Source organism: Diadema antillarum, unplaced genomic scaffold (assembly GCF_040938485.1).
Source record: "Diadema antillarum isolate AM-2024a unplaced genomic scaffold, OU_Dant_1.0 seq00000783_RagTag, whole genome shotgun sequence".
NCBI lineage: Eukaryota > Metazoa > Echinodermata > Echinoidea > Diadematoida > Diadematidae > Diadema > Diadema antillarum.
Window position 1 is genome coordinate 453,538 of NW_027271671.1, and position 144,179 is coordinate 597,716.

Sequence of the window (144,179 nt, forward strand, 5' to 3'; positions counted from 1 at the left end):
GAGTACACAGACCCAGGGGGTGGGGTTCAGAGGAAAGAGTACACAGACCCAGGGGGTGGGGTTCAGAGGAAAGAGTACACAGACCCAGGGGGTGGGGTTCAGAGGAAAGAGTACACAGACCCAGGGGGTGGGGTTCAGAGGAAAGAGTACACAGACCCAGGGGGTGGGGTTCAGAGGAAAGAGTACACAGACCCAGGGGGTGGGGTTCAGAGGAAAGAGTACACAGACCCAGGGGGTGGGGTTCAGAGGAAAGAGTACACAGACCCAGGGGGTGGGGTTCAGAGGAAAGAGTACACAGACCCAGGGGGTGGGGTTCAGAGGAAAGAGTACACAGACCCAGGGGGTGGGGTTCAGAGGAAAGAGTACACAGACCCAGGGGGTGGGGTTCAGAGGAAAGAGTACACAGACCCAGGGGGTGGGGTTCAGAGGAAAGAGTACACAGACCCAGGGGGTGGGGTTCAGAGGAAAGAGTACACAGACCCAGGGGGTGGGGTTCAGAGGAAAGAGTACACAGACCCAGGGGGTGGGGTTCAGAGGAAAGAGTACACAGACCCAGGGGGTGGGGTTCAGAGGAAAGAGTACACAGACCCAGGGGGTGGGGTTCAGAGGAAAGAGTACACAGACCCAGGGGGTGGGGTTCAGAGGAAAGAGTACACAGACCCAGGGGGTGGGGTTCAGAGGAAAGAGTACACAGACCCAGGGGGTGGGGTTCAGAGGAAAGAGTACACAGACCCAGGGGGTGGGGTTCAGAGGAAAGAGTACACAGACCCAGGGGGTGGGGTTCAGAGGAAAGAGTACACAGACCCAGGGGGTGGGGTTCAGAGGAAAGAGTACACAGACCCAGGGGGTGGGGTTCAGAGGAAAGAGTACACAGACCCAGGGGGTGGGGTTCAGAGGAAAGAGTACACAGACCCAGGGGGTGGGGTTCAGAGGAAAGAGTACACAGACCCAGGGGGTGGGGTTCAGAGGAAAGAGTACACAGACCCAGGGGGTGGGGTTCAGAGGAAAGAGTACACAGACCCAGGGGGTGGGGTTCAGAGGAAAGAGTACACAGACCCAGGGGGTGGGGTTCAGAGGAAAGAGTACACAGACCCAGGGGGTGGGGTTCAGAGGAAAGAGTACACAGACCCAGGGGGTGGGGTTCAGAGGAAAGAGTACACAGACCCAGGGGGTGGGGTTCAGAGGAAAGAGTACACAGACCCAGGGGGTGGGGTTCAGAGGAAAGAGTACACAGACCCAGGGGGTGGGGTTCAGAGGAAAGAGTACACAGACCCAGGGGGTGGGGTTCAGAGGAAAGAGTACACAGACCCAGGGGGTGGGGTTCAGAGGAAAGAGTACACAGACCCAGGGGGTGGGGTTCAGAGGAAAGAGTACACAGACCCAGGGGGTGGGGTTCAGAGGAAAGAGTACACAGACCCAGGGGGTGGGGTTCAGAGGAAAGAGTACACAGACCCAGGGGGTGGGGTTCAGAGGAAAGAGTACACAGACCCAGGGGGTGGGGTTCAGAGGAAAGAGTACACAGACCCAGGGGGTGGGGTTCAGAGGAAAGAGTACACAGACCCAGGGGGTGGGGTTCAGAGGAAAGAGTACACAGACCCAGGGGGTGGGGTTCAGAGGAAAGAGTACACAGACCCAGGGGGTGGGGTTCAGAGGAAAGAGTACACAGACCCAGGGGGTGGGGTTCAGAGGAAAGAGTACACAGACCCAGGGGGTGGGGTTCAGAGGAAAGAGTACACAGACCCAGGGGGTGGGGTTCAGAGGAAAGAGTACACAGACCCAGGGGGTGGGGTTCAGAGGAAAGAGTACACAGACCCAGGGGGTGGGGTTCAGAGGAAAGAGTACACAGACCCAGGGGGTGGGGTTCAGAGGAAAGAGTACACAGACCCAGGGGGTGGGGTTCAGAGGAAAGAGTACACAGACCCAGGGGGTGGGGTTCAGAGGAAAGAGTACACAGACCCAGGGGGTGGGGTTCAGAGGAAAGAGTACACAGACCCAGGGGGTGGGGTTCAGAGGAAAGAGTACACAGACCCAGGGGGTGGGGTTCAGAGGAAAGAGTACACAGACCCAGGGGGTGGGGTTCAGAGGAAAGAGTACACAGACCCAGGGGGTGGGGTTCAGAGGAAAGAGTACACAGACCCAGGGGGTGGGGTTCAGAGGAAAGAGTACACAGACCCAGGGGGTGGGGTTCAGAGGAAAGAGTACACAGACCCAGGGGGTGGGGTTCAGAGGAAAGAGTACACAGACCCAGGGGGTGGGGTTCAGAGGAAAGAGTACACAGACCCAGGGGGTGGGGTTCAGAGGAAAGAGTACACAGACCCAGGGGGTGGGGTTCAGAGGAAAGAGTACACAGACCCAGGGGGTGGGGTTCAGAGGAAAGAGTACACAGACCCAGGGGGTGGGGTTCAGAGGAAAGAGTACACAGACCCAGGGGGTGGGGTTCAGAGGAAAGAGTACACAGACCCAGGGGGTGGGGTTCAGAGGAAAGAGTACACAGACCCAGGGGGTGGGGTTCAGAGGAAAGAGTACACAGACCCAGGGGGTGGGGTTCAGAGGAAAGAGTACACAGACCCAGGGGGTGGGGTTCAGAGGAAAGAGTACACAGACCCAGGGGGTGGGGTTCAGAGGAAAGAGTACACAGACCCAGGGGGTGGGGTTCAGAGGAAAGAGTACACAGACCCAGGGGGTGGGGTTCAGAGGAAAGAGTACACAGACCCAGGGGGTGGGGTTCAGAGGAAAGAGTACACAGACCCAGGGGGTGGGGTTCAGAGGAAAGAGTACACAGACCCAGGGGGTGGGGTTCAGAGGAAAGAGTACACAGACCCAGGGGGTGGGGTTCAGAGGAAAGAGTACACAGACCCAGGGGGTGGGGTTCAGAGGAAAGAGTACACAGACCCAGGGGGTGGGGTTCAGAGGAAAGAGTACACAGACCCAGGGGGTGGGGTTCAGAGGAAAGAGTACACAGACCCAGGGGGTGGGGTTCAGAGGAAAGAGTACACAGACCCAGGGGGTGGGGTTCAGAGGAAAGAGTACACAGACCCAGGGGGTGGGGTTCAGAGGAAAGAGTACACAGACCCAGGGGGTGGGGTTCGGAGGAAAGAGTACACAGACCCAGGGGGTGGGGTTCGGAGGAAAGAGTACACAGACCCAGGGGGTGGGGTTCGGAGGAAAGAGTACACAGACCCAGGGGGTGGGGTTCAGAGGAAAGAGTACACAGACCCAGGGGGTGGGGTTCGGAGGAAAGAGTACACAGACCCAGGGGGTGGGGTTCGGAGGAAAGAGTACACAGACCCAGGGGGTGGGGTTCGGAGGAAAGAGTACACAGACCCAGGGGGTGGGGTTCGGAGGAAAGAGTACACAGACCCAGGGGGTGGGGTTCGGAGGAAAGAGTACACAGACCCAGGGGGTGGGGTTCGGAGGAAAGAGTACACAGACCCAGGGGGTGGGGTTCGGAGGAAAGAGTACACAGACCCAGGGGGTGGGGTTCGGAGGAAAGAGTACACAGACCCAGGGGGTGGGGTTCGGAGGAAAGAGTACACAGACCCAGGGGGTGGGGTTCGGAGGAAAGAGTACACAGACCCAGGGGGTGGGGTTCGGAGGAAAGAGTACACAGACCCAGGGGGTGGGGTTCGGAGGAAAGAGTACACAGACCCAGGGGGTGGGGTTCGGAGGAAAGAGTACACAGACCCAGGGGGTGGGGTTCGGAGGAAAGAGTACACAGACCCAGGGGGTGGGGTTCGGAGGAAAGAGTACACAGACCCAGGGGGTGGGGTTCGGAGGAAAGAGTACACAGACCCAGGGGGTGGGGTTCGGAGGAAAGAGTACACAGACCCAGGGGGTGGGGTTCGGAGGAAAGAGTACACAGACCCAGGGGGTGGGGTTCGGAGGAAAGAGTACACAGACCCAGGGGGTGGGGTTCGGAGGAAAGAGTACACAGACCCAGGGGGTGGGGTTCGGAGGAAAGAGTACACAGACCCAGGGGGTGGGGTTCGGAGGAAAGAGTACACAGACCCAGGGGGTGGGGTTCGGAGGAAAGAGTACACAGACCCAGGGGGTGGGGTTCGGAGGAAAGAGTACACAGACCCAGGGGGTGGGGTTCGGAGGAAAGAGTACACAGACCCAGGGGGTGGGGTTCGGAGGAAAGAGTACACAGACCCAGGGGGTGGGGTTCGGAGGAAAGAGTACACAGACCCAGGGGGTGGGGTTCGGAGGAAAGAGTACACAGACCCAGGGGGTGGGGTTCGGAGGAAAGAGTACACAGACCCAGGGGGTGGGGTTCGGAGGAAAGAGTACACAGACCCAGGGGGTGGGGTTCGGAGGAAAGAGTACACAGACCCAGGGGGTGGGGTTCGGAGGAAAGAGTACACAGACCCAGGGGGTGGGGTTCGGAGGAAAGAGTACACAGACCCAGGGGGTGGGGTTCGGAGGAAAGAGTACACAGACCCAGGGGGTGGGGTTCGGAGGAAAGAGTACACAGACCCAGGGGGTGGGGTTCGGAGGAAAGAGTACACAGACCCAGGGGGTGGGGTTCGGAGGAAAGAGTACACAGACCCAGGGGGTGGGGTTCGGAGGAAAGAGTACACAGACCCAGGGGGTGGGGTTCGGAGGAAAGAGTACACAGACCCAGGGGGTGGGGTTCGGAGGAAAGAGTACACAGACCCAGGGGGTGGGGTTCGGAGGAAAGAGTACACAGACCCAGGGGGTGGGGTTCGGAGGAAAGAGTACACAGACCCAGGGGGTGGGGTTCGGAGGAAAGAGTACACAGACCCAGGGGGTGGGGTTCGGAGGAAAGAGTACACAGACCCAGGGGGTGGGGTTCGGAGGAAAGAGTACACAGACCCAGGGGGTGGGGTTCGGAGGAAAGAGTACACAGACCCAGGGGGTGGGGTTCGGAGGAAAGAGTACACAGACCCAGGGGGTGGGGTTCGGAGGAAAGAGTACACAGACCCAGGGGGTGGGGTTCGGAGGAAAGAGTACACAGACCCAGGGGGTGGGGTTCGGAGGAAAGAGTACACAGACCCAGGGGGTGGGGTTCGGAGGAAAGAGTACACAGACCCAGGGGGTGGGGTTCGGAGGAAAGAGTACACAGACCCAGGGGGTGGGGTTCGGAGGAAAGAGTACACAGACCCAGGGGGTGGGGTTCGGAGGAAAGAGTACACAGACCCAGGGGGTGGGGTTCGGAGGAAAGAGTACACAGACCCAGGGGGTGGGGTTCGGAGGAAAGAGTACACAGACCCAGGGGGTGGGGTTCGGAGGAAAGAGTACACAGACCCAGGGGGTGGGGTTCGGAGGAAAGAGTACACAGACCCAGGGGGTGGGGTTCGGAGGAAAGAGTACACAGACCCAGGGGGTGGGGTTCGGAGGAAAGAGTACACAGACCCAGGGGGTGGGGTTCGGAGGAAAGAGTACACAGACCCAGGGGGTGGGGTTCGGAGGAAAGAGTACACAGACCCAGGGGGTGGGGTTCGGAGGAAAGAGTACACAGACCCAGGGGGTGGGGTTCGGAGGAAAGAGTACACAGACCCAGGGGGTGGGGTTCGGAGGAAAGAGTACACAGACCCAGGGGGTGGGGTTCGGAGGAAAGAGTACACAGACCCAGGGGGTGGGGTTCGGAGGAAAGAGTACACAGACCCAGGGGGTGGGGTTCGGAGGAAAGAGTACACAGACCCAGGGGGTGGGGTTCGGAGGAAAGAGTACACAGACCCAGGGGGTGGGGTTCGGAGGAAAGAGTACACAGACCCAGGGGGTGGGGTTCGGAGGAAAGAGTACACAGACCCAGGGGGTGGGGTTCGGAGGAAAGAGTACACAGACCCAGGGGGTGGGGTTCGGAGGAAAGAGTACACAGACCCAGGGGGTGGGGTTCGGAGGAAAGAGTACACAGACCCAGGGGGTGGGGTTCGGAGGAAAGAGTACACAGACCCAGGGGGTGGGGTTCGGAGGAAAGAGTACACAGACCCAGGGGGTGGGGTTCGGAGGAAAGAGTACACAGACCCAGGGGGTGGGGTTCGGAGGAAAGAGTACACAGACCCAGGGGGTGGGGTTCGGAGGAAAGAGTACACAGACCCAGGGGGTGGGGTTCGGAGGAAAGAGTACACAGACCCAGGGGGTGGGGTTCGGAGGAAAGAGTACACAGACCCAGGGGGTGGGGTTCGGAGGAAAGAGTACACAGACCCAGGGGGTGGGGTTCGGAGGAAAGAGTACACAGACCCAGGGGGTGGGGTTCGGAGGAAAGAGTACACAGACCCAGGGGGTGGGGTTCGGAGGAAAGAGTACACAGACCCAGGGGGTGGGGTTCGGAGGAAAGAGTACACAGACCCAGGGGGTGGGGTTCGGAGGAAAGAGTACACAGACCCAGGGGGTGGGGTTCGGAGGAAAGAGTACACAGACCCAGGGGGTGGGGTTCGGAGGAAAGAGTACACAGACCCAGGGGGTGGGGTTCGGAGGAAAGAGTACACAGACCCAGGGGGTGGGGTTCGGAGGAAAGAGTACACAGACCCAGGGGGTGGGGTTCGGAGGAAAGAGTACACAGACCCAGGGGGTGGGGTTCGGAGGAAAGAGTACACAGACCCAGGGGGTGGGGTTCGGAGGAAAGAGTACACAGACCCAGGGGGTGGGGTTCGGAGGAAAGAGTACACAGACCCAGGGGGTGGGGTTCGGAGGAAAGAGTACACAGACCCAGGGGGTGGGGTTCGGAGGAAAGAGTACACAGACCCAGGGGGTGGGGTTCGGAGGAAAGAGTACACAGACCCAGGGGGTGGGGTTCGGAGGAAAGAGTACACAGACCCAGGGGGTGGGGTTCGGAGGAAAGAGTACACAGACCCAGGGGGTGGGGTTCGGAGGAAAGAGTACACAGACCCAGGGGGTGGGGTTCGGAGGAAAGAGTACACAGACCCAGGGGGTGGGGTTCGGAGGAAAGAGTACACAGACCCAGGGGGTGGGGTTCGGAGGAAAGAGTACACAGACCCAGGGGGTGGGGTTCGGAGGAAAGAGTACACAGACCCAGGGGGTGGGGTTCGGAGGAAAGAGTACACAGACCCAGGGGGTGGGGTTCGGAGGAAAGAGTACACAGACCCAGGGGGTGGGGTTCGGAGGAAAGAGTACACAGACCCAGGGGGTGGGGTTCGGAGGAAAGAGTACACAGACCCAGGGGGTGGGGTTCGGAGGAAAGAGTACACAGACCCAGGGGGTGGGGTTCGGAGGAAAGAGTACACAGACCCAGGGGGTGGGGTTCGGAGGAAAGAGTACACAGACCCAGGGGTGGGGTTCGGAGGAAAGAGTACACAGACCCAGGGGGTGGGGTTCGGAGGAAAGAGTACACAGACCCAGGGGGTGGGGTTCGGAGGAAAGAGTACACAGACCCAGGGGGTGGGGTTCGGAGGAAAGAGTACACAGACCCAGGGGGTGGGGTTCGGAGGAAAGAGTACACAGACCCAGGGGGTGGGGTTCGGAGGAAAGAGTACACAGACCCAGGGGGTGGGGTTCGGAGGAAAGAGTACACAGACCCAGGGGGTGGGGTTCGGAGGAAAGAGTACACAGACCCAGGGGGTGGGGTTCGGAGGAAAGAGTACACAGACCCAGGGGGTGGGGTTCGGAGGAAAGAGTACACAGACCCAGGGGGTGGGGTTCGGAGGAAAGAGTACACAGACCCAGGGGGTGGGGTTCGGAGGAAAGAGTACACAGACCCAGGGGGTGGGGTTCGGAGGAAAGAGTACACAGACCCAGGGGGTGGGGTTCGGAGGAAAGAGTACACAGACCCAGGGGGTGGGGTTCGGAGGAAAGAGTACACAGACCCAGGGGGTGGGGTTCGGAGGAAAGAGTACACAGACCCAGGGGGTGGGGTTCGGAGGAAAGAGTACACAGACCCAGGGGGTGGGGTTCGGAGGAAAGAGTACACAGACCCAGGGGGTGGGGTTCGGAGGAAAGAGTACACAGACCCAGGGGGTGGGGTTCGGAGGAAAGAGTACACAGACCCAGGGGGTGGGGTTCGGAGGAAAGAGTACACAGACCCAGGGGGTGGGGTTCGGAGGAAAGAGTACACAGACCCAGGGGGTGGGGTTCGGAGGAAAGAGTACACAGACCCAGGGGGTGGGGTTCGGAGGAAAGAGTACACAGACCCAGGGGGTGGGGTTCGGAGGAAAGAGTACACAGACCCAGGGGGTGGGGTTCGGAGGAAAGAGTACACAGACCCAGGGGGTGGGGTTCGGAGGAAAGAGTACACAGACCCAGGGGGTGGGGTTCAGAGGACAAGAGTACACAGACCCAGGGGGTGGGGTTCAGAGGAAAGAGTACACAGACCCAGGGGGTGGGGTTCAGAGGAAAGAGTACACAGACCCAGGGGGTGGGGTTCAGAGGAAAGAGTACACAGACCCAGGGGGTTTCAGAGGAAAGAGTACACAGACCCAGGGGGTGGGGTTCAGAGGAAAGAGTACACAGACCCAGGGGGTGGGGTTCAGAGGAAAGAGTACACAGACCCAGGGGGTGGGGTTTTTTTTTTTGGGGGGGGGGCACTTTTTCTTGCACTTGCGAAGGACGCAGGGAGTCGGGTGCAGAGCTAGAGTGTGCCACGCCCCGATATTACCTTAATGCAACCTTATGACGTCATTTATGTGAAGTGAGTTAAGCTCCTGACGTCATTATGAATATCAAAATTAGTGACGTCATTTATTACCCCTTTCACTCATCAATACGTCCTAATACATTGTTTGTTTTTTATTTCATTCCTCATCAATTTTTGTCATTTCTTTGATTGCTTTAATTGAGTGAAATCAAGAATTTTGAGAAACACAATATCTACTACATTATATATGGAAATAAAAGAATATCTATTACGTGTATAACAACTACAACAAGGCATTGATACCACAATGATATTTTTAAAAAGCCAATAACAATAACAACTAAAACCTAAAGCCCCGCTTGATAACAGAAAATGTGATGGAAGGATAAGAAAGAGAAGGAATAAATGACACAAATTGAGATTAGAAGGAAAAGAAGAGATGAAGAGGGGAGCGGATATCGAACAGAAGGATTTAACATTTCAAACATATCATTGTGATATTCTATTCCTAAATTGTCTCTTAAATCAAATGATAGACTGTCGATGTGTCAAATAAGTTGCATATAAATTTGTTTAGTTTTATCTGTTGTTGTGAAGAAACATTAATGGAAGTATATGTACTAATATACAAAGGCATAGGTAATGTGATTTTGATTGTTTCAGTACAGCAATTGTGTTTGTAGTTTGTGGGGACATATTTTATGACCAACTGCGCTCAGGAGTTTGCATTTCAGAACCTGTTAATCGATCGACACCTTCCTTTCACGTGTTTGCAGTGCTGTGATTAGTGGAAAGTTAACATTTTACTTCACTCGACAACCCATATTCTGGGTATCGGAGTCCAATGTCAAGTCATATTTCACGTTATCAATTCAATAATGCAAAAAGAGTTGCAAGTAACTTTGAAAATATGGAATTATACAAAATGACTATAATAAAGTAAATGAGAGTGAAATACGATTGATGAAAAGAACAAAGAAAATGTACAGAAATATAAAAAGTACAGAACTATTAATACACGATACAGGGAACCAAAAAAAAGAGGAAAATATGACGTTGGGGGGGGGGGGGAGAGAAACATAAGGGAGGGGGACAGTGAGAAGGACCCAAAACTGATGACATGAGCACAGCTGTACAAATTTAGAATGAAAGAAATACGAGTCACGTATAGTTAAGAAAAACAAAAAGGGAAAATAAAAAACCCAAAGTCGTGCGAAAATATATGCATATGATAAGTGACCAAAGAATGAAGGAAAATGGAGACGAGAGAGAGAGAGAGGAAGACAAATGAAGAGAAAGAGAGGGAGAGTGAAAAGACACGTTACAGATAAAGAAGTCACAGTCTGTAAAAAGACTTATGCAGTAACGAAAGGGACAATAGTCATCTAAACATGTGTCATTGTAATATAACTACAAAACTTGGTTTAACTAGAAATGACTGCCCTCTTTTCACAATAAATAATTGATCCACCTTCATTTCGGGTATTTCCTGTGATATCATATTCAGTATTTCTTTCGATGTTCACTATAGGAGGCTGCAATGAAAAGGTAATGAAAAATTCTTAGGAAAGTATAGTGAATATCTTGAGGGACCCCCAACACCCCCTTCATCAATGTTTTTGTTGGTTGAGATCTGGCAAACGACGGCATTCTGCAAAATGCAAGACAAACCGATATCTGAATTCTTTCATTCCATTTGCGTAGCTGAACTACCCGAGGCTGCCCGTGAGGTTGCCCCCTTTTGCCTTTCATGGGCTACCAGCAAGGCCTGCCTGTCCGTTATCTGATAATTTTGTTTCCACTGTTTTCACGTGGAGTACTACTGTCATTGAGTAATTTGAGGGAGGTTAGGGGTCAGCAGGAGTTTGTCGGAATTGTTTCTGTGATGAGCGGGTGTTTTGGTGGAGTCTTGGGCTTTCAAATAGGCCATGGGGTGAGCCGGTTTTTCGCTTGTTTCGTTCCGACAACTGCGGCACTAAAATTTCTCAACAGCTACGTGAGTAGTATATGAGGTACCTTTTCAAGAGGTCCAGGAGCAGGAACAGGAAAAGTAAACAATAGAATATGAAATATGAATATTTGCATTGTTCTTAAACAAAGAGAATATGATATTAACGATCACATGATTAATCAGATTTGTATAATTAGGGTATTACTCGATAACATTCTATTGTTTACTGATGAGTCTATTGTCTTAGATCACGCTCATAAACAATATTCTTTTGTTTTAACGGCATGCTATTTGTTCGCAAGATGATGGTTAATAGTTCTAGCAATATGCTATTGTTTCAACGATGAGTTTATTGTTTAAGATCATGCTCATGAATATTCTTTTGTTTTACGATACACCACTGTCGACAACGTGCTACAATGGTTGATTGTTTTAGCATTATCCTATTGTTTTAACGAAGATGATGGTCGATTGTTTAAGCAATATCCTATTGTTTTATTGATATGTCTGTGTGTTGTTGTTTTTTTATTACGCTCATAAAGATTCTTCTGTTTTAACAGTATGTTATATTAGGTAACACGATACTTCATTGCTTTAGTTATATATCATTGTTTAAATATGTAATCTATCTCAGCGTGATCCTTATAGACATTCTGCTTTAATGAGACCCCGTAGTTTTTAGCAAACCCGGCTGTGCTGTGACGTGTTGACGATGTCCATTGTTCATAGCCGTGACAGTATCGGACAGGCTTGGATAAGATGGTGAATTCGATGGAAGTATATTGCACCATCGTGTGAAAGAGAACAAGGTAAACTGTATCTTCTCAACAGGTGTGAGACAATGTCCATTGTTATCATGTCATAGCCGTGACAGCATCGGACACGCTTGGATAAGATGGTGAATTCGATGGAATTATTGCACCATCGTATGAAAGAGAACAGGACAAATTGTATATTCTCAACGGGTGTGAGGTATTGATCTGTATAATTCGATAAAGATGTGAATGATGTGAAAAGCTGACAGGTCAAGTTTCGGATGCCTTAGTCTATCCGTATGAGACTATAATATGCTTCGCCGTATGTTTGGTCTATAGCTATTGCGTTACCATGCAGTTCAAGTGATCGTTTACCCCTCCCTATTGTAGAGTCTATTGAAAGATCCTAGCCATGTTATATTATGTTGTCTGCATCTATACCAAAGTAAGGAAACGAGGACAGTATCCTCATACGTACACGAATAAAATTAATAGGGGATATAAAATGAAGGGGACAGTGAAGTAGGCTGAGCGAGCTTTATGCAAGTTTTCATTTATTCAATTAGCCAACTACCAGTGGCATTCTGTATATTACACTATCAGTAGCCTATATGGCATTACTATAACAACGCATACAGTCGATATAACGTATATAACGGCATCGCCTTCTTAAAGGGATAGTACAGTATTGGTGGAGATGAGAATTGGGCTTTTAACTTTTTGCGAGATACCAAGAAAACACTTATTATACAATACAGAGCATCTGACCATTTTAAGAATTCAAAGTTTATTTGATGAAAAGCGGCTTTGGAATGACTGAAACATCCAAAAACAAAGTAAAACAAAGCAATCGTGACAAAGTGTGGGACCCATACTTTAGTGGAATTGCTCTTTTTTGATATCTCAGCCATTTCAAAACCAATTTTCATCAAATAAACGTTGAATTCCTCATAGAATTACATGCTCTTTCATATTTCATCAGAGGTTTGTGATTATCTCACCATAAAATGTTAGAAACCTGAAATTAGGTCTCAACCAAAACTGTACGATCCCTTTAAGATAACTACAATTTATTGTTTTCTCTCTTTGCTCATTGTTTTGCGCCAATTTTCATGAAGAGGATAAAAGTAGTTCAGTTTAAGTAATACTGACAATTGGTAGTGAGCCTGTCAATTTTGGCCTTCTATACGATTATATTATCAGGAAGTAATATCAAAGTATTCCTTTACTTTTCAAGTTATACCTATTTAGATCTATTATACTATGAGTGTGAGTATCATTTGTGTGCACTTTCTAATTGATAAATAACATCTATAAACATAATCGAATAAATTATACGAAGTTTGTTTAATTATTTCACTAGGGCCTATAGGCTGTGTATGTTTCCTTTTTTTCCAATGATCATCATAGTGATTAAAACAACAAACAAACAAACAAATCCGTCCACCCAGTAAAGAAAATCGAAGTGATAAACCCATTGCTTTTTTAATGTGAGAAAAGTTGCATTTGTTTTTACGCGGACGTGATTTCCTCTAGTCCGTACTAGTACAATTCAAAGCTGAAAAGTGCGATCGTTATACGGTTGCTACTACACATACATGTTTCATATTCTCCATCCAGACACTTCATTTTTGCTACAACGTTATACGAAACCGTCATTCACATGCGCACAAATTTCGAAATCATTGACTGGATGAGATGTCTGTGTGCGCATGCGCTGGCCGTCAATTCAGTGTAGCTCTCCCAGGTTCCTCCCGACCGAGTCACATTAAGTCACCAATTCGAACAGAAAGGGACTATTTGCTGAACCAAACCTTGCACGAACCCTGTTGTCAATACTTCAACTTTACTTGTAAGTCTTCAAATTGAAGAATTTTTCGATGTTAGGTTGACATTTGTCCGCGATACTATACTCTGTCATGATCCTGAATGCTACAATCCGCAGCCCCATTACGCTATGCGTATTGGGCTGCTGGTCGGGGAACCTAAAATATGGATTTTTGCAAAAACTAGAGGATATTTCGAGGAGAACTTTTTACAGCATATTTAGGATGTACAAAACATCACATTTCCGCATTCAGAAAGTAGTGCCAGTGTTGCTGGAACGAAACCCATTTTTTAAGCCTCTTTTTCATTTTCACCCCATGGCCTAAAATGGACGAACTGTGATAGATAGGAGACAAATTTGCGGTGATTTATGGTTTGGAAAGTTGTCGGGTTGGGACGGTATTGTAATACAGTGAAACTGCACTAAAGATCCCACGTTTGCTTGTTTTTAATCACCATCATTATCATCTCAACGACAACATTATCGCCACCTTCATTATCAGCTTCACCATCATAATCATTGTCATTTTTACAGTCATTGCCACAGACGGGTCATTATCATCATCACCTGGGATCACTATCTTGGGATTTAACAGTCTTTGGATTTATGACGTAATAGCTGATGATGTTTGATATAGATTATGTTATCAAATGAGCCGTTATACCTCCGCTTCCTTTTCCATTCTTATTTTTCTTACTTTTCTCTACCGTTACTCTCCCTTCATATTTTTTTCCCTGGCAAATTGACGTATAATTACAATATATTTGTTATCTTGTATAACCTCAGTATTGTAAAGTGATTATGTGCAATACAAATGGTGGAATGTAGAAAGAAATGTAGATGATGATATAATCGATCACTGTTATTGTTTTTGTATGTGTTAATTTGCTTGTTGTGTCGTATTTTAGGGCGAGTTTCAGTTTCAGTTTATCGCGGGCTGACATGGGGGGGGGGGAGGTGAGACTGGGAACATAGCAATAGGGAAGGTTTCTGGAGTTTTGAACATCATGCCAATTGAGTCGGGTTTATGACACGTTTTTATACGATTGTTCTTTTCAGTTTACTTTGCATGCATGTTCAGTTATCTATTATTTATCATGTACTATTTCGTGTTCTCTCTCTCTCTCTCTCTCTCTCTCTCTCTCTCTCTGTGTGTATATATATATATATATATATATATATATATATATATATATATATATTGTATTTGTTGTGCTTCGTATTTATATATGTTAAAATCCCGCACTAAATTTACTGTAATTCTTTTTTTATCATTATTATTGAACGATTAAAATGAAATGAATTGAATTGAAGTGAATTGATTATATCTTCAAGAAACAGTTGGGATTTGTGATTAGCACAACGGAATTTGCATGAAAATCTCCTTGCGAAACATTTAAGTGCTTGAGGTATTTCTTAAAATGAAGCTCCTGGTTGAAAATTCGATAGTGCAAACATTGGGGACTAAAATTTCTTCTACATCTATGCGCCACTCTTCCTTATAAATGTAATTCAATCTGCCGCTAACTATAAACATTTGCTTCTGCTAGAGTGAGATTGTGATGCATGATTGTTCCACCTTTCCGTGAGACCTGGGTTGTCAATAATCTACATTTGTTTTATATTTTTGGGTGTTATTTTTCTGATGTGTGTATTTGTAATCAAATTAGGTCGTTTTTACCTAAGGTAACGATTTGTCTTTGAGTTTGCACTAATTAAGATTTCAGGGTGTCATTTTCCGATATTTGTAATCGATTTAGGTCAGTTTCACAGAGGATAACGTTGGGTCTTGGGCTTTGAATTAATTACGCTAGTATTTCGGGGTGTCATTTCCCGAAATTTATAATCGATATAATACAGTGTATGTGGTTTTCTCATGGGATAGCGCTGTGTCTTGCAGTTTGCGTCGAGTTTGCATTAATTAGTATTTCGGTATGTCATTTTGTAATCGATATGTCAATTTGTAATCGATATTACTTGGTTTTCATATAGGATAGACCCTAGGATAGCGTTGTGTCTTGGAGCATCCTAGCAGGGAGCTATGGGGCATGCATGGGATCAGGATCGAGGTGGGGGGGGGGGGGGGGGGGGGGGGGCGAGAGGGAGGGCAGGCCAGGTACGGTGAGACTGTGCACTGCATGCATGGTTGGATTTGGTTGGTTGTCATTGGTGCTGTAAGACGCATTCGGGACATGACATCGACAGGGGGCAAAACCACCCTCGCAAGATGTAAAGAGGAGCGCATGTTTTCTGGCCGATAAACATGGATGCTCTAGGTGCTGTATCGTGGTGGGGGTTTTCGCATGCATTTGATTTTCAAGATAAAGGTAAGCTCATGTACACTGAAAAGTAAGCTAGCTCCAACTCAAATCGAGGAGGAAAAGTCGTTAGCCCCACCCGTTGAAATCTTTGTTGGTTGTGAAGTAATTTGACTTAAATGAACTGTTGCCCACTCATAGTCATATCATGATATGGACGTTGACCGAAAGATCGGTCTGTATTTGGTCGTCAGGGATATGTTCCGCCGAGACTCCGTCTGGCTTCCCAGATTCTCGAGATGGAGTTCCAACGCAACTGGCCATAATTATTCGAACAGTTGTCAGTTTTCTATTGATTTAAACCCTACATTCCACACAGGTGCATTTGCATTTGTGCCTTTGATGCCGCCGTTTTGCTGAGCAATCTGAAGATTCATTTTGACCGTTGACATAATGTTGGCTATATTTTGCTTGTTCATTCATTAAATGAAATGAAATTTCACTTTAGTGAATGATGCACAAAGCATATAAAACAAAAGTCAATCCCGTCCAGAAATATGTGCAAAAGTGTAAATCAGAGCTCATCAATCATGTGAAAGTGTTTAAAACTGTACCCTGTCCTGGAAAGCCGGTTTTATCACTTTTGTACTTAATTCCAACAAATAAAACTGAAATGGAATAATCTTATAAGTATTATTCTTTATAAATAAATATATCAGATTAGCGGCTGGGCATGGCCAGTTGAGTCATTTTCATTTTTATTTCGTCATTTTTTTTTGCGCAATTTCTATTAGCGCATTCCCATGTCTTTATCATTCGCATTATAATATATCACCTATCTTTTTTAGTAGGGATGGGGAAAAGTAATTATTATCACAAAGACATGTCTTCCTTACAAATTGGCTGGTGATTTTGCAATTGTCAATTGTATTCCTATCTACGTGGCAGATCCTGTTTGGCACTAACTGCGACAGCCGCCACACTGCGTGTGGCGGCTGCGCCGTGCTCCCATAAAAGATCTTCATGTTGAACAAACGGGTGCCTTTGCGGCGCTATATTTCCTTAATTTTTCAACAGAAACTACTAGGAATACTTACATGGGTCGATGAAACCTAAATGACTATCATCGGCGACTGTTTGATGCATTTCATTGCTTGTGATGCACAAAATGATGTCTTATAAGCAGCTCACCGATGTTCACAGAATTCACAATCACTTGCACAAGCGCACAGAATACTTGAACTATAACATAAGCGAAACTGCGGGGAAGCCGCCAGGACCGCGCCTGGCGGCGCGGTCTCCGGGGCTAGTTTGGCACATGCTTCAAATATTTTCCAGTGGCAGCATCAAACATGGGTTCAAAGGAAATAAGACAGTTGTGACTCCATTCTCTTGAATCCTTGATTATATGCAGCATGTGCGAACAGTACATCGTCTTTCACTGTTGGCCATTTTTAATAATCGGGAGTCCACGCGGCCGATCGCGTGAACTATAGGAGTATTTATCAACATAAATAGTGTTAATTTATCCAAATCATTCATTCTTAAAGGAAACCAAAGTCCAAATGAAAATATGTGCCTTGAGTGGAAGTGCAAGTGCAACACATAAATGAAAGTTTTAGAAAAATTGGACAATCAATCAAAAGTTATACATTTTTGAAGTTTTGGTGCCATCATCTCATGATATGGAGACAACTGTGATTAGTACTTGAACTACACTTCATGTTGTCATTATGGACAACAATGATAAAAGATATAAAATAAAATTCAAAATGTTTCACTTTTCTAACATAATGAAAGACCACTTGACATACCTCTTTCAGAAAGCAGGAAATGAATTACTAAATCTGTATTTCAGTATTGAGTTCAAAGTTCTTATGTTTTCAGTTCTCAATTTTCAGTTCAAAACAGTTCTGTTAAAAATTGTTACAATTCACAGAATAATGGTACAAACCTGCGCACCATTTCAGAATTCTTTGTGACATCATTTTGCAAATAGTATACTACGTGTATTTGCAAAATGTTGTCATAGAAGTGACGTCATTTTTGCAAATACTCTAGTACTTCATGTGTCAAACATGCCAACATTTTGACAAAACTGAAATTGCCTATAATTACATGAATTTCTTTCAACCAATCCCAAGAGGATACATTTTTTACCCAAAATATAAAACAAAATGTTAAGAAACTATATAAGAAACTTTATCTGTGAGAGCCACAAATTAGATATCGTGTTGATATGTGGCAGATATGATCATGCCTAATGAATAAGTTAGAGCGCAAAAATAGCTCATCATTAATTTACTTAGACTTGTTATTAAGTATCTTAATTCACACTATTTGTTCCCTCTATTCTTCCAGATGTGATCGAGAAGGTCAAGGATTTGAAGGTTGATTCGTCAAGGAGTGAAAGTCTACAAATTCTTGTGGTTGGTAGCGGAGATATCAGGCATGTTTTGACCACAGTGGCTAGAGCATGGAGACACAGAAGGAAACTGCTGAAAGTAAGTTAGAAGAGTTCTTATACTGTACGAGCTGAAATTTTCGCGTACAGATATTTTTCGCGAATTGCTACTTGGAGGACATCTTCGCGTGTTGTTAATTTCGCGGTTGCGAGGGTCTAACTGAACTTAATTATTCGCACTTTGTTATTGTCGCGTGTTGTTATTTTTGTGGTTCAAAGGCGATTTGCGAAATTCGCGAAAATAAAGCCACTGCAAAAATTTCAGCTTGTACAGTATTTCATCAACAGACATAACAAGATATAATACTTAGTAGATGCTTTACAGCAGTGGATTAGTATTTAAGAATAGCGTAAGGATTGACATGTATGCCTGCCTCTGAAAAATCATGCAATAGTAGTATTGTACGGATAATAGGTTGTAATTGCACGACAGTCTTCCTCTGTACTATATCAAAGATTAATTATATTATATTAATTTATTACATTGATATTTTTTTCACAAGTACAACATGTAATGCAGAATGCCACCTTCATCTTTAATTGGGGAGGGGGATGTTTTGTTTGCAACTGATTGACAAATTGCCCTACGTCGATGCAAATAAGCACTGAATTGATCAGTGTTTTAGTAGTAGTAGTAGTAATGAAAACATCTCTACGGAAGAATTTCATGAATTTGGATATTTTGTTTGTTGAGTTTTCTTTCCTTATTTTTTTGTTTGCTTCAAATATCAACCCATTTATTGATAGAGCAGAATGGACAAAGTTTCATGTAATGACATCACAACTAGATTATCTTTATTCAATTCAGCATTGTCCTTTTGGTTATTGTTGTTTTAGGGGCTTATCCAGCCTTCAGTCAGTAGGGTCCTCTTCTATTTGTATCATGTTGAAATCAATGGTTAAAGTCATGTTTTTATTATACATTGCTTCATCAAAGCTGTGCATGATATTGTATTCTGAACGCTCTGTCTCATTGTGCTATGAATAGATCAGGGCTAACGGACAAACACCTTCTTATTTTATGTTCTTTGTTACATTGCCACACCTATGAATTTGAAGTGTGGTCTCTGGCCAGATCAGTATCTGCGCTTCAAACCAGCTTAACTCTCTACTCATGTTAAGCCCTAAGAGTGCTGTGCAGGGTCAATGGGGACTTCAGAATCAAGTAGGAAAGGGATAAGACTAATTCACAGTGTCCTCTCATGCCCAGTTCTACATCATAGAGGGTAACCTTGAGGTGTACGTCCGTCAGCTCCTGCTTCTCCACCTCTGGCTAGAATCCCCCCTTGACCTGGGCCTCCAGGAGAAGACGGAGAGTTTCCTGGAAATCTTTGGCAACACCCTCATCAGGCAGCAGACTTTTGACTATGTCATGTCTCGGAGTAACGAGCTTCTCAGGTACTTGTGCACAACACTGCCACCATCAAGGCAGGATGTGGTCTTATCCTTACCCTACTTTTCACTCCACTGTGTATATACCCAGGGTGTATAAACCTAGTGAAGTGGTCCCACCTCACATCCAACTGGACCCCATGGAAGACCAGCTAGTAGTGCAGCTGAATATGGGCTGTCCACCCGTCTATTCAGATGGAAAAATGAAACAAACAAGCAAAGAATCAAACCATAGTCCAGTGTTGTTCACAATTTCTTTTCTTTGTTGCTTGGCATCATCTACTATACAAGCTGGCAAGGAAATCAAATATATTGCCAATTGCAATTGTACATAATTACAGGGATAATTCACTTCATATCCATGTTTAAACAAATAAATGAGGTGAAATTGGGCACCTTGAACAGTAAGAGTCTCATTAAAACTGAGTTGAATATTACAGAATTATTAAATCAGAGAATTTTGCATGTTTTCAGTATTGAGTGATATTGGTCACAACCTCATTTTTACATTAGATTAGGTATTGATGTCATTGAGTCACTGTACTCCCATTTGCTTCTTCACAAGTCTTCTTTAATTTTCCTTCTTCATATTAATTCAGGAAGAAGTTACACACTTTGAATCAAATTAGAACTGTATTGGGTGGACTATGATGACTATTAAGAAATTTCTTTCTGTCGAGATCAATGCGAGTTGCTTTAAGTCAGTATAGTTAATAATCAAAAGTTTATCGTTTCATTTTATCACAAAGAAGACTTCGCACACGTATCTGTGCCTAAATTATGATTCATTTTGACATGTTTTTTTTTTTTTTTTGTACAATCAATAGTGTACTTAGAATGAGAGGCAATGATGTGTGCATTTTCTTTCCCCAGGCTGGTGACTGATGACAAATATCTATCCCAGAGAATCCCATCACTTCATCTATCAGCCCTCAAGTTCAAAGAGAGAGACCACATGGAAGCTATTCTGAAGTTTTGGAGAAACCCAGATCTGAGAACATTTGACATTGCCAAATGCTGGTGAGACAATGGAAGCTGATACTTACAGCTCCATTTGTGACCGTGCACCTCAAAACAAACATAAAGTCGCACACACTGAATTTGTGTGAGGACTGAAAATAAGTGAAATGGGTCAACCTAGCCGAACTTGACTTTTTCACATTTTCTGAAAGAGCGGGTCTTCTTTTACAGTATGCTAAAATTTGGTTTCATAAAACGGGCAGGAAAGTGTGTTTTTTTAGCAGTTTATCTCGAACATTTTTGGTAGATTAGTGTGATTATGTGTGTCTTTAGAATCCCTTTTTCATTTCTGAAAAACCTTGTCCACACACTTCACTTTCAACTCTAATAACTTTTGAAAGGATAGTGCTACTGCTTTGAAAGTTGGCATTAATTATGGACAGAATGTGTTAATGAGGCATGTATAATTTCAGTTTAATCTGATAATCTCTTCATTGTTGTTACTCTGGTGGGTTACTTCCTGTTTTTTGTCCCATTCATCGCACAGCCAGCACGGTTTGGTAAAGATTGAGCGCTTGAATAGACACTGTACTTCAGAGCCTCTTTTCTCAGTTTACACTTTTCCTGAGTTTGTGCTTTCTTTCCAATATTTAGATAGGTTAGGAGAGTCCATTTGATTTGAGTTATACATCATTTTAAAGCTTAAAGTCTGCTCTTTCAGAATATGGTCTTAACTTAAAATTCATGTCTGGCGACTTTTTGTTTGTTTTGAGGTGCAGAGTCACATTTGAAAATTGTAACGCTGTCTTCGGAAAGGCAAAAAAGTGTGATTTTAGAGGAAGGGACATTTCTTCAGAATTTTTATGACCTTCCCAACAAAACAATGACTGGCTAGGTTCCTTTAGTGAGGCTATATCATAAGGTTTTACATTTCCCACGTCAGAACTCAACCCTGTTGATAGTACGGTGAGGTAGTGATTAATTGTCCCCGCCGAACGAGTTCGAGCAGGGGACTATGAAACGGGCTCCGTACGTGTGTGTGTCCGTCTGTCCGTCTGTCCGTCTGTCCGTCCGTCCGTGCGTCCGTGTGTGATCAAAATGTTCATAATGCTACTCCTTCGCCATTTCTAACCCGATTTTGATTCTGTTTGCTTTATATGATAGCACTACATGGGAGCTGTGAAACTTCTATACAGAATTTCAGTTGTGACCTTTGACCTTGACCTTTGACCTATATTGTACATTTTGCTTCAAAATGCTACTCCTTCGCCATTTCCAACCCAATTTTGATTCCGTTTGCTTTATATGATGGCACTAGGTGAGGGCTTCAAAACTTCTACACAGAATTTTGACCTTTGACTTCTTTGACCTTTGACCTTGATTTTTGACCTATATTGTACATTGCCTACAAAATGCTACTCCTTCGCCATTTCTAACCCGATTTCGATTCCGTTTGCTCTATGTGATGGCACTAGGTGAGGGCTTCAAAACTTCTACACAGAATTTTGACCTTTGACTTCTTTGACCTTTGACCTTGATTTTTGACCTATATTGTACATTTTGCTACAAAATGCTACTCCTTCGTCATTTGTAACCCGATTTCAATTCCGTTTGCTTTAAGTGATGGCACTAGGTGAGGGCTTCAAAACTTCTACACAGAATTTTGACCTTTGACTTCTTTGACCTCTGACCTTGATTTTCACCTGTATTGTACATTTTGCTACCAAATGCTACTCCTTTGCCATTTCTAACCCGATTTCGATTCCGTTTGCTTTATGTGATGGCACTAGGTGAGGGCTTCAAAACTTCTGCACAGAATTTTGACCTTTGACTTCTTTGACCTTTGATCTTGATTTTTTACCTTTATTGTACATTGGCTACAAAATGCTACTCCTTCGCCATTTCTAACCCGATTTCGATTCCGTTTGCTTTATGTGATGGCACTAGGTGAGGGCTTCAAAACTTCTACATAGAATTTTGACCTTTGACTTCTTTGACCTTTGACCTTGATCTTTTTACCTATATTGTACATTTTGCTACTAAATGCTACTTCCGGCGGGGACATATATTACGCACCGCGTAATTTCTACATTTCCTTGTTTCATTTGCTGCCATTTTCCTTGTGTAAATCTGAACTTTGATTTTCTGAATTGATACAGAAAAAAAAAAAACTCTCCCCAGTGTCATATGACCAATATGCCTTTTAAAATGACAACAAAAATTGTCTAATTAATCTTGTCCACCTCTCCCTCTTCATGGTGTTAATAGGGACAACAGACTTCGCAAGCACCTTGAAGTGCGCTATGACTCCCGCAAGGGAGCCTTTGACTGGGACTACAGCATGAAGCTGGGCGACAGAGGGAAAGGGGTGATGAACAACCGAGAGTACAGCTACTGGAGGGAAACAGGCATGGGCTTTGAACTGCGAGAAGCCGACTACAGCGTGCCAAATAGGACCATGGCCTCGGGGCATGTCGTGAGAAAGGTGAAAGTTGTTGCAGCATTAGATACTGTGAAACATTTATATTCGCGGCACAAAATGTTCGCGAATTGGAGCCCACGGCCTTTTTCGTGGCATGAAAGTTTTGCAAATTGCCACTTGCGTTCAATGCATATAGTGTCAACAAGAAATTTCATGTACATTTTAATTTCGCGAATTGTGGCGCTTGCGAAATTCGCGAAATCAAAATGCACGTGAAGGTTCCTCGTTTTACAATAGTGGGAGGTGTATGTGTGCAGAAGTTGCAATCCTAAATGTGAAAAAAAGTCATATAAGGTTATCTCTGATGACAATGATGATTGAGGTTTGTTTTATATTCAGAAGATTGTCATAGCTATACCTTTTATCTGAATTTACGTGTCTAGTAATGATTTGAAATACGAGACTTGTGAAGCTTTTGTCTACATTTGTTTAGATTGACCCACAAAATTTGTAGAACAGAATCTTTTGCACAATTTCCTACTGCAGACATTGTATGACAGCAAGGGTTTAGTTGAACTCATGTTTAGTTGTTTGCTTGCTTTGCATTTCCACATGGTGCAGGGAGGTGAGAGGGTCGCTGAGAGAGGCTACTGGGGCGACATCACCTGCAGCCCCTACCTCAGCTATGGCCTGGAGTGTGAAGAGGAGAGCTTTTTCAAGAAAGCCAATGGCGTCTTCACCAAGGTGCACATTGAGATACTCTTGGCAGGGGTTTCTTTGAGAGAATGATTTACATACATCACTTTGTAAGGCATTATCCGAATTTAAGCCTAGCAAAACTCACTGGCTTGCATGGAGGTAATGTTTTGTTATTTGTTTGTGAAACTGGATCAAGGTATTATAAGTACACTTTTATATTCTTGCTTTGTAAGAATCACTGCTGGATCTAATTATTTTGCAATGCTTCCACACATATGTATGTGCTAAGAAACTGTTGTATTAAGATTCTTGTCATAGATTTTTGTGTCTTTGACTTTTGTCTCTGTTTTATTTCTCTTTCATTTTTTGCTCTGGTAGGATTTGTGTGTGTATGTTGTTGTTTTTTTCTGTTTTAATTCAAAATGTCAGAGCAGTCAATAAGCATAGCATTGAAATGATCAAATTTGATTTACAAGTCCCTTTTACTTCTATCCCCATTCCACCTACAGTCAACCTTGCTTAATTAAGTCGACCTCGCATAAGTTGAAGGTGTTGTCAAGTCCTCTTGTATATGAATTCTATTGATTTTACTCCCTCACAAATTTAATTTTTTCAAAGTTGAAGTTATTTCTTCAGTCCGAATAGATTCAACTTAGGCAAGGTTGACTGTAGGTAGAGTTACCCAGTCATCAATCCAGAGACTTCAGTATTTTTGGTGTGAATGTAGAGCTCATTCCCAAGCTATTTCATGCCATTCCAATCAAAGCTCTGTTTATCTAAATCTCTTCTCAGACATGCCAGGAGATTTCTGTGTATAACGTCTTGTCCCTCCTCCATGAGTTCACGCACAGACAGAAGTATGTGATGCCAACTCCCAAACCACAGCAAACTGAATCAAAGACCGAGAGCAAGCTAGTCGAGATCACTGAAGAAGACGAAGAGGAGGAGGAGGAGGAGGAAGAAGCAAAAGGGATGGAGGAGAAAGAGAAAGAAGCCAATGATGAGGGAATAAGGGAAAGACTTGAAAACCAGGAAGAAGGTGGAGACGTGATGTCATCCAAAGAGGAAACAAAGAAACAACAAGAACTCATGCCATTAGAGGATGTTGAGATCCATTATCTACCTGTGGGATCAGCTGGAGAGTTACACAAGAAGAGCAAATACAAGAAAGCCTTTGATATAGTCTACTTTTCCAATAGGTGAGGCGTTGGCTGTGTCTTGCTTTGATACTACCATTAACATGTATTTGTGTTTTCCATTCTAAACCAGCAACCAAATAGGCTTAAGAATATGGCTGTCCTTCTTACCAAAGTTGGGTAATCGCTCTCATGAAGATAACAATTCATTCATTCTCACTGTTTTTAGTGTCATGACACAGATATTAGAATTCTGTCTATCATCATACTGCATACCACAATCTGGTGGGCCACTTGCAGGCTTGATTGCAAATGGTTGTTGCCATGACTGCTTATTTTTTTCAGCCAATCATCATATGTGACCGTGCATCACAAAACGAACAAAAAGTCGCACACTGATTTTGCGTGAGGACTGAAAATAAGTAAAATGGGTCAACCTAGCCGATCTTGACTTTTTCATATTTTCTGAAAGATCAAGTCTTCTTTTACATCATGCTAAAATTTGGGGTCATAAAACGGGCGGGAAAGTGTGTTTTTTAGCAGATTATCTCGAACATTTTTGGTAGAATAGTATGATAAGGTGTGTCTTTAGAGTCCCTTTTTCATTTCTGAAAAACTTTGTACACACTCTTCACTTTCAACTCTAAAAAACGTTTGAAAGGATTGTGCTACTGCTTTGAAAGTTGGCATTAATTATGAACAGAATGTGTTGATGAGGCATGTTATTTTCAGTTTAATTTGATAATCCCTTCATTGTTGTTACTCGGGTGGTTTACTTCCTGTTTTTTGTCCCATTCATCGCACAGCCAGCGCAGTTTGGTAATGATTAAGCGCTTGAATAGACACTGTACTTCAGAGCCTCTTTTCTCAGTTCACACTTTTCCTGAGTTTGTGCTTTCTTTCCATTATTTAGGTAGGTTAGGAGAGTCCATTGGATTTGAGTTATACATCATTTTAAAGCTTGAAGTCTGCTCTTTCAGAATATGGTCTTAACTAAAAATTCATGTCTGGCGACTTTTTGTTTGTTAGGTGTTGCAGGGTCACATATGGAACAAAGTAACTGTTCACACAAACTGCAACATGGTGCATGTGCATTGGTCAGGTCCCACATCTATAAAATGGTCATTTATCTTCTTTAATAGAAATGGGGAAGTGATCCTTGCCAGAATTAAAGTTGAAAGTGCTCAATTACAAGACATTATGCAACAAAATATATAGCAATTAACATTTTTTTTTCTTCAAAACGTTGATACTTTCATCCCAAATGAAGCAGTGTTAAGACAAGATAAGACAAGTTAAGTGTTAGGAATTTTTGAAAGGTGAGTAGGAGGTGACTTCATTAGTGATCTTGGTTGCTGATTATTAATTGGCTTGATCAAGTTGTGAAGCAGTGGATAACAAGAACACAAAACCATGATGAAAAGATGGCCATGATTGATAAGACTGTCATCAATTACTTGGATTTAAAAATCACACACACAAAAAAAATGGTAACAACAATGGGCATTGTAGGAGGTCATTTAGATCCATTTTTTCATTTTAGTGTGTGAAAGAAGGATCTACATGTAGTTACGAAAGGAGAGCCGTGACATGACCAGGCCTAGAACCTTGTAACAGGTGCTGCAGAAATGGACGTAGTGAATTGGTGCTTCCATGCAGTGTGAGGACAGAACATATTTAGACCCTCTAGGTGTTGAATAGGAAATTAAGACTTTCTGACTTCTAAAACTTAAAGGGACTGTACAGTTCTGGTTGAGATGAGGATTTAGCTTTTACTTTTTGCGAGATATTCAGAAACCACTCTATGAGATGAAAAAGAGTGTGCAATTCTAAGGGGAATCAAAAGTTTATTGAATGAAAATCGGTTTTGAAATGGCTGAGATATCCAAAAACAAGGTGAAACAATAAGATCCAAATAAAAGACGTGGCCTGTCGCCTTTTATTGTTATCATCACTTTTTTGGATATCTCAGTCATTTGCAAACCAATTTTCATCAAATAAATGTTGATTCCTTCTTTAAATTACATGCTCTTTCATATTTCATAAGAGGTTTCTCATTATCTCACTTAGGAATGTTATAAACCTGAATCCTGACCTCAACCAGTACTGTACAGTCCCTTTAAATACAAATGTGTGGTAAAGGATTGTCACATACAAGGATTCAAATGGTCCTGTGATCAAATGAACTTGTAACATATTACGTGCATGTAAAGACTGGAATATACCACTACGCTTTAGTTCAATCACAATTGTCATCCTGTGAATGGAATTGTTATGTTACTTCATGCACTGCATTTCATTGTCCATAACTTGACCCCTTATTTGCTGATTATCTGTTCTCTTCCACTCTACCATAGCATGGTCCATCACCTCACACCAGACATCTCTGCCGTGTTCGCAGACAGTGCAGCAATCATTTGTGAGACGGCGAGATACATGCTGGAGCTGAACAGAGAACAGTCCCAAGTGTTTGTGGACAAAGTTACCGCCATGGCCAAGAATGCTGGCTGCCAGGTAGGTCACATGACCAGACTGGCTGAGGCGGGGGTAGGGATGTCAGTGGGGATATGGGTGGGGAATGTGAATTGAGTGTGGCTGACTGGGATGAGGTAGGTGATATAGGCAGGTAGTATGGGTGGGGTTGTGGGTAAAGGAAGGTAAAATCAGTTTATGCAAGTAGAGGTCTGCTTTGTTTTATGATCTCCTCAATTCCTGCAGTCTATGTCTAGCTGAACGTAGTGCACACTCTCACATTATTTGTGTTAATGATGATATCATCCTGCTGCATAGATTTGTAATGGGTAATTAGAATTTAATTTGTATTCCACCTGTTTTGCCAGCCGTCACAAATTCCACAATATACAGTTGGCATCAGAATAGTGCAGTGGACTCCATTATAGAGAACATGACACAACATTGAAATCATACTGCTGCATCATAAACTCATACTCATGTTAGTTTACTTGTCTGGTGTGACAAACTTGATGTAACAGAGTGATTTTACCAGGAGGTTGATTTAGCAAGAGTTAGTTATGTACAGGATGTTGCCTAACACCAAACTGCCTTCTCTTGCCAGAAATTCACAAATTCTTCTGCTTCCATGAAGCTGTTTGGAATGCTTTAGATTTTTCATGCTACCTTCTGATATGGAAACCTCTGATTTTATATCACACTGGTCATTGTACCACATGGATACAGTTGACTGTGAAGAGATGGTGTAGTTTTGGTTATAATGACATGATGAGAAACCTCTTATGAAAAATAGAAGAGCATGTAATTCTAATAGGAATTCAAACTTTATTTGATGAAAATCGGTTTTGAAATGGCTGAGATGTCCAATAACAAAGTAAAATGAAGAGATTTTATTAGGATTTCTTTGTTTTTAGTTAAAGGGTGTTGGAGTAAGCAGAAGTCATGCATATGGAAAACTTATCTGTCAATGCTGAGACCCCCAGCACAAATGCAGGGAATTCAAATTATTATTCACTGTTGCTTGCAGCATAGCATGTAAAGTTTCAAGTTTACAACATATTCATAATCAAAATATTTGATTGTTTTTAGTGTAATGATCGATGAAGGCCATCTTATTCAGTTGAGAGTGAACATGTGACAAGGCATTTATTTTGTTTTGCACATACTTTTGCATATGACTGGTCATTAGTAAAGTGTAATGACTAGACAGTGGCACTTCAGTAAAGTTATTGTTATCATAAGATTTCGTTGTTTGTTCACTCATGATAAGGGTGGTTTATCAAGTCAACAGGATCTGCTTCATCAAAAGAAATTTATAAAGCAAATGATAGGCATCATTTTGTTCAGGCATAATTATAATTACCTACGCTCATTACTTTTGAATCAGTCCAAACACCCATGGCTATTACCTCAGACATGTTAGACTGTTCCAAATGTACCTTGTGTGAGTAATTCTTACTGATGCCCTCATTAGTGTGAATTATATGTATACAATGTACTTCTGGAATTTCATTGTATTTGTTCCTGTACTTCCACTCTCTGCAGGTTTCAGGCAAATTTGATGGTTTCAAGGACTCCAACATGAGGTTCACATTCCAGAGGAAAGACCCCTGACTCCACTCAGTGTCTTGGACCGTACAGCCCTGTAAAGACTGTATGGAGAAGATGCACATTTTGCACCTCTACCTTCTCTGCTACACCTTGATTTGTTTTGAGCTGATGTATTCTCTCCCACCCCCCCCCCCAAAAAAAAAAGAACTCTCAGTCATATGACTATATTTGTACATACCAGTAACAAAGAGATTTTTCATATTCCTAACCTTTCTCTTCATAGGGGTATTGTAGTGCAAGGAACCCCAGAAGAACATAACCCTCTGTGGAAAAAAAAAAGGAACAATTATGTTGTCAGCCCTTAAGATTGTTTACTATGAATCTACAGTATGCTTCCAAGTTTTACTATGCTTGGAATAATGTCATAGTATTCAACAAAGAAGTTGTCAAAATGCATGTGGTTGAGAAAGATAGCAACATTGGTGTGTGTGTGTGTGTTTCATGATAGGCCTTTACTGTAATATGTACACAGTTTGTTTTCAGAATTAAGACCAAATGGGAGAGTGTCATGAATATTATAACCATTTGACAAGGCCCTCTCGCTGTATGGGAGCAAACGAAATTTCCAGAAGGTAAACCTGATGAGCCCAGCATAGAAATTTTGTGTTTGTATGCCATCAGACTTATGTGTGTAATTTATCGAAACATGCATGATGCACAGATCAAGTGATCTCAGCATTTTGACCTAACTATCTTGAAATGCAGTCTGAAATGAAATTTTGGCAATTTTGTATGTGGTAAGCTGTGTACGCATCTAATTTCTTGTCTGAAGTGAGACAGACTATTTTGTAAAATGTTATTGTATTCCGTCCTAACTGGTACCAGAGCATGTAGATATTTCTAGTTCGAAAATCCTTTCAATGATATCCTCATGTCTTCATACCAGATGGTTGTCTGTTATGGAAATTGTGACATGAATTGAAGATTTGAATGCTGGAAGTCTTGTACGTAAGCTCTCGTGTTTGCATAATTGAGTTACTGTATACGCTATATATTTCGCGGGGGTTTTATTTTCGCGAATTTCGCGAGTCGGGAGCTATTCGCGAAATTAACAACACGCGAAAATATTACCTTCCAAAATGAATCCCTTGCCTTGATGATACGAACATTTCAGTACTAGTATACCATGTCACGGCTTACCGAACAGACCATACTGGCTAAGCTTGTTTATGCACGTCCACGTCTACTTACGAATACTGTAGAGAGCCAATCCATTATCGCAAGGGGACCACTCGTCAGAAATCTAGCGCGATGGACTTAACCACTTCAAAATGTTGAATTCTAACTTACTAGTTCGCAGAGTTTGGCAAGTCTTTTTCATACGATGTATAACTAGTATCATTCTTATTTGCTAATAAGTTGAAAATTCACACTTTCTTTGCCACTTCATATTTTCTCTGGTCCCCCAATCGCGAATTTAACCACTCGCGAAAATGTGTGGCAGCGGCAATTCGCGAAAATTTATGTACGCGAAAATTATAGCGTATACAGTATACTGTTTACTCCATATTCATGTATTTCAGGGGATTTTCGTTTTTGCAAGTTTGTGAGACAGCTGATACATGTATGTATTCCAAAAGTAAAAACATGTCAAATTATTGCCTCTCAAAACACAATGCAATATGCATCATTTCTGAGGTGGGAAATTAATAAGTTTTTTTTGGTACTTGAGTCAATTTCATCTGTTTTTGTGTTATTTATTTAGAGTACAGCCACTCAAACAATTGTCTTTCTAGTCATTATGCATTAGATAATTGAGCTCATGAAATAACTGGCACATCAGTGTACATCACAGTGCTTTTCGTCCAAATTATGACCTGGCATGTACAGACAGATCTCCCAATCTACAGTGTGGTATCCATGAGTATGATACACATAATGTATTTTATCATCCCCCAGTATAAACAACTACTGGTTTTTTTTTAGCCAATTTGGCAGGATGCAGAATGCCAAGGATGCGTGAAGTGCTGATTGAGAAGCTATGCATATTGACAGGATACGCAATACAACGTATGTTCAGACGATCCCCTGCTTCACTGGGAATATCCCTTTGCCAGGACTTTCCCCGGCAGTCCTATCATCTGAACGCTCGGCTGGAACATCCCCTGCTCCCCCGGCAAGCTTTTCGAGTCCGGCAACAAATTCTGGCGGGGGACTGACCCTGATCTCTCGCGCAGCTGTTTCCCTCATAAGTGCGCATGCTTGAAATGTGGTGGCGAAGAATTATTACACGCATTTGTATTTGCAATCACATGCCCTTCAGCACCAAGTACAGTGACCTAACACACAGTCAAAACCACCAGTCGTGATTTTGTCCCCCTTTCAGCGGGGAATTTCAATGTACATGTTCTCGATTGACCGTAAAAAAGATAAAGCTGGTGATCGTCTGAACGCAGGGAGTGGGGTGTCAAACATTCTTTTTGACTGTCATGACAAGCTATTAAAGGTTTGAGGAAGCATCATGAAATAAAGAAGGGAAAAGAGAAACACAACATGTTGTATGCAAATATTATTCTCTACTTCTTGCAATAGACCGATTCTGTAATGTATTCAGGTTTTATGAATGTTTTGTTCACAAAAGTTAGTTAAAACAACCACAGAGCTTGTTGCCAAACCCACCAACAGCTCAGCAAATTCCTGCCTATGGAACTTTATGGGAGAGAGCAATTGGATGAAGTGCTCTGTTACTAGGCTGTTGGAAAACAAACATCCATAAATTGTAATAAATTACAGAATTGATCTACATTGTAGATTAGCAAATGAGACCCAGTGATTCCTTGGTGTTTGTGTGTGTCTGTGCAAGCTGTAAAAATGAAAATTTTCCCATACAAGCTATTACGTGCTACCAGACAATAGGGCAAAAGTAAAAAGCATTCAAATATTTTTGCATGCCATATGTTCCAGTAATTAATGGACTGAATCTATGGAATTAAAAAACATGAAATTCATCTTTCCTGGCTGAGTGAAAAAAAAAAATACTTGCGTGAAATCATATCCACTTTTATGGTACAGTTGCACTCCTGTTATAGCAAACATGCTTGGTTAGAACAAAATTCTACTTATAACGAAGTAAAAACTCAGGCCGCATCATTATCCACACTTTTTTTTCTATTGCTTATCTTGTGGGGTATAAGGAAAGAAAACTGTGGGTCCTGAGGACTGTTACAACAGAAAAAGGGCCAAGTCACGCACTATATATAATGCAGGCCCTAATTGAATTGCATTTCTCTTGTTTATATGATGCTTGCCAGGATGGACTTGAAAATTTGGTTTAGAGATTGCCATACTATTTCCTGTCTTCTGCCTTCAAAAGAGATGATGATAAACAACACTAAAAGAACAAAATGGAAGATTTTAATGAAGAAAATGAAATGGAAAACATGCTCAGTTAATGAATATGAAAGAAAAACAAATACGGACTGTATATGGAGGAAAGGTAGATAGAGGAAAAAAGAAGTGGGATTTAATGAAAAGTATTATGTAGCAAAGAACGAAAAGCAAAAAAAGACAGAATCGTAGTGAAAAAATGATGAAGGAAAAAAAAAAAGGGAAAAAAAAATGGTGAGATCATGAAAAACTTGTATGACGTCATCGCTCGTTTGCGGTTCCCTGTATCGCGATCGCAATCGTCCGATGCGATCCAACCGAGCGTACTAGTACGTCAAGATGTCGGCGACCAGGCAAATTTTACGTAGCCTTGCTTCTGTTTCTATGAGAGGATGCTTGACTCGTCGATTGTCTAAAACTAACCATGGATCCAGACGTTCTGCTTCTGCATTTACATTTATTCCAGATGAGCCATCCCCCACAGACGGTAAGGATAAAGACTCTTTGGATACGGTCCCAGGCCCAGGTGGGGTGGTTACGTTGTGTTGTTCTGCGCTGGCCTGGACGATCGTACATTGTTGTACGTACGAACACGTATGAAGTTAAAATTACAAGCATGGACATGGATTGGTATATATGGGACTATGTATTACTAGCCTAGAGAATGTTTACGCTTTGCCTCCACTGGAGTCCAGTAATTAGAGTGTTCGAGAGATTATCGTGTGATGTCAGACCAACAGCTATAATTCTGTAATTTAGACTGAAAGATGATCAGTAAAATTAACTGTCTTAGCCTTTAGGCAGAGGCCTATGATTTGCTAACTTATACACAGCTCAGTCGCTGAGATGTCGAGTCCTACCACCATGTGAAAAGTTTAGATTAGACTAGTTTCACTTGTTTTTTTGTTTTTTTTTACTTGTTACTAGTATACTACTTATACTAGGCCTACTGAATGTATTTCTGGAATGTGTTTGGATTTCCTCTTAACATTTTGTGAAAAGTGTCAAGTGTTGGATCCAGGTTAATTGCCTAATTAACATTTTGTCAGTACAGTCCAGACAGGTTCAAATGAATAAATGTAAATCCAAATGAGCCCGAGTCGTGAGGCTAACGTTAGTTCATATCCATGAAGATATCTGGAATTTTGCTGTTAAGCAAATTGGCACCAAAAATTGGTTGGAGAGCACCAATGTAAAAGGACTAAAATGATGTCAACGTTTGTCATGTTCAGAGCTACCAAGTCTCACACATTCTGAGTGAGACTCAAGCATTTATAGGGGCCATCTCATGATCTCACGCATACGGGGAAGTATGCAACTTGGGCCTATCTCAAACCAGGGACTGTTCAGCGATGTAACAACTTAGTTCAATCTTTCCTGTCGAAACGGCAGCAGAAGAACTGCTTGCCGCATGCCATTTTCTGCTCGCGGGATAGCCCGACCAGCTGGCCAGACGCGCGCGCGACGCTGTTAGCTGTGCGAATCTCTACGTACCGCGACTTGGCTGTAGTTACGCAGTACTCGAGCGGGAATATGAATGCCGTAGCGTGGTGTGTACCTACCTGCGCTGCAGCAGTATGCATCCACCGCACTAGCAATGGCCGCGCACATACAGCGCATTCTGCACACATGTGATTGTCATGTATCAGGGAGGTGGAAGGTTCTTCCACCTCCCTGCATGTATGGATTGCATACACAGAATACATACTACTGTACGGAATATCGTAGCAGCAGCGTGATGTACGGTGAATGACAATACGGTGCTTACATGGTAAGGGAAACTTGCCGAAACTTTTACAAATTATGTGTACGAACCAAAAGAAAATGCGTCAAAAAAGTGACTGTGGTGTCCGTCAAAAACCCCGTGTGGTCAGTCAAAAAATGACCATGACGCACCCATGTCCGGGGGTAGTGGGGTGCGTCATTACATTGACAAGTGCATAATAATGAGCATAGCCCAAAGGATTATTATTGTTGCAATCAAAGGTATACTGTATTTCCCTTTTGTCTTTCAGAATAAGTAAAAAATAGTCACTTAAGTATGCACCTGATCGCACCACTAAACAGTGGCGGATCCAGAGGGGGGCGCAACCGGCGCACGCCCCCCCCCCTTTAATTTTCGTTAAAAACAAAGAAAATAAAAAGAAAAAAATGAAATGAAACCCGGAAGTGGCACCAGAAATATTAGTCACGCCCTCCCTTTACAGAATTCCTGGATCCGCCCCTGCTAAAAGCTGTAAAAATTGAAAAAGCTCCGTACCGCGATACCGTGGGAGGGGTAAAAAACCCCTCCCACCCTCGATCGCGGGTTACGCCATTTCCTGACCCACTTTATCTGACACACTCTTTCTGACACACTTTTTTTGCCATTCACTTTGTACACGGGGCAGTTTTCATGAGACGGCATCTGTTATTGGCTACTGTGCTAATGAATATTCAAGACTATGGTATGGCTTGTCGAACGTCGCGCTCAAGGCCGGCCAATAAGAAGCGGCCAGGAGCTGGTGAGCTGGAGGCGCGCGGCAATTTCTAACCTCATCCATGGATCCACGTGTAGGCCTTGCTACTACGTGCGCTTCCAGTACCTTTTTTTTTCTTCAGCTGCTTAACCCATCCACGTACGGGCCTCTGTGTACTAGTAATCTTCGTGCCTGCCTACTAAGTCGGCAGTGAACTTGGGCGCGATCTTCCCTACGGCGCGATCTACACGCGAAGGGTATCCATGCTCCCAACCCCCGAGATAGCTCTGGAACATTCCATTCAATGACGGGGGTTTTATTTTGCAATGTTATCAAATAACTCTCATGTAAGCAAATTCTTGCTATAGCTAATCTATTTTAGAATAAAATTGTAATCTATCTATGATTAGATAACCTAATTCAAATTGGCAGAGACATAGAAAAATATTTGTTCTACAATCGTGATACGTTCAACTACTCATCTGTGCTGAAATCCACACATGTTATCGCTATCGCTCAATCTTCGATCGCGGTGCCGGTGGCTTGTGTGTGTTTACAACATGTGTGCATATGGAGGAAGCATGGGGCTGAAAAAACAGTACCACGTGGTGAGGTAAAAAAACAAATCGGACGTAAGAAGTCGTACATTCAAGAGCTAAACATGCAGACAAAATAGCGAAAACAAAGTTCACTGAAAAGGTCTTGACACTGTAATGTATGTTCCAAATTCATGTCTGGCTTAGTTTCGAGAGAATTTTCTACACTTGTAAAGGTTTTCTTTGCAAGAGATCAGGAGTGAGATCGGTGAAGTAGCTAAACATGTACTCCTAGGCTGCGTTTATCAACTTTCCCCAGTTTAAACGACTTTTGAAAGCCCTTTCGATAGCCCTTTCCATAGCCCTTTCCATAGCCCTTTCGAAAGCCCCTTCCATAGCCCTTTCGAAAGCCCTGTCTACTCCCTGTACTATTAATGTGCCGCTTGTTTTCGTCGGCTGCGTTTATCAACTTTCGATAGCCCTTTCTATAGCCCTTTCCATAGCCCTTTCGAGAGCCCTTTCCAAAGCCCTGACTGCCTGTACTATTAATGTGCCGCTTGTTTTCTAAGACGGGACGGCGAAAAGCAATTACCATCATAAAGACATATCTTCCTTTGAGAGTGACGAGTCATGATACAATGCCACATGAATCAATTGTCTTCCTATCTGTGAGGCAGCTCCAGTTTAGCACATACTTCAAATATTTCTGAGTGGCGGCATGAGACATGGGATCAAAGGGAATGAGACTGTTGTTACTCTATTTCTCGAACCTTGTTAGTGAGAGATACACCTCCTTGTTCCAAGCATATACGTGCATTACACACAGCTGTATGTATACACCTGTGTACACGTACTCGTGTGCACTTCACGTGGCGCGCGTCTTTTCAGAAACTGGAAACGCATGGTTGCGTAACCGCAGTAGGGCGACCTAAAGGGCTTTCAAAACAGCTTTGCGTTTATCAACTTCGAAAGGCTTTTACAAACATGTTTCTGATAACCTGTTTAGGAAACCTGTCTGGATCGTCACAAATTTCGGGCTTTCGAAAAGGCTTTCCTAAAGGGCTTTCAAAACAGCTTTGCGTTTATCAACTCGTGAAAATTCCTTGAAAGCTGTTTGGATAACCTGTTTCTGCCGAGAAAGGAGAGTTGATAAACGCACCCTTTCGTAAAAGGCTTTCCTGAAGGGCTTTCAAAACAGCTTTGCGTTTATCAACTCGTAAAAATTCCTTGAAAGCTGTTTGGATAACCTGTTTCTGCCGAGAAAAGGAGTTGATAAACGCACCCTATGTGACTGTTGGTGACTGTTGCATGCATGCTTGCACGTGGCTGGGAGAGTGCGGCAAGAACGCTAGGAATGCACCACCAGCACGTACGGTGGGCTGCAAATTCTTGGGGCAAAATTAGACTTCATTGTTCAGCCCGTCTAGTATTTATATATTCATAATAATTCTAATTCTTCATGAAATCACGATAAAAATACTTCAAATATTCATAATACATTTAAGAAGCGTAATATGAAATATTTTGACCTTTTTTTGAAATCCAAAGAAAAAAATGTTTTGAATAAAAAATTAATAATAAATAATAGTTCCTGACTCAAGTCTAAACTTCGGGCATCTTCTTGCAGTTACCCGCAGTTCCCCATGGATACGACACATAAATAATCAGCTGTTTGCTGAGTCATTCCTACCCTACTGCCTCTGTTCAAATTGAGAGCGATTGTGATTTTATCGGTGGCATTTATAGTTTCATGACCTAATCCAATAAAACTAGACAAATTTAAACATCAAATGTTGTGACAGTTTTTGTCAGAATTTCCTATCAATATCACTTGTTGCCACGATAGTTTTCAGATTTCACTAGCTTCATTATCGAAGCTGTTCTGAGGCTGTTGGACATTTGAAAGAACTGCTCTGTAAGAAATCACCTTTTATTTATTATTTATTTCCACACACAAGAATTTCGATGACTTACATAATCTTTTAAAACTATTCTAATGTCATAATATTTCATGATGGTATGTGTTCTGTCTTTACATGGCAAGATGGGATTTTTTTTTCTTCCATCCAGGGTCAAAGAAGGAAGTGACAGGAAGGAAACCAACACGATAGGGAGGAAATGAAAAGGATAGAATGAAACACCTGCTCAGCGGGCTCTTTTTTATTGATTTTTACAATGGTGAATGCAGTACATCAGAATTTAAGTAAATTTAAAGTTCTAAATAATTTATCATTTGAAAAATGAGCAAAGAAATGGGATATAATCGATTTCTAAATGAAAACTAAATTAGCATCGCCATTTAGATCTAATATTTACTAAAGAATAGCCCTGATGCAACATTATTGTCAAGCTTTTGGATGAGTTTCTTTAGAGAAACGAATTTTTGGAGCACTAACCCAAGTGAACAACCAAAAGGTTTTTAAAAAATGATGAAATGCAGGTCTCTAGGTCTAGACCACTCCTGTGCATGAGCGAGCAACAGCCCCCGTGGACAGTGTCACTCTCGTCCTTGGCCTAGGCTAGGCTACTCGTGTCGTTCTCGCCATCATCAATGATCAACGTCATGGTCACACGAAATAAATTGCATCATCAAAAGGGTTCGTATATCATCACCAGAATCATTATGATCATCATCACTATCATCTCAACCACAGCAAAACCCTAAATATCATTCCCACCATAGTCACTCCCAGCTCACAAAAACACATCAGCAAACGTACAGACATTGCAGACTTTGTAGTTAACTACGTTAGACTTTAGATCAATGTTAGTTGTACACAAAATGAAACGGAGGTGGAAAACTAGTAATGAATACACGGAGATCATCAACGATGGCATTTTACCGTAGAAAAAATACACTGAACATCTTGCACCGCAAAAAAAAAAAAAAAAAAAAAAAAAAAATTGAGGTAAAAAACTACGTTGAGGAAAACTAGGGTGAAAACTCGCTGCTTGGAAGACGAACGATGAAGACACTGTACGGTAAAAATGCACACGGAAACAAACGAGTGGGTACCATGAATGTTCTCGCACACACGTAGATAATCTACATCGTGTTCAATCAAAAAAACTCAAACACTGGAACAAAAACTCACCTCTAAATTGTTGCAAACGAGATAATCACTTCAAAAAACGGGGAAAAACGCTTGTGGTAGTACGATTGTACTCTGAGAATAACAGAGATAAGATGATACGAAAGCAAAAGAGAGAAAAAGAGAGAGAAATGGACAGGAAACCTGCAGAAGTTATTCCACACTCACTGGCACTATTTTGCGCAATTCGACACACACTTTGTACGCACACTGGTAATCAGATATCGTCATGGACCCCCTTGAGGAGATCGATATCACGATATCACGCGTAAGTGAATAGCTAAAAGCCAATCACAGACACAGAATCAGACCGAGTGACTTATTATGAAAAATAAATCGTAAGGCTGTTGAATATTCATTCATTAGCACAGTAGCAAATAACAGAGGCCGTCTCCTGAAAACTACCCCGTGTACAAAATGAATGGCAAAAAAGTGTGTCAGAAAGAGTGTGTCAGATGAAGTGGGTCAGGAAATGGCGTAACCCCTCGATCGCGCATATATTCGCGCGCCGAGATGCCGAGTCATGAAAATCTCACTCATTAAATTTTTTTGAACTTGGCATCCCTGCATGTTGCTCAAAACTGAGTGTTACTTGTTCTGGGGCCCGTTTCATAAAACTTGTCGTCAGTGACAATTTGTCATGCTCATAGCTGTGACAAGCTACTGAAATCCTTGCATCTGATTGGCTGAGAGCAAATTTGTCATAGAAATGTGGCAGTTGTCACTGATGACGAATTTTATGAAATGGGCCCTGGAGTCTTGATGTTCATAAGCTGCTACTCAAGTGAATTTACAATGGCAGTGTACACTGCACTGCCTGCGTAATCTGAAACTGAAGTTAGCCATAGTATGTCCTCAGATGATGGACATGACATTATTTACTGACATATCACTTATCACAATGCTGCACACACCACTGGCACTGGCACTGGTCTGACGGTCCCTGACCAGTAAAAATCACTAGCAGAACAGTAACTTTTTCAGGAATTTACCTGTGAAAAAAATAGATAAACTGGGTATGGTTGGGTGTCTAATACATTGACACCCTAATGTTTTTCTAATAATGGAACCTTAAAATAAACCACAATTTGCCTGAAATTTTACTCACATGTTTCTGAATTCACAAGTGCCCATTAAAAATGTGATTTTCGGTATACACTAATACATTGTAGGCCCTACCCCTTTCATATTAACATCCTCGGATGTCATGCCAGAGTCTGGGATGAACACAGTGTGACTGCCCTCCCAAATCCTTGTGTAAACACGAGGTACAGCCCGTGGTACTCTTTTCGTACTGATCTCGAACATGGCACAAACTCGGCACACGTTCCCATAGTAACGCGCTCGAGACATGGTCCCGTGGTTACTTGCGGCCAGCTTCCCACACCTTTTTTCATAACAGGCCTTTAACGATCACCCCGACACTGTACAGGCGTGCTATTAAACCTAGAAACATTGAACTGCACATTACTTGAATATGAGACCATTCTGAAGCAAATAATTTTCACACAACAATAGATATATAATGTACTCTTAAATGAATCCCACAAGGATTGGAACAATCATCCCCCTAGTATTCCAACTGATTCCCACTGATCAGTTACTAGCCATCCCCTTTATGATGCAGATAATCAGGTGGCGAAGGTGATGATGGGATCAAAGAAAGACCTTTGTTTCAAGTCCATGTGTGTACTTTAATAGCAGTAGGTCCACGCTTTAACTGCCAAGCCTTTTCATCAGCACTCAGTAGTCCATCCAAACTTGGCCTACAATGTACTTGTAAAGTTTGCAAACCCGCTGAAGCATAACAATGTGGTTCAGTCAAGTAGAGAGGCCATTGTGACACAAAGGGATAGGGGGTTGTAATCTGTATTCATTGTTGACAATTACTAGTAGTTTCCAGACTTCTGTTCCAAAGGCATACAAAGGCAAGTTCTCCAGAGTGTTGCCTGTTGACCAAATACTTTTAATAGCTACACTTTTCTTCTTTTAGCAAAATATGCTGATAACAGTTCACCAAACTTTAAAAAGTGGTTGTGATGCAAACAAAGAATAGATAATTAGAATCGCTTATCAAAGTAATGAAGTCCATTTATGCAGTGATCATAGTATTTGTGTATCAATTATATCAAAATTATGTGTTATCGGCTTTTACCTCCCTGTAGAATTATTGTGTTCATAAAATCAGAAGTATCAAGTATGTGAGTGATATACAATGTAACTCAGAATATGACGGCATTATCTATCACAGTACTGTCTAGTTTTGTTAAAATATGGTCAGTTGTATTCTCTTGCATCATTTCTTGGTTTATGGCTGCAGATTTTTATGGGGGTGATGCTTGGTCTTTGTCCATAAGATATGGGGAAATTCCAACTTACATACATGGTAAATGAAACACAAATGACATCACTTTATAGCACTTTTCTTTTCATCTGAGTATTCCTGTGATTCATTACTGCTATACGTGTGAGTCATTTCTACGCAGTATGTGATTTGAATGCATTTTTCACCTAAGAAGTGAAAATGTAAGGGGCAGAGTGTACAGTGAGGTACCCCTTTAACAGAGAAACTGCTCATTTATACTGACACTTTGTTTATCTATGGTACAGTTGTACATAGAGTTCAGACTCATGCTACATGCCTTATTTCTCTAATCTATTTTAACACAAGGAGTTTTTTTTTTTTTTTTTTTTAAAGTCCCAATACCTTGGAATTAGGGACTGATACAATAGGCTACCTTTTTTTTCTCATTGTGTTAACTGTCTTTGCAATATTCTTGCAGGTGAGACGGCCAAGATGAATCTGTTTCAGTCGCTGAACAATGCAATGGACATTGCCCTGGCAACAGACCCCACAGCAGGTGAAATGATAAAATCCTTTGATTCATTTAATATCCACTAAACCATGCTCAGTTGGAGACCTCTCCAAGCAATAGCCTTTTGCATTTTCAGCAAGGATTCTGAGCTGCCAAGTGGTATACATAAGCACTGTTGCGATCTACCCTAATCTTTAATCTCAGCAAAGTCGCACAGGAATCTTTAAGAATTAAAATGAAAATACTTCCCAGGCTTCCATGTAAAAAAACAAAAAATCAAACCAAAAAAACAAAAGCAAAAACCAATATATATATATGTATATAATTCAGTATGATGCATATTTGACTTTTGCCTTCTATGGTAGAGATATTTCAAAGCACTCTTCTGTACAGCAGCATACCAACTGTAGTTGCACAATCTGTTCTTATCATATAAATGAAAGAGTACTAGCAAGATGGGCAAAGACTTTGTTTTTGCAATATGGCAGCTCCACTGCTGATTGACATCCTCTGCATGATAGGCATAGACATTTAAAAATGTCCTGCCATCTCTGCAGTGTGACAACATTTGTGTAATCTTTCTTTAGGTTGTCGTTCTGTATAATGAAACATCACTTGATACAGTAAATTTAATATAGAGGGCGGTGAGTTGGCTCAGTGGGTAGCGTGTCTGTTTCATGATCACGCGGCCCGGGTTTCAACCCAAGTCTGGACTGAGCAATGTTGTGTGTAATCATACCGTCCCCTCTAGCAAGAGGCAAAACACTCTGTCCCTCGGATAGGACATAAAATGGAGGTCCCGTGTGTGAGAGAGTAACAATTCATGCACGTTAAAGATCCCGCTTCATTCATTCATTGCAAAGAGCAGGGTGTTTAACCCGGTGAAGTGGTCCCACCTCGCATCCAACTGGACCCCATGGAAGACCAGCTTAGCATAGCTGAATATGGGCTATCCAGCCATCTTCTCAGATGGAAATGAACAAACAAACAAACAAACAAATAAACAAACAGCCATATATTGCTGGCCCCTGCATGCACCCAGTCACAACTTAAGCTTGTGCATGCATGATATACCTACTCAGAAATGCCAACTGTTACTTCTTCTTTCTTTCTTTTTTGCAGTATGTTGCACTGCATTTTCCAATCAATACTATAGCTTTCATAGAAAACTTTTTTTTCCAAAACAGCTTTACTACACATGTCTATTGCATGACATTTCAAAATTTACTAGTTTTTTCCACCAAACATATCCCCCTTCAGATCTCAGAATACTGCCATGGTAGTTACAAGGTCGGCATCACTGCTCAGTGTATTATCATGCATGTGACCTGTGTTTTTCTATCATCAAAATAGTGGACCCAATTATGATTCAGAGGCAATAAGCTTTGAAGTGCACGAACAGATGTAAGCAGAAAGCAGATTTTACACACTTGATAAATTTTGTAAAGGCCATTAATTATTTTGTGCTTTTCTCTTCACAGAAATCATACATCCATACAAGATAAATTATATGGGTTTTTTTCCCCTATTTTTTAAACAGAAACAGATTCGGTATCCAAAACTTTTCCTTAACCCGGTGATCCCCTCTAAAACTTCACTGTGTTCATTATTGTTTTCCAGTGTACACCTTGAACAATCAAGTATTTCATCTTTGCTCTCTGTTGCTTTCCTCCAGTTATATTTGGTGAAGATGTTGCATTTGGAGGCGTATTCCGGTGTACAATGGAACTTGCAGATAAATATGGTAAGTAGACTTTTTCCCAAAATGAAGTGGGCAAAGCAAATTCAACCATCCATGATTCAGCTTAACATTTAAATATCAAAACCTTTTCACATCTGAGATTAATTTTCCACTTAACCCCAGTGGAGTGTATAATAGGCTTTGTTCTTCTGTGATAGAACTTCTGCCTCCTGTCACAAGCTAAAAGGTTGAGTACCATCATTTTGAATTTGAACATAATGGGGCAAAAGTGATTTGGTAGTACATCTATGTCATGTACTGTAGGCCAGTTCTCAGGGACTTTACTAAGCCTTGCATAATTTCTATCTTACTGTTATATCTCTTTTGATCAGGGAAAGACCGAGTGTTCAACACACCGCTATGTGAACAGGGTATAGTTGGTTTTGGCATTGGGATGGCTGCTGTTGGGGCAACAGCCATAGCAGAAATCCAGTTTGCAGACTACATCTATCCAGCATTTGACCAGGTAAGCAATTATTGATGTATTCCTGTCTTTTTGCAAAAACTGCTAGCCCATCAAGAACATATATGATAGATCACTGTGGTGTGGTATCTTATGCTGGAGGCAAGTCATAACCAACCATGTAGCTTTTGTTTTCTACATTTTTTTTTAAAGAAAATGATGATTGGATATGAAAATTGTTGGTGCAGTCAATGCCTGCAGTGCAGCTGTTTGCAACTTTTTGCTAGATGAGTTGAGCAGGGAAAAGGCAAATAATCTCACACTTTTAACCAAATCAACAACAGAAAAAGTAGAAAAAGATAATTCCTTCTTTCTTCGTACCATGCATGAAAATGTAAACCAGACAAAGCTCAAGTTATTGAATATGAAATGGGATGACTGGAATGATTTTATCTGTCTCAAATTAATCGCTGTCTTGTATCTCCTTGTAAGATTGTCAATGAAGCAGCTAAGTATCGCTACCGCTCGGGCAACATGTTTGACGCCGGTGGTCTGACCATCAGAACTCCCTGGGGAGCAGTGGGTCATGGCGCCCTCTATCATTCACAGAGCCCAGAGGCTTTCTTTGCACACATCCCTGGAATCAAGGTAAGTTATTAAAGTCAATGTGAGGTAGAACAGAAAATATTGTGTTACCCTCCATGCAAATATAGTGGCCCCTGGGCAGGGATTGTCCATTTGATTAGTCCAAGGTTTGGTGTGTCAGCTGCGTCATATTTGTTTATAATTTCTATGTTAAAGGGGTCAAATGTCACTACATACATGTATGAGTATGCATATGATATGTATGCACGCCTGTACAGGCAGCTCCCATTATAACAAAGTCCTTGGGACCAGCAATTTTCTCTTGTTACATATCAAATTTTGTTAAAGGCCTAAATGAAGGGAATTTTGCACCATAAACATTAGTGATAATAAGTTTTGGACCTGAATTTTTACTTTGTTGTTAAAGTTACAACTTGGTTGGTAGTAATAGGAGTGCCCTGGATATGGTAGGCCACACTCATCAATTTCTATTATTAAAAAAAAAAGAAAAGAAAGAAGGAAAAGCCAATCAGGCTTTGACCTAGCTGTGCATTGCTCACAGTTAGCCAACCCCACAGATCACAGAGCCCCTAGATGTAAGCATGAGTTGGGAAATCCATTTTGGGGATCATGAAGCTCATGCCTTTCATTGTTACTTTATGAGAGTGAAGTGTATACTCTGCTTATCTGCAGTATCAATGTGAATGTGAACATTTTAGTTCTCAACTCTTTCATTTCCAGCTGCCACAGTGGTAATTTAGTAAATCTGTTGATAAAATACTCATGAATGTTTAAACTGAGCACACAGTATGTGACTAAAGTCCACTTAGTATTAATTCTTAAAGTAGATTTTTGACAATGGGAACCCACAACATAACAAAGCTTTTGCTCAATTTCCTTTAACTGTATTAATGTCTGTCAAAATACTTATGAACTTGGAAGTTTTGTCAGACTTGAAAATTTAAACTTACTATCAAAAGGTAGCTTTGTCCCTTCTGTGGCATCTGTATTGAGGAGTTATCTGCAACATAGACCGATTGTTGAAAGAGGAAATGTCATTACCATATGTCATAGTAAATGGGAATGCCTATAGTGTTACATATGCTTCATTGCAAGATATTTAGATATAATCATTGTTTGTTTGTTGTTTTTTTGTCATTCACAATAGGCTTTTCATGAAGATGTATTTCGTTTCTTAATTTCTGGATGATTTTTAGACTTTTGCATATATGAACATACGAAATAAAGTTGGTTGAATTGGGTACAGAATTTTAGAATCTATAGTGATTGGGAATGAGAAGTAAGAATGTTTTCAAAATTCGCAACATATTAAAATGAATGAGGATGATGACACTGCAGCTTCACATAAGAATGAATTATCGAATGCTCAAGGAAGCAGAAAGATGCTAAAAGAAGGAAGCATGCATAGATTCTACTCAGGTACATTGGTGCATTACTGGAAAATGTGAGCCTCCTCTATCATCATCCTCGTTCCGTGTATTATGTTTGGGGTTTTTAGAGTATTGGCTAATCTGCTTGAGGACAGCAATAAATTCCACAAATCTATACCTAGCACTATTGATTTATGTACCCTAGTAGTACATGATGTGAATTTATATCAAATTGTCTGGAATGTCCCTTTCAGTAGTGTCTCTTTAATGAATGTGAACAGGATCACCTGTGTGCAGGAAGTCATACAAACTGTAATCATTACTTTATCAATGTCGTAGCCTGTTTGGATAGGGATATACAATGTGTGTGCAGTAAGGCCTGCCTATGATTACTTTGATCTGGCAAGAGGCCAGTTGACTGACTGATATCAGATTGTCTACATTTATCAGATGTGGGTGTTTGGGGCCCTGTTGTGTCATCTTGCTCAATGATTATTATCAAGTGCTTCAAATTGCAACAAGGATATATTTATATTTAACAGATCTGCTCAATCCAGAAGATAAAATTTAAGTGGTTCAGTGAAAGTATGACAATTGAAGTCTCACCTAGTCTAACAGTTAACCAGCCCACCCAGGTGTAGCAGGCTGTGTGTGTCAATCCATCAAGAAGGCCATGGTGACACAGAAGGGATAAGGGGATTAGGGGGATTAGGTTATCTGTGCCAGTGGAGGCAAAGAAAGCACTTCAGCATGACATTGTGTACCTACATTTATTAGTGAACAAAGCACAGTAAGGACTGATAAGTATTGGCCTTGTCTTCCTCCATGATCATCTACATTTTTAACCCATCTTCGTCTTGCTTTCTTCTCCTTCCTCCTCCTCCTCCTCTTCTTCTGCTTTCTCTTCTTCCACTTTCTCTTCTTCCACTTTGTTTGTCTTGCTCTTCTCTTGGCACTATACTATGGTTAGTTCTTGGCAGAATCCTCGACACAAAGTTTTGATATCATGGCTGTGATATTTTCACCGTTTCATATGGTCATGTTTTAGGTGGTTGTACCAAGGAGTCCAATACAGGCAAAGGGTCTTCTTCTTTCATGTATAAGAGATCGCAACCCATGTGTTTTCTTCGAGCCCAAAGTCTTATATCGGGCTGCAGGTGAGTGTCATACAGAGCTTTATCAGAGATGTATAGTACTGACAAATTGTATGTGACCATGCATTAAAGAAAAAGTCAAGAAAGAAAAAAACCTGCACGGTTAAAAAGAAAATAATGAGAGAAAATGAAATAAACCGTATTAGTTAGTATGCCAGTATGGTTGAAAATAGAATGCATTTAAACTGCCCATTTAAAGTTATTAAAAAAGAATAATATTTCATGAAATCGCAGATAGTATTTAAGCCAACCCCAGTTAGTACAATTCCGACCTCACAAAAAATATTGTGCAACATAAAGTGAGAAGAATACCATTCTCCTTTCTATTTTGAAAACCTACCGAAACTCTCCGAACACGCATGATATTTGTGACATCACTGAATTCAATCAGCAAGCAAAAGCAGACTACATCCTATAGATAATGCTTAGGTTCAACAGTGTAGCTGTTGTCCTTGGTGAACATTTTATTGGTACTTAAACAAGATAAATGCCTTACCAATGCAAAGTGAATATAATGCTTCTCCATGTCATTTGAACGATCTGTTTTAAAAACATCAAGAGTAGCGACAATCTTTCAAATAGAAGTTAAATTCCATGTCTCTCAGGCTCTCGCCCACCCTGAACACTTCGACAAAAGTCATTGTCAGCATTTACTTGGCCTTGCTACTGTGTGAGTTATGCAATCAGCTGTTTAATTGTGCCCAATGGTTTGCTGTTCTTTCTCGTTCAGCATTGTTGAATCGGCTTTTCCAACTGAAAAACGCAATGGCCCTTGCCTTCTAAAATCTTAGATATGCTCTCCCAATGATAGTTCCTAAAGCCCAGTCACATATACACGGCAGATCACGCTGGATCTGATCCGGAGTGATCTGGAGAGAGATTCGTGTAGATGCCTTGGGCATCTTCGGAGTCCCTGGCGGTCCGTCTAGGTCCATGGATGTCCGGGAGGCCAACATGTTGGCAGTTTTTGGAGGTCAAAAATATCCATCGTCATCCATGGACTGCCGTGTTGATAGAGCAATCCGGGATTGTCCGTGTGGCTACCATGTAGTTGCCGTGAACATCCGTGTGGCTGCCTGTAATGATGGTGCTGTGCGTATCCACGGCAGTCTGTGACAATTCACATCAGAGCAAAGGGTGGTTCTTCAACCAGTCAGCCTTGTCAGCTTCCTGCTCATCAGTCAGCACCAAAGTCGTCTATGGTTTCTTCTCTGTCATGATGGGTGCTGTGGTCTTAGTGTACAAAGCATGAGACAAAGCAGGAGAACTGCTTCTCAATCTGGATCTGTCAGGTTCAGGTTCTGGCTCCTCAACAACAGGCAGTTTTCTTTGCTTTGGCAGACCAACTGTTACAGAGACTTTCCTCTTCTTTGGAGGCATGTTGAAGCTCAAGAACTTGTCTTGGACATCCAATGCATATATGTAAATGAAATATATGATTAAAATAGATAAAAATTATATGAAATTTTTGATAATTCACTCAGGAAGCCACAGCGATGTTGAAGTGACGAGAATGAGAAGAAGCTTGATGAAAATCAAAAATCAGCTTGTTTTTGATGGTAGACTTTTGTGTGCCGGCGTGGTATGTGTATTAAGATGTCTATGTAAGTGCTGTGTAGATGCTGTGTAGATGCTGTGCTGGGCCAGTGTCATCCGTGTAGCTGCCGTGTTGATACCATGTGTACCATCATCAAAGCTCGTTGATGCTCTATCCGGGGCAAAACTATCCCAGAACTCCCCTCATCATCGCCAGCATGATCCGGGGATCTCTTTGTAGATCCTTGAGAATCCTTGTTTATATGTGACTGGGACTTAAGCTGGGCACTAGTACAGTAGCGTTCTGTGCCACCTTTTCTTTTGAAGAATATCACAGTTAGCATAATTCGAAGTACCTCTTCTTCTGTAGCAATTGATGTACTTGTGATTTTTTGTTTGAGCTGTGACACGTCTTTTGCTGTCATTAAATTGATCCATTTTATGACGTCAGTATTAAAAGCCTTTGCAAAATTTTCCTGAATTCATCCGAAGTGCTTGCATCACCGCAGATATCATATAAATGTTCTCTTTGCTCTTGTTGCATTCGCCATGATTGAATGAGCAAATGTCTCACAATTTGTGCTTTCTAGCATAAACACAACATATGCATTTGTGCCAAATGGTAATTTTCTTTGAATGTTTATTGTAAGGTCAACTCTTCTAATTTGGTGTTGGCGTTTTCTCCTAACAGAGTTTCATGTTTTCTCTCTAAAGCTTCAAACTTGGAAGTTTAGATGTGTGAAATCGAATATATTTATTTATATTTTTTAGCAGTTCCCATTTTTTTTTTCCAATCTCAACAAAGCTCTCTGTTTTCTGTTCATGAAGTTTATGAAAATGTGTATTGAAATCACAAAATCACTCAGCAAAAAAAAAACCAAAAAACAAATGTTGATAAGAGGACCAAGTTTAAGATTAATCTGTTTGTCTGCTCAAAGGGGTTGCCATAGAGTCCCCTGTACCCTGTTTTGTTTCACACATAGTAAATAATGGCTTAGTTCACTTGAGTACACCATGAACTTCAAAACCTCATTCTTCAAAAGTATCATTACTACACTTTCTTTTTCTACCATTTTAGATTTTATGAGTAAGAAATGCCCAATTTTTCTTACCTTTGAGTTGATTTAAAAGCTTCCTTTATTATGACTTGACCTTAACTGAAATATACATCTGATGACTATGATAGGCTTTGTGTGACAAGTTCATGTACATATTTTCCAGCAGTGAAGTGTTTATCAAATCATGCTCATTGTTAGCACTCATTACGTAGCGAAATGAGCACATTACTTAGAGATATCTTTATTAGGCACATATCATGCAAACGTGGAATCCATTATTACACTCAATGTGACCTGTATAAAGCCAATGTATTGCATTATCTGTAGGGTAGCAAATAAAAACCTAATGGCTTTTAATAGGTTAGTAACGTTAGACATTAATGTTTAGTTATTCCCTACCGATACCCAGAATGTTTTATTGGGTGTATTAAAGATTGACTGATATCATGAATTTAGGCAAGTGTTTTTCTCTGGTGGAAGAAGACATGGAGAACCTGCAATGAATTTCAAAATAAACTTACTGAGGATTATTTTTTTTCCAAAATAAAGACAGATATTGATCGTTGATATGAGGAGAAGTGTCACAAGTAATGTTTTACTTCAAGTTATTAATAACCGAACATACCCAAATACCTCCCACAGATCTACACTTGGGCAACTTTGCTTCCTGTTAGCCATATTAAGTCTACCATCGTAGACTTTCCCTGATGCTTTTCTCCTTTTCTCAACACGGAACTGAATGACATATATATCCTTGTCTTCCTGCCTTACATCCTTCTAGTGGAACAAGTGCCAGTGAAGGACTACATGCTGCCTCTTTCCAAGGGTGAAGTCTTACAGGAAGGTAAGATATCTGAAATTCCCAGGTTTCTGGGGCAAAAACACACAAAACAATGCAAAAACAAAAAACAATAACAACCCAAAATATGATGGCTATATAACAAGGACACCAAGCTGATGACAAAAATGAGTTTGTTTCCTGTTACCTTCAGCAGCAACAGAGAGAGAGACCTGTTGCTGATTTCATGCCACTGTGCTGGCCTGATGACACAGCTGATACTGCATTTGTCGTGATTATGTTACTATTGTTTGTTTGTTCAATTCCATCTGAGAAGATGGCTGGATATCCCGTATTCAGCTACACTAAGCTGGTCTTCCATGGGGTCCAGTTGGATGTGAGGCAGGACCACTTCACCGGGTTAAACACCCTGCTCTTTGCAATGAATGAATGAAGAGGGATCTTTTACGTGCATGAGTTGTGACTCTCTCATACACGGGACCTCCATTTTATGTCCTATCCGAGGGACAGAGTGTTTTGCCTCTTGTTAGAGGGGACGGTATGCTTACACACAACATTGCTCAGTCCAGACTCGGGTTCGAACCCCGGTCCTTAGGATTATGAGGCAGATGTGCTACCGACTGAGCCAACTCACCACCCTAAATGATTCTAAATTGCTTCAAGCAATGAGACCCAGTAGGCCTAGATGAAAAGTATACTATCACATGATAGACAAAAACGTAATACAATGTTGGAATAGTCATTCTCTGAAAGTTCTACTTCTCAGTCTACATAGTTGATTGGTAGAGATCTCAAACAGGACATTAATTCAAATCTAAAAGTGAATACTTTTGGGGGTAAATAGGCCAGCACTCTACTTGGAATCTTGCAAAATCCCTGTTTTAGAGAATTACTAATTTGTCAATAATGAAGTCAAGTGGCTAGTGGAATATTCAGTGGTTGTGTAGGTAGAAAATGAGAGAGAATTACAGAAATAACCTGCAGGCATTTTGAGATAATGTTTCAGATACAAAATGTTGACACTTGGAGATTATTAAGGGGGGCATTTGAAGGTTGCCCAGAGAAATAGTAAGCTGTAAGGTGCTATCTCATGCAATACCCAGCTCTTTTCTGGTAAGCTGTATGATGTGTGTGAGTGGAAAACAAATGTAAATGCTCTTTTTCACACAAGTTTTATTCTCAAGTTTGATACATCAACATTTCTTGCACACATGCTGAATGATTCTTAAAAATCCAAGCATGCAGGTTACGTCATTTGATAAAGCGTGAAAATAAAAATCATCAAATTGTAAAGAAATGTGCAAAAAAAATTTGGAAGTTATACAGCGTAAGTTGGATATTAAGGTTTATAAAAATGATGAAAGCTTTGATCAGAAGAAAATTCCTCTGCTTTTTTTTTGTTTTGCTCTTTTATGCCTCCGCCATGAAGTGGTGCCGGAGGCATTATTTTTCTTCTTTTTTTTTGTAAAATTGGGACGCGGCATTAATGAGGGTACAGCCTTATTGCCGGCAATGTATACATCAACAAGTATACTTACAATGTAGATACTGAGTGAATTACATATTTGTGTACTACATCAATATTCTGTATTAATGCACAAGGACAAATCAAACAATATCTCCTTTGTAAAAAATGTCTACTCCTCAAGTGCCTTTGACACACCAAGATTGTTACGTCTTCATGTGAAACACAAAAATTGCATTATGATGTATTGTTTCTCAGCTTGAAATTAATCAAACAATAGCTTCTCTGTGTGAGGTAAACATTTGTACTTCTCAAGAATGTTTGAACGTTCATATCGTTGCACTCTGATGCACAACACAAAAATTCCATCTTGCCGTAGCTTGAATATGCACAATAACAAATCTAACAAAGCCTGCTGTGTAAACATTTCTACTCATCAAATTTATTCACACAAAGGAAAATGGAAAAAATGGAAACAAAATGTAGCATTCTGATGTGAATAGCTGTGTTTCATTTCAATGTCTGTTTGTATTTGTACTATTTCTTTTATTTCTTTTTTTTTATTGTCTTTTACTCAGAAACAACAGAAACACTTACCTATTACATGTATTTGTTAGAAATAGTATATAATCTTTGCACATGAGCTCTGGTTATTTCCCCTGCTTCAGATTCAAATTTGCAATATCAGTAATTAATCATAGCCTTGGGAGTGATTATTTGAATATGGATTATTTCACAGCTTCATTCTGGATTTTAATTTCAGATATCTAGTATTCCAATAACTGATCACACTTTCACAAGTGCTCCTGACAGTTTTGACAGTTGACCAATGTTAATCCCGTGGATTTGTGTCTAGAGAATGCAGCAGAATACATGTATTTGCTGCCGATTGATTGCCAGAAATGTAGAACTCCCAGTCGATAGTTCACATTGACACAATCAAACACTTGCCTGGATACTGTTATTTATGTGCTGAAGGAAGTGCCATTGAAACAGCTGATTAACAGGTGGTGCTGTTCCCAGGGTTTGTGGTATCGGTATTCAGATTATGACATAATAAAAAATATGCAGCATATGTCGTGTATTGATCTGCAGACGGCGTCTTTTTCATTTTTACTTATCGTTGCTCCAAGATTTTCTTTCATAACTAGTTTTGGGCATGGACAAGAATTTGTGCTGCCAATATTTCTGTTGATTAGGGTTTTTTTTAATAATTACATATAATGTATTATGTCTAATACTGTGAATTTTTTTTTTTTCAATATGCTCCATGTGCTCTGAAACCCTCGGTGCCAAGATTGATTTCATGGACACTGGATAGAGCACACATAGAGTTCAGTGGCTGGGACTGGTCTGTCTTTTCTCCCCTCACAAAAACTGTTCTGAGAAAGATTGTAGTGTGCAATACTGTCTGCATCCAGTGAGATTTATAGGCAGATCAAACCCTGGGTAAGGTACAGCTTGAAGTACCATTGACAGCAGATTAGTACATTAAACAATACCTAACTGTAGACCCTCTAGAGCTAGCCAGGTCTCTCAACACTGCTGAGTGCTCTCACTCTTCTTCACTAAAAGACCAAGAAGCTATAGATTTGTGGCCTTGTATCTCTTTTAATAGCTTCACTTTGCAATGTACCGTAGAAAAAACGCCCTCTACATGTGTAACAAGAGGCATTTGTGCCTACTGTCACACTTTGCAAGTGAGCTATTATTCCAGGAGTCAAACCTGGTGACTGCAGGACAGCAAAAATTTCAGCAAAAGTGGAATGCATACTCTGGAGTGCAATGTAGAGAAATGGTTTTCAGGGAGATATACCAAACTAATCACAGTAGATAGCATTTTCTTCAGAAATGTTATGTTATTGACACTTCTTCTGTTCATTCAAAATACCAATGTAAACAAAAAGAAAATAAAAAAAGTGCATATATGTTTATTCAATGGCTGTTTTATTTTAATGTTCTTTCATATTTAAAAAAGTGTGGAGTTCTTTCAAAGTTATATTACTTTCAACCAACTGTAAAGCAAGAAATATTCACAGCATGAAATTTTCATGAATTTATTCAAAGCCAACATCCTTTCTCACTGTCATCCAATTGATACATTGTTGTACAGACAAGAACTTTTGCGTGCATTTTAATTTACGAATCTAGGCTCTTCGAAAATGTGAGAAATTAATATGCACACAAAATTGTCTGGTTTAACAGTATACATGAGATATGATTTTCAGATTTACTACCTAAAAATGACCATAACAGGTCAAAGTTGAACACTTGTTTCACCATGGTCAAAGCATATTTGTAACCATAGCTGTGATTTATATGGATGTCCATTGTACAAAGTATTCATGTAGTTGATGGGAGCTATTCTCTCTTGTAATGACTTTTTGCATTTACAAATGACAGGCTGCAATTTATTGAATTCATATTACTTTGACAAGAGGCATGAATATTGATTTGTTCAGGAGTCTCTGTGTTTGATCACGCACTGGGAGTGTTGTTATGTATTTGCTGCTTGTATTTACTCTGATCAATATTGTAATCCACCACCCTGGTGTGGCAAATTATGTTGATTTGGAGAAAGATGGAGAGTGAGAAGGAGGAAATTGACATTACAAAGTTTAATTTGCCTTTGTAGTACAAAGTGCACACTGTGATTTCTAGCTTGAATTGCAATTTGTCGAACAATGCTCCAAAAATTAAGTAATGAAGTTGTTTTTGTTTTCTGAGGCATGAATATCAGTCAAGTGTGTTTGCTTTCATATTGTAGAATTCTTGTGTTTGAAGGTTGTATTCTTTTGTCTTTGTGCAGCACGTATGAGCTCGATGAGAAATTATACAAAAATGAATAGAATTATAACCTGTCTGTCATGTGCATGATTGTGCATGTGAGAAAGAGGTTACGGAGTTGATTCCCTTTGAAATGAGTGACATCTATTGTTGTTATTTTGCAAATCTCACAGTCATCATCTCCATGTACTCATGCTTTCTTTTTTATTTTATGTGCGTCCCCCACCATATAAATCTACCAGCAATTATTCATCATGCCTCGTCAGTGAGCCAAATTGTGTAATATTTTGAAAGCCTTTACGTTGCTGGGGCGACAAGACCTCGTATCTACAAAGTGTCAAATGTTCAGCAGAGCAAAAAACATGGCAGTCAAAGCACTGCATCAAATGGGAGATCCTTTCCTTGGACATGCCATGGTGACTTTATTTTTGGGGTAAGACAGCTAGGATGTGCACAGGGATTCATTTACAAATTATTGTAACTTATTATCTGACCATTAATGCAAAAAAGTCATTTTCACCAAAATTTGCGGTACAAGGTCTTGTTGCCCCATCGACACAGTAACTTCACTCACAAAGGTAGACACACATTATGTATCCCCACATTAGAAACATCAGGAAGAAGACTTGATAAATCATTTACCTTTGTTTCACCTGGTGTCACACTCTGCAGGCAGTGATCTGACACTGGTAGGGTGGGGCACACAGGTCCACGTGCTACGAGAGGTGGCCCAGCTAGCCCAGGAGAAGTTGGGAGTCAGCTGTGAGCTTATCGACCTTGTAACCATTCTACCTTGGGATAGGGACATTGTGTGTAAGGTAAGAATCAAATGGGACTAGTACACCACTGTACTGTACATCACACCATTCACTCATCTTTGAAGGAGGTTTCACTCTAGGAAATTGTTTTCCTTTCTAGATTAACCCCTTGAGGACAAGTCCCGAGCATACTCGGGCATGTGTCTATGGGAAATGCTTGTTGTAGCAAAATCAGCCCGTCCTCAGTGGGTTAAAGTGGCACTCCACAATGTCTGTGTGTATAATGATCATTTTAAAAAAAATAGATAAATAAGAGTAATATGAAACAGATGGATGGCAAGTTTCATCAAAATCAGAGAAGAAGTGAGAGCTTTATGGCATTGTTGAGTTTTACATGTTTTATATGTTTACATGCAGCAGTAATGTCAGCCATAATCATATGTATTATGCAAATAAGACAGTTAGATTATGTCTTTACCTGTCATTAGTTTAAACATGTAAAGAGTAAAGAATACTTTTTTTCCCAATATTGCAGCAACAGTAACAGATTTCTGGTTTACAAAGTCATTGCTAATATCAAAATCAAGATTATGTATATATTTATATATGATATAGATAGATGAATAGATGTATAGATAGATAGATAGATAGATAGATAGATAGATAGATAGATAAATAGATGGATAGATAGAGAGATGGATAGATTTCTGTACTGTACGAGCTGAAATTTTCGTGTACAGATGTTTTCGCGAATTGCTACTTGGAGGACATTTTCGCATGTTGTTAATTTCGCAATTGCGAGGGTCTAACTGAACTTAGTTATTCGGGCGTTGTTATTTTCGCGGTTCAAAGGCGATTCGCGAAATTCACAAAGATAAAACCTCCGCGAAAATTTCAGCTCATACAGTATATTCCTTGAATTCATGTCAATAGGGGAATTCGGAAATATGGAATACATATATGGAAATATGTGAGCCTACTAGGGTACTTGTGAGGTCATGACATCATTGCCAGGTCTGATATGCACAGTTTCCCATTTTGCACCACGTCTGAATTGCAGATATAATGATGACAGATACAGTACTCTCCGCGTAATCGGGTATCGCTTAAACGGGTACTCTGTTTAATTGGGTAGTAATGTCAAAATCAGTTTCAATGCATATTAAAATTACCTGATAATCGGGTTGCCTCTCCGCATAAATGGGTAAATAATGTTCCTCTTATCTAATTTCTACTCACATTGCAGATATAACACTTTAAGAAATCATGAATGTAAAATTTTCCACGGCTAATCGCACTCTCTGCTTAATTTGCAAAGAAGACCAATCATTTGGGGAGTGATTAAACATGAAAACACACGTACCAGTACCGACTTGCAACACGTAAACAAACATTACACATTGTAATGTAGCTGGCACTCACAACTACATATAGACAGACAGGAGTTGAACGCACTTGCGCTCCTCCCTTGCTCCGCAACCACATTCACAATACAAGAAGCTTGCAACGAAAATCAGGCCATCCACCAGCTCCATAATTTGCTTTTCCCCAGTCACTTCTCAAAAAGTAACCCGACGTTCTACGTGACTAGTGCACACAAGAGACGTGTTCATTTCGGAAAACGCCTGTGTGTTAGCGAGGAGTCTATAGTCAAATGACAAAGTTTTCTGAAGACATATTTGTCCGTAAAAAGAGTGTAAATTATTGCTCGTGACTGAGCAAGTGTAAGGTATGTATAATGTGCCGTGCAAGCACGCGTGTTAAGCATACAGTGTATATGTTTGGTGCAGTGTACAATGCATTGACATACACATTGTGTGTGTCAATTGTGAATGAGACGTGTTCTTCTGTTAATCGGGTACTCCGCTTAATCGGGTAAGAAGCGTTCTGCCCGAGCCTACCCAATTATGCGGAGAGTACTGTATTATCGTTCTAAAAAATCTGTGATATCTGAATTTCCCAGCTTTTCCTATTTTACATCCTATTTTAAAGAATCTTGTAACACTCCATTTCTTTTGATTTCTTTTCTCACTCCATTTACCAGAGTCAACCTGAACATTGAGTGAATTTCTACTTTGAAGGGAGGGTATAGGTTTGGTTGAGATGGTGATTCAGGTATTTAGCTCTTGACCGAATAATTACAAGACCACTTGTGAAATATGAACTAAGAGCTTACAAATCTAAGAGGAATTCCAAGTTTATTTGATGAGATTTGGCTTTGAAATGGCTGAGATATCCAAAGGCAAAGTAACAAAAAAGCAATTCTAATAAAGGTGGGTCCCACCTTTTATTAGGATTGCTTTGTTTTGGATATCTCAGCCTTTTCAAAACAAATTTTCATAAAATAAACTTTAATTTCCTAAAAATTATATGCTCTTTCATGTTTTATATGAGGTTTGTCATTATCTCACAAAAAAAGAAAAAAGTTGGGAACCTGAAGCTTGTCATCTCACAAAAACCTATACCATCCCTTTAAGAGACCTGTCTTATATATGGCACATAAATGGAGTCCTGCCTAATATCTTGCTGTAGTCTGTCTGATTGTCTTACCAATTTAGTGGATGTATACATCACTGTGAGGCCAGAAGCCAGCTGAGATTAAAGAAACTAAGCCATGCATGGTGGAAGATCATGGGCTATTCAGACATATTGATAAGAAATATGTCTCATGCAGTTAATTTGTAATCTTGTCTCGATGCTGAAAATGAGCATTGCAGCCGTACACTGCTGATATTCTCCTTTTTTGTGTGTGTTTGTGTGATTTCTGTTGAGACAACAATACCTTCGTATTTACATCAAATATGTACAGTATATGTTTTCTTCTTTATGACCATATAAAGTAGTGTGCATTTATCTCTTAGTTGTTTGTTCACTTTGTGGCAGCAGGAATAAGTGTCATTTTTTTATTCCGTGTCAAATATTTGCATGAGATAAGTACTAGCTCTACTAACATCATATTCAGCACATGGATGATTTTAACCATTAATGTAAGAATGTTTGGTTGCTATTATATATTTTTTCTTTAGTAGTTCATTGTCTTCTTTTGTTTTCGGTTTAGGTGTTTGTGTTTAACTGTTTCCTGGTACTCTGACTGAAGTGCAAATGCACCGATAGAGAGTGTTACAACTGCAGAAAGAATTAATGGGTGACAAATTAAACAGAGTAATGCCTCTGTCAGAAAAAGAAAAAAAAACACCCTTGTGAAGTGCATTTGAGTAGACTGGTAATGATATCTCAAGCTCTTAGAATGAGAAAGCCAAGTAGATTGCTGATGGAGAAAAAACAAAATATGACAGCCATAATGGCATCGAAGCAATCTTGTTGATTTGAAGACATTAAAGGACAAGTTCACCTTCATATACATGTTGATTGAGTGAAGGCAACAATATTAGCAAAACACATCAGTGAAAGTTTGGGGAAAGTCCGACAATCCGTTCAAAAGTTATGAATTTTTAAAGTATCTGTGCAATCACTGCTGGAGGAGAAGACTACTACAGTGTATGATGTCACATGCGTACAACAATATAAGGAAAATAAAAGAGAATTTCACAAAACTTGACTTTTTGAATAAAGTGCACATATCTTCGATGTGTTACTGACTTAATGCTAGGAGTAATATGTGACCCGCTACAACAAAATGATCCTAAAGTCGGGCGAGGTCGATTATTTGAAAATTGCATGACACAATTCCCTAATCTTTCTGCTTTAAATTGATATATAACACATCTTATAAAAATAATCGGCTGCGGAGATATCGATGTTTAAAAAAGAGCATGTCGAGACGTCTAGGAAATCACTGTTTCGAGAAAAGCGCCCTAAAAGTTCTCCTTGCGACGCAATCACAATCAAGGGACACGCAAGTCAGTATTCACCTCCGGACAATAGAAGGTAAGCCCTAGCAACCCCCAAAATGTTCATTCAAACACAGCGTCGACGGTCTCCTCACCGACCAATCAGTGACCAGGAGGCCAGGAGAAGAGGCTGGGCATAGCGCATCCCGCCAGCACGCACCAGTCGACTGGGCAGTGTGCGAGCTTCATGCTTCGGTTAGCGGCAAGCAGCAAACTGACCAATGAGATCACTCTGGTCGTTGTTAGGGGCGGAGCCTATGTGTGGCGCTCAATCCAAATGTTCGAACCACTTTCTGCTTCGTTGAAACGCCAAAAAAACATGGCCCAGAAAAACGCTATTTTTTAGTCTTTCCTGCCATCATTTTGCTTCAAAATTTCAACAGATGATAGAAGACATGTCAGACTCTAATAATATGTCAAATTCAGAAAATCGTAAGTTTTGACCAATTTTGATGCTCTGACTTCAAACTCGATTTTCACGGCTTCGACCGTGCGCGACTTTAGGACCATTTTGTTGTAGCGGGTCACATATTATTTCCCCTGACATCTGAAAGAGAATAGTCAAGTGTTCTTATATGAGAAAAGTGAGAATACCTTGAATGTTCTTTATACTTTCTTTATATAGTTGTACTCATATGACATCACAAGCTATAGTAGTCTTCTCATCCAGATGTGACTGAGTAAAAACTTGAAAAATTCACAACTTTTGAACAGATTGTCCAATATTCCTCAAACTCTCATTGATGTATTCTACTATTAAATATTGCTGCATTCACTCAACCCACATGTCTATGAAGGTGAACTTGTCCTTTACTCGTTTTACTACTGACAGGAGCGGTAGAGTGTAAAGGTAGTCACAATCGTAATGCTGTCATTATTATTATTGTTGATAGGAGTACTGGGCCCCATTGCATAAAACTGTGGTAACTTGAAATTAAAGGACAAGTTCACCTTCATAAACATAAGGATTGAGAGAATGCAACAATAATAGTAGAACACATCAGTGAAAGTTTGACGAAAATTGGACAATCGATGCAAAAGTTATGAATTTTTTAAATTTTTGTGTTGGAACCGCTGGATGAGGAGACTACTACAGCTTGTGAGTCATATGCGTACAACAGTATAAAGAAAATGTAAAAGAAAATTCAACATATTTTCATTTTTCTCGCATAATAAAGGAGCTCTTGACTTGCCTCTTTCTAAAGGCAGGGGGAATAATATTACCCATAACATTTGTCGGTAACGAGTCAGGGGAATGTGTACTTTTTTCAAAAGATGGAATTTTGTGAAATTCTCTTTATATTTTCCTTATATTGTTGTACGCATGTGACATCTAAGTTATTCATACACTGCAGTAGTCTTCTCATCCAGCGGTTACTGCACAAAAACTTCAAAAATTCATAACTTTTGAACGGATTGTCTGATTTTCCTCAAACTTTCACTGATGTGTTCTACTAATATTGCTACATTCTCTCAATCCTTATGTTTATGAAGGTGAACTTGTCCTTTAATGGTAACTCTGAAATCTTTCAAATTGGTAACTACCATAGCAACACTATTTCATAGCCAATCAAAGTTAGGAAATCAGTGATGGTCACCATTGATTGCAGAATTACCATAAATTTTAAAGATACAATTATGGGACCTGATGGCAAGAAGCAGTAGTATAGTAGTAGTAGTAGTAGTAGTAGTAGTAGTAGTAGTAGTAGTAGTAGTAGTGAAAGTAATGTAATATGATTTTTTTTTCATTTTCAAGTAGTTTATAAAGCATGATGAATACAGTATTAGTTGCATAATTGCTGAAGCAATCATAGATGTATACTTGAAGTTGTAGAAGTATTGGTAGATGTAGCAAGTAAAGAGGGGTGGATTTGGATTGAATGACCAATAATGTGAACATTATTCATAGCAAAATTCGTTTATTGACTGTCATGATAACAATACTGTTTTGTTTGACCAGGGAGGTCTCTTCCCACCTCCCTGGTTTGACTTAGCTAATACCATGTGAGCATATTTGTGTGATTTATGACCAATGATATCTTTGTAATCAGAAAACTTTTTTTTTATTTTATTTTTGAATATTTCACATATCTTTCAAAATGGTTGATTGGCAAGAAGAATATCATGCTGGTTTCCATTTGTTAATTTTCCAGTCTGTACTGAAGACGGGCCGATTGCTGGTAGCACATGAAGCACCTATTACTGGGGGCTTTGCATCAGAGATCAGTTCTACTGTCCAGGTAAGCCACATCTCATGGGTAGCTTGAAGATACATCTCATTCTCAAGGTGCAATTCTACTGTTTTGGGTCATCTTTCAGATAGTGTGAAAGCAAACAAACAGAGTCAGTTGTATGGGCATCTTCTTGTCAAGTGTTGTGGTCAGTGTCAATGGTATGCTTAGCAACAGCTGAACGACTTTAAATGGTGAAAGCCCATTAACCTTGCTCTGTTGTGTTTGTCTGGTAAGTGATTGACTGGGACCACTACTCTTGGGCAAGGAAAGTTAATGAAGGGATCTGGATCAGGGAGACTAAATCCTACTTTGAAAGGGACCCTGGATACACACAATGTCACCTCTCTATGCTCCAGTAATCCTAAAGCATCTCCAGACAGGTAGTAAAAGGTGTGAAGGAATATATGACAATGAGAAAGTCCACAGTAGTGGACAAAAGCTGGCCAGTCAGATGTAAAGGTTGGGTAAAGTATGGAACAGTAACGAAGGTCTTTCTTTGATCCCATCGTCACCGCCGCCATCTGATTATGTGCATCTTAATATTAAGAACATTCAGGTGCTCGGATAATGGCGATTGTGCAATCATGCATCATCACTGACAAAAGAACCGTTTCCCCCATTGCAGTCTTATTTTGCTGAGGTGCCTTTTCAGACTCAACTGCCTCTGAATAAACACCGATGAAAAGGAGCAGCAAACCCCAAAACATGACAGTTTTCCTGTCACAAAATTGAAAATTACTGAAGTGGGCACTTGTGGACAAGCATGTAACGTGGCCTAATGATAGGACATACATGCCATCTATGGTTATGGTCCATGTTTACTCCTGAACAATGTGCAAAAAATGGGGAAACAATAGATTACAAATCACAACCAACCTGCCAAAATAATTGCTTACTCTTGTTAAGTACACGCATTTCGCAAATGAAATTACTTGAGCGATAATTTCCTAATGTACACTACAACTGCATATGCATTTTTCTGGATTTAAGAGAATTACTATCTTCTGCGCATACATTTTTATATTTCTCAAAGTGCCGTCTTGTTTTTATCCAGGCTGGCTGTCGGCAGCGATGATAAGATCAATGCAGGAAAGCACGCTTAAAATGCTTTTGTGACGCTTTTGACAGAAATAAGTGCATGAATTGATTAATGAGCGATGGACGTCCATGTGTAGTATGTCCATGGGTAAAGTATCATTTTGTTGTGACATAACTGCTTAATTCTACTTGTGGTTTTGATGAAATTTCCACAATTCTTTAAATCACATTTTAGTCTCTAATGTCAACTTCAGCATGGTGTAGATTTGCGCGCGAACTAAACTTACTTACCTTTCAAATATCCAGGAAATACCAGTAGGCTCTTTTCATGATTCATTCAAATGCCAGGCGTATATCCATAGCAGAGCTAGCCAATTGTAATCACATTGCTCTGCCACACCAAGCAGCAACTAATACAAGCAACTTTCATTGTGCAATCTGATTAGTTTTGACAAGAAACTTGTGTTTTATGTAGCAGAGAAAACAGTTGTTGTCAGCTGAATTGTTGTTGTTGTTGTTTGTTTGTTTTTGTTTTGGTCAGGATAAAAGATGCATGCATATGGCTGGTTCATAAATTTTGGAGTTATATCACCTATAGCTATGAGTAATTTCCTTCTGGTATTGGCTGGCATTTAATTTCATCAGATTGCCTTTTTCTAACACTCTAACTTGCACTCATTTGATAAGTATGTCTCAGTACTCCAGAAGTGACCTGGCAGCAAAAAGGGGCAGACACACACACAGGAAATCTAAGAAACAGGTGTGTGAATTGGCTAATAGTAATTACTTATTACTAGTGCTCTTTTCTAGGTAAAACTAAATTTAAAAGCAGAAAATCAAGTGAAAGTACTCACTTTCATACACCGAATATTTCGTGAGGTTTTTATTCTCGCGAATTTTCACGAGTCAGCTGCCATTCGCAAAATGAGAAACGCACGAAAATGTTGACTCTAATGCCAATATGCATATGACGTACGCGTGTACATTTCTCTGTTCATTACACCACTCCATGATCGCGAATTTAACCACTCGGGAATTTGTCGGGAAGTCCCGATTCGCAAAAATTTAGACTCGCAAAATATGTGGCGTATTAAGTAGTTGTTGTAGGCCAGAGTTCCTGCCATCTTTAATAGTTGCTTTATCTCTCCACCCATGAGACACATCATTATTGACCCCCTACCAAAAATATCAAAAACAATCACATGACCACTAATAGGATGTACTCACTGTCTTTGACAAGTTTCAAAACAATCACAGAGATCTTAAAGAGGTGACATATTCATTAATAGGATGTACTCAATAAGTTTGACGAGTTGCGGTTGATATGAGTTTCCCTCTATTAAGGCTTATTAAAGCCAAATCCTCTTTTCACAAAAGTTGCATTCTTAGAGACTGGATTTTTTCCACATTTTTCAGTTGAATAGGAAAATCCTAATTTAATGAGTTTACATCATTCTGAGGCTGAGAATCTCTTCCTTCAAAGTATGGCCTAAGCTGCCGAATCTGATTTAGTGACATTTTGCTGATTTTGTTATATAAGACTGCATCTTCTTGCTATTCATACAATGATATCCATGTGGCAGCCATTGTTAAAAAAAAAAGGGGGGGGGGGAGTAAGAATTAGGGGACTTCTGAAACTGAAGGCTATTGCTTGCTTGAAGCTTCTTTTTTTTTTTTCATGACAAAGCTGTCATACCTGTGTGTATGTAGGTGTGTCTTTGTCATCTAGATAGTCTGCAGTTTAGAAATCTGATTTATCTCAGTGACCACACCTGAAAGATGCTGAAAACATTCAAAGAGAGTTCACTTTTCTTGTTATCTTCTGTCCTCTTGAGGTAGGAATCAGCTTTGTCATGTATGATCTGATACTAAAATCTCTCAAATCAGATTAAAAAATAAATGGATAATACAGTACTCTCCGCATAATCGGGTAGGCTCGGGCAGAGCATTTTTACCCAATTAAGCGGAGTACCCGATTAACAGAAGAACACTTCTAATTCACAATTGACGCATGCAATGTGTATGTACATGCATCGTACACTGCACCAAAAACCTACACCGTATACTTAACACGCGTGCTTGCACGGCACATTATACTCAGTACATACCTTACACTTGCTCAGTCACGAGCAATAATTTACACTCGTTGTATGGACAAATATGTCTTCAGAAAACTTTGTCATTTGACTATAGACTCCTCACTATAAACACGCAGGCGTTTTTCGAAATGCACACGTTTCTTTGCGTGCACTAGTCACGTAGAACATCGGGTTACTTTTCGAGAAGTGACTGGGGAAAATGACAATTATGGAGCTGGTGCATGGCCTGAGTTTCGTTGCAAACTTCTCGTATTGTGAATGTTGTTGTGGTGCAAAGGAGGAGCACAAGTGTGTTCAACTCCTGTCTGTCTATGCAATTGTGAGTGCCAGCTACATGTGTAATGTTCGTTTACGTGTGGCAATATGTCGGTACTGGTACATGTGTTTTCATGTGTAAATCACTCCCCAAATGATCGGTCTTCATTGCAAATTAAGCAGAGAATGTGATTAGTCATGAAAAATTTGACATTCATGATTTCTTGTAGTGTTATACAATTGATCTGCGATAAAATGTGGGTAGAAATAAGATTAGAAGAAAACTAGTTACCCATTTATGCGGAGAGGCAACACGATTATCTGGTAATTTTAATGTGCATTGGAAGTGATTTTGATATCACTACCCAATTAAACGGAGTACCTGTTTAAGCGATACCCGTTTAAGCAATACCCGATTACGCGGAGAGTACTGTAGTACAATGTAGATCACCCGAAGTAGGCTACAACTTTTGTGGCTATGCAAAGGCTGTCATAAGGAACACACACAGTAATGAAAAGAAAAAGATGGAAGAGATAAGGAAAACCAACATAAGGTATTTTTTCTCATTGTCATCTATAGAGGAAATATGATAATACCAGGAATTCATGTTTATATGGATCTATTGCATTCTATGTTCAGCAACATGATACTCTGGAAAGATCATCTTTAGATTTAACTTGTTGAGGACGGGCTGATTTCGCTATAAGAACACACATTTCCCGTAGACCCTTGCCAGAGTATACTTAGGACTCGTCCTCAATAGATTGAGAAGCAATCTCACACACTCTCTGATATTGTACTATGGAAGTCAGTTTTAGAATGAAACATGAGGGACTGTACACTTCTGCTGCCAAAGCAACAAAGTCTGTAAAATTGGAAGGAAATGTTTTGCATGTGGAAACTAAATAAAATCAAGGATTCTTTAGGCTCCATTGACATTGGAATGTATCTACATTCCATGTGCATGCAGGTACATATATGCACGAGGATAAATACCGTCTTTTGGTGTATTAGGCTGCGTTTAAGCGCTCCAAAGTGAACCAAAGCTAACCAAACGATACCTTATTAATACCCTACCATGCCAAAATTAGCAGCATTTGAGCACTCTCTGGAGAAAGGGTACCTCAGGAATCATTTTGGGACTCAAGTCAGAGGAGTCACATGTATTGTATCAAGAGGGTCGAGCACTTGGCACTCTTATGCTACATTCTGGTGTCCCCAACAAAGAGAATCAACTCCTTGCATTAAATGACATACAACAGTGCATGTCTTTCACATTCTTCTCTTTCCAAATTCTGATACGGTATGGTACACTTTTGGAGCAGTCAGAAAGTGTTCCACTTTTGGCTCAGTATGGTGTGGTAGAGTACACTTTTTGAGCGTTCAAGCGCTCCTCTGGTATGGTTATGGTACAGTTCGATACCCTTTCAGAGAGCGGTCAAAGGCGACCCTACATTTCTGATTGTATAGTGCAAAATATATGCAAGGTGAATGTGAATGTGTGAGAGAGAAAGAGAGAGGGACAAAGGAAAAATGTATTGATGTCCTCTAGGGAGTACATTTGTACAAGATTCAACTTAGTGAATGGGTGTGAAATCATCACTGTGGCAAGTTATTTCTTGCTATTGTCATGCATTCAGGGCATATTTGAAGTTAAATTTTTGTCACATGTTAGGCCTATGATTACATAACAACTTCAGCAAAGGTTGTTCCTGACACATTCACACTTCATATGCTTTCCAAACATGGTAAAGTTGACAATTGAGCAGAGAGTATTCCTGGTAACTTGATGCCAGGAAACAAGAAGTTTCGTGGAAGTTCAAGAGGCTTTTCGGTTGCAGTTCCCCGACAGGCAGCCTCCAACAAAAAGAGCCATCTGGTACAATGTGAGAAAGTATGTTGATCACGGAACTTGCCACAGTGATGATTTCACACCCATTCACTAAGTTGAATCATGCTCAGTCATGCATGAGAGTTACATAACCTACGTGGTATCATTGGACAGAGGACTTATTGGACTATCTAACCATGAAAAAATAATGTGTTAATATTTCACAATTTTCTGAAAATTTGCCGTTGAAGTTGGGTTTACTTTTTTTAGAGACACACTGTACAATAGCCAATGCTGCACACTGACACTGGTCCGGCAGTCCAGGACTTGTAAAAATTATTGTCAGGCCAGTAACTTTTTGTGGAATGGACTAGTAAAAAATGAAGAAACTTGGTACCTACTAGTTGACGGACAGGTTGGACCAGTAGGAAAAATGGGGTAGTGTGCAGCCCTGCAACTAGCTTGTTGGTGGTGGTCTGTATGTTTATCCCTTTTCTCACAAAGTGCATGATATGAAATTAGAGTAAGAGCAAAGTTGTTGTGCATAGTAACATGACCATGATATTGTTTTGGGTTGTTGTTTTTTGTTTGGTTTTGGTTTGGTTTGGTTTTTTTTTTTTTTTTTTTTTTTTTTTTTGGGGGGGGGGGGCTTGTTTTCATTCTGTATTTTGATACGTTCCAGGGTTTGTATTTGATGTGAAGGCATATCCGCTATGTTACAGGACCTGGTAAATTAATACACATTGCTTGCCCAGGCATGTCGTTTTTGATATCACAGACAGGCAACTAATTTCTTGCCTGACTGCATTTTCCGGTCATGATACTGCTAAGTGGACTATGTGTTTGTCTCTTTCTTCCTTTGAAGACAAACAAGCAAGTGATACATACTTTTAAAATAAAAACATTATGGCAGTATTAAGAAATTCAGTGTTGATCGGAGACCTGGGAGGTAAATTAGTTCTCTTTGCTGCAATTACCTTTTCTCATTCTCTCTTTTTTCTTTTTCTTTTTTTGGTCATGTTGTTCGAAAAAATAATGCATTTATCTCGTACCATTTTCTGTGTGAAATACAGTAGTTGTTATGTTACTTCTTTCCCTTGATAGACATATTTGTTGCATCTTAAGGAAACAGGATTTTCTATAAACAGCTCAGGAGGGATGAAATCAGGACTTGAGCTGAGAATTTCTCAGGGCAAGGTCACTTTCCTGAAAGCCACTTTGTTTTGATTCAGGGAAGAAAGCAATATTGAGATAAGAGCACTAAGATATCCCTAATGCCAAGCACAGTGCTACTGAGGGTTGGGGCCTTTTCTCAAAAAAAACTATGGTAATTTTCATATATTTTTCAAATTGTACAGTCAAGTTTTCTCATTTTTCTACCTAACTTCATACATTAGTATCTTGCGACACCGGTACAGAAATGTCTCGGCATTTACTGTTATCCCTCATCATTGCTAAGATGTTTTCATAATTGTGAGTCATGTCTGCTTTGTCTATGTAGTCCCGTGTTTTTATTTTTCTGTTGTACCTTGTTCAAAATGCATATTTTGACAGAATCTATATCTGTGAAATCTCTTTTTTATGATGAAACTCACTTTTTCCTGCACTAGTTTGATAAAATTTGATATGTTTTCATGAAATAATCTGGGTTTTCACTTATGTTGATGATATTTCGTGATAATAAAAAAAAGACACCCGATGTACCAGTGCATAATGTACATCTAGCCATGGCCAGTTTTGTGGCCAGAAAACAGACCTTTAGCAGTTAACATTGAATGTTTCGACATCTGCCTGGACAGACAAGAAAACCTCTGTTTGCTTTTCATAATTTCAAATGCCCCCTCATTATCTTCTCCTCTTGACCTTTTTTGTCTGCAATTAATACATTAATAACAGAAATATTTTGACCCTCCCATTTGATGCAAGCAGCGATTCAGGATATTGTGGTTTGAATTGTGGAAAGTAAATACTTAACTAGGGAGAAAGGGAAAGCATACTCTTACAAGAAACATCCATGTGTTGTGATAGTCAGGAATCATCCAGTCATTAGGAACACAATATCTTCTTCTTCATGGCCTGGGCCACTGGGCCTCATGTTGAGCTCTGCTTTACCTGTACTGTGCTTTGTTTGCCAATATTGGCACAGATGGCTGGAAACTATTTGTCAATTGATTTAGATAGCATAATCCCCTGGTCTCTATTGTGTTGCCCTGGCCTTCCTGCTGAATGGAAGCACATTGCTACACCTGAGTCGACTTGATAACTTTATAACCAGGGGTCCATTTCATGAAGTCATCACATGAAAGTCTATAAATAAATCTCAGAGTGACCAAAGTCGTTCATGTGTAGCCATGAAAGACTTTCAAAGAGAAGTAAAATCAATCCATTTCATGATGTCTGTCTCAAGTGTCTCCTATGAGTGAAAAGTCTCTCATATGACTTTCATGAAACACATCCCAAAGAGCAATGCAGATTTAGTGAAAGCAGCAACATTAATAGCACATATATCAGTGAAAGTTTGAGGAAAATCGGACAATCGATGCAAAAGTTATGAATGTTTAAAGTTTTGGTGTTGGAACCGCTGGATGAGGAGATTAGTAGAGATTATGACGTATGACTGGACATCAATATAAAGAAAATATAATTTGTAATAATTTTTTATGAAAATTACAAAATCCATCAACTTGATATTGGCAGATGTTATGGGTTGCAATTATTCCCCCTCCTTTCTAAAATCGGCTAATCAAGTGCTCTTTCATAATGCTAGAAAAGTTGATTTTATTGAAATTTTCTTTACATTTTCTTTATATTGTTTTCCACTCATGCCCATAGCCTCTACAATTTAGTAGTCTCCTCATCTAACGGTTCCAATGCCAAGACTTTAAAAATGCATAACTTTTGCATCCATTGTCCGATTTTCCTGAGACTTTCACTAATGTGTTCTACTAATGTTGCTGCTTTCACTCAATTCACATTGCTCTTTGGGTTTTGATGGATAACTGAATGCTGAGGAAAAAGCTTGGGGAGTGTAACTACTGCAAGTGCCTTGGTACACAAGGGGTCAGGCGACCTCTTCATAGCAAAGTATGGTGGATTCAGAATAGAAATGGACTGAGCATCATGCACAGACCACCATGAAGGGAACTTTGTCATTGATCAGTATTATACTGACATGGAGAAAATGTTTTGTTATGTCCATGCATTCCCACCATTCCTACTGAGGGTCAGGTAGATCCCAAGAGATTACATACCTGTACATTCATGTATATGGTGTGATGATGCCAATTGTCATGTACTGAGGAAATTTCATGAGTGCTTGGAGGGCTTGCCAGTGATGGGAATTTTTCAAGGACTTCATCTTCCTAACTCAGCTGCGACAAATAGAAAAAGAAATAAAGGACAGAACAAAGCAAAATATACCAGTTATTATTTCTCAAGAAGGAATTAGAACCATTGCTGATGTCATTATTTACCTCAGCAGACTGTTTGTGATTCTTGCATTGATTTGTATTTTGCTCTGATAAGGCAACAAAGGGGTACAAGTCACATGCGTGACACTCATTTACTGCAGAACAGAAAGTTCTTCCATGCATGACAGAGGCGTGTATTCGGCAATGCTTGTTGACTTTATTTCATGTGTGTCATTCAGCATCATACACACCCTTTACGTGGGTGTGAACAGGTCCAGCATTTGCAACAGAAGAAGTAGAAGGGCATAAAAGTAGAAATTCCAATCTTGACTTGCTGATGCATACCGTTGCACAATTGTGTTGTTGGAAATTTGATAGTACACTGTATCACCACTTTTTTGCCTTTGACATGTACCCTTTGCTGAGCTGTTTGATGTTTTTAATCGTAAGTGCTGTCAAACTGCAAGGTATGAAATGTGTTTATACAATCATGTATAAGTCAAAAGGATTCCCTTATTGAAGCAGTGCATGCACATTTTCGCATCACACATGCAGGAATGTTTTCGTCAAGCAGGAAAGTTCCAAGGCAGAATTATATTTTACAGTTTCTTCTTGTTTTTCTGTATTTTTCCCTATCCTCTGTCTAGCACCTACATTTCTTTAAAATGAAATGCCACACAGTTTTAATTTGACTTTCATAAGTGGAGATGATCAAATCAGTAAGATGGCAAAAGTTTCTGAAATTGTGATGTATCAGAACAACATTTTGACCTGTAGAAGCTTGTAAACAGTTCACTAGTAGCAGTGACATTGTTCACTACCACAAATTTAGAAATGATGATGATGAACCCTCACACTCCTTCCCTTGGTTTGACCAATTTGACAGGGAATCCTATTTTAGTTGATAATTCAAGGGCTACTTTCTTGGAGCACACAAAAATTTGTGAAGGATACGAATTCATGTGAAAAAGGCAAAATTCAGCATTCATATTGTTCTCTGTAAAAGATTGCCATGCTTCTAGGAGAATTTGAAATCATGTACTCCTTATTTTTTATCATGGTATCAGTAACTTATCAATCGATGGTCCTGCCATTGTGATACCATTCTAAACATGTAATGTTTGTGTTAAGTATGAATAAAGTGAAACCAAACAAGCAGAGGGACTTTTCCCAGCTATCAAAATTTTTAGTGCCGACATGAAATTTGAAAATTCCATTTACATAATTCCCAGTTAAGTTCGTTGTTGTCAGATATTGTACCATTCTTTGTAGTTCATTTATCTAGAGGTTTCAAACTTCTCTTTAATATTCAAGTGGCACATCACTCGAAGTGAACCAGTAACTAGCATCCTGAACCTGCACTCATTAGCCACATATATTTCAGGATACCAGTAGTAGCCTTGAAACACAGAATATGTGCGAATACGAAGAAAACAAGTCACAAAAAAGTGACATTCATTTCTATAAGCAGTGTCAAATTTCAATCAGACTTCTGCCATTTGCATTTTTATTTCATTCCACCTATTCAAGCCAACTTGAACACTGGAGTGGAATTTTACTTCTTCAGACACCAGGGCAGAGATGCCATCCAATACAATTTTATAGTATTTACAATTGTAGTACGATAAACAGAGCGAAATTGGTAATACCGTATTGCCTCTTGAGACTGTAATGAGAGTTCAACCCCCCCCCCCCCCCCAAAAAAAAAAGAAAAAAAAAATGAAGTCCCTGAAATTGCAGAAAACTGTAAAAACCATGTCATCATTCAGAATGATGTACTACTAAATTCCTGCAACCCCTACAAAAACATTGAACGACGAGCTTCAATGGCTGGGAAATGTGCAGATGCTTTACAATTTTCTCATCAATGTTGATGAAGTGAGTAACATTTTACTTGCCCATTCTTACCAAGAAAACTTTTTGGACATTTCACTGGCCCAGGGCCAACAGGCTGGTGGTGGCGTTGAGATTTCATGAAAATCTGAATTTCCTCTCCAAAATCTGTTGGTTTTTTTCCAGGATATTCTGTCTGTGTGGTTTTTTTTAATGTCAAGAAGTTGTCATCTCCGCCAGTATAAACAGGTTCTGTCAGCTCCTCCATTCATTATCTTTACTACTGAACATTGATTAGGCCAAGTAAAAAAAGAAAGCAGTTTCTCGTCCGGGTTTTTTAAGCAAGGCGACGAGGGAGGTCCTTACTATTTGATATCTTACTATTTTTTCGAGGATTGTCAAAATGAAAGTAATATGTGTTTCTCGTCCGGTAATTCTGAGAAAGGTAATGAGAGAGGGCTTTACTATTTTCTATATCCAATTTATGAAATGGAATATCACTCTGTTAGCTGTGTTATGAGAGACCAGGTCCAAAGTGTATGTCTTGCCTGCACTCTGTGCATTTTTAAACCATTATGTACCATACTTGAAATGAAACTTCATGCATGCAGAAATACATTTGCTTTTTCTTTCCACTACAGATGTCAAGGGAAAATGACCATCTTAATACTGGTATTTAGTGTTGTAATGGCATTTCTGATACCAGTGTACTTGCAATTCTGATGTATTGTGCTATTAATTGAAACAGGTATAAAACATGTCTTTAACAAATGTACGACTGAAATAAATTCCATGATATTCAAAACACTGCTTTATTTATCATTGGTGTTTGTGACTTTTTGTGTCCACACAGCTGGTAATGTATCTGCATCTCTTCACAGTACAATTGTAGCACATTCAACTGGAAACTGGCTTGTACAATTGCAGATGGATGTAAAAATGATACTGATATGGCATTATAGCATTAAACATTTAAAGATGTTTCTTCATGTTCTAAAAAGACATTTGATAATCACTCATCATTTGGATGATGAATGATTGTATACCACACTATGACAGGTGATACGACTCACGGCCGTGTCCGTGAATTTACATCGTAAAGAAAAGTATCCCGCAGAAATACGAGACAAACCAGAATCCGTGGAAAAGTTATTTATTTTGTAGATACACCCATTTAATAATTCTACATTTGCTGGAAAAGCGCATTCATTTTCTCTTCAAAATAGAACAATACATCGCCGGCAGATGCAACATTACAGAGCAGAGTGTACGGGCCTCTACACCTTTGTGTTCATGCGTGCGTACAGACAGCTGACAGACCAGGGGATGGGGACCCTGACAGCTACAGACACGCATATGCGGCCGGCACGGCCACTGCACTGGCACTGTACGTTCCGACACTGCACACACATGCACATAGTCACAATGACATGAAAATGTATATCGATACAATCCTCACAAGCATTTGTACAGTACAATTCATCCTCTTAAAATATGAGAAACGAGGAAAAATACGAACAATGCGCGAAATATGCGTGGAATATGATATCAGCGATTGTTCGCAAAACTGTTGCCGCTATCGCGTTCACGACGTACCGAGTACGCTGTACATCACAGCCCACACTCGCCCGCGCGCGCCCAACCAACTACAGTTCGACTGCTTTTATCGGTCATTCGTTCTTGCCGAGCTCGCAGTGTGAAATGCATGCGTTATTACATACGCACTACGGAAGCTACAGCTATACTACAGCTATTAAAGTAGAGGACGCAAGGCGTAATTAGAAATGAGACATCACGATTGGTAGGTGAATTGTCGAAAAATAGTAAATTTCAAAAAAGTCGATGCGGCAACTGAAAATCGATGCGGGCGGGGAGCGGGCTGTGACGAGAATTATGAATTTCTTGGTATTTTCAGCGCCATTTTGAAAATAGTAAATAGTAAAAAAATCGATGCGGCGGCCAAAATCGATGCGCGCGAGGACGAGAAACTGGTTTCTTTTTTTACTTGGCCTTATACGAAGGGTCCACCCCCTCCCCTTCCTTTCGCACTGATTTATTATCTTTCTGGTAATTTGTTTCTTAAATTCCATTTTGGGGAAAATACCACTGCCAGCAAGTAAATTGTAACCAATCCTCCTCTGACTCCCACCCCCACCCCCGCAAAAAAAAAGAAATAAAAGAAACGAAGCAAAAAAAAAAAAAGAGAAAGTTTATCATGCATTGTAACCATATCTCTTCCTTGGTAACACCAACGAAGATACACACTAGCATTAAGTGAGCTGAATTTGAGAGGAGCAGTGCAGCTTGTCTCCTTTGATTCTTGAACATAAATCATCTCAAAACACTTGACTGTAATATCACTCCCATAAATATCCACTTTGTGTTTGTAGTAGCTCTTTGGGCCCTGGGCCCTGTTTCATAAAGCTGTTCGTAAAGTTACGAACAACCTACGAGCGACTGGTGATCAGTTCTGATGTGCTATACTTATCAGAATTTCCATAATTCAGCACAAGAACTGATCACCAGTCGCTCGTAAGTCGTTCATAACTTTACGAACAGCTTTATGAAACACCCCGTTTCGTAAAGCTGTTCGTAATGTTATGAACAACTTAGTTTTGATGTGCCATACTTATCAGAATTTCCATAATTCAGCACAAGAACTGATCACCAGTCGCTCGTAAGTCATTCATAACTTTACGAACAGCTTTATGAAACACCCCCTAGGAGTGTGGAAAGGCTTCATTCCTGCCTTGCTGTTTCCACTTCAAAGACTTTGTATGCCAGTGAAATGCTTGTTTTTGTATACTAAAGTGGATTAGGTGTCCTTAGTACTGATGTCTATAGTAAAGAAGTGTTCAAACCCACCCCATTCATGTACTAAATAGTAAATACATTGTTGGTGATGTTTGTTTGTTTGTTTGTTTGTTTTAATGTGTGACAGTGATTTGATCAATTGAGTGGTTTTTTAATCATTTTTTCCTGTTTTTTGTGGAAGGGGTAGTACATTGCTGATTTATGGTCCCCCCCCCCCCCAATTCTCACCTGGGGGGGCATTTCATGAAGCATTTCAAATCTGCTCTCAGCCAATCAGATGCAAGGATTTCAGTGGCTTTTAACATTTTGTCAGTCGAAATATCTGACAAAACGCTTCATGAAATGCCCCCCTGGAGTTACTGATATGGCCATTGTTCCAGCACTCTCAGAATTGAATGCTGGACCATGTTTTCCCCACACATCCTGACATCTTCTGAATATGATGGGAACATTGCCTTTGAGTAATCTGCCATTTAATAGTAGTGAGATCACACAAAACATGCATGCATGCACACATCTAATAGTATGCTCTTCCAGTTGGGCCATCTGTGACTGTGTAGTCTGTGCCCTGCACCAGTACCTGTATGTCTCTTGACCAGCCAAGACAGACTGTGTTTCTTGTTCAGGTTGAAAGCCATAGCCCTGTGATTTATAGCCTTTCCCAAGAACAAGATTTTTATAGGGTAGTTTTCCTGTCATGGTTTTGGTAATGATAGCCTAGCATACACATTTCTATGAAAGAGATCATAACTTCCACTAAATTGAATATTCTGTTACTTCCAGGTCTCCATAAAACCTCATGAATGAAAAAAACAGCAACTAACATGATAACCATGTATTGTTAGTTTTCACTATCAATTTCCTCTCCCCCTCCCCCATAGTTTCTTTATCAAACATGTACCTTGGAATGTGTTTTCTTTGTGTTAGTGACATCAGATACATTTCCAGGAGTCCCTACGAACGTCCTTTGTGATTTACTACATTTATGTCATATATTGCCTCATTATGCGATTATCTTGACCAGAGCTGCAAAGGTCAAGCAAATGGCTGTGGGCCAACCTCCCACAAGACAATGTGCTTTTGTATGCAGAGTGATGTTTATCCAAGGCTTGAAACATTAAAGGTGTGTTGCATGGGGAAGATAAGACAGTCTGAACATTGGTTTCTCACATGAGTATAAGCAGGTTGATAATCAGATAGGCTGGAGTTCAGAGAATTGTTGTTTTGAGCTGGGGAACAAAATTTACAGTGTTTTGATCAGTGGAAATGGCACCATAAAATTCTGCCAAGAGTAAACAGTTTATAAAAAGTATGCATTTAATGGACACAAATAATGATGAACTGAATTGAAACCTGTTCCAGAGCTTTGGTTGGATGACAACTAGTGACTACGAAAGCATGTGTTCATCTGATGACTTTTACATGGAACAAATTCTTCTACCAGTGTGCTGCAATAAGAATCATTCACTGAAAGCAGTGTTGACAGGTTTTCATATTCTTTTTTTAAGATGCCCCTGTGTTTGTTCAATCACATAAGTGCTGATAAGATTGTTTACCTATGAGGCTGTATCTGGTGAAAAGCTTGGGACTGTAGGCGGGGTCTGTCTTCAACCCTTTTAAGGCCAGTGGAGAATATATGATATTACTAAAATCAGATGGATTTCTTTCATTCGTAGTACCCCTAGCTTATTGACGCCTTGAGTGATACTGAGACAGGCTGAATATTCCTACCCCCCCCCCCCTGGTTTTTCTTAAAGCCATACAGATGTGGGACCATGGTTAATATTTCAACTTCTGCTAGTTTTAGATTGATTGGAAAGATTTGAAACCATCCCAAACAACTTATGTAAATTCTGCACTACATTTACTAAATCTTTTACTCTTTATGTGCCACGTTCGCACACCTGACTCTGTCGACAGCATGCCAAGTTCACATATTCCACTCAAACGCACAAACTCGCCCAAACCAATCAATAAATCGCCAAATGCCACTGTTCAATGAAAGCGCTTCTTGTCATTCCATTCCTGTGACATGAAGCTTGCATTTTATGTGGTGATTGGCTTTCAAGCAGTGCTCACTACTGGATTTGCAAGTAAATTCTGAGTTTCTGTCACTGTTTTGTGTGCAAAATCAAGTCTCTTCAGTAATACAGGTCATTTGAATGGAAAACAATCCTAGACTTGTCATATGGTTTACATTGAAGCAGAGGATCACATTTTCTCTACAACTTTGCAGATTTCATGTCCAGGGCAATGCAATCTTTAAAATTTACACAGATTTGAAAAAACAAAGTGTTTTTCTGAAAGCATGACTACGTTGCTGTCTCAGAATAATGTGGCACACAGGGGGTTTATGTCATGGCACATAAAAAGTTAAAGCTAGGGAAAACAAATCATTGCTCTGAAGTATTCAGTGCTAGCTTTTAGTTTATAAAAAGTCTTTCTTTTTTTAAATGTGACCATCAAACACACACCACACCATGCCCCACACCCACACACACTTGCCTACTTGGATATTTCATTTGAAAAAAAAAAAGGAGCACACACATAAAAGTCCTCTCTGAAGGATGTGACTACCATTGTCTTGGATGATCTGAAAAAAATAAAAAAACAGAGTCCTTGCAAGGTTTTTAGCAGAATCAGAGAATACGTATCTTGTGAGAAAATGTAAAGTAAAGCAATATTTCATATGAAACATATTGAGGAATCTGTGGAATGCAACTTTACAGTCAAATTACCAAGAAACATAGTACACTGTACATGTGACTCCCATTACAACAAATTCAGCTGAACCAGCATTTTCTTTTGTTATATCAACATTTCATTACCGGTATATCCTAACATATGAAGTGTATAAGGATATCTAGGTGATGATTTTGGTCCTTAAATTTTACTGCAATGTATTTGGAAATTTGTTGTTTATAACCATGTTCATTATAACAGGAGTACACTACACATTGTGTTTTTTGTCTGTGTCATATTAGCATTTTCGTTAAATATGACTTTCTCTCTTAATTTCATTTCCCTTTGAAAATTGGTATTTCCACAATAAAAAGATACATTTCAGGGATGTCAGGTTATTTTCTGTTTCCAATGCCCCCCCCCCCCCCCAAAAAAAAAAAAAATGCTTCAAACAAGCAATCTATTAGAATTCGTGCCAAAATGAAAAATGAACACAAATTGAGTGAGATTACCAGTAGTGTGTAGATACATATTGTAAGTAGAAGACTAGTTCAGCCATTGTAGTATCACTTCATCTAATTTGCATATGTGGTAAATACTAATGTCACTTTTTCATGAAAATGTGAAAAAGTAAGATATCATATCTTTTTTATAGGTACAATGATGTTATGAAAACTCCACTGTTTGAATTTCTCTCAATTTGATAACATCAGCTTGCTTTGCGTTAACTCGTGCAAGGCTAGGTCTGGAATGTAGCCATGTATCACTCTCATCAATATGTGAGGCAAGAGTTAATATTGTTCATTTGTTTGTTTTGTTTGCTTTGCTTTGCCAGGAGGAATGCTTCCTTCACTTAGAGTCACCGATCCAGAGAGTGTGCGGCTGGGATTCCCCGTTCCCCCACATGTTTGAACCGTTCTATCTCCCTGACAAGTGGCGATGTCTGGATGCCATCAAAAAGATGATCAACTACTAGTCTTCGTCCCAGTCCTCATCTCAAATTAAACAGCATGGTGAGTCTGGAAGCTATATTACTTCCAACAACGAGATGTACTGGAGGCATTTCGTGAAGCGGTTTATCTGACAGGTTTGTCAGACAAAGTTGCTCTCTACCAATCAGATGCCATGATTTCGGTAGCTTATGACAGTTTGTCAGAAAAAATATCTGACAAAATGCTTCATGAAATGCCCCCCTGGACAGGACTTTGTCGGTAGTAGATGACAAAGTCGTGTCCTATCCAAAGAGGATATATAAGTAGGTACTAGACTGTTTTAATATTGGCCTTACGCCCTGTGTTCTGTATACGTGGAATATTTCGTGAGGTTTTTATTTTTACACATTTTTTGCGAGTCAGCTGCTATTCGCGAAATTTATAACATGCGAAAATATTGTCTCTGATTCTGAGATGAATGTGACATACGCATACAAATTTCTCCATTCAGTACAGGACTCCACAATTGCGAATTTAACCACTCGCGAAATTGTTGGGAAGTCTTGATTCACAAAAATTTAGACTTGCGAAATATATGGCTTATACAGTAATTGTTCTGTGAATGCGCGGAGGGACATGAGGGGCTAGGCTCACCCCATATGGCGGACATTGCTCCTTGCTAGCATACGAGCAGTCAAGGAACAGCCAAATCAAGGAGTGCGGACTGGCATAGAAGTTCGAAAATTCAAGTACGCCACGTATGATTATTCTGGAAAGCACGCACAGCGCACACGCACGCGGAGTGAAGTCCACCATTACAAAGTAGGGCACTCCAGCCCTCTGTGATCACAGACATGATGACACAATCTGCCCTCTATAGACAGCGAGTAAACCTCTTTGGTACGATCAAAGCTGCCATTTTTCTTCCGCCTCTCCCCATTTTCCTCCACCTCGTATTCTTCCACTAATCCCTTCTCCTCCTTGATCTTTCCCCTCATCCCCTCTTGCCTCTTGTTTTCCTCCTCCACCTCTTCCTGTGGTACATATTATTTGTCTGGTTGTAACCAATCACTGAAGATTACAGATCACCTGTGATTAACTGCAAAATGCTGTATGCTGTTAACTCATTTTGCAGAGGATTTATAAAACAGACAAATTCAGCAGATTTTTCCCCTCTTTTTCACATGAAGTGATATGGGTTGTTATGTTAAAAAGAACACAAAAATGAATGGGTGGGAGTGTTCTACACGTCGGTCCCTTGTTTCATGTGTCACCCACAGAAGAGAGTATTTGACGTTGGCCCGGTTTCTTAAAATTATTATCAATAACAAGGTGTGATAGTTGTTATAAGTTACTGAAATCCTTGCATGTGATTGGCTGAGAGCAAATTTGTCATAGGAAGGTGGCAGTTGTTACTGATATTTAGAAAACGGGACCCAGGTTGTGTGGAGAGACATGTTTATGTGGTGTAATTGCATCATTCCTTGTTCACTGCCCACTGGGGTACATTCAAAACCATGAATGGGGACCATCGCTGAGTATGTGCATCAAAGTGTCCACTCATCTGTAATGGTCAATTTCAGTAGAGATTCTTCAGCTATGTGTGTGTACTTTAAAGGCATAATTTACCATTTGGAGAAGAAGCAAAAACCCAGCATTAGTGCTTTAAATTATTTAAATTGATGTAGACATAAATGCAAACATTCAAATATACATGCACTAGCACAGAATAAATTTCCACATGCAGCACAACGAATAGAAAGAAACGTTAAATCAGCGGATTTATAGTACCATACGTTAAAATAATGGTTATAAAAGCAAACATGTATACGACTGTACATATCCTCTGAAAAACAAACAAACATTCTACTCATCTAATATCACATCACCTTACAGTACTAATCATTACTATCATATTAATATTGCATCGCACTTCAAAAAAAGAAAAAATACATGTACGACATGTGTATGGTGATATACAGCTGTACATACAATGTAGGCCTAGATAAACTATACGAATACATGTCCAACCGTGAAAAACAGGAAAAACCAGCTTCCATGTGTGTATATCATATCGAATATAAGATATATCAAATATGAAATCATATCAAATCCAGAAAAGAAAAACAAATCATATTAAACATCCCCCTTGGCATCGTGCCAGTAGTGATGGAGCCAGGTTTGGCATCATGCCAACTTTCCATGTTTGCCCTCAGGGCTCTCTGTGAATGTGGTAATCTTTGATCTGTTAGGAAAAATCTTACCCCCTATTCAGACACATGCCATTTTATACCAAAACTCGATAACGAAACGACGTATAAAGAATCATCATATAGCCGACAGACCGTTCAGACACTAATTTCAACCGTTCTGGGACACGTCGTATAGATGTGCAGTTTCCCACTGCGCATGCTGTTATAGTCATGAGTGACAGCTGTGGGGTCACCTTTCGTAAGCGCTCCCATTAAGCCCCGCCCATTTATACTATTATTCTATGGTCGCCATACGTTCAGACGCACACGGAATGCTGATTCGTTATCAAGTTCTAATTCGAAACGATGCTCTGACCGTCGTTTCGCTATACGTCGTTTCCTTATACGTAATTTCGTTAGTCAGCATTCAGACGTATAAATTCATCGTATAGCTATACCGTTCTAGTGTAAATTTTTTTTGCGTCTGAATGCCCTGTTAGTTTTACGTTTTTCTTACTTTTCCTGATATGGTAGGGATTGTCTAGATGGCCTCTAGACATGTTATCACCTTGACGATAAGGCTGTGCATTTTCTTTTTCTTTTCTTTTCTTTTTTTTGTGCTGTGTGGGAAGTGTTTTGTTATCATGCACAACCACAACATTTTCATTTCAATCTATCACCTAACAGGATTAGACCATTGTAAGCATTTCGAGAATGATAGTATAAAACGACTTGGCCCGAGCTAAAGTTAGCTCACTTCAGAAGCGAGCTAAAAGTCGTGCCCAGTATAAAATGGGGTATCAAACTCAGAATAGGTTTTGTGCACATTTGGTACATATATGTTTGCACTACTCTTATGTCTACTACTAAAACTGCAACAACTCGTTGACTTCAGGCGTAAGGGAATAAAGAGTTGCTTCATTATCACTTACTAGACCTCTCAACTTTTCTCCTCCTCAATGACCATTCCTATGCAGTTTTGATAATCTGGTAGAGCAACATGTATGCTGATAAACTAAATTACATTAGTTGCATTCACACACAGTTGCCAAACTTGAAGTTTAGATTGAAAATTTAACTGTCGTTGATTAACTCCATTCGTGATTGACGCGGGTTCACATTCGAACCTAAACTTTAAGTTACAACTTTTGAGTGAGCCCCACTCGATGATTACAACCGAAGTGCAGAGTCTTTGCTTGATGACCTTATGGCCATACAAAATAACGCAGCAAACGAGACCCGAGGTTCATGCTAACTCACAAGCTTATTGATTATTGTGTCCACACTGAGCAAAACTACTAGTGGGGACCCCCCCCCCCCCCCCTGTGGCTCGTGGAGAGAGCGTAAACCCTAAGATGTCTCGTGGTTCTAATCATCAACTAAACTTTAAGATTGCTAACTTTCGAGTGTGGCCACAAGGTGCTAAACTACAAGCGAGAGTTAAGTTTTCGACCTAAACTTTAAGTTTAGGAACAGCGTGTGTATCTAACTATTATATGGCATCAACACAGCACTAGGACTTTATATAGAACATTCTGTATATGAACTAGCCTTGCCATGAGAAGGTCCCATGGAAGGTATTGTATTTTGAGGTGAGATTACTTTCCTGTTCTTTTGTCATGATGCTTTATATCCTTGACGAAATATTTGATGGCATTTTAAAAGCAGTTTTTAAAATAACTGCAAGGTCGTGCATCTGAGCTCCAGGTGAAGATCAGACTTTTTCATGCAGACCCTATGCAGGAGTGGGAATTCCCCACAGATCCTACTGTACCACCAGTAGAAGTAAGCCAGGTCTGTGGGATTGCCCTTCCATCTCACTTGCGTGGTCTGGACACTGCCAGCTACACATATACCACACCACTATCCTTGTCCTATGTTAGTGCATTGACTGCTAGATGAAGACTGCAAGCGATACACTCTCTTTCTGGCAAAATTTTCAAGTTAGATGTGTGGAAATCCCAAATACGTGCAATACACTTTGTACCACAGAGTGTGATGTGTAACTGAATGATGTGAAGAAGTTAATTTATGGAATGAATCAAGTGGGGATTTTGTAGCTTTATCATACAATTGAGAGCACTGAACTAAAAGTTCATCCCAAGATTTACGCCAACATTCCATATCAAATTTCTTTGTCGTCGGTTGATCAGTTTGTGCTATTTGTCATTGAGTTCATGAGAATCAGGAATTGGAGCAGCAAATTATTAATGGGAGCATAGTATTACAGGCATGATATTCTGTAGATTTGAATCTGATTTCAGATTTTTTTTTCTCAAGTCTACACACATTTTGCTTTTTCCAAGTATCAAAATCACCTAAAAATTTTGATTTCTGATTTCCTTAGCAAACCTCAATATCATCCCTGTATTAAAAGCAGTGTAGTTGGCCCTCAGTATGTGAACCAGTGTATGCATTAGAAAAGTACCGGTATACTCTTGCAAAGCAAATGGGACACAGACCACGTGGAAATCACTGAATGTATTGATATCCACCATAACAATCAGTTTGTAATGTTGCTGTACTCTGTAGAGAATTCAACTTTCTCAAAGTTGACTCAGTTGTAAGCCATCTACTTAATGTATAGTGACTGATGTTATGATATTGTTGCATTCAACTATGTGTGCCTGGTATTGCTGAATAGATTGGTCAGTGGAGAGGGATTAAAGACACAATTTACCATTTGCACACACACACTCTAAAAACATTCAGCTTTAGTGCTTCAAATGTATCTCAAATGTTAGTGAGGGAAAGAAACAGCCAGTGTAAAAAGTTAATCAGTATAATGAATGTTAAGTATTGTTAAATGTTTAAAAAAAAAAAATGTGAGCAATAGTTAATAGCATTGTGTCTAGACTAAACCATCTACAGTTATGGTTTAGTGAGAAAAATAGTGATAACTCCTTACATTTTAGGCTTTATTGCAAAATTTTTATGTGGTAAGATGTTTTGTGATACAACTGATGACCTACTTATATGCATCAAATGTGATAACTCGAGCATCTTTAAAATCACCACTCCCAATGATAAACAGTACCTTTAAAAGAAGATTTGCATCATAAGAACATTGTGTGTTGCATTGCAAATAGCAGTGGGTTTCAAATATGAGGGTAGTTGCCACAAGTCGCTATTCTACGTACCACCCGGTGTACTTTTGTCACCTTAGTCCCATCTCACTATCCTTTTTTGGCAAGGTCTCGTGGCTGTGAAAGAGACTAACTGCGAGAGAACGGGTGAATGTGAGACTGAGCGGCGCAGCCGCGAGGCCTTTTGAAACCTTACATGAATTTCTTATCTTGAGCCTTGTTTCTCGCCGATTCTGCTACCCTATAGGGTAGCGGCCAATCAGCGACCGCATTGTCACCACGCCGTCGCATCCAATGAATATGCATAGGTATGCATGTCGGCGGATCGCTCATCCGTAGCTGCCTGCATTGCCAGCGCAGCTTTGACATGTCCTCATTAGCATACCAGCTGTGCTCTGACTCATGAATATATGTAAGAGTAATTCATATTCGCCTTCGTCGGGAGGCGGTAGGGAATAAAACCCAGGTTTCCAAAGGCCTCGTGGCTGCGCCACTCGGTCTCGCGTTCACTCGTTTCTCGCAGTTCTCGGTGTGGCGAGTTAGGATGCGTTTATGCTTCCATTTTGGGGGCCAAAATCAGGCTTTTGAAACGTGATTAGTGCAAAACGCTGTTGCGTTCATGCTCATCTTGATAGAAACGCTGATTCAAAACGCCGATCCAAAATGCACAAAAAGGTGCGTTTACGATCGGCGTTTCTGACTAATCACGTTTGACGGGGAAGCATGAACGCAACAGCGTTTCTAAACGCGTTTAGAGTGACGTCATCTAAATGCCTTTCCGGTTCACGTGAAAAAGCGCACGCCCGGCCAGCCAGCTACCCTGGCCTGTGCAGTTTTCCCATGTACTGTGCATACGCATGTCTTTCCCAGCTGCTCTCCCAGGCCAGGCCACCGATCACAGTACGTGCCCCAATTTGACCTGCCTCTGCTGAGGTCAGCGAAGCAATCGCAAACGCTCTTTCCAACTCTCTCAAAGAAAGTGAGCATAAATAGTAATAAATAATAAACGGCGCTTTGAATCAGCGTTTTGAATCAGTGTTTCAAAACACTGATTCTGCCTTCGCAAATTGAGCGTAAACACACCCTTAGTCTCAATCTTCAGCCACGAGGCCTTGTCAAAAGGCTACCTTCTCACCGACCTTATCATATTTCCTTGTGGAGCTACCACATTCAACAAACTGCAATGTGCACTATCACCCTACCATGCAAAATACTCCTCTTTCAAGAAAGATCTCCAATGAGTGATGAGCAAATCACAACTCACACACTTAAGAGATCTTTCTCCAATCATTCATCGCATAGAGCAGGAGGCGTGCATACAGTAGCCCAATGAAGTGGTCCACCCCAAGTTCTCACCACTGGACCTGATGGAAGACCAGGGCCCTGTTGCATGAAAGTGGAGATCAAACGTAAGCCAGAAAATCAAACTCAAGGTCTCTGATTACTCAATTCTGATTGGCTAATATCTGACATTAATATGCTTGATCTTTTTCACTTATGTTTGATTGCATTGTTTTATGCAACAGGGCTCAGCTAGTGCAGCTGCATATGGGCTGTCAAGCAATCTCGTCAGATGGAAAATGAAAACAGACAGACAAGTTAACAAACGAACAAACAAACAAACTAGAGAGGGGCCGTCAAAGGCGGCAGACCCACGCCTAAGTACAAAGTCGGGGTAAACATAATGTGCATTCGGTCATCTACCAGAATTCGGCCACTTAATTGCCAGTGTGCTTTATCACCAGCCAGTGAGTTCTACCAAAGATCGTACACTGAAGTGTACGATCTTTAGTTCTACAGTCACATCACACGCAAATCACATAATTACACATACGGTATTAACACTCATTCACGTACAGGAAAGTCCTTAAGTCTCCTCCAAAAATCCATCGAAAATCCCAAATTCCACCGTCAAAAGTGCAGAATCGGAACTTTTCCAAGCGCGCGCGAATTAAGTCCAGTTTTAAGAGTATTGTCTACGCGACAGGTCGCGGAAAAAGCGCTAAAAATCGAGAAATACGCCGTTTTCTTGCGGGATATTTTGATTATAGCAAGCCGAGAGTGTGATGATATCAAAGGTCGTATGAGTGTACGATCTTTGATGGTATCCACAAAAGCAAAAAAGAAAAACAAAATTTACGTACCCCCTAGGCAATTACCCCTATGATTAGTGTCTACGGGAATTATTCAATGCAAGGGTTGAATGCAAATGTCTACTGCACCAGTATTCGGCCACCAACGAGCGCCGCAACGTCCCCGGTGCAATTTTGCACCAACAGTGTAGAGCGCGATGCATTTTCAGCGGCCTTGCACACGCATTGACATTGAGCACGCATATCGTGCAGTGTGACTGCGACCGAGCAAAATGCTCCTCCAACGAAAAAAACAATCAATGTTAATTTGAAAAATCATCAAATATCAAAGGTCGTATGAGTGTACGATCTTTGATGGTATCCACAAAAGCAAAAAAAGAAAAACAAAATTTACGTACCCCCTAGGCAATTATCCCTATGATTAGTGTCTACGGGAATTATTCAATGCAAGGGTTGAATGCAAATGTCTACTGCACCAGTATTCGGCCACCAACGAGCGCCGCAACGTCCCCGGTGCAATTTTGCACCAACAGTGTAGAGCGCGATGCATTTTCAGCGGCCTTGCACACGCATTGACATTGAGCACGCATATCGTGCAGTGTGACTGCGACCGAGCCAGTTTGTGATGACGGAGAACGAACTTTCATAAATCTAGAAGGACATAGTCCCTCAAATAGGCCTAAACGTAAATTTCGGAATTCTTACGAACATTTGAGCAGCGAAGTCGGATCGTTGGGGAGTTTATGTCTTCGTATGGTAGCGGAAAATCGCAAAGTGAGAAACGGGAAATTTTCGGAATGGTCACTATACCATGGGGTCAAAACTTCAAGGTCACACAGAATTTGCAAGGGTCAACCGATTATCACCAAAATCTAATCGATTCTTTCCTGTCGTTATCCAAACATTCCGTGAACATTTCGTGCAAATCCGTTTACCCGTTCTCTTGTTATCTTGTACACAAACAAACAAACAAACAAACAAACAAACAAACAAACAAACAAACAAACAAACAAACAAACAAACAAACAAACAAACAAACAAACAAACATACGGAACCCTTTACATAACCCCCTGCCGATTTTCATCGGCGTGGGTAACAAACAAACAAACTAACTAACTAACTAACTAACCAACCAACTACAGACCCATCTCTACAGGATTCTCAAGTCTCCATAGGCTTTGTACATAATTGGCCATGTTCTAGCAGGTATACAGTGTATGTGTTGAGTAAGAGATGCAAAGCTGTTACACAACCATGGTATATTATTATGCAACATCTACAAGATTCTAGCTATCTGATTGGTCAATTGCCCCATTACATCACATATACATTCAAAAGTACCATTTGCAGTGTTGCTATAGAGTGTCCAATTTTTGTCAAGCAAATTTGGATATTGCCCAGCTATGATCACCATTTACATGTACATTTATTTGTGCTCTTTAATAATCAACTGCATAGTTTCTGCAGCATTACATGTCTCTGATGTTACAATACACACATGCCTTTGCTTCATGCACTCAAGGAAGTTACAAGCACGCATTCAGTCACTCGTTTAACCGTCCACAATTACTCAAGCAATGTCTTAATTTTGTTCATGACTGTGTTGCAAAACATCCTTTGCCGCATGGTGTTGCTGCCGGTTACAAGTGTGCACTGAGTCAGTTGTTTTGCTGTAAACAACAACCCATCACTGTTGCGCAAAGCTATGTCACATCACATGGTATATTGTAAGACCATTTGTCTTTTGTGCAGAATGGTTGCCATTTCTGTATAATGTTTTCAAGAATCAGTGTTTGCCACATCAGTTCATGTCTGTGGTGTTGTGTAAAAACAGATAGTATACCATGCAAGGTCTCTACTCATGTAACGAAACAAGATTTCACACTTGGTGAAAGATGAGACGCACTATTCAACTCAGCGTTTCCTCCTTGAATAGAGTTCCCCTATCTTTCACCTGAAATGAAATCTTGCACCATCCCACGTGTGATCATTCACTGTCATCCCACTGACACCATGGCACTGTTTAGCTAAACATACCTTAATATTTGCATTCAATGGCAGGCAACCATATAGACACTGGGATCCGTCACATAATGCCAAAGGACAACAAGAGGGAATTAAAAATGTAATATTTACACAGGTCCTGACTGGGCTGTTATGAGAAACAAATTTAGACATCATTCACTAAGACTTGAATAGTGCTTCGCAAAAACAGATGTAATAGTATATTTTAGTAATTGCAAAATAAGTACATTATACCTGCTGGCATGCATTATTGGTCCATAAATAAAAAAAAGTTCAGTTGGGCTGAGTTTGTGGATTTAAATGATCTTTTTCTGAATTACTGTCCGAATTTAGGCTGTCGGTTTACTAGGTTTCTACAATGGGGATGGGGGATTCAACATCTACATTGTAGGATAATGTTTATGATGACATACATGGCTGCTTTTTCAGTATACACGCCATTGAAACAGGAATTAAGGCTCAAACCAAGAATTATCTTAACTTTAATCCTTTCTCTGTTCCAGCCCTAATTCTAGTCACGCTTCATTGCGAGACGAATGTAAAGACAGTGTGTTTGGATACAGCATAACAAATCTGTTTTAATACAACAGTATTAAAAGGAATCTCTGCATCTCTTTATACTGGAAAACAGAGCAAGCATAACATGCATGCTTGGATGGCTTCAACATTAACCCGTTGAGGACGAGTCCCGAGTATACTCGGGCATGTGTCTATGGGAAATGCGTGTTGTAGCAAAATCAGTCCGTCCTCAACAGGTTAACACTAGATCTCAGATCAACACTGCATCCAGCTTTACACAAGATTAGGTGGCAGCAAAACTTGGAAAATTGCACCACAGTTGACTGCCGAGTTTGGAAAATGTGGAGAGTGATGTACAACATTGCTCAGTACAGGAAGGTTTTCCTCACCTCCCTGCTCAGTATAATCCTTGTAGATGGTAGATAGTGACATTTCTAGTTCGCCAAGAATGACATTTCCTAGGAAGTAAAGCATATGTACAAACAAAGAAATCATAGGACAACATCTAAAAACCAATTCCCTAAAGGAATATAAAACCCAAACACAGGGATGCCAGTTTTCCGGCAATAGCTGGAATTCCGGCTTTTTCATATTTTGGTGTCCAATTTCCGGCTTCGTGATATTATTTCCGTCTGTGTGGGAAAGCCGGAAAACACGAGAAAGAAACAAAGAAAGAAAGAAAGAAAAACGAAAAAATATGATCATTTAAACTTACGGGACATTCACTTTCACGATTTCCGTAGTATGTTTCGCATATACTTGGGCATGAGAATATCATAAAACGACTGTCATGCAAAACTAGCGCGATGTTGCTGCTGGTAGTTGGGACATGCAACACGTGCGATGATAGCGATCGAACAGTGTGTGGTGTTTCTATGCGATGTACTATGTGCGGTCGCTGTGCATGAATCATATCAAGGAGCTTGCGAAGCTCCTTGATCATACTGCGCACTCGCTATAGCTACAGCGCTGAGACGGTGTGGTGAGTCGATTGAGTCAGCCGAACGAAGCAAAACTACGGATTTTACGGCACTAGGACTTCTTTATTTTTGCTACAAATTCCTTTTTTTTTTCTAGAATACGACCACATTATTGTCTGGAAAGCGTTATACCAGCATGTGCGATCGCGATCGAACAACGTGTGGTGTTTCTAGGCGATATAGTGCGGTGCATGGATCATGCTGCACTCTCGCTATAGCTACAGCGCTGAGAGAGTATGGTGAGTCGATCGAGTCAGCTGAACGAAGCAAAACTACGGAGTTTACGGCACTAGGACTTCTTTAATTTTGCTACAAATTCATTTCTCTGGATTAGATTTGAGGGAAGAAAAGCCCTCAGAAATGCTCAGATTGCACCAGAGAGCATCTAAGAACCCCAGAGCTTCCAGGGCTCTTAAGCGGGCCCTGGACCCCGGCCGAAGGGACTTCGCGCTTCGCGCTCGTGATGTGCGCTTCGCGCACATCAATTTCGTTCACAAAAAAAATTTCCGGCCCAAGAGCAATTTGCCACTGGCATCCCTGCAAACATATGTCAATTGCATGAATGCAGCAACATTAGTAGAACACATCAGTGAGGTACATATGACAATCCATTGAAAAGTTATGAATTTGCGAAGTATCGGTGCAGCCATCGCTGGAAAAGACTACTTTAGCTCTTGACGTCACATATGTACAGCTACATGAATATGTAAAGAGAATTCCCCAAAATTTGATTTTTATGGAAAGTATAAATTTCTTTGACTTGTTACTGACATTAGGGTAATATCATTCCCCCTGTTTTTTGAAAGAGGAAAGTCAAGTGCTTTTTATTATGCTAGATGAGAGAAATTGTGTTAAAATTAAATTTTCTTCATAATTTCTCTGTACTGTCGTACATGATACACTTGTATGTGACATCACAATGTTTTTAGTCTTCCCATCCAGCTTGGCTGTGCCATAACTTTTGAAATTCATGATTACTTTATTGAACATATTGTCCAATTTTCCTCAAAGTTTGCTGATGTGTATATTGTCCAATTTTCCTCAAACTTTGCTGATGTGTTCTGCGGATTTTGTTGCATAACATCAAGTCACATATATATTTGGGTTTCATTTGCCTTTAAAGGCATAAGTTACCATTTGCAGATGGAACAAAAAGCCTGCATTAGTGCTTTGAAATAGGTCCAAAATGTGAGTTTGGGAAAGAAACAACCACTATAAAAATTTGAATCCGAATAACCAATGTCAAGTATTGTTAGAGAGACAAAATGTGAACAATAGTTATGATAAGAATGTTACCAGACTAAACCTTCTACAATTATGGTTCAATGAGAAAAACACTGATATCTCCTTATATTTCAGGCTTTAGTGCAAAAATGTTATATGGTAGGATGTTTCGTGATACAACAGACCTACACATAATGATTATGCATCAAATGAGAGATCTTGAACATTTTTTAAAATCACTGTTCCCAAAGGTAAATGGGATCTTTAAAGAAAGTAAGCAAAGTCAACGAATCATAGGAGGCCAACTGTGGGCAAGCCTGAAAGAGAAGTGAAGAGAGAACCTTTTTTAAAGGTAGAGCGTGACCTTGGGGGCCTCTCAGTGTAGGGTGCCTCTTGGGGTGTGAGTCTGGCTTGAGGTGATAGCAGCTACTGTGTGAATCAACGGAAAGTGGGCGGACGGTCACCTGTTCACAGCAATAGGTTAGGATGTTTCACCCCCATTTTTGTGTGGCTCAAGGCGTTCAAGGTGCAGGGTGGCGATAGCCAAAACCTTGGCCAAACTCCAGCCAATTTCCCGTCCACAAAGTTACATCTGTCCCTTGACTGAGCACAGTTTTGAAGCGATTGGTTTAAGAGGAGAGGGGAGGGGCAAGATGCTCAAATCAAGTCCCAGCAAACAGGCTCAAGGATAAAGTGCCTTAAGCCCTTTTTACACTTGTGTTTCTTAACCCCGTACTTTCTCTGACCCAGGACTATTGTTAATCCCGTACCAATTTTTTCAGCTTTTTACACTCGCCAATAAATCCCGTACTAAGCTCTTGTCCCGGGTTAAAGAGAAAACAGACCTTTTTACACTTGTGTTTCTTAGTCCCATACTTTCTGATTGGTCAGTGGGATTTGGGCTTCATCTCCGTCGCTTAACCCCGCATTATTTCTTCGTTCTGTTTACACTCGCTTGATTGGCACCGCAGTTGCAGGGTTAGCACCGCAATTAAGGGGTTAGTACCACAATTGCGGTGCTAACCCTGCTTTTTTGCAGGGCCAGATAGTACGGGATTATCGATGGGGCTAGCCCACTTTGGCAAAAACAAGTGTAAACAGAAAGTGGGCTAAGGAAAGTCTGGAACCAACGGTGGGGCTAAGGCCCCCCTTAGCCTCATCAGGACTAAGCCAAAATTTGCAAGTGTAAAAAGCGCAATAGACCCGCCTATAGAAGGAATAGAGCCTTCTCTTTGGTTGCTCCATGTCTGTGGAACTCTTTATCAGTCCGACTTTAGAATTGTGAGAATCTTGAAATCTGAAATAAAGACCTGTCTTTACCACCTATTCTATGAATAATGTGTTTTTACGTGGGCCTGTGAATGTTGTTTGCAGACAAATGGCACTATACAAATGGAAATGCTGTTTATCATCATCATTATCATATAATACAAATTTTGTATTCCACACAATGGTGAAATGTAAAAGCATTAGGCAAAGTACAGTTTGGTACATATTGGGCAGAAGAGGTGTTAGGCTTTGTCAAAGGCCTTCTAGATGTAGTGATTGCAAGAAGAGCGAGAAGAGAATTGTCAGGTCAGGTGAGACTATTCAAGTCACAAAGCCCATTCACAGGCACCAAAAATAAGCATTTGTGATAAAAATGATGTGTGCACGACGCAAGCAAGGAAGGTTGCTATGCGCAATCTGCATTGCGATGCGAAAATCAGTTTGTCTCAATTTTGTTGTAAAGACACATAGACCCGGTGGTTAAGTCGAAGGCGTAGTACGTGGGCGGACGGCGCAAGCTTCCTACAGACACCTATGCTATCGACCCCTCTTTAGCCCCTATGCTATGACCCATTTCCACAAGTCCGTTTTCTGGGTCTACGCATCTTTAAACCTGTTTTAAGATACCAGTGTGGGTGAACAGGGTGTTATTTCTTTTTTCTTTTTTTCTTTTAAATCCCACAATGCAATCAAAGGTAGAATTGCTACTCAATAGTTTAGCTGTAACAGGCATTAATGTGGATACTGAAAAATCATCATTAATTTCAATACTCAGCAGCATGTCCAAATTACCATGATCATTGCCATTGTCAGGACTTCATTTTTTGTGTGTGTTCTTATAAAGCATCTAGAGTTCTTCAAACCAGAGAAATTTCAGTTCTCTATCTCCTATCAAGGACCTTTGATCAAACCCACATTGCGTTTACATTTGTTAATACTGACAAAAATAGGTTGGACACCCAGAGTAAAGCACATTACTTTCAAACTTCTTGATGCAATCTTTAAGATTTTCAGATGTATTTTTATACATTCACTATAAGATACATGCATTTGAAAAAAAAAAAAAAAAACATATCTAAAAATGATACACACTTTAGAAATAACGGCATAGACTGAATTCTTCCTGTATGCTGTAAATGCATATCACACCTTTGGTGCCCCTCCCAAAAAAAACAAGAGACCCGGGTGTCACGCGCTCACCTGAGTATTGCAATTTCACCTTCCATGCATTCTTGCACATTCTTACCTGAGAACATTGGAAACTTAGGTCTGCATATGCCCCCTCCCCTCAACTCCAGGGAGTGGGAGGGGGGGGGGGGGGGCAGGCAGCCCTGGATCTGCAATGAACAAACTTGGAACTAAAGTCATCAATGTACAAACTCATGTTAGTAACTTTGCTTTATCATTTCTTGTTCTAGAGTAGAAGATTTTAAATATTCCTTAATGGGGGTGGGGGGGGGGGGGGGCTCTAGGGGCCCCCAAGAGGGACATGGTGCCCATTTGAAGTAATTGAGATTCTATCCCCCTAGGGATGCTACCTGCTAAGTTTGGTGAAAATCAGACATGGGGATCTCAAAGTGAAGATGAAAATGTACAATTTAGGCCCCATTAGGACCCCTCCCACTCCCCTCTCCTGGGTCCCAAGGGGGGGTGGGGGGTACCCCTGATTCCACCAATCCCATGAACAAACTTGAAACTACAGTCATCAATGTACTAACTCATAGTATTATCTAAGCCCTATCACTTCTGGTTCTAGAGAAGATTTTTAAAGATTCCTTAATTTTCGGGGGTTGGGGGCCCCATGGGGGCCCCCAGGTGGGCCATGGTGCCCATTTGAGGTTATTGAGATCCTATCCCCCTAGGGATGCTACCTACCAAGTTTGGTGAAAATCAGACATGGGGATCTCAAAGTGAAGATGAAAATGTACAATTTAGGACCCCTCCAAACCCCCCTCTCCTGGGTCCCGAGGGGGGCACCCCTGATTCCCCCATGAACAAACTTGAAACTACAGTCATCAATGTACTAACTCATAGTATTAACTAAGCCCTATCACTTCTGGTTTTTAATAGAGAAGAAGATTTTTAAAGATTCCTTAATTTTAGGGGGTTTGGGGGCCCCCCCTGCGGCCCCCAGGTGGGCCATGGTGCCCATTTGAACAAATTGAGATCCTATCCCCTAGGGATGCTACCTGCCAAGTTTGGTGAAAATCGGTCATGGGGTTCTCAAGAAGATGAAATTGTAAAAAGTTTACGCACGACGCACGCCGGACGAAGAGTGATCGCAATAGCTCACTTGAGCCTTTGGCTCAAGTGAGCTAAAAAAGCAACAACAGAAAGCCATATTTTCTGTATTGATGTACCATAGTAAAAAAAAAAATTGCTGAAGTTTTGACCCAATCTTATCTCTGTCTCTTCCACATTCATATGAAAAATTTTGTGGAAAAAAAAATACCACAATTGTATTTAAAACAGTTGAAATATGACATTTTGAATCTTCTGTGCTATAATCTCTTCAGCATTTCAAATATACCGGTACACGTACATATTTGCAATGTAGATCATCAAAGTACCTGGGATAGACCATACTAAGGAGATAACTTTTGTTTTTAGGAATGTACACTACAGTGTATGTCAAACCTTGGGGTTTGAAAATCTAGAATACTGTAAAACCTGAAACATTCACAGCATGAAACTATTGTGAATTGGAGCCAACTGCCTTTTTCACGGCATGAAACTTTCGCAAATTGCCACTGGCATTTAATGTGTTATGTAGAGAAAAATGTTTGTGTGCTTGTTACTTGCACAAATCTTGGCTGCTTCAGGAATTTGTAAAAGTCTCATGCACCCAAAAATTTCTGGTTTTACAGTAGATGATAGCTTCTGATGTCTGCATTACCCAAAGATATAGGCCTATGTCCTAATCTCAGGGTTTGATATGTTGTTTTGGTGAGGTCATGAATATCCCAACTTGGTGTGAGAAATTAATCCATTCCTCCTACAATTTTCTGAGAGCCTTCAATTGCCCCCAAACAAGATTTTTTTTTTTTTTTTTTTTTTTTTTTTTGGCAGTTTCACAGAAAATGAACAGGTTGGTGAAAGCAGTGAAGCAGTACATTTATTCCCTTTTTTCGTGCTCGGTCAGCTACATGTGCCATTGAACAATGAAGATATCAATCAGATGCAAGGTATGAATAGAGCACCATTTTTCCGGGTAGCATAACACAAATGAACATGAATTTAGACCACAAATGCAGGCACTTTTGTCTACGTTTTGAGAACCTGGTATACCAGGTTCCCATAAATCAGTTGACTCCACTGGAACCTGGTCTATCAGGTTCCTGTATTTAAGGAACGGGTTAAATATCCTCCCTTGATAATGCTTCATGCTCTTTGAAAGGAACATTCAAAATATTCCTTTCCCTTCCAGCCATCATCCAGATAGTGTTGCAGGCACTTAGTCTATCATTCCACTCTTGTCCAATGAAGTTCTCTTTAGTTGTTTAAAGGGGGAAGCTTTTTTTGCGGAGGCCATGTCACTTTTTTCGGCTCAAGAGGTCTCAAGTTAGTAAGGGAACCTGAGTCATATCATGACCAGACATAATGTTGCAGGTACTTTGATTGTAAGAAGAGGTAGTGTGGATGTGTGAAATGATGGTGTGTTTTGCTGCCAATTGGGAAGCAATTGGACCTTGTTTTACAATCATGGCAACTTATGCAATGAGGAAAGTAATCAATCTGAGCTGAAGTACCAACAAAGTAGCTTTTTTTTTTTTCAAGGGAAGCAATAAGGGATAAAATTAGGTATGCCTTGTTTGTTTTCTTCTCCGAGATGTGTCAGTGTAATCATGCTTCCTATCAGCTTGCATGGAGAGATGTGAATCAGCTATTACCCCTTTTGTACTTGGCGTAAGCTCGCTTCAGGTGCGGACCTGAAGCGAGCTAACTCTCAGTTTAAAAGGTCGAAAAATAGTTAGCCTGAGCTAAAGTTAGCCCGCTCTAGGGGAGTGGATCAGGTCCGCTTCAGGTCCAAGCTAACGTCAGTATAAAAGGTTTCTCAAGTTAGCTCGAGCTAAATTCACTGACCCGTGACTGGAAAGTGTGTACGGCGCTTCTGGGTTGCCAATATGTATGTTTTATACTGCTGTGCTGTTGCCTGCGGCACACTGTATTACGTATCACATGCACTGGTGTAGTATTGTATGCTGTCACTGTTCACTGTTCGGTAAAACTCTCACAGTGAACTTTTTGAACTAGCATTACAGCAGACAATACATGATTAAATCGTGAGAAAAAAAAAATAGACCGGCACAGTACGTACACTATTATATATGCCGATTCATGACTGGTTGAATTTCGCGAGTAACGTATAACAATGGAACTGAATTCATACTCGTAAGTATGCATGAAAACTATATTTGAATTTTCGCAGGCTGATGGGGAGTAGGGGGGGGGGGGGGGGAGCGATAGCTCGTAACCTTGGGTGGTCGAGATTGGCAGTATAAAAGATTTAGCCCGAGCTAAATTTAGCTCGCTTCAGAAGCGAGCTTAAAGTCGTGTGCAGTATAAAAGGGGTTCCAGTTACTGCTGAAGAGTGAGATTTAGTGTAGCTGTGAATAAAGAAATACGAAATTTGAAGAAAGGCAAGTCAAAGTTGCTTTTATAGTTCATCCGATCAAATATGGTATCTAGGTAATTGTACTGTCCCAGGTAGGTAACTAGTGGAATTAAGGCCTAACCTGATGAAAATGAGACTACCAAATCTTATGCTTTGAGATTTTACTCTTTCTGAAGTAGTCTCAATATTAAAGCTTGTGATATGTTACATCTCAATGAATTGATAAGTGCATTAATGTTTGTCCGTCTGTATGTGTGTACAAATGTATGTACGTGTGTATGTTTGTGTGTAGGCCTATGTATAATTGAGTATATTTATGTGTGTGTATGTATGTATGTATTCATATGCACACAAATTGTTCATGAAACTGTCAGTGTCGTAACGTTACATCTCTACAAGTAGTTTCTCAGTTTGATGATAAGTAATTACAATGTATGTGCATACCAGCATATATATTTGCACGAAAATCATATTACTAATAGTGTATCTCAAGATGCTGTGATTCTATTTCACTATGGAAAACAGTACTTGATTACTAACGGGGCCACCCTGTATAAATAAAACGAAATAGACACCTTCTATTTTCCTGATTTGACTTTGCTATTGCCCCCCCCCCCACCATCCCCTCCCTCAATACCAGATGGTGTTTTGATTCTGTCAGCGGATCATAATAAGCGAAGTATTCGTCCCCATTCCGCTTTGCTGCTCTAGCTCCAAACCGTGACCAGTAAAAAGATATGAACCAGTCAAGCTTGCTTTTATGTTTCCACTGTGTTGTGTAGAGGTAAGTTTACCCTACAGCAAGGCTGCTGCTGATGGGACCATCACGCACCAACAATACACTGCAAATACTGTTGTTTTCTCCACTCATGCAAATACGATTATCGTTGTTCATCTTGTTTGCAATGTTCATGTTGTGTGTGCACATGTACATGTACATATAATTTATTGTACCTCCCCTTCACTGATTCCATTCTTTCCAAGCTTCTATGATAAAAGGGAAATACCTTGACTGCAAGCCACCTGTATGAGGAATGCTTTAATTAATAGATGACATTTTTAACCTTGTGTACAGAACAAAACAGCAAAGCTTGCATGAAGTGCAGAACTGTACATTGTTCCCCCAAGTTTGGGGAAAACATGATCAAATTTTTTCTTTTAGACTTTCAAGAAATAATCACTTGATGATCATGAAATACAAGTATGTTTCCAAACCCTTTATAAACCAAAAGGTTCTTTGCTATCAAGCTGAAATGCCTGAATGCAAAACCATTTGAAAGGGAAGAGATGAGGCATACCTGTATGTACATGTACAGTAATAGGAGGGGTTATCTCGTCGTACAGTTTGTTTGTTGAGGTGTTCCCACCTCCCTGGTTTTATTTATCAAGCAGTCCATTTTGATGAGAAGGAAACAATCTTCAGGGTATCTTAAAATGTTTGATTTTTTTCTGTTTCTGCTTGTTTGATTGCTGGCAAGTGGGGAATTTGGCCATTAGTACATTGTATCAGACTAATTATGCTCTTAATGTCCATGTCCACTAATTTTCTTTACAGTATGACTCTTAGATAGTCTGGAAAATGAGGGAATTGATATCAAGCAGCAATATTTTGGAAGTTTGATTATTACTGTCAGTCTGTCTTTCGAGATTCATTTGATCCAAATGTTGGGCAAAAATTTGAGAGCATTCCCACAAACCCTTTGCGGGACCAATGCCCAAACATAAAAGTACTGGAAAGTTAGTAGATGTCTGTACAAGAGGTTTTCTCCTATCTGATAGGCAGTGCTGCTAGAGCCCTGCAGAGGAGTCTGCCTTTTCATTTTGGCATTCTTTCGCATCTCGCTAGGAAATGAAAGGCTGCCCAGCCGAGCGTGACAGAATGATTTCGCTTCGCCTCTACATAAAGAGATCCCAGAATCAGCCAAGTGCACCGCCTGCCATTCAGGGTGATTTGTTGACAAGCCAACGGGGTGTTTGTCGTGAGACACTTGCAAATAACATGGTACCAGTGCTGCGAATGGAATAGACAGTTCTTAAAGGACAAGTCCACCTTTGTATACATGTGGATTGAGTGAATGCAACAATGCTAGTAGAACACATCAGTGAAAGTTTGGGGAAAATCTTGACAATCCGTTCAAAAATTATGAATTTTTAAAGTATTTGCGCAGTCACTGCTGGATGAGAAGACTACTACAGTGTATGATGTCATATGCGTACAACAATATAAAGAAAATAAAAAGAGAATTTCACAAAACTTCATTCTTTTTCAATAAAGTGCGCATTTCCTCGACTTGTTACTGACACATGTTAAGGGTAATATTATTCCCCCTGCCTTCTGAAAGAGAGAAGTCAGGTGTTCTTTTGTTATGCGAGAAAAATAAAAATATGTTAAATTTTCTTTATTCTTTCTTTATATCGTTGTACACATGTGACATCACAAGCTATAGTAGTCTTCTCATCCAGTGTTGAATGAGCAGAAACTTCTAATAAAAAATTCATAACTTTTAAACAGATTGTCCAATTTTCCTCAAACTCTTGCTGATGTGTTGTACTAATATTGCTGCATTCACTCAACCTACATGTCTATGAAGGTGAACTTGTCCTTTAACCCAGTGCATGCAGGTGCTGGGTTTACTGTGTATTTAATCCTGGGTGAATGTTTCGTCAGTCGGTAGAAGTAGTTTAAAGGACATATGCAATGCAAATTATGCATATTTACCTAGAGTATGGCGATTTATGACACCCTAATCATCACTGATGTGGCTAAAAGAATATCTAAAATCGATGATTGTCCATTGCTTATGATTTTTTTACTATTTTTTTTTTCAGATTACATGGACTTGCCCATTTTTTTTTTAATCTTTCAAACTAACATTGTTTATAGTGACATCTGTCAGTCATCTGTCAATCACAGCTTAAGTACCAACATGAATAACAAAAGACATTGCATGGAAACATGCAAGTTATGCTCAGTCTAGGGATAGGTGCATTTCAATGTATTTTGTCAATCATATTGATATGTTAACATTGATTGACAGTTAACGTCATTGACAGAATCTTGGTTTAGAAGGTTCTTTTGTGGGCTTGCATATTACTGAAGAACATAGTAGTAAAAATATAAAATATTCTGCACATATTCAGGTATTTTTTGGCCACATAAATGATGTTCAGGATATTGTAAGTCAATGCCAGCCAACATGAATTTGCATTACATAGGTCCTTTAAGTGAAATTTTCATCTGCCGTATCAAGGCCGTCACTTCATACCTCTTTCTTCAATCTGCATTCATAAACACCATTTATAATGCATAGTCTCCGTCAAATTTGCTGATGTGTTAGAAATGCTTATTAATGTATTAGGATTTCTGTGAATAGGTTGGTACATGTACCTACGTAGGTGTGTCAAATTCTGTGTAAGACAAGCTTTCTCTAGGCTTTGCACAAATAGAATTCAACTGCATGGAATCAAATAGTTTTATTCAGCAGTCATTGCACATATGCCTGTTCTTTAATACTGAATACACATACTGTAAAACACAGATTTGGGACAACTGAAGTGACTGGGGATTCCTACACAAAATGAGGTTATCACAAGCATATGGCATGTGTCCAGTACGAATCCATATCAGCATGTTGTGTATGAGATGAATAGATGTCCTTCATGAACATCAGATATGATGGCTTGTACTTCCTTGATACATAGAACAGGTGCAGGAATGCACACAGTGTCCCCAATTATCATTTAAAGGGAAATTTAACTTCATCATGTTCGGTTGTTTACTTGATCGTATTAAATCATATAAACGAAGCAGTGAATTAACTCTGTTTAGTTTCATGGCAATTCGACATGAGATGACACAGAATTACAGAATTACAGAATGACACTTAATTAAGGTTTAATATGTGACCATGCATCACAAAACAAACAAAAAGTCACACGCTTTGATTTTATAAAGTGAGGTCTCAAAACAGGTGAAATGGGTCAACTAAGTAAATCTTGGGTTTTCATATTTTCTGAAAGAGCTATCTTTTTTCTACATTATTCTTTAGTTTGGATCATAACACGATTGGGAAAGTGTGTTTTGAGCAGTTTTTCTGCAACCCCTTTTTTGGGGAGAGTAGAATGATCCGGTATGTATTAGAGGCCCCTTTTCATTTCTTGAAATCCTTTGTACACTTTTCACTTTTAAGTCTAATAACTTTTGAAAGGGTAACGCTACTGCTTTGAAAGTTGGCATTAATCATGGACAGAATATGTTGATAGAACATGCTTAATTTCAGCATAATCTGATAATCCTTCATTGTTGTTGCTCCGATGGTTGACATCCTGTGTTTTGTCCCTTTCATTGCACAGCTAGCGATTAAAGGCTACTTGAATAGGCCCTGTACTTCAGAGCCTCTTTTCTCAGTTCGCACTTTTCCAGAGTGTGTGCTTTCTTTCGAGTATTTTGGTAGGTTGGGGGAGTCCATCTGAATTGAGCTATACATCATTTAAAAGCTTAGAGTCTGCTCTTTCAAAATATGCCCTTAACTAAAAATCTATGTCTGGCAACTTTTTGTTGGTTTTGTGATGCAGGGTCATATATGTTTACAAGACAAGTATATTGGGCATCATTACATATGGAATTTATTACTGTAAAAGTGGTTTCTTTCGCGGTGGTTTTATTTTCGCGCTTTTCGCACTTTGAGGTTGAACCGCGAATTTAAATTCACGCGAAAATGTTTTGAACTCGTCGCTTGTTACAATGTCATCATTACCGACCGCGAATTTAAACACGCGAAAAAGTCGGCACCGATGGAAACCGCGAAAGTTTCTGTACGCGAAAGAAACCACTTTTACAGTACATGGTGATGAGGTCATAATATTTGTTGCAACATGATGTCTCTATGAACAGAAAAAATGTTCATTAGAGCTTTTCCAAGAAACCTCTTCCTATGGAGGCAGGTTTTTCTCAACCATGTACGAGGGATTCATGAAATGATGACATCATACAGCACACTGCAATCTTTTGAAATGATTTCACTTCTGGTTTTCCAGAGGGTTTCAATAGTAGGGCATACTTGCATACTGTATTTTGTTTGTTTTTAAGACTTACTGGTCAAAAGTCAATGCAATTCTAATCAAAACACAATTATTTCCGTATGTAATTAACTGTGTTTTGATAGTGCTCTCCAGGAAATTCTGAGATCAAGTTACCCAGCTAGAGAAATGTTGAAAGAAGGAAATGTTTTTCAAAAAAAATACTCTTGCAAAGATTAGTGTAAAAAGTACTTGCAATTTGTAGTTTAAAAAACTGTATGGGAAACAGGGGGAAGTGCAGGATATATTTCATATGCATTCTTTATCTTAAAGGGGATGGCTATAGTAACTGATCAGTGGGAATCAGTGGGAATGCTAGGGGATGATTGTTCCAATCCTCGTGGGATTCATTGAGTACATTATACATCTATTGTTGTGTGAAAATTAGTAGCTTCAGAATGGTCTCATATTCAAGTAATGTGCAGTTTAATGTTTCCAGGTTAGCATGCCTGTGCAGTGATGGGGCATTAAACTGCATATTACTTGTACATGAGACCATTCTGAAGCAAATGATTTTAACACAACAATAGATATATAATGTACTCTTAAATGAATCCCACAAGGATTGGAACAATCATCCCCCAGCATTCCCACTGATTCCCACTGATTCCCACTGATCAGTTACTAGTCATCCCCTTTAACACAGTTTGCAACTGATGTGGACTTAGTATATATCACAACAATCATCTTCCAATATACTTCAAATAATACACTCTTTTTATCTACAGATACTACCAATGGTGTCTCCATCCATTCCAGATGATAACACCACATCCTCATTACGTGTAATTATGTATGAGATTGTCATCTGAGAGCCAGAAGGGCACCATGGCATTCTAAGATTTGAGCATAAGTAAACACAAAACACTCAATTTTCATTTAATACAAATTTGTTCAATCAAAAGTGCGGGTAGATGTATTAGGGTAATTCCGTGAAGTTGGGGCACAAAGTGTTACATTATGGCATAACTCAATACTAATTATGCTATGCATATATTGTTTATAGGCTTTACATTTGTATTGAGACCATCCATTTTCCTGGAAATTTTGCACCTTTCAGACTCAATTTTGATGAAGTTATTAAAAAAATATGTAATGGTGTCCTGTAGCATCGTGACGTGTCCATGTAGCATCGCGATAGTTAAAATCTGGTCCTTAAAGACAAATTAATGCAATTAGCTTGACCAAAATTTGATATAATATGCATAATTACTAGATTAGTCAGATAGCTAAACATCTTAACTCTCCTTTCCACAGTTTTACTTTTACAAGAAAATTACACAATGTGTCACTATGCTATGCGGTGTCCTTCAAATGTAACAAAAAAGGACACCGCATAGCATCGTGATACATTTTGTAATTTTCTTTTAAAATCAAAACTGTGTGCAGGAAATTTGAGATATTTAGCTATCTCATTCATATCTTGCAAATGCATATTGCACCAAATTTTGGTCGAGCTAATTGCCATAATTTGTCTCTTAGGACCACATTTTAAAATATCACGATGCTACATGGACACGTCACGATGCTACATGGACATGTCACGATGCTACAGGACACTGTTACATATTGTTTAATAACTTCATCAAAATTGAGTCTGAATGGCACAAAATTTCCAGGAAAATGTGTGGCCTCAATGCAAATGTAAAGCCTACAAATAATAAATGTATAGTATAATTAATATTGAGTTATGCTGAAATGTATTTTTTAAATATCACGATGCTACATGGACACTGCCCCAACTTCATGGAATTACCCATTAACTTTGTTCCAAATATAGGATAAAAAACATCCTTGTGGTTTTATTTTGTAAAATTTTTTGAAAATGAAAATAATTCAAAATAAACATCATAATGTAGAGGAGATCAAGCTCTACAACATGATACCAAAAACTCAATGCACCCCAAAAGTGTGATGAAGCCCTTCTGGTTCTCAGCCAGCGAAATACAATTTTTATAGGCAAGAAGTAAAGCGTAATTTTGCCTTTGTACATAGATGATTGAAAAAAAGATTTTATTCAAAGGGATGAAGGTTCAGGTGCGAGTTTCTTCACTTTGTCTCCCTCTACAAATTAAATTTGTTAAGATCGCAACTGCTGATCTGTAAATTAACAAACATGTTGAAAAAAAGGAACCAGTGGGACTCAAATCTGTCATCTACTGCTTTCCGGGCAGTGACACTACCACCAGACTGTCCCTGGTTGCCGGCAGTGACACGATGAACATGGAGCAAATACCCAAGCTCCGAAATTCCGACATTGTCATGTTAAGTAGTCCAAGGCAGACAAGTGTTGCTGCCCGGAAAGCAGTAGATGACAGGTACGAGTCCCACTGGTTCCCTTTTTTCCGACATGTTTGTTAATTTACAGATCAGCAGTTGCAATCTTAACGAATTTAATTTGTAGAGGGAGACAAAGTGAAGAAACTTGCACCTGAACTTTCACCCCTCTAAGTAAAATCTTTCTTTCATTTAATATGCCTTGTTCGCCTTGGACTATCAACTCAACTCAACTATCAATTCAACTTTTCAATTCAGTAACCACTTTCAGTTATGAATAATTTTATTCTCAGCATCAAAAAAAAAAAATTTCGACTTCATTCTATGTAACCATGAAAACACATAGCATATAAAACAAAATATAGATAAGAAAATAAATCAATCCATAAACCAAAAAAACTTCCATTTTCCGAGTGACACATAGCATAGTGAAACATGTAATTGATAAAATTTTGGGATGGATTTCTCTTTGGTGTGCTGAGGAGGCAGGTAGCCTCCTCAGCACACCTTTGATAGAGAAATTATGTCACTAGACTAGTCCTTTAAGGAAGGATGAGAATGATCCACCACCTTAAGGTCCATTCTTGTTAGGAAATATTACGACATTCGCAATTGAGATGATTGAGCTTCCCATACACTCATCAATGAAGCATGGCAAAGTGATCGTGCTAGAGAGACAAGTTTGTAGATGATGATTATGCACACATGCACAATTTTGTGCATATATCTACTACATGCAATGTACAAGTGGCGAGCCTGCCAGCCATTTTACATCTCTTCACAGGACTTTCGAGGGAAAGTTCTGAGATAGAATTCAAGATTTTTTTTCTGTTGTTGTTGCTGTTGTTGTTGTTGTTGTTGCTGCTGCTGCTGCTGCTGCTGCTGCTGCTGTTGTTGCTGCTGCTGCTGCTGCTGCTGTTGTTGTTGTTGTTGTTGTTGTTGTTGTTGTTGTTGTTGTTGTTGTTGTTGTTGTTTGCTGCTGCTGCTGCTGCTGTGCTGCTGCTGCTTGTTATTGTTTGCTGCTGCTGCTGCTGCCACTTTTGTTGTTGTTGTTGCAGGGGTGAGGATTCTCACTATCTAACATCTTTACCCAGAGCTTGCAAATGGCACGCCCCCCTGGACAATTTTTGTGGCAGTGCTTCAGGCCACATTTGGTTTGGTTGTGTAACAATGTTTGCTGAAATGTCACAATTTTTTCTGATGTCACTCTCTTTCACTCTCAATGTGAAAAGCCCTTTTAAATTACATAACTTGGCTTGAAGTTCAGTATTAAGTTTTAGTTGTTGAGTGAGGGTTTACCAAACTTTTGCTGTCAAAACATGCTGAATAGGAATACAATTTACATCTGCAAAGCAACACGATAGTATATGTAAGAAGCCCAGCAACATGCAGGAATAAGTTGCTGCCATACAGCATTTATCTATTTTTGGTGCAGAATAAATCCAATGGTAACCCACTTGTCAGAGTGGATGTAGAAGTGCAGATTTGATCTGCAGCAAAGTGTTTCATATTCTTTCACCAAGGCAACTCAGTGCAGACCTACCAGAGTACTGTAAAAGTGGATATTTTTGCACTACTAATTTTTCGCGCACAGCCCAGCAGTAAGAGTATTGCATGTTTTTCAATGCCACGGAATCAAGATATCAACTACTGGAACATATGGCAAGCCAAAATATTCACATGCCTTCATTTTTGCACTAGTTTCTGCTTGCACGAAATGCGCGAAAATTTCAACACCGAGAAAATTTCCACTCTTACAGTAGCTCTGGTCTGCCTGTAAATAATTATGAAGGTGGGGTTACACATACTCTGTCGAGTTTTTTGTTTGGCAGATGTTTTACCTGTGCACCTTTGACCAGATCAAATGTCCCAGTTTTCTTACCCTTTATTGTTTACTTTTCACAGATCAAAACTTGGCATCTCAATTGATGTAGTCATGTAATTTCATTTTTGTTGACTTACTTCGGCGTGTTTGAGCTTGTCCTATCAGGGAGAATCTATTATATGATTGACCTTGAATTTTTCTATGCCTGGTAACAATACAGCTCTCAACATATGAAACACAATGTGGTCCAAAGGTGGAGTGAGATATGTTAGCACAGTTTTGTTGTGACCAAAGATTGTGGAGTTTGCCCTGGGCAGTGGAGAATGAACAACACGACTTCAAACTTGCTTCAGCCAGATTGCTTGATTTATCTTGAGCCCTGCATCTGTGCTTTTGTTGGCTCATTTCCTAGAATGTACATAATGTTGAATCTGTAGATTCAAACACATTTCATGCATTCTGGGCCTCATTTCATTGAAAAAAACTGGACATGATAGCAACTCTTGACGGAATGGCAATTGCCATGGTAACAACAAGAATCCAACTTCCCGATTGGCTGCTGCTATTGGAAGTTGCCATTCCAGCAGAAGTTGCTATCATAACATAACATCTTTAGTAAAAATGGGGCCCTGGGTTTTCCATCAGTGTTGCCTTTCTTTCAAGCCTGATGCATGGAAAAGAGTATGAAGTTAGCAGAGGACTTCATAGATCAATCTATGGCACACCATCAGTTCAGTTGATTTATTGAATAGAGTGAAATTAGATGAACAGAATAGCACAAGTTTATCAAAATCTGACATAGAATTGGAAAGTTATAGAATTGTGCCATTCATTCACTTGATAGTAATAATAATATGATATTGGCTGCAACCACACATTGATCAAGAGAAGGGATGTAGTTTAAAGGATATTAGGAATTGGCTTGATGAGAAAATGTGTAAAAGAAATGATTAATCATACTCACCGTTCAATGTTGAATTCGCAGAATGTCACATAACTTTGCGCTTCCAAACTGTGATTAGAGTTGATGTGAGGAGAAAGTGGTCCTTAGCATTAACTTGTGATATTGATTGCGCTTTCGCGTGTGTAGAAAATACATGTGTATAACACAGCACAACTGATTCCTGTGTATTAACTTTTTACATTCTATTACATAATGAGTGGAGAAGGCAAAACTAAAGATGAAAATTAGTGAAAGAGAGAGAGGGGGAGTGTAAAGTTTGTGAAATCAGTGATAGGAGAGTGGGATGATGAGTGAGTTGACGAGGTGACATGGACATGTTTTTGTGTGGAAAGTTTGTTGAGAAGTGTATAGTTCCAAAGTGAATTAGTAAATTAACATTCAACGAGAATTTGTAGAAAAGCATGGGAAATTTCTTGGAGAAGTGGATTGAAAGAATGCATGTAATTGATGGAAAGCTGAGTGACTGGTGGTGAAAATGATGTTCACAAGGAATTTATGACAAATAAGGAGCAGTCGGTTTAAAAAAAATATTCTTGGAGTCAAACCTTGAGTGGATATGGTCAGAGTTCAAAAACAAACTCGGTGAGAATGGCCAAAACCAAGTCTAGAGAGACTCGAGAGAAAAAATGAAAGTATTAGTGATAGTGATGCTATTACCTTACAGCTCTATCGGGAAAATTTAATTTTGAATATGTCCTGAAGCAGATTTTTCAGGCTTGTCTTTGAAATAATGTCTGGTATGACCCAATTCTATGTCCCTTTTAGAATAATGTCTAGTATAACCCAATTCTAAGTCCCTATCATATGCTAAAAAACAAGTCAACACTCCGCAAATTGTGCCAAGCAGTGTTCTACACAAACAGAGAAAGTTTCTCTCGGTGGTCAGGTCATGATCAAGATCCCAACCTGTTTCTTTCCATGAATGAACCAATATATCAACGTCATTGTTTCCCACCAACAACACAACAGCCAGAAATTATAAACATCGGCTTGTGTGAGTCAGCACATTGTATATATTCACATGTGGGCTGTTGTATCCTTTAAGTAAATTGCAAACGTACCAACAAAGAGTACATAGAAAAAAACAGGCTTATGTGAGGCCATTATGACATTGATCGCCTTCCTTCTCCTTCCATGCTGTTGTCATGGGAAAGAAGCAGGATGCTTTTATTGAGTGCTGGCGAGTAGGAAATATAAGTGCTGGTGTCTCTCACTCTCCATGATGAAAGTGATATAAAAAGAGCAGATCAGTGAATACCACATAGATTTGCAGCATTTGACCATGTAACAAAGAACTTGAAGAACATTTGATTGAAAGTGAAACTTCTTTGATAAATCGTACATCATTACCACCTACGCAAACCTCAATGGCTATTCAGTCATGACCCTGATTTCCGAATGTGCCTTTATTTCTCGTACTCTCAAAAGACCATGTTTATTTTTAATAGTTGTTATGAGTGCATGGACAATTTTTATTGACAAGAAATTGAAAGAAAAAGACGTCACGTTTTTCACATCATGATTAGGGCTTGGTCAATGACAATATTCTTCTTTCAGGAAATGTTGAAATCAACAAAAGATAGAAAGAACTTCTTCAGTTAACATTGCATAATTGCTAATAACTAGTACATGTCTTCATGATTCCATGTTTCTTGTTAATGTTCATATTATAAGAAAATTGTCTTAAATTTTGCATTGTTTTTTCCTTCATTGATATCTGTATTTGACTTCTGTACTGTTTCCATCATCGCATCCACTTCAAAAGTGATTTTTAGCTCACCTGAGCTGAAGGCTCAAGTGAGCTATTGCGATCGCTCTTCGTCCGGCGTCCGGCATCCGGCGTCCGTCGTGCGTAAACTTTTTACATTTTCATTTTCTTCTTGAGAACCCCATGACCGATTTTCACTAAACTTGACAGGTAGCATCCCTATGGGGATAGGATCTCAATTTGTTCAAATGGGCACCATGGCCCACCTGGGGGGGGGGGGGGGGGGGGGGGGGGGGGGGGGCGGGCAGGGGGGCCCAAACATCCTAAAATTAAGGAATCTTTAAAAATCTTCTTCTCTAGAACCAGAAGTGATAGAGCTTAGTTAATACTGTGAGTTAAATGTAGCAAAAAAAGCTGCTGAAAACTGCTTATCCAATGAAGGCGAGCCAATGAAGTAAAATGGAGTCAAAAGGGGCCTGAGCTTTCGATCCTAGCAGAATCTTCGTCAGAGGCAAAATGACAAACAGGCAGGGAAAGCAATCACATATAAGGACTTCACACAACAAGAACAGACAGGGACAGGCTGGGTACACAAAACAAAGAAAACAAAGGAGAGGGTGGGAAGTCATGGGCAAGGAGCCCAACAGGTAAAGGGAGGGGATTAGAGCGAGCAGGAGGGTGGACAGACAAAAGGCAGAGGAGAGCGGACAGACAAAAGGCGGAGGAGGGTCAGTAATGATCATGAGGATCAAGGAGGCAACCATTGAAGGAAAGGATGAATAGGGAGGCAACATCAAAGAAGATAAGGAACACCAGAAGGATATGGAAGGGGAAAGAGTGAAAAAAGCAACAGCAAGGGAAGGGGGGGGGGGGGGGGGGGGCTGAACAAACAGGGAGCCCTAAAGGTGTACCAGGAGGAGGCAACAAAAGGAAGTAATCAAACATATCAAAGTATATACACATATAGTAATGGCAAAAGTGACAATGGAATAACAGTAATGAAAAAAAAAAAAAAATAATAATAATTAATATATATATATATATATATATATATATACAGATAGATAGATAAAAGAAATAAAATAAAGCACATGTGAAAACTAGGGGAGAGAAAATTGTATACATGTATGTAGATAAGCAGGCAGGGCAAAATAAGCACAAGTATGTATAAACAAACAAACCTAGTGTGTGTATGTGTAGGCGGAAAAGGCTGTATAAAAAAGATTCGGGCTATAGGAAGGAATAAATTGGGGAAAAAAGGATCTGCAAATGAAAAAAGCGCAAAGAAAGAACAAAATGAAATTAAAAAATGAAAAATGAAAAAGAGAAAAAAATAATAATGGTGGTAATAATAATGAAAAAATAAAGGTGGTTAGTCATTTCCCTCCTGGATGTTGAGGCCATGGGGTTGGATGGTGTGAAGTCGTCTCATCCAGAGCTTCTCTCTGCTGGTTCTGACTGTGTCTGGACGAGTGCCTAAAGATTCAATGCCCTGTAGAGTCATATCAGTGATGGAATGATCGGGTAGATTGAAATGGTGGCCCACTGGAGTGTCGAGCTTGGCTGTGTTGACAGTAGATCTGTGTCCATAGAAGCGTCTTTTGAGTGTAGTCTTGGTTTCCCCAACATACTGGATTCTACAAACTCTACAAGTGATGAGATACACAACATTAGTGGTAGTACAAGTGATGTTTCCTTTTGTGTGGTGAGAGAGGCCGGTAGAGTTGCTGGTGAAAGAGTCACTCTCATGGATGTGTATGCTACAAATGATGCACCTACTGGCTGAACATTTGAATGTGCCATGCTGTAAAGGAGAAGAATTGTTAGTGAGGGAGGGTACTTCAGCACGGACGATGAGATCCTTAAGGTTGTGGGGGCGTCGGTATGCCAGGATGGGAGTATCTGGGACGGCCTGTAAGAGACGATCAGAGGTGTGAAGGATATGGTGATTATCACGAAGGATATTGTGGAGAGAGGGTAGATTGGGATGGAAAGTGGTCACAAGGGGTATTCTGTCAGTGATGTCCTGCTTGTTGGTTTTCGGTTTGAGAACTTCAGATCTTGGGAGAGAACGAACTTTGTTGATGGCTTGTTGAATTCTCCTGGTACCATAGCCCCTGGCTGCGAGATGTCTCTTCAGGTTCCTGGCATGGAAAGAAAACTCAGAATCCTCAGAGCAGATACGGCGAAGTCTGAGGGCTTGACTGTAAGGGATACTGGTTTTGCAGTGGCGGGGGTGGCAGCTGGCTGAGTGGAGGTACTGATGGGTGTCTGTGGGTTTAGTGTAGAGAGTGGTGGTGACATGGTTAGACTCCTTCCTAACGGTGACATCGAGGAAGTTGGTCTTTTCTTGGGAGAAATCAGAAGTGAATTTGATGGTTCTGTGGAAAGAATTGATGTGGTCAATGAAAGTATGGAGGCTTTCTTCCTCCCTGGTCCAGATGAAGAAAATGTCATCGATGTAGCGCCACCAGATCCATGGACGACAGGGGGCTGAATCTAACATCTGCTGCTCTAGCTTGGTCATGAAGAGACAGGCGAAGGAGGGAGCCATCCTGGTACCCATAGCTGTGCCAGATACCTGTAAGTAGTGCTTGTCCATGAATGTGAAGTTGTTTTTCGTCAGTACATGTGACATGAGGGATTTGATGTCAGATATGGGGGGGTTGGAATGGCCGCTGCAAGTCAAAGCCTCACAGGAGGCTAGAATACCTTCATCGTGGGGAATATTGGTGTAGAGAGAGGAGACGTCGAAAGTACCGATGATTGCTGTCTCGGGTATCTGGTCCTTGATGTCATCGAGTTTCCTGAGAAAGTCTGGTGTGTCATGAATGTAGGAGGGTGCGAGTGAGACAAGAGGTTTAATGTGGTGATCAACAAAGAGGGAGATGTTCTCTGTTGGGGAACCATTTCCAGAGAGGATGGGACGACCGGGATTGCCAGGTTTGTGGATCTTGGGGAGGAGATAGAATCGGGCAGGTTTGGCATTAACGGGGGAGAGAAATTTGTGAGCCTTCTTGGTGAGGTGTTCATGTTCCTTCATGTCATCGAGTGTCGACTGGATCTGTTGGGAGAAATTATCGGTGGGATCAAAGTCAAGAAGTGTGTAGTGGGAAGGATTGCGGAGATGTTTCATGGCTTCATCGATGTACTGCTGGCGGTCCATTACTACAACAGCTGATCCTTTGTCTGCGGGCTTGATGATGATGTCAGGCCTGTTTTTGAGAGATGAGAGAGCCTGGCGTTCTTCCTTTGGGAGATTGTCATGTGATGCAATGTCGAGCGTATCTGCGGAGTGGACTTGAGATGAGACAGCTTCGATGTACGTTTCCAGGGAGGGAACTCTGTTCTTGGGGGGAATCCATGAGCTTTTAGGATGAAAGGGCTCAGGAGCAGAAGGGGGTTCATCGAGAAAAAACTCTTTGAGGCGTAACCTGCGGTAGAAAGTAGAGAGGTCTTGGCTGAGTGCTATCTGATCGACCTTGGGTGGAGTGGGGCAAAACTTGAGACCTTTTGAGAGAAGAGACGTTTCTGCTTGAGATAGGGGAGAAGAAGAAAGGTTAACGACAGAAGTGGAGGATGCATCAGTGGATGTGGTGTGTCGCCTGAATCTGTTGGACCTTTGACGTTTCTTCGTGAAGTTGCCTATTTTCTTGTTCCTGCGAGCAGTGAGGTCAGACATATGTTTTGAGAGACAAGATTCAATTTCATCATTGTATTTGAGCCACTGGGTGTCGGTGCAGCAAGAGCGAAGTTCAGTCTCCAGTCTGTCGATGTCAGCTGAAAAGGAAGTGAGAGAGGCAGCACACTGTTCGGAGAGAATGTTAATCAAACGGATGGAAGCTCCATGTAGAGTCTGGTTCCAGCGTTTCCGTAGTTCAGGCGAGAGTGTTCCAAGAGCTGGAGTGCAGTGGAGTTGGAGACCTGTGGGTATCATGCGGTTGAGGGAGTAGAATCTGTAATTATCCTGGTGAAATGAGAATCTGAGGGCCTTGAGCTTGGTTTTCCTCAGTTGATGAAAAAGAGATAGATGGTTAGCCATGGTAAGCATGGGACAGAGAAGAACAATGATAGCCAAACAAGGGAAGGAGAAATACATAGCCTGTCAGAATTGAGGGAAATTCAAAAAGGGGAGCAAGATTGACCTGTAAGGCGGATAAATCAAAGGGAAAAGGGTAAGTACAGTCGGTCAATGTACAGCTAGGCCAACCTGTGCTAAGCAGAAAAGTGAGTGAAGAGAAATGATAAAGGGAAATGAGACAAGCTCAGAGATAAAGGCACGGAACTGAAGAGAAAAGTACCAGGAACGGAGACAGACACCTGAAAAGAAAGTAACAAATACGATACAAACAAACAAATATAACACTGTGGAAACAAAGATACTACAAGTCGAGAAGTGGGAGGGAAACAGGGCAAGGAAGGAGACTGAACTGGAACAAAGCAATAAAACAATTAAAACAGAACAGAGAAGACAAAGAGGATAAGGAGGATCACGTGGGCGTGATGCAACAGCAGAAAAGGAACTAAATGTAGCAAAAAAAGCTGCTGAAAACTGCTTATCCAATGAAGGCGAGCCAATGAAGTAAAATGGAGTCAAAAGGGGCCTGAGCTTTCGATCCTAGCAGAATCTTCGTCAGAGGCAAAATGACAAACAGGCAGGGAAAGCAATCACATATAAGGACTTCACACAACAAGAACAGACAGGGACAGGCTGGGTACACAAAACAAAGAAAACAAAGGAGAGGGTGGGAAGTCATGGGCAAGGAGCCCAACAGGTAAAGGGAGGGGATTAGAGCGAGCAGGAGGGTGGACAGACAAAAGGCAGAGGAGAGCGGACAGACAAAAGGCGGAGGAGGGTCAGTAATGATCATGAGGATCAAGGAGGCAACCATTGAAGGAAAGGATGAATAGGGAGGCAACATCAAAGAAGATAAGGAACACCAGAAGGATATGGAAGGGGAAAGAGTGAAAAAAGCAACAGCAAGGGAAGGGGGGGGGGGGCTGAACAAACAGGGAGCCCTAAAGGTGTACCAGGAGGAGGCAACAAAAGGAAGTAATCAAACATATCAAAGTATATACACATATAGTAATGGCAAAAGTGACAATGGAATAACAGTAATGAAAAAAAAAAAAAAATAATAATAATAATAATAATAATTAATATATATATATATATATATATATATATATATATATATATATACAGATAGATAGATAAAAGAAATAAAATAAAGCACATGTGAAAACTAGGGGAGAGAAAATTGTATACATGTATGTAGATAAGCAGGCAGGGCAAAATAAGCACAAGTATGTATAAACAAACAAACCTAGTGTGTGTATGTGTAGGCGGAAAAGGCTGTATAAAAAAGATTCGGGCTATAGGAAGGAATAAATTGGGGAAAAAAGGATCTGCAAATGAAAAAAGCGCAAAGAAAGAACAAAATGAAATTAAAAAATGAAAAATGAAAAAGAGAAAAAAATAATAATGGTGGTAATAATAATGAAAAAATAAAGGTGGTTAGTCATTTCCCTCCTGGATGTTGAGGCCATGGGGTTGGATGGTGTGAAGTCGTCTCATCCAGAGCTTCTCTCTGCTGGTTCTGACTGTGTCTGGACGAGTGCCTAAAGATTCAATGCCCTGTAGAGTCATATCAGTGATGGAATGATCGGGTAGATTGAAATGGTGGCCCACTGGAGTGTCGAGCTTGGCTGTGTTGACAGTAGATCTGTGTCCATAGAAGCGTCTTTTGAGTGTAGTCTTGGTTTCCCCAACATACTGGATTCTACAAACTCTACAAGTGATGAGATACACAACATTAGTGGTAGTACAAGTGATGTTTCCTTTTGTGTGGTGAGAGAGGCCGGTAGAGTTGCTGGTGAAAGAGTCACTCTCATGGATGTGTATGCTACAAATGATGCACCTACTGGCTGAACATTTGAATGTGCCATGCTGTAAAGGAGAAGAATTGTTAGTGAGGGAGGGTACTTCAGCACGGACGATGAGATCCTTAAGGTTGTGGGGGCGTCGGTATGCCAGGATGGGAGTATCTGGGACGGCCTGTAAGAGACGATCAGAGGTGTGAAGGATATGGTGATTATCACGAAGGATATTGTGGAGAGAGGGTAGATTGGGATGGAAAGTGGTCACAAGGGGTATTCTGTCAGTGATGTCCTGCTTGTTGGTTTTCGGTTTGAGAACTTCAGATCTTGGGAGAGAACGAACTTTGTTGATGGCTTGTTGAATTCTCCTGGTACCATAGCCCCTGGCTGCGAGATGTCTCTTCAGGTTCCTGGCATGGAAAGAAAACTCAGAATCCTCAGAGCAGATACGGCGAAGTCTGAGGGCTTGACTGTAAGGGATACTGGTTTTGCAGTGGCGGGGGTGGCAGCTGGCTGAGTGGAGGTACTGATGGGTGTCTGTGGGTTTAGTGTAGAGAGTGGTGGTGACATGGTTAGACTCCTTCCTAACGGTGACATCGAGGAAGTTGGTCTTTTCTTGGGAGAAATCAGAAGTGAATTTGATGGTTCTGTGGAAAGAATTGATGTGGTCAATGAAAGTATGGAGGCTTTCTTCCTCCCTGGTCCAGATGAAGAAAATGTCATCGATGTAGCGCCACCAGATCCATGGTGGCGCTATTACATTACTGTTATTCCATTGTCACTTTTGCCATTACTATATGTGTATATACTTTGATATGTTTGATTACTTCCTTTTGTTGCCTCCTCCTGGTACACCTTTAGGGCTCCCTGTTTGTTCAGCCCCCCCCCCCCCTTCCCTTGCTGTTGCTTTTTTCACTCTTTCCCCTTCCATATCCTTCTGGTGTTCCTTATCTTCTTTGATGTTGCCTCCCTATTCATCCTTTCCTTCAATGGTTGCCTCCTTGATCCTCATGATCATTACTGACCCTCCTCCGCCTTTTGTCTGTCCGCTCTCCTCTGCCTTTTGTCTGTCCACCCTCCTGCTCGCTCTAATCCCCTCCCTTTACCTGTTGGGCTCCTTGCCCATGACTTCCCACCCTCTCCTTTGTTTTCTTTGTTTTGTGTACCCAGCCTGTCCCTGTCTGTTCTTGTTGTGTGAAGTCCTTATATGTGATTGCTTTCCCTGCCTGTTTGTCATTTTGCCTCTGACGAAGATTCTGCTAGGATCGAAAGCTCAGGCCCCAATACTGTGAGTTAGTACATTGATGACTGTAGTTTCAAGTTTGTTCATGGGGGAATAGGGGTGCCCCCCTTGGGACCCAGGGGAGGGGGGTTGGGGAGGGGTCCTAATGAGGCCTAAATTATACATTTTCATCTTCACTTTGATATTCCCATGTCTGATTTTCACCAAACTTGGTAGGTAGCATCCCTAGGGGCATGGGATCTCAATTTGTTCAAATGGGCACCATGGCCCACCTGGAGGGCCCCCAGGGGGGCCCAAACCCCCTGAAATTAAGGAATCTTTAAAATCTTCTAGAACCAGAAGTGATAAGGCTTTGATAACACTATGAGTTAGTACATTGATGACTGTAGTCTCAAGTTTGTTCATGGGATTGGCGGAATCAGGGGTATCCCCCCCCCCCCCCTTGGGACCTAGGAGAAGACCTACACTACAGTTGTAATAGGGCCTCAATTTTACATGTTCATCTTCTTCTTGAAAACCTCATGAATTTTGAGCAAACTTTATAGCAGGTAGCATCCCTAGGGGGATAGAATCCCAATTCCTTCAAATGGGCACCATGTCCCCCACCCCCCCCCCCCCCCCCCATCCCCATATTAAGGAATATTTAAAATCTTCTACTCTAGAACCAGAAATGATAAAGCATAGTTAATACCATGAGTTTGTACATTGATGATTCATTGCAGATCCAGGGCTGCTTGCCCCCCCCCCCCCTCCCACCCTGGAGTTGAGGGGGGGGGGGGGGGATCCATATATGCAGACCTAAGTTTCCAATGTTCTCAGGTAAGAGTGTGCAAGAATGCATGGAAGGTGAAATTGCGATACTCAGGTGAGCGTGTGACTCCCAGATCTCTTGTTGTGAGTTACTCTGAAATGGAAACAAAGAGTGCAGTAGTTTTATGATGTGGATTGGATCATGAAGGTTGCAGTGTGATTAATTCCTTTGGCTTTGTGTTTGTTTCAATTCAAATGCAGATTTCCTCACACAGCCACCATGGAAGCATCTGTGAAGGAAGGCAAGCATGCTATTCAAAATCATCAGAGTCCACAGCTATAGTCTAAGGGTCCACACATCATAATATCACATCATGGAAAAGTTTTACGTACAAGAAAAAAAAATCATTGACCTGATGTAAGGACTGACTTTGTAAGCTTTCTGTTGTCCATTTTTCTGTGTGGAGGGGTGGAGGGAGAGCAAGAGAGAGTTATATTTTACATAATCATAGATTTATTTGATTTTTCTCCACATCGCTGTTTCATTATAGGCTGTTTTGAAAAGGGAAACCTCTTCCATTTGTAATGACTGTTCTTCATGAAAACATATTAATAATACCTCTGTGGTCAATACTCTGACTTGGATTCACAGCTGAATGAAGAAAAACGAAATGCTTTGAACCTATTTCACATATTCATCTGACTTTTCGAATCACATAACCTTTCTAAAAGATTTGTGAGAGTAACAAGTGCAGTCAGAGATCATTACATAAGCATTAAATGTGGCACGAATCTTCTCCAACCCTCTTCATCAGGTGAAGGGAGGTGTTTCAAAGTAAAGGTCACAACTTCAGTCATTCATGTTATGTTCATCATAATGCTGGAAGTTATTTGTATCAAATTTACAGTAGTCTTCAATTTTGTACATCTCAGCTAAACCTAATGAAAACTCATTTGCCAGCAAATGAATTCCCTGTGCTATGAAAAGACAAAAGATATGCAACCACCTGACATGAAAATGAGTACAGTTGTTTCCAGTCTCATGTAAACGACTGGATTTTTCTCTATGTCTACAAATGTGTAAATTGGTATTCAATGTCAATATTATTGCCACCTTGTTTAATCCCACATTTCATGGGAAGTACAAAAGGTTCTGTTATGTACATAGAGATTGACACTACGTCTTGATACTTTATTTGTACATGATGTGTGTGAAGGTGACACATGTGCAGTATTGTTTTAATGGGATATTGATTCTTAAAATAACACAGCTGCTGCAGACAAGATATGTAGAACCAAATGGAAGAAAATGATCACGGAAGAAGAAAAGGATAGATGGGGGCTTTATTTCTTGAGAAAAACTGAATGTTGTTAACCTGTTTGAATAGCCAATTCTGTTTTAGAAACATCCGTGGATACATTTGGTAACTAGGGGAAACAAAGAACCATGAAGTAAGACAACAACAAAAGCTGTAATTCTAAAATGTGTAGCCTTAATACTCGGAATATGCTCCCGTCTTCCCTAATGGTATAATTCTGTGACCTTTCAGATATAAAACTGCTTGTTCTCCTTGTTTCCATCAAGTATATAAGAAATGACTGCATATTATGTGTTGCAAAGTTTGATATAAATCAGCAAATACAGTCCTTTTTCTTGATGTGATATAAAGTTTGGTTGAAGTGCTTCAGTTCTCTATGACTGTTTCATTTTGTGAGTCTTGAGATAAATATGGAAAACTTGTTACATATTCAGATCATAATGAATAAACAGAGAATTATGTGCATGTTTTTTTTTCTTTTTGCCCGAAGTGTTGCTGATATCTATCTGTAGAAAGGTATGGTTATGTATTGGTATAATGGGCTAGAAGTGGTCATGCCATATAGTGGTGTTGGAAATTGGTGTCTCGTATGTATGTATAGAATGTATGCTGTGCTTTCTTTATTACCTGATAATGTCCAAGATGCCAAGTCACATCTGTACATGTATTATCAATATGCTTCATGTGGAAAGGGAGATAGAGTGTGTGGTATGCAGTCTCTACATCGTACAAGAAAGTGTTCATTTTTTACTTCCATGGTGTATTATAAACGTTTTATATAAGATATATTTATGATTGTCTCTTGTTTAAGTTGGATACCTATAAACTTATGACAATCTTGCAACTTTGGGTAGTGGTTTACCAGTTTTGAAGTTTATCAATGAATATTATACTTAATAGTGAGTTCATGCAGTTTATCCAGGTACCCTAATGTGTAAGGCAAACTTTGTTGTCAAGGAGAAAATGCAAATGCAAAGCTGACATGGCTGAAATCATGTGTTTAAAAACTTTTCTATGAGTTTGGCATAATTTGGACAGGACTCTGTGACAGTTTGATTGTGACAAGGTGTAATGTATCTGTATTTGGCAGCCGCACTGCAAATATACATATTGTAAGTGCCAAATAATCAATCATATATTAAACATGCATTTCCATCCAGGCAAGCGACAGATGAAAAAAATTCTTACTTGTCTTTTCAGCAAATACATTGCACCAGCAGGCCCTCATGGGGAAACACATGTAATAGAGCAAACTTACCTTTGAGTTTACCCCCAATGTGTTGATGTAACATTTGCGTGAGGAGAAATTACCTTTGGGAGACCCCAGTAAATTAATACATGAGAGATGAGTGAAAGAGGCAGTAATAGTATCTGTAGATTTTATGGGAGGCTCCTCTAAAGAGTCTCACTTGTAAACTTTGGGATTTTTCTTGCCTATTGAAATGCATGCATCACACAAGTACAACTCTTGATGGTTTCCCCGTGGGACCCAAGTTTGATCTCTTAATGTTGGCAGCCCTGTGAATTCTTATGATAGAGTATCCTTCAGGAACTTAAAATAGTCATCACCATTGCTTGACCAGCATGTCACATGCCAAAAAATACATCCTCACCTTGTTTATGCAAAAGAGGAAATGTTATTTTTTAATCTCAGATTTGTAAGGTGTCAAGTTCATCTGGTACATACACAGTGGAGTGACGTTCCAAGAATATGCATACAGATATCTTTACATCAGTGACAGTATGGGGACCAAGATCACCGTTGAAAACATGCTAACACCCTGGAAGATGATTTTGGTAATCATAGCTTTCTTCACATACTAATATCTGATGTCACTCAGGATGTTTCATGGCCTGTTCCATTTTGTTTATTCTACATGCCACGCAGTTTCAACATGAAGCACTTTCTTCCAGAAAAGTTTACAGGAAGGATGGCTTTATATTGCAAAGAGAGGATTCGGTTTTGTCGCTGGTTCAAGTGTGTCCATAAAATGGACATCTAAACTTCAGCAAAATGGGGAAAATTACACCACCAGTAAACACAATAAGTTTCACCCAAGATATCATTATGTCTTGAGTGAAACTTATTATGTTTAGTGGTGGTGTGATAGCTTCATATTCAACAGTTGTGAATCATTTGTGACAATGCTAACTTAGTCTTAAAGGCCAACTGTTGTCCTATTTGCACTATTTTTTAACTTTAGAAACAAAAACTTGTTCAGGGTTTATCAAGAAAAATGTCCCTTTTGTGTAACAAAATATCTCTGCATTAGGAGAAAATAACAATCAGAATAAACATCCAAAGTAAATGATCACATATGAATTTTTCTTTATTTTTGAATGCACCAACTACTGTACGAGCTGAAATTTTCGCGGTGGTTTTATTTTCGCGAATTTCATGAATCGCCTTTGAACCGCGAAAATAACGTGCGAATAACTAAGTTCAGCTAGACCCTTGCAACCATGAAATTAACAACACGCAAAAATGTCCTCCAAGTAGCTATTCGCGAAAATATCTGTACGCGAAAATTTCAGCTCGTACAGTAGTTTGTAAACCCTGTATGTTCCTTGTTTGATCAGTCTGGTGCAAGTTCCTGAAAACTGTCATATGAAATATATGGTGGTAAATGTATTCACATGACCACTGTGTAATCACAATTGTTGAACTTGAAATGTTAATATCAGACACTGATGGCAATAAACGTCTGGTTGATGTCATGTGACAAGTGTATGCTGTCTTTCATATTCTTGTTGCTGTTGTGTGGTTTACCCAGCTTTAAAGATGTTAGTTGACCAATCACCTGTCAGAGTACCCATAATTTTGATTGATTGATTGATTGATTGATGGATGGATGGATGGATGGATGGATGGATGGATGGATGGATGATGATTGATTGATTGATTGATTGATTGATTGATTGATTGATTGATTGATTGATTGATTGATTGATTGATTGATTGATTGATTGATTGATTGATTGATTGTTTGATCGATCGATCGATTGATTATTCTCTATTTTTGTTAAGTGAAGCCATCAAGTCCTCAGGTAATTTCGATGCAAAAAGTATCACCTTATCATCATTGGATTTGTACAATTTATTTATGGCATGGAATTTTACTGCATGTTTAATATTGGAGAAAAATTACAGAAAACTGGCTTCATTGATTGAATCTCCACAAACTCTGAAAGAAATTAGAAAAAAAAAGCAGTCATCGAAGGAGAAATACACACGCACTCAAGGACTTTGATCTTCTAATGAAAATGTGTGGTCAGTTCTGGAAATGAATTTACCATTTAAGAGGCTCTTTTTTTTTTTCTAATCCTGCGAAAGAAACAACCTATTATATTTGAATGACAAAGAGCTCAAAAAAGAGAAATTTTGACACTACACTGTGAAATACATTTTAATGCCAATGCCTTGTTAAAATAACATTAAAGAGATAAAACAGACAACTGAAGATTTTGCTTTCTTGAACATGGCGAGTTGATGAAACTGATGCAGGACCATCTGGAAAAGCAGTGTTGATACAGATCAGAGAGGTTACCCAGGACAAATAAAACCATAATGGCTGCTACTTGTAATGATAATCATCATTATCATCATAATCATCATTGTCATGGGCTGCCATTTTTGATGGAGGTGATAATCAAAATTATGGAGATGACAGGTGAGGCCCTAAAAAAGGGAATTGTCAGTTTAAAGTAACGGAGTACTGAGTATGCCATCCTGTGGAAACATCAATAAAATCACCAATCACAGTCCCTTGCTCCAACTCAGATGGAATAACCATTATATTTTGCACTCACACATCTACATACACACTTACATACAAACACAAACAAACATGCATGTGCACACACGCTAATATCTTTATTTATGGTCAAAAGTAAGAATAGAGAATCTATACATTTTGTTGTTGCTGTATGGTGTGTAGGAACATCTTACATGTATTACAAATTTATCTCAGAATGATGTCATGAAGATGGGGTTTTCATTCTAGAGTTATCTGCAGCAACTGACATTTTGTGTTACACAGCAAACGAGTATCACAATTCCATCTCAAGTGTACAGTCACATTACAAAGCACTGTGATTGTGGGCTTCAGAAATTAAAGCGCTATCAAAATTAATGTTCTGATTGATATGAAACTGTGCAATGATGTTCCTGTAACCAACTATATCTCACTTTGGGGTGATTTTCCATGAATGTTGCCAAGCTTGCCTGACATCTAAAAAGTGCAAGGAAATCATTGGGCTTATTCTTCACCCTGCAGTCGAGTGAAGTGTGTGTGCAGTGATCACCTAGCAACGTGTGATGCTGTTGGGATGCCAATACATTATACAGTACTAACAGTTATGGTTTACTTTGTTCTGTTTCATGGACGGTGTGTTTGTTCAAAATGATCTTGTCATGAATATTGTATACATCTCTAAAATATGCAAATTAATGTATTCATAAATTTGTTCAAGGAAACTTGTGTGGGACCGATAATTACAAATGATTAAGAGAGATCACACACATGGCTCTTGAGAAATAAGTCAGTTCTTATCGATTCCTCCTTCAAAGTTCGGTGGTGATGTAGCCTGATTACTGTTCAGTGTCACAGAAATGTTGTGTGTGTGCTGTTGTTGTTTACCACTATTTCCTTCTTAAAGTTATGGCAATATATAAAATAATATTTTTTATCATTATTATTCTGCTCAAAACTTGCTGTCATTATCCTGATTGTTATGGCCAGGTGCCAGAGATTAACCCGACTGATTGTCACTGATGCTATCATGTGTAATATTACACACAGTGGTATAAAGGCACAGAGTATCTAAGCGCTCATGTCTCATATGTCTACTGCCCTGTTCATTTGCTGGTGCGATAAATGCACTGATAGGTGATAGTCCAATTAATGCATTAGATAAGACAACCACGGAGAGAAACAGATTACATTTCACAGCCAGAAATTAATGATTGCTAAATGGCCCGTGTCATTAGCATCTCATACCCCCATCTGTGAGGTATGGCTAAGATTTCCAGTGGGTATCCAGTTACTGCAAGGAAGTCTGGAGTTTCAAATGTGCAGGCAATATCCTGTGAGCATTAGATTTAGATTGTTCACATTTCAGTGGGATAATTATTGTGGTTAAAGTGGATCCACCCCTGTTTAGTGATAGTGCATGGTGCTAGAAATGAGGATGATGTCATGATTCTTTGAATGAAAGTTTTTTACTCACTCTGATTGGTCCCAAAGCCTTAATAAATGCAAGGTCATGTAATCTGGATGTTGGAATTTATTGTTTGCATGTTAATTTGTCTTTTATAGACATCTCAGATCCCCACATATGAACAAATCTGTGGAATTTCTGTTTATTAACCCGTTGAGGACGAGTCCTGAGTATACTCGGGCAGGTGTCTATGGGAAATGCGTGTTGTAGAAAAATCAAACCGTCCTCAACGGGTTAAAATACCCTCAGACTCCCAACAAGTGAAGATACTATATCTTCTCTTTGAGTCAAGGTAATCCAAGCATCATTATTCATCTATTTCAACTTATTCTACCGGTACTCATTATTAGACAGGGAATGGGCATTCCATGGAGGAATGTTCAATTTCTGTTATGTCTGTTCACTTGTTGTTGTTTTTTTCTGGGTTTATTCTTTCTTTCTTTTGCAAGTCAACAAGTCAGCAAGTCTGCACCTGTTCTTGGAGTTTATAAACTGTTATTTTGTGTTCAGTCAGGCTTTGAAAGTATGTTTGGTCTAGTGGAAGTTGTTTAGCTGAATATCAAATATCAGGTTTTCAAGGAAAAGTTAGAATCCGTACTCTTTGTTCATTGTGTGTCAAGATAAACTTATGTTTTTGCCCAAATCATCAGTCATGAAGATTTTTTTAATGACATTATAATTGTTGATGTTTCTTTGTTTGTTTATTTATTTGTTTGTTTGATTTTGCAATTGATGGCATCAAATTTCACCTTCATAAACTTCTCTTAGCCTGAAATCAATACCACTGTGGTTTGTGACAACAGAAATCATGCGAGCCAGAGATCACATCAACAGACAAAGTTTTTCTTGTCCTTATTTGAACAACTATATTCAGGTAATCAGAACAGCAAGGGGTGGATTTTTAAATCCCACCCAGGCATGTATGTCCATGATTTTTTTTTTAATGTATTTACTTTTTTTTACCATGGCTACTACTCAAACACTGAAAAATTAGTGTTTATTAACTTTGATAAAGGGCAATTTGTCAATCAGTTGCAGTATGAGCACTGTGGCATAGCATATAAGGCTCTGGACTTAGGCAGATCTCAAGTTCAAATCCTTGTTAGCACATCTTTGGATGACTGTGTCCACTTTATCCCAGGTGTAGCAATAAATAAGCAGTCCTGATAACAATGACAGACCTTGAAAGAGCAGTACTGACATTAAAAAGGCTACACTGGATAATGAAAAGACCAGTATTGACATCAAATTGTAGGAAGGTGCACCCAAAGAAGGCGGTTTTTGGCACCGCAGTCCAAGACTGATAACATAACTCCTTTGAATCCATCAGATTAATTGAGGCATATATTGTTCCTCAGTCTTCAATTACATGTATCTTACCAATGAGCAATTTCACTGGTCTAGACTAGCAAAGTATTGCTTTTCTGAAAGACATTGCCACTGTTTTACACTCTTCCTCAGTAGGGTTGGCGTCAACAAACTTCTGCAAGACTATAATGGCAGTCATCATTCGGCTGAGCTATATGTATATAAATGCATCTTGTATGCAATTTGATGATAATCACGTAGCAGAGGGCTTAATTGGTCCCTTTGCGTCATACATGGTTGCTTCATCTGGTCTGGAAAGCTGAGATGGTCTTAAGTGATGGAGTGACAGTGCATGGTGGTAGGCCCTATACCCTTCAGTTCCAGAGATATCATCTGTATAATCCTCTTTGCCTCCCGACACCCACGCACAGACGGTTTTATTGTGCACAATCATAAAGAGCAAAAGGGATTACACAAGAGTACAAAGAGATTCAGGGAAGACCAAGGATGATCTTGGTAGTATGGACCAGGTATAGCCCTTAGAACCCCTGGATCCAAATGAGTGGGTTGTAGACAGACTCAGGACTTTAGAATTTAGGAAGTAACTAAATACCTCCTGTACACCCCTTCCAAGAGACTGTTTTGTTGATTTAAGTCTTACATGTCTCGCATGATAGACAATGATGGCAGAAGATTCAGATTGATTACCTATGATGGTACATACCAAGGAGGTACTAGGCGAGCCTAGTACCTCCTTGGTACACACCACAGTTGATTTACTACTATAAAACCATCAATTTTTCGCATGGACAAAACTTTTGAAAATTTTGCAAGGAGCCAAGATTTGCAAAAATAAAATGCATGCAAAAGTTCTTGTCACAATACACCGAATGTCAATGGCAATTTTTGAAAGTTTCATGCCTCAGAAAAGACCATCCGATGGTCAGCTCCTACTCACAAAGTTTTATGCTGCAAATTTTCTGGTTTTACAATACTTTATAGTAAAAGTTCACATCTACATTTACAGGGATGCCAAGTTCAAAAAATTTTTATGAGTGAGATATTCATGATTCGACATCTCGCCGAGCGAATGTGTGCGCGAGCGAGGGTGTAGGAGGGGTTTTCCCCCTGTGGCCTCCCAAGGTAGGGAGCCTTTTCAATTTTTAGCTCTTAATGGTGTGATCAGGTGCGTACTTAAGTGACTATTTTTTACTTATTTTGAAAGACAAAAGGAAAATATACCTTCAATTGCAACTATCACTTTAATCTTTTGAGCTATGCTCCTTATTGTAGGCCAAAGTGGCAGACTTTGCCCGATGTGTGAGAAAAATGGGTGTCATGCGTGAGATCGTGAGACAGACCCTAAATGCTTGAGTCTCACTCAGAATGCGTGAGACTTGGTAGCTCTGCATTTAGGAGAGATTTGAACTGGTCTTTCAGTTCAGCTGGCCTCTTTAGTAAGACCAATACTATACCAAGAAAAAAGAGACAGGGGTGGGGGGGGGGGGGGTGGAGGAGGGGGAGGAAGCAAGAAGAAGATGAAAAGCTCAAATACATTCTCTGTTTACCTCTCTGTGAATCCTAGCCCATGTACTGAGAAGGGGAATCAAGCTTTGTAAATTGTTGAGCATTTGGTTTGCTTTGTTAATGGTTACTCATTCAAGGCAAAAATAAGACCATAATGCAAGACATCTTGCATTGTAGAGGATGAGTATAAACCGAACCCAATGCTCAATGAGGCAAAAACACTTGATAGTAAGATATAAAAGCTACTGATTTGAGGATTTGTCCTGGCATGTGATCTTTGCCATTAAAAGCTCATTCTACGTACTACCTACTCTTCAATCGATAGAAAACATCAGCCCAGTGATATGAAACCGGGCATGTACAGGCAGCTGATCAATTGATCTTTGGAGCAACACACACACACACACACACACACGCACACACACAATGAAGAATGTTACATCTGAATGTCACTATACTCTATTTAAGTAATGACATGCCCTTTTTCAATCTGCATTGTTCTTCATGACAAATATTGACCAGGAACACGTCTAGAATATGTTGGGTTGTTATTGTTGTTGCTTTTTCACTGTCCCTTTCGCACTTGAACTACACTCCCCTTTTGTGTGTTGTTTGTGCATGCATGGTTGGAGGGGGGGTTGTCTGGTATGATTTGCGGGAGTTTCTTGATGTTGTTGGGGGGGGGGGAGAAAAATGGGCAATAGACATTGTACTTGGTACTTCAATTTGACCGCCACATGCACCATGACCCTTTATCCATGACCCAAGTGAAAGATGTGGTATTGAGTGTTTCACCAACTAAACAAGGCAATATTTCTACCAAGAATGGGTCACTATCCTGTTTGAGCGTGATCTAGTGCTTCACTAGATATTGTGTATCAAGGCCTGCTTGTCTAGTGTTTAATTTGGACTACAAATATGGAATTTCCCTGCATTTCCCAGTGAGAGTTTTGAGTACCAGTAACTTGAGTGTAACTATGAACAATGTCTTCTGTATTGTGTCATCATGTTTATTTTTTTTTTTCATCTCATAATGAACACACACACACACACACACACACACACAAACAAACACAAACACACACACACATAGTAAGCTGTGGAGGTTCACACATATAAAAGGTGCTGTACACGCCGGTTCAGCGCTGTGCATATCTAAACACAGGTTATTCCTGGGAACTTTGATAAGTTTGCCTGAAATTTGCCCAAGACCTAAATGCAGTCGACTTTGCCGAAGTCCTATCGATTTGGTCTGAAGAAATAGCTTCGACTTTGAGAAAATTCGACTTATGAGGAATTAAAATCGATAACATATAAAGAGAAGAGGACTTGAAAAGACCTTCGACTTAATAGGTGATTGTATGAGTTATGCGTGGTCGACTTGAGCAAGGTTGACTGTAGATCCTTGTCATTTGCTTGAATATTTGACATTGATCATTTGTCCCACTTTACTACTGCGTCATTATTCATGCAATAGTGGCTTCATTTATCATCCAATTTTAGATCCAAGTGATTTGCTCCATTGCACCCACGCCGAGAGCCCAGCACACTACACGTGTGTACAAAAAAACGCTTGCATTTGCAGTGTGTATGGGATCAAGTGTATTGACAGCTGGACCTTCTCACTTGTTCATAAATTCATAAAACATCAAATGACAAGGTTCTATTTTTAGGTGTTAGCATATATGAAGCAATTTTTTTTTTTCATTCACGTAATGGGCAGAATGTATTTCATTTGGTGAAAGATGAACTTACTGATCCATTCAATGACGTGCAGCCGAGTTGAATGGATCTCTTCACACAAAAGGACATACATGTAATCACAAAATTCAATCACACAAAAGCACAAATTCAGTGTTGGACACAGAAGGATGCAGATAAGTCTACAAATATGTACACTTTTTCTCAAATAGATTTTTCTTTATTTATTTAACTTTGAGAGGAAGAATCAGTATTTCTTGCATAAAGGGTCAATCATGACTTAATAAACATAAGACCAATAATCTCTGGGTTTCCTTTATGGTCACACTCGATAAGACATACACAGCATCACAGTACATGATTTTTGCCCTCAAACACACAGACACAATAACATAAAGAGAACAAGATAAAAAAGAATTGATGACAAACAAAAAAGCACAACAACAGAGCATAAAATGTACAAATGTACTAAGGGTGGCTAATTCATCACAGAATATTTACATGTTGATGTTCACACATTTTTTCTTCTTTGTGACAGGGGTTGATTTAAAACAGATTGTCATTGACACAACACACATTTTATTTATAGCCTGCACCGGAGAGAACTTTTTTACAGTGGAAGATTTGTTTCAGTGACAAAATTATTTTTCTTTCTCAAAGATAATGACTTCAACCCTAACTGAAATACAACTTGATTTTGAAAATTCAAAGGCTAAAATATGCCTCATTCACAAATTATGGTACAACATTGATGTCAATGATTTTCAGCCCAACACACAACTTGGAGTATGTATATATACATACAGGCATTACATAGAATAATCCCAGTTTATGCTGAAGGACTTTACCATCAATAAAATGAAGCATGCCACAATGTGTGTATGGCCATGGTCTAGGGGTTCAAGATTCAGTTCGGCAATAGAATAGAAATCACTAAGGATGTTTCAAGGTTTATCTTCTACTGGGTAATTCCAATGAAATAAAAAAATATGATTACAATGTTCAGGGCTTCTCATCCTGTATGTAACATTAATGTGACTTTTAATGGATGAGGACTATCATATTACAACACAGAATCTTTCTATTTTCTTCTTTTTGGGGGGCTAATACTCAAAAAGTGGCATACACATCTCTACATGTATATATATGAATACAATAATTGCTCCAGGTCACTAAGAGTCATTCAAAAAAATGCTTCTGCCTGTAGCGATAATTCAAGATTCAAGAAGTTCACAAGAATAGATATTTCTCTTTTAGAATGTAATATGAGAAGTGCATTTACACATGTGAATGTGCATGCTTACATAATATCCCCCTGCTTGTCTTACCTGTATTCCCTAATTATAAGGTGATTTACATCAGCAAGTGGTCTATTTCATACATGGCGTAGGTCACTATAGTAGTCACTACAGCATTCCCGGTCATATTTTACCTTTCGAAATATGGGGGGGGGGGGGGGGTGGGGGTGGGGGGCAGTTATCATTTCTAATTCCTGCTTGAAACTTTGACTACCGGTATGTCAAAGGAATACAAAAGTGAGCTACTGTCAAGCCACATATACATCTTAGTTCTTACAATAATAATGTAAGTCTTAGCACATATTCCATACACTATACCCTACGTATTGTGTAGTACGAGGAGAAAACAGAAACAGACATTTTGGTCAATTGCTTCACAAATGTACATGGGCATTATAAACCCAAAGAAGAGATCAAAAACCACACAGCATGTTACAATGTAAGCAGTACATTATTATATACAGGTACCTTGTAACACTGAATGTACACGTCTTCACAACTGAAAGTGTGTTCACATACACAGATTAAAGCTTCTTCATCAGTTGCCCATTTGCAAAGTTTTACCATACATGGCAAGCATGCATACTGGACTTCCTAGTATCGATCAATTTAAGAAAAGTAACAGCAATCTTAACAGTAGCATCACAGAACTTGAATATTGAAGGCACTTCAGTTATCCTGTGCTGCTTTAACAATTTTTAAGAATTAGGACGATCTGCTCACTCAGACATATTCCCGACAATTTACAACAGACTTGAAACATACAGTTCTGGCGTAAACCCAGACAGACCATTTTTAGCAGGGCTGAGACAAGTGCCACAGTGACACACCGAATCGTACAGTGTTATAAGCATACAATGTTCAAACAGAAGGCCAGATATGAGCGGGTGAAAATCAAAAACCTGCTCAACACTATGTGCATGACGATTAGATCTTATTAGATTCTTGCCAGCAGTGCTGTACAAATTGGAGTGTTTTGAAACAACATACATTGTATAACATTGTAAATGCCTTAACATTTACAACATCTAGCTACTACGGCAACAGGATAGGATGACTGTTTCACAAAGATGTCAAAGCATTTAGCACAAATCACAATGAATGAGGGGTTTTTTCCCTTCAAAAGCTATCAATTCGGTATTTTCTTCACATTACACAACTAATGTGACAAAGTAATTAGCACAATACAACACACAAACTCAGTATTGTTGCAATACAAAGATTTATAACACGGTTAATCCATTAACTGATTTATGCAACCAAATCGACAACTTTACACATAGAAGCACTCACAGGTTTTTTTTTTTAATTATATTTTGTTTTTACATTACATGTGTATACAGGTTTGTTACTGCACATTTAAAGGTTATATTTATTTAGGATTGATCATCAAAATACTGTAAGTTTAGAAGTGCTGCAATCTAACCTGTTATTTAAAGTGTCTCCAATAACAAAAGAAACTGTTATTACAGATTGTATTCACCTGTATTCATATACAGCACAGCAAATGTGCTCGGAAGAGCCCGATGCAAAGATACAGTTTTCATCCTGTACAAGGAGATTTACAGTTCCTAAAATGCTCAGGCTACCTCAGTTTGGTGGTTAGTGATAGGACACTGTCCTCTCTAGAAATTCTCAAATATCACATCGTTACCATCACAAGCCATACCTACATGACAAAGTGTACATAATGTACAGTACCTCATCCCATATCCTTTCGTCTCATAAATACTCTTTACTTCGATTCACCCTCGCCCTCCTAGCTGCCTTCACAGCTGGAGTACTGGGCAAGACTCAAATGCAGCCCTGGTCTCCACTCGAGTTACTGTACATACTTCCTTTCAGCACCAATGATCCTTCTTATCATACAGGTTACAGTGTACACTGTATCCCTCATTGAAACACAGCTCTCCGTCTCTACACAATATTCTTATAATCTAGTGGCAACTCCTCAAACAGGCCAAAGCACATGTACAGCATACTCTGCTTTAGGGTGTTTTTCTCTGTTCTTTAGGTTAAATGCGCTCTTTGCAGAAGTATAAAAATAACATTCCCTTTACTGAAAGTCACACAAATAATAATAACCCAGGAAAATGAAGTTGCTTCCACATGAAGATATAAACATTTCTTGCACAAAAAAAAAAAAATAATAATATGAAAAAGAGAAAAATAAAGACCATATCATGCTGTCTATATCTTTACATACAAATGTTTGATAAGCAACTACACTTGTAGTACTTAACAGAATCTTGTAGTACACTGTACATATACTGGAATGCAAAATAACATTGTCAATGTTCACAGATACAATATACCAAGATATACTCTTTAGTGAAGGTTTTTTTTCTGTTTGAGAACTTAAGTTTCAGACATTTTTAACATATACTTTCTAAAATATCTTTTAAAGTGCATTTTTTTTTCTTTTTTAAACAGCAAAAGGAATGCAAACGATACCTCATACAAAGTACCTTTGAAACATCAGCTTACATAATTACGCACACATACAGAGTATGAGATCGGTGTGTATGTTGTAGCATCACTGTTCATGCAAATATACAGATTACTAGTGCATGGAGGGAAAGGAGAGACGAGGGAAGAGAGAGATGTATAATTATGTGTGATTGGGGAAAACCATAATGCCCAGGCAAATGGATTGGGAAGGGGAAAGAGAAAGCACAGAGTTTATGTCCACTTACAGCTGCCACAGCTCAAGTGTCTGATATACGGAAGCCCAAAATCACCTCAACATTACGACAAAAAAAAAATTAACAACAGCAGTTAGAATGAATAATACATGTGCAGAACTATATGAAATTCCAATCTCATTCAGTAAATTAATATGCCATCCTAATACTGGCACCTCAAAATTAGTACCCATGGTCATTTGACCACTTTTACTTGTGTTGGCTTCCTTACTTCATCAATCATTTTGCCACCACTTTCTCACTTTTTGAAAGCTCTCCAAAGTCTTTTGGACAATAATACAACTTCTCCCTCCTCCATGTTCAATATCGCTGTCAAACAATAATAGCAATACAACAAGAATCTTGGTTGTTCAATCAGCTGTGTGGTTCACGTAACAGTAATTACAGTGTGTCAATAAGTTGACTCAACCTGCTTCATAAACAAAGAAATTTATAACCTCATTAAGTTATGAATCCACCGACATTGATATGGATATCATATCAGGAGAGCAGAAAATGTTCATTCCTGTCAGTACTGCCACAAAAAAAGAGGAAAAAAAAGGTTAAAGCTCATATGGCCAAATTGTTACATAATATGAGAGAGGCCCAAACAGCTACACTAACGTACCCTCGGTGTCTCCTGTATTGTATTGTGCAGCTACCGAGGCAGCAGTCTGCACATATCACTCAAGGATTTATCTGTTTATTATGTGCAAAATTGAAATTGTACTGTATTTAATATGTCATATGAGAAACATTCTGCACCTTTATGCACTGTACTTTAAGATATGGTCTACATATTGACAAATGGAGTGGTTGCAAATGCTGTACATGTGTAATGCAGCTGTTTGCTACTTTTCAGCTTATCCTGACGAAGAAAAAAAAAATTGGCACAAACTATACTTGAGCTGTCTCCAGAAAGCCCTTACTATATCACACATACCATACTTCAGTCCAGTCACCTTTCTCTCTGTTCATATACGTAGACACATGTGTTGTATAATGCATCAGACTTGCATACTCTTGAAGTCCACTGTCTGTGAGGTGGAGTCCACGACATACCCGTATAATGTATTTTTCACCCTCGAACACCACACTTCAAGTGTGTTCAAGTATTTCTCAAGCAAAACTGTGGCCTTTCTTTGTAGCTCTTTTGATATACACTTTATGAATACTACATTGTACATGTCAAGCTGCTCTTGTGATGAAATTTTTCGTCAAATTATAATTACGTACATGATACATACCCACACCTACTACACGTGTATTATCATTACAGTTAATCCTATAAAATTATAATCTCTCTGGTGACACACTCGCCTGATGCACACATCTAAAAAATAGAAAAGGCTAAAGTTTCATTTGCACATAACATCACCCAGCACCCAACTCTGTGTTTAGATATCATCTCCACAGAACATTCATCAAAAATATGCTGCACTACTGCAGAAAACACAAGTGAATCAAAGAATGACGAGTACTCGCTTCAAACAAGAATCTAGACTACTTAGCACTTTAGTGCAAACTTTCCATCACTCATATAGTGACCTTTGCAGTGATACAAGGTCAATACCCTATGCAGGTTTCTCCTCTATCATAATAGCATATGGCAAGATCTGACTTTCTTCTGACATCTGCCAGTCTTCTTGTGACTTTTATTTCTGGCACGACGAGCAAGGGGCACAAAAATTTCATTCTCAACAAGCAGAGTCATTCATGACGAATTTTGGGTGCAATTGCAGATTCTATGGATGAAGGGAACTCGATGCTTTCTTCACCTAGGCTAGACGTATATGATACCATGTCTTGTACTGATCACTGACCAGTCATTAATTTTCCACATTATAATTGCCATATACTGCATGATTGCCCATAGCCAAAGAGAACCACTTTCCCCAGCTAACTCCTCTCAAGAGGTACAAATCGGGATTTTGTGCACTGCGTCTACATTCTGCCTTGTTTGCTTTCAGTCAAAGAAGGACTCTTTTTCATAACCTCTGCATGGTGGCACAATAGCATGATCATTTGATCACTATAACACCTACTCATTCAACCATCAATCAAATTCACAAATCACTTTACATTACTGGTACTGCTGATACACTGATTTCTAACTCATTGGCAAAGCTTATGCAACATGAATGTAAAGCAGGACATGTTTGGTCTACATGTTGAATATTGCTTAGGAAATCTATGCATACAAATACATAGACAGGTACAATGAACTTCTGGTTGAAGAACCTTTTGAAATCAAAATGTTACACTTACAATGTATCTTTGTTTCAACCTTGAGAGTACCATACAGTGACTATTTTGGCACTACTTTGTACTTAAAATAATCTTAAACTTGACAACACAGACACTACTGAGTGCAAACAAGCACACACACAATCACCTTGAAGTTTACAAATCTGTCAAATGAATTACAATTTATGTGCACGTTGCTCTATCCTGATCCAAAACAGACTCAATCAGAGTAAATGAGGTCACATTCTATTGACTTCAGGAACTCTTGAATAAATTTCTTGTGGAAGTAGCTTTTCCCCTTTCGCACTGCACCCCAGTCATAGCCTGTACCATGTGTGAGTAGGAGATTGAATTTCTCAGAAAATACACTGTCAGCAAAGTAGCATTCAACAGACAGGGTTGAGGAAAAACAGCTCTTTCCTCATGTATGGAATATAAATAGCACTTGCTAAAAACAAGTTGTCAAACACAATACTTCAATTGAGCGTGAGATGATTTTCAGAGTATTTGGGATAGTGACTTTAATCATTAACGTTTGTACCACTTTCAGTATATGATTTCCATTTTGAGGACAGAGATATAGGCCCTACACAAACATCACAGGAGCTTGATGAAATTTAAACATTGTAAATCTGATGCAATTCATTAGTACTTTCAAGAAAAATGGATCTGAGAAACTTATCTTTTTTAAAAAAATCAATTTCACACTATCGATATGTGAAATAAATGAAGCATGTAGTAGTTTACACCATAATATACAAATGTACAATGTTATACATGGCTGTACTGGGTACACTGTAAAATCATGTTAACACCATGATATGAGGAAAGAGACTGACTCACTTTTATGTGAAAAGATAGTCCTCGCAGTGGATAGACGAACAAGATAATTATTCAAAAGAAAACAGATTACCAGTAGCAAAAAAAAAAAAGATAAGTGCATGTACAGTAAACACTGCACTCTGCCTATTACTCTTCCCACGCACTTTTTTTTTTCTTGCAGATCCAAGTTGCATGTACATGTATTTCACAGAGTCCAAAGGTCATGCATTCAGGCTTCTGTAAGCAGAGCTGCATATTGCACAACTAGAAACTTTGGGTCATACCCAGGGGGCCATACCCAGGGGAGCAACCGCAAACCAGGACATACAGTAGGGCCTACTGGTACATCTGCACTCGAAGATCTGTCAACAGTCCTCTGTGTTGTGATCATGTCTTTTAAGTTTCAAGACCAAAAATACTGCATTTCAAGTTGTCAGCAGAATTTAAGTATGGGGGTATGGGGGAGGGGGAATCAAGTACAAAAACAACAAAACTTTTGATAATTTCAACAGAGGTTTGCAAACATGATAGCTCTCACTCAGAGCAAGGGTATTCTAATTAAAAAAGAAGGCTTTATACTGCAACTCCCTCACCTCAATGTATAACAGGTACTTTATTAATATAATAATGAGGTTGTCAGTATTGAAAGTGTTTGGTTTTCATTCTCATTATTGAATAGAGGGATCACGCATTAGGTCAAACCCTAACTGAAAATTTCAACATGCACATGTTAAAGTAATGTGGGAATGATGTCCTACTGTTTGGTACTGCAAGAAACTGTGTCATCATTCAACCAATTTTCATGCCTTTATGTTGTACCTTGCAATACTTGGAAACTGCATTTCTGATAATTCTCACTTTGGTTGTGAAAGAGAATTATGTGTTCAACAGCAGTTATCGATTTTATCCAAAATTACCATTGCTTCCTCGGATTATACATGCAATCTATATCATAAACAAAGGAGGAAGGGGACTAGGAGAATGCCAAAGCATCAAGATAAGGACTACTACAATGTACAGCTGTACACTCCCTGTACACTTACACAATTATCAACCTCCATCAACATGTAAAAATAACATACTTTCACCAATGCTCAATCTAATTTGACTGTACAGAACATCAAACACTTTACTGATTACATGTAGACAGCTGTAACTCATCACATACTTTTCATTATTGCCACAAACTGTGAGTTAATCAAGTATTTTACAGTGTGACCTGTTTAATGCACTTGCGCAATCTTAGCACCATCTGTATGACTTTACCATGTGTAATCAAGCTATCATTCTGAACTGAGATGACAACAAAAGCATACAATGAAAATGACTGCAGTTCACAGAGGGCTGCAATGCAGTCTACAAAATTCTGTACTCAAATCAATGGCTTTGAGTATGAAATCTATTGCCAAAGTTATATAAAGCGCACAGCAAGTATTGCTGGTTTAGCCTTCATATGTCAGTCACTAGTACCTTATCACAACATACTTGTAACCAATTTATAGTACAAGGGAATAAACACAAATTTAGAAAGATCAAACTATTTTTTTTTCTTTGACACAGACTGTACATAAGCATGTATTTCACAGCCAGCATGCACAAGATTCAAGGACACGTAGAGCATGAGCTAGTAGTACTTTCAAGTATTGTCGAACGAAGATCGAGTGGAATTACTCTCTCCAAAGAAAAGAGGTTTTTTCATTTCATTTGGTTGAGGGCCTTGCACAAATATCGGTTACGGCATCATGACGACCACTTTTGTTGAACACTTCTGGAAACGTTATTATTGGGGTCGTGCCTGTAGTGGTAGGGTCTTGGCATGAATTGTGGCTTGGTGAAGTGATTGCTGGAGTTGTGCATTGCGTATTTGCCCTGTCTCGACCTATATGGAATGATGGGCTGCCTTCTCTGTCCAAACTGCTGATGATGAAACTGTGGATGCATGTGCGGCTGCACAGGGTGCCAGCTGTTGTTGTTGCTGCTATATGAGTTTAATGAAATTGGCGCGTGTAATGCCATGGGAAGCTGGGAATATAACCTCATTGGTTTCTTGGGTTGCGACTTGAAGGCCAGTGACCACTGCACACTCTGTGCAAGATCTGAAATCAGCTTTAATGTCTGTCTGCGCTCGTGGCTCATCAGGCACACAGTACTTGCATCAACCACCCTATGAAGGATGAGTAGGTATTCATACTTCTCTACGTCGTCTCCAGCAAAATGTGTGTTCAGGTAGCTCTCCAGTTTCTGCTGCTGCTGAAGGAGATCGGAGAAGTCTATGAAGAATCGTGAACACATGTATCGTTCCATTTGCTTGATTTCCTCTTGGCATGCAGGGCTGTAGTCACGAGTTAACAAATTGCAGTACTTTAGCAAGCCACCCCCACGAATTTCCTCTGGATTCCGTGTAGCGATAAGCTTATTGTGTAAGTGATAGAGGGCCTCTTCAAAATTTCCGAAGACACTCTCTCCGATCACGGTGGGATAGAAGTGCCTCGTCATGGGTACTTCAGATATTTTGTTGAAGAAGAGGAGTGAATCAAGAACAATCTGAAAAGAATCGACACTGAATTCAAACTGTCTCCTCATTTGGTCCACAAATTTCAGCTCGATATTCTCACCAGCAATGTTGAGGAGGCTAATGAGGCTCCACCTGTCATTTTCATTGTATATCTTCACCATTTTCTCTGTGTAGGCTTCCTGCATAGTACAAGCATTCATTCGCTCTTTACTGACTTCCTCGGGTAAGAAATCGAGCAGGCATTCGAAGACGGCATCTCGAATAATACTTGTATTCTCGGCCTTAGACAGGTCAACTCCAAATATCAAATCCAAATCGTTGTAGGACTGGTCCTCGGCGGCGCTGTTGAGCACGAAACTGGCTGCTCCCCCGTTGAGTCGAATGCACCGCACATCAATTTCATTTTCTTCAAGCTTGTCGCGAACATTCTCCACCAAATCCAAAAGAGTCACTTCTAGAGTTGGAAAATTACCCCTACCGTGAACGTTCACTGGGGTTTTCAGTACTCCATCCAGGCGTCGAACCTGCGGATAACTCAGAACCTGGAATCGAGCCGCAGATTCGATGGAAGCCATGGTGAAAATCGGATTACCAGTTCTCCGAGTTGAATGCACGTACAGTCGGAATGTTCAGACTTTGCTTGCACCGACAAAATGTAGTTATCTCAAGCTTCGGAACTGACTACTAAAACGGCTTTCAGCCTCACTTACAATAATTATATAGCATTTATATTCGGCGTTCAGTCACAGCTGTTTGGTTCGTAGATTTCTCACACACGTTCGTTCGCGAAGATTCCTACTGCTGTTTTGATAGTAATGCCCGATGGCTGTGTCGCATGTATGCAGCAGATGGCTGGGATGGACGGACAGCTATGGCGCAGAGAAGAATCACACAGTTCACGAATAGCACGAACAAACTTCAATGTGAAGATTATGTGTTATGGGACTGGTCGGCCTAACAGCTGTTCGACGTGCGTGCAATCGCGACGCAGCGTCGTACGTACGTATTTGGTACGATGCGTGACACAGAAGTAATTTTCCAGCTGGGACTTGCCCGAGCAAGTCAATAATATCCCTCCGCACATGAATTGCAACATGGGGACGTAAATTAACATAAAAGATTGTCTCAGACAAATTAGCCTACTGGTCCGAACGTTAGAACTATCATAAGTTCTCGAGACACGAAGAACACTCTAGGGACCCATACTTCCATATGTTTATAGGTTTAACATAAATCTACTGAAATTATAGCAGAAAATTTATGCAGGGGACAGCCAGTGGTTATTTTCCCATGTAAAATCTACCTTACACGAGTGGTCCGGTCGAGTTAAAAAGTGAGTTGTGATTGGGCAGCTGTAGTATCCCTTGGTGATATGTAATCGGAACAGCTCCCATGCTTTGAATGGTGATTGTGCAAGTCGTCGGCAACTGGCACACTCCCCAAATATTGAAGCCATTGCATAACCAGTGGTAATGGAAATGAAATTTCTGCAATGGAAAATCTTGTTATCTTCCTTCATCGAGGATTTCCACCCGGTCATGAGTCATCGCTCAATCCTATTTGCGGGGTATTTCAACCTATATATAGATACATATCATATACTTATTGTTTCCATTTTTTTTTTCCATTCCACTCATCTACATACAATTATACATCCCACTTGAATGCACTAAAATATACAAATCAAATAAAAAAAAAAAACACACACAACTTCTCATATCAAAGAATTATACAATAAACAGTTGCGAGGGAAGTCTCATTAAAAATGACCCTCCTCCCCCTCCCATATGCATACATACTATAGGCCTACTCAAAAAACCTTTTTTTAATCATTTAGCTATCAAAATAATTTCTATATGATAAAAAAACACTTTCTAAGTGCGGCCTTTTAAAGCATTTGTAGGCATAAAACAAATGTTGAATGATATGAGAATCAATATCACGAAACAAACGAGAACCTCTCCCTTCCCTAAACATTAGGCCCTTATAATGATAATTATTCTTCCTATCCTGGATTATAAGCCCTTCTCGGCTTCTCCCCACCCTCCTTCTTTCCTACCATTCCTTTACCTTCTAAACTGGCTAACGTTGTTTCGTAACCCACGAACACACACCCCACCTACATAGATCGCACACAAAACACACACATACAGTTATTGTCATAATTGTCATGGTTGTTTTCTGCATAAAAATCATAAAAATCAATGTGAAATAAAAACATACACATATTTTTTTTTCATTCCGTGTCTGTATTGATTTCATTCTTTCTTTCTTTCTTTCTTTCTTTCTGTTTTTTTTTTTTTGGGGGGGGGGGGTAGGGTGGCTAGATTTTTTTAATGCGTTGTTCGATGCAAGTGCATGTCGACTTGTGTCGATTTTAATACCTCATCATTTACGTAGTCAAATGAATATCTCACTGTGTGCCGCATTTTTCATATTATTTTTTTTTTTGCCACTATAGGATACGCCAAAATAAAAAGAACTTCCAAGCCAGAATTTTGAGACAACATATGATTATTTTTGCTAAACTCCCATCATAATCATTAACAAAAGACATTGGAATGCAATTTCCCGTGGTTGAGACATGATTATAATAACTTTATTGTTTAAAGGTTGAGCATATTGAATTTCTGTGTTTCCCTGCAATGTCTCTCGTTAAATATTAGTAGTATGGAAACATCCAAGCTATGCGCAGTTTTGGAAAAGGAGCGTTCTAACGTTGTTTGTTAATCAAATTACTAATTTAGCATTGATGGAGGGATGACATCATCGACGGAATCTTGATTTGGAATTTTTTTTGCGGGGGTGCATGGGGCGTATCTAAGTATAATCTGAAGGAGAGTAGAAAAAAAGAAAACATTATAAAATATATGGTACGTATTTAGATATTCATTTGGTGACAGAAGATTGATTATCAGCGTATCATAAATGAGCACAATTAAGTTAACATGCATTAATTTTGCATCACATGTGCACGGTTTGTTTGAGGTGCTCAAGTGCATCGTGCGATAGGGGGCGTAATCAAATAAGACGCAACAATCTACGTGTATCAGTTATCATGTATAGGGTAATCACCGATCGTTATACCTACAGAGATCAGTGGTGTTTGTATAATATGCTATTTGGACAGTTATAGATGATGTACAATTTTTTTTTTCTAAATCATCTCCGTCGACTATTTTCCTTTTAGAACGCAAACATGATTTGAGAGAATGGAAACTGTATTAACTGCAGAGTATAGGGATATTGACAACAGACACATTTGGAGCATTTTAGAATTCAATAATGTCACATTCAACAGTTGAAATTGGATAAGGCAATGTTGTTAAAAAACCACGTCACATACCGAAAGAAAATTTACATTTGTACATACTAATAACAAAGTCAATATAGTGAGTGCACAAACCATGAACACTCATCGTATATCCAATTTGGTTTTTAATCATCGAGAAAAAAGCATTAAAGTGTTTATCTTTATCAGTTCCTTCCAAGAAATATTATGAAGACAGAATACTTTATCAAATTAAGACGTTGCTACTGGCTGCTTATGAAGTCAATGAGGAAATTCATCTCTCCGGTCAAACTGCGCACTTCCGGGAAAAGTATTTCAATTCAAGAGGTCGCAGAACCACCCTCTGACCACTGCACATGCTCTGACCGATTTCCCGCGCACTGAACGCCCCCGCAATAAGCACAGTGGAATCAGAGGGGGAGCGAGTCAATGTATACAAAATCGAATAAAAGAAAACAATGCGATTTCAAACAATTAATGCAAAAAGAAATATTGTAATTTTTTCTGCGTCCCTTTAGTAGACGCGTGTAATAGAAGTTTAGATGATTAATTACGGTCTCATATAAATTGTGCGTGTATGGTTCTTTTTGCGGTCTTTTCCTTGTCCAGTGCGTTGCCATACCTATAAAAGTGGAATGACATAAGTATCATTACATAAATCATTGTTGACTCGTCTTTCAGTGGAAAAATTAACTCATTTTATTCCTGATTTCAGTAGAAACCACTTCCTCTTTTCTCTAACAGTCACTCGTTATATACTCACAAAAGATTAGAGATGGACTGTAGAATCACGCTGGGACAGGAATATTTTTACTTGGTTTGTTTGTTTGTTTTTTATTTGACAAAAAAAATACAATGCTTATAAAATACAATATCTCATGATCATCATTTTCATATAGAATACTGAGCCATGAAATATTGGAAAAGTATGTAAAATTTCACTTTTGTATACTTGTAATTGCCTGAGTACTCATTATTTCTTTGTGTATAATGCTCACCTTCTTTTTCATCTATCATCCACGTATCACAGTATATAGTTTAAACCTCATATAGTAAGCCCTTACCCCTTTGGTAAATGAAATAAACGAAAAAAAAAAAAACACGTTATACTATAATGCCTGCATGGGTGTTGTTCTGACGTATACGAGTTTGGTAAGTTACTCGAGCTGAAAGTGGACATGCACTTTTCGTTAGAAAACATCCGTTCAGAATGGTCAGAAAGTGTCTTTCAAGACTGTTTCCCCCCATTTTTCAAATGATTGTAGTTTGAGTTTATTATATGGTGTTCTAGGGGATACCACAGTAGAGAAGAAAAAGACGAAGTTGTCTTCAATAGCATGTAAACGAGACGGCTTGCAATGCAACTGCGCTGAGATGATAATGTTTAATAGGCCTATCGACGATGATTCTAACTAACATAAGTTTGGAAAATAAATGTTTTCTGCATTGTGTAGGTGTCATTAAACTTATGCACATTATATATACATATATATGTATATATATATATATATATATATATATATACATATATATATATATATAAATTATATATAATATATCGTGCGCATTAAGTTCTCACCTATATCCAATTCAGCTTGTAAAAGATGATTTGTATGACACCTATGAGCACTTTTATGGAGGGCATAATTGTTACGTCTTGTCGCCAATTCGTACCTTTACAAAGACAAAAGGAACGTGAGCAATGTGAATATGTACCATGATTGTACCTCACATCTATATGCACCACAAAACGGGTTAATCATTGTTGAATCTTCTTCCTTCTTAATTTGTCCGTATGGCTCATGATTATATTCCTGCTGCCCGTTTCCTCCCTGACGACGATCGCAGTCGAGATCGAGTATCATTATAGTCGGTTGCGAAATCCCACTTAATGTATACTGTTGCTTACTCTTCTGAGTATCTTTTGGAACACACGCAGCGACCTTCGATCACTGCTGATGTCATATCTGCCATACAGTAACGTTGCCATGACAACCAACACGTGGTGTAGTGTGTCTGTTTATATCAAGGTTGGTTTCTTCGATGCGTAAGGCCTTAATGTCGAGAACACACTGGATATGGGATATTTATTTTCATGAAAATTTTATAATGCTTCAGAGATGATGTAAATGTTTGATATTTACGGAAAGTTACAGTCCATTGTTTGAAAACGTTCATTAATACGAGTACCATACTTTCATTTGAATATAATGTCAATGTTTTTACTTTGATGTGATTTACACACACACACACACACACACACACACATATATATATATATATATATATATATATATATAAATTATATATATATATATATATATAAATTGTATATATATATATATATATATATATATATATATATATTGCATTATTGCTGTGTTTGATAGTTCAACGCCTTCTTGTTGACATAGCGTTGCGCAAGTTTAAGCAATCTGACGTCATGGAAAAGTCAGATGACAGCATCAGATACCGGTTTAACATCGTTTTCACCATCAGCAATGACTACGACCATCCTGAGCTGCCAAGGTGTGAAATAGAATAACTCATCATCTACGGGAGATATGAAGACCGCGTGCGACGCTTACTGTCGCCCACGTGATTCTAGAAGCTCCCACACGTTGTAAGACAATTCTATCTATTCGTTGACCACTTCCATTCATACTCTCCTAGAATGAGTAGTAAACATTGCCCACGCATTTCATACACCCACACAACAGCATCCAAGACTGGCTTGGGAGTTGTGATGCCGCGGCGTCACCATGGGAAACCACAACCAACCAACGTGCGCCCATCTATTCATTCATTCATTCATTCATTTGCCGAAGTAACGAGCTACGCTCCTCCTTAGGATGGCATCACCGAAAGTGCAGATGAAAATAGTTCCGTCTGCGCTATCAATAATACATGAATATTAAAGTAACTGTGTTTAGATGACAAGATGATTTGGGATTCAGCACCTGTTGTTTACACGTTGATACAGTTATTAAAATAGCTCTATATTTCTCTTCTTGTTGTTTTCGTCTAAGATGATTCTGTAATCAAATGAATATATGTTTCCCATTTTGTTGCAAATAGTGCATTTTGCTTTATGTTTGATGTGCAGTGTGCCTGTATCCGTATTTTCCCCGTTGGATTAACCACCTACGCAAGCATGGCAAGTTTGACGTCAAAATCGTCACGACCCAGCCATGAACTGCGCATTTCACAGCGTTTGCTTTAAGGCAGACATTCTCTCAATCTTGACCCACGGCGCCGTGCAAACCTTGGCACGAAAATAGATGTCAGAAAGGGGGATTGCAGCCTAAGGATATCGTTAAACAAAATTGTTTCCTAAGACACGATGGGATTATCCTTCAGCACTAAAAATCATGGAATCATGAATAAAGAAATTAATGCTTCAAAAGCTCACATAACAACTTACACAGGCAACAAAAATAATATACAGTAATCCGTACTGCCCATATGCTAAGACCTACATCACATAACAACTTACACAGGCAACAAAAATAATATACAGTAATCCGTACTGCCCATATGCTAAGACCTACATAAAAAAAGATAACGCTGAACGGAAACATGAGAATTTTATAGTGTCTCTTCCTCTATACATAGCATGATATGTGTATCTTAAAGTTATAAAGACATAATGTTTCTGTCACTGCTAATGGGTTGCAATAAGGTATAGATTCTGCATGTACACACAACAGTGTGAAGATTTTTTTTTTTTTTGGGGGGGGGGTGGGGATTCAAATTTCATTGGCCTTCTTTCGGCTGCAAAATGTTTACTTGAACAAACTTATTTTCTCCAGAAAAGCCAGCAAAATATAAAACCCATTTCCGATCCAATCGGTTCTTGATTTACAATCGATAACCTTCATTAATGACCGTGATATAACTTAACTCAACATCTGCTATCATTACGTGTATATTGGGCGTGCGTCACACGGTAGGTGCATGTTTAAGCGTGTTTGGTTCATAACAACCATGGGCACATCAAATGACACTAAATTGAATATGAAAACTGGAGAAATCGTCTTGGTGGATTTCCGTTGTTTCCTTCTAAACTGATCAAAAGCTTATAGGTATTTACCGTCGGGATCACGAAATACACCATTGACATAATCCACGGAGCAGATATCGTGATCATCGATGCACTTTAAAGAAAAATACATTTTAAGCACCACTTGATGCGATGATGCTAAAGTGAGGAAATGATTTCCGATTTATAATACCTGACCCAAAATAGATGTTTTCGTTGGGTTTCAAGTGTGCCACAACTTGACTCTTGCTCAGGGGCAAAAGGAGAATAACACAATTCCCCTATCTATTCATGGAAATCTCGCAGAACGCCCTTTACAGACGATAATCTGTGCCTTAAAGTCGTGATTTCGCCTACGAGACTTGTCTCCATTACGTTGTCATCAGCATGGTGCCTGCAGTGTTAGCAACCAGTTTGGAAAATTCCAGTTGCTTGGAGAATACTTCGGCGCGTATGACGTCATTGCTTGTCATTATGTCACCATAGTTCGATGTACAGCGATAAAACTGATCGTGGATCGATGTCTTCTATAAATTGGACTTGGTGTGTAGTGTATACCTAGCTGATGCTGCCGCAGAGAGGAAAGTATTGTCACCGGCGCCTCTATGACAATGGAAGGAGAAAAAGAGACACCCATTACGATAATGAAATTAAGAATTAAAAAAAACTTACAGATTATCATTTTCATAGTCACTGTATCAACATTATTTGCTAATGACACCTGTCTTGTTCTAACAAATTGTTGGTCATAGCCTATAGGGTTACTTATTTTGCTTTCTTTATGGGGATTATCAAAGAATGGTTTTATCAATTTCCTTGACGGCAGATTATGGTCTCGAATACAAGGGGATGAAAAGTAGTAAGATAGAGTGGGGATTATCGTCTTTACCTGTAAAAGAAGTTACAATTCACAAAACATCTACAAATAAAAACTATAGTATTTGCACAGTTGCACTAAGCATACGATCCACTGTCCTTATTGTGCGTTGTGTTGCTTCGTTCCGATATTTTTGTGTGTTTTTGTGTTTGTTTGTTTGTTTTATTCAAAGGTCTACTGAGATCATTGCCTGCTTGCACCATTACGA

The 144,179-nt window shown here is 40.0% G+C and overlaps 3 protein-coding genes and 1 pseudogene across 3 annotated transcripts; 2 read left to right on the forward strand and 2 right to left on the reverse strand.

Moving 5' to 3' along the window:
- The first annotated feature begins 15,289 nt into the window (after window positions 1-15,289).
- On the forward strand, window positions 15,290-28,505 carry LOC139739141 (dynein axonemal assembly factor 3-like). Its single transcript, XM_071649759.1, has 9 exons — window positions 15,290-15,415; window positions 17,708-17,850; window positions 19,021-19,208; window positions 20,076-20,222; window positions 22,431-22,647; window positions 23,206-23,328; window positions 24,076-24,482; window positions 26,777-26,933; window positions 28,437-28,505. The coding sequence occupies exons 1-9, from the start codon at window positions 15,352-15,354 to the stop codon at window positions 28,503-28,505; spliced, it is 1,515 nt and encodes a 504-aa protein (XP_071505860.1). The 5' UTR covers window positions 15,290-15,351.
- Window positions 28,506-32,164: 3,659 nt separating this feature from the next.
- On the forward strand, window positions 32,165-119,141 carry LOC139739110 (2-oxoisovalerate dehydrogenase subunit beta, mitochondrial-like). Its single transcript, XM_071649728.1, has 11 exons — window positions 32,165-32,316; window positions 40,700-40,777; window positions 42,408-42,476; window positions 42,806-42,939; window positions 43,369-43,524; window positions 45,901-46,009; window positions 49,382-49,444; window positions 54,324-54,469; window positions 60,414-60,500; window positions 77,293-77,470; window positions 115,381-119,141. Exons 1-10 carry the CDS (start codon window positions 32,169-32,171, stop codon window positions 77,431-77,433), a joined length of 1,131 nt encoding a protein of 376 aa, XP_071505829.1. The 5' UTR covers window positions 32,165-32,168; the 3' UTR covers window positions 77,434-77,470; window positions 115,381-119,141.
- LOC139739142 (uncharacterized) lies at window positions 109,418-110,412 on the reverse strand (annotated as a pseudogene).
- A 14,747-nt stretch (window positions 119,142-133,888) lies between the features above and the next one.
- Window positions 133,889-136,436, reverse strand: LOC139739123 (terminal nucleotidyltransferase 5C-like). Its single transcript, XM_071649743.1, has one exon. It carries the CDS (start codon window positions 136,333-136,335, stop codon window positions 134,986-134,988), a length of 1,350 nt encoding a protein of 449 aa, XP_071505844.1. The 5' UTR covers window positions 136,336-136,436; the 3' UTR covers window positions 133,889-134,985.
- Between the last annotated feature and the right edge of the window lie 7,743 nt (window positions 136,437-144,179).

What these genes read in the sequence shown, in the direction of transcription:
- LOC139739141 (XM_071649759.1), top strand. Translation starts at nt 15,352, where the DNA reads ATGGATGCTCTAGGTGCTGTATCGTGGTGGGGGTTTTCGCATGCATTT. An exon ending in ATTTGATTTTCAAGATAAAG is followed by an intron (nt 15,416 to 17,707) that starts GTAAGCTCATGT and finishes CTATTCTTCCAG; the next exon opens with ATGTGATCGAGAAGGTCAAG. An exon ending in CGGAGTAACGAGCTTCTCAG is followed by an intron (nt 19,209 to 20,075) that starts GTACTTGTGCAC and finishes TTCTTTCCCCAG; the next exon opens with GCTGGTGACTGATGACAAAT.
- LOC139739110 (XM_071649728.1), top strand. Translation starts at nt 32,169, where the DNA reads ATGTCGGCGACCAGGCAAATTTTACGTAGCCTTGCTTCTGTTTCTATG. An exon ending in ATAGGGACATTGTGTGTAAG is followed by an intron (nt 54,470 to 60,413) that starts GTAAGAATCAAA and finishes TTAATTTTCCAG; the next exon opens with TCTGTACTGAAGACGGGCCG. An exon ending in AGATCAGTTCTACTGTCCAG is followed by an intron (nt 60,501 to 77,292) that starts GTAAGCCACATC and finishes TTGCTTTGCCAG; the next exon opens with GAGGAATGCTTCCTTCACTT.
- LOC139739123 (XM_071649743.1), bottom strand. Translation starts at nt 136,335, where the DNA reads ATGGCTTCCATCGAATCTGCGGCTCGATTCCAGGTTCTGAGTTATCCG.